Genomic DNA, 144,179 nt, shown 5'->3' with positions numbered 1-144,179 from the left:
AAGTCTCCGTATAAATGCACCTGCACTGTGATAGTCTCAGAGGTCCGTTAAAAGCGCAGAGAGCATCATGAAGAACAAGGAACACACCAGGCAGGTCCGAGATACTGTTGTGAAGAAGTTTAAAGCCGGATTTGGATACAAAAAGATTTCCAAAGTTTTAAACATCCCAAGGAGCACTGTGCAAGCGATAATATTGAAATGAAAGGAGTATCAGACCACTGCAAATCTACCAAGACCTGGTCGTCCCTCAACTTTCAGCTCATACAAGGAGAAGACTGATCAGAGATGCATCCAAGAGGCCCATGATCACTCTGGATGAACTGCAGAGATCTACAGCTGAGGTGGGAGACTCTGTCCATAGGACAACAATCAGTCGTATATTGCACAAATCTGGCCTTTATGGAAGAGTGGCAAGAAGAAAGCCATTTCTTAAAGATATCCATAAAAAGTGTTGTTTAAAGTTTACCACAAGCCACCTGGGAGACACACCAAACATGTGGAAGAAGGTGCTCTGGTCAGATGAAACCAAAATGGAACTTTTTGGCAACAATGCAAAACGTTTTGTTTGGCATAAAAGCAACACAGCTCATCACCCTGAACACACCATCCCCACTGTCAAACATGGTGGTGGCAGCATCATGGTTTGGGCCTGCTTTTCTTCAGCAGGGAGAGGGAAGATGGTTAAAATTGATGGGAAGATGGATGGAGACAAATACAGGACCATTCTGGAAGAAAACCTGATGGAGTCTGCAAAAGACCTGAGACTGGGACGGAGATTTGTCTTCCAACAAGACAATGATCCAAAACATAAAGCAAAATCTACAATGGAATGGTTCAAAAATAAACATATCCAGGTGTTAGAATGGCCAAGTCAAAGTCCAGACCTGAATCCAATCGAGAATCTGTGGAAAGAACTGAAAACTGCTGTTCACAAATGCTCTCCATCCAACCTCACTGAGCTCGAGCTGTTTTGCAAGGAGGAATGGGAACAAAATTCAGTCTCTCAATGTGCAAAACTGATAGAGACATACCCCAAGCGACTTACAGCTGTAATCGCAGCAAAAGGTGGCGCTACAAAGTATTAACTTAAGGGGGCTGAATAATTTTGCACGCCCAATATTTCAGTTTCTGATTTGTTAAAAAAGTTTCAAATATCCAATAAATGTCGTTCCACTTCATGATTGTGTCCCACTTGTTGTTGATTCTTCACAAAAAATACAGTTTTATATCTTTATGTTTGAAGCCTGAAATGTGGCAAAAGGTCGCAAAGTTCAAGGGGGCCGAATACTTTCGCAAGGCACTGTATATAACTGAGTAAAATCTTTGATATTGTTGCATGTTGCATTTATATTTTTGTTCATAAACATGTCAAGATTTAAACATGTCAAGGCATCTAACCAGCAATTGCTGAAAATATTATTCCACTTTACAGCCATTTCAACAGTGAAGAGGTGACTCAGGGATGCTGGACTTCTAGGCATTTAAGAACAAAATACCCTTTTCAAACATCTTTCCCATAAATACAGGTATTTCATCAACCAGCACATTTGGGTTCAGCCATAATATTTGTTGTAATATTTGTTCTATCTTTCTGGGGGATGAAATTTAAATTGTAGCCAGCTCTGCAATGCTTGTTTGATAAAGACAGATACTTTGAAAAAGTATCATTTTAAATTAATTGAAAATGATACATGGCAATCTGCACAAAGGCAAAAAGGCAATTTTTAAACAATGGGATGAGCTTTTCTTATTAATCTACTTGAGAACCATTTAGGGTTCAAATAAAACTTTTGAATTAGTGAAGCTTTTAGAGAGAGGTTTAGTGCTTTTATATTTAATAATCTCAACCCACACAATTCATATTCATTATATAGATAGGCTCGTTTTATTATGTCTGGTTTAGAGTCCCAGATAAAGTGAAATATTATTTGCTCATATGATTTGAAAAACGAATATTCAGGAGTAGGCAGCGCCATAAGGAAGTGAGTAAACTGAGATATGACTAAGGAGTTCATCAGGATCTTGTCTATTTTTATAAGTTTTCTATTGAAATTCATTATTTATATATTTTGTGATATGAATACAGAGTATGTCTACTTCACCATCAGCCCATTTTATAGGTCACCTGCAAGGTAATGTAAAAGGATCCAATACGTAATATTGTACACTTATCATAATTAGGTTTTAGTCCAGAGAGTACAGAAAATTTATCTAGATCTTTAATGATGTTACTCTCATAGTTCACACATAGGCAATCCACTCTTAGAAAAAAAGGGTTCAAAAATGGTTCTTTGGCTGTCCCTATCGGAGAACCCTTTTTTTCCCACCCTGTGGAAAGGGTTCAAAAACGGAACTCAAAAGTGTTCTTCAAAGCCGAAGAACCCTTTTAGGTTGTAGATAGCACTCACAAACACATCATGTGTAGGAAAGGGGGATACCTAGTAAATTGTACAACTGAATGCATTCAACTGAAATGTACCTTCCACATTGAACCTCCACCTGAATCTCTGAATCAGAGAGGTGCGGGGGGCAGCCATTATCAACAGCCATGTCTTCAAAACCTGGGGAACAGTGGGTTAAATGCCTTGCCCAGGGGCAGAAAAACATATGTTTACCTTGTCAACTCTGGGATTTGATTAAGCAACCTTTTGGTTACTGGCCCAACACTCTAACCACTAGGCTACCTGTGTATGCGAGATGCATTGTGCAGACCGCACTTGCCTCTGGAGAGCCTTGCGGTTGTCGTACCAGGCGGTGATAAGTTTGTGTGTGTGTTAGATGTCAAGCCAAGTTTGTTCAGCCTCCTGAGGTTGAAGAGGCGCTATTGCGCCTTCTTCACCACGCTGTCTGTGTGGGTGGACCATTTCAGTTTGTCCGTGATGTGTACGCCGAGGAACATAAAACTTTCCACCTTCTCCACTACTCTCCCATCGATGTGGATGGGGTGAGGGGCGGGGGTGCTCCCTCTGCTGTTTCCTGAAGTCCACGATCATCTCCTTTGTTTTGTTGATGTTGAGTGAGAGGTTATTTTCCTGACACCACATTCCGAAGGCCCTCACCTCCTCCCTGTAGGCCGTTGGTTATCAAGCCTACCACTGTAGTGTTGTCTGCAAACTTGATGATTGAGTTGGAGGTGTGCATGGTCACACAGTCATTGGTGAACAGAGAATACAGGAGAGGGCTGAGAATGCACCCTTGTGGGGCCCCAGTGTTGAGGATCAGCAGGTGAAGTTCTTGTTTCCTACCTTCACCACCTGGGGGTGGACCATCAGAAAGTACATGACCCAGTTGCACAGGGTGGGGTCGAGACCCAGGGTCCCATGCTTAATGATGAGTTTGAAGGGCACAATGGTGTTGAAAGCTGAGCTGTAGTCAATTAACAGCATTCTTACATAGGTATTCCTTCTTGTCCAGATGGGATAGGGCAGTGTGCTGGCGATTGCATCTGTGGACCTATTGGGGTGGTAAGCAAATTGGAGTCTAGGGTAACAGTTAGGGTGGAGGTGATATGATCCTTGGCTAGTCTCTCAAATCACTTCATGATAACAGAAGTGAGTGCTACGGGATACATAGTCATTTAGTTCAGTTACCTTAGCTTTCTTGGGAACAGGAACAATGGTGGCCATCTTGAAGCATGTGGGGACTGCAGACTGGGATAGGGATTGATTGAATATGTCCCTTAACACACCATCGAGCTGGTCTACATGGAGGGAATAACTACACTGTTTGTATTCTTTCATGTTTCCAGTCGCCTTGCTGTGATTAAAAGCAGTGGTTCACGCTTTCAGTTTTGCGCGAATGCTGCCATCAATCCACGGTTTCTGGTTGGGGAATGTTTTAATATTCACAGTGGGTACAACATCTCCACTTGCTAATGAACTCGCTCACAGAGTCAGCGTATATGTCAATGTTATTGTCTGAGGCTACCTGGAACATATCCCAGTCCACGTGACCAAAGCAATCTTGAAATGTGGAATCCGATAGGTCAGACCAGCGTTGGATAGACCTGAGCACGGGTGTTTCCTGTTATAATTTCTGCCTTTAGGATAGGAGCAACACAATGGAGGCATGGTCAGATTTGCCCGAAGGAAGGGCTGGGGAGTTATGCATCGAGGAAGTTAAAGAAGCAATGGTCCAGAATGCTACCAGCTCGTGTCACACATTCGATATGCTGATATAATTTAGGATGCCTTGTTCTCAGATTAGCTTTGTTAAAATCCTCAGCTACAATAAATTCAGCCTCGGGATATATAGTGTCCAGTTTACATAGAGTCCGGTGAAGTTCTTTCAGGGCCATCAAGGTATCTGCTTGGGAGGGGATATACATGGCTGTGAGTATAATCGAAGAGAATTCTCTTGGGAGATTATGCGGTCAGCATTTGATTGTAAGGAATTCTAGGTCAGGTGAACAAAAGGACTTGATTTCCTCTATGTTGTTATGATTACACCATTAGTCTTTAATCATGAGGCATACACCCCCGCTTTTCTTCTTACCAGAGAGATGTTTGTTTCTGTCGGCGCGATGCATGAAGAAACCGGGTGGCTGTACCGACTCTGACAACATATCCCGAGTGAGCCATGTTTCTGTGAAACAGAGAATGCTACAATCTCTTTGGAAGGCAACTCGTGCCTCACCACCCTGTTGTCTAGAGATTGGACATTTGCGAGTTATATGTCCGGAAGTGGTGGATGGTGAGCTCACCTTCTAAATTTGACCAGCTCCTGCTGTGACCACATTGTTTTGGGTCAGCCTCTGGTATTACATCCCATGTCCAGGGTGGCGGTCCGAACAAAGAATCCACTTCGGGAAAATTGGATTCCTGGTCGTATGTAATAACACTTGAGATTTTCTGGGCTAACAATGTAAGAAATAATACCTAAAACAAAACAAATTACTACTCTCTGTCGGCGCCATCTTGCATCCGTGACAGGGAGAGGCGTCTATCTAACTATATTTTCAGATATTACCTGTTTCTAATTTTGACAAAGTCATTTTCATTTCAAGTTAGTGTAAAGGGGAATACCTAGTCAGTTGTCCAACTGCATGTGTTCAACTGAAATGTGTCTTCCACATTTAACCCAACCCCTCTGAATCAGTTGGCTAGCTATCTAACATTACCTTGCTGGCTCGCTAGCTTACGTTACGTGTATGATCTTATTATTCGTATCTCAGAGCCATTTGCTTTGTTAGCTATAGCCTAACGTTAGCTAGGTAACATTGATCCTGGTTGGTTAGCTACCTGCAGATTCATGAACGGTATTAATGTCATGATTTGGGATTATGGTTTATTATTTACCTACCTAGCTAGCTACATGTCTTAACAAAAGACTCCACCATACAAGTAACCATTTCAATAGAATGTCACTGTTACAACTGTTGATAGACGTAGTTGGTAAATTTGCTCCAGAGCGCAGAATAACTGACAAATTTACCAATGCTCCAAACCCGTTAAATATGGCCGGTGTCAGTAAACGTTGGCAAAAAAAGCGTAAATTGTTGCCAGCAGCACAGTTGCAGTCACAAAAGCTCTGCATAACATAAAAACAGCCTAACAAGCTCTGCTAGGGCGAGTAAAATGGTTAGGGAACGGTTCTCTGACTGTTGTTGTTAGGACAGAATGCTGGGATCAACCCTTGGAGCGATGGGTGGGGCTAAAGCTTAAGAGTGTGTGAACGATACTGAATGGGTGTAGACAAAGAAGAGAGCTGCCTCTCGGGCTTCCGTGCTAGCCGTGTCCCCTCGTATCGTCGCCATTCCTCTTTCGCTGCCTCCGCATGCTTCCATGGCAGGGTCTTGTCCCCTGCCATTACCTCCTCCCAGGTCCAGGATGTCCTCCACTCACTTCTCTCCCGGGCCTAGGATCCCTGCTCCTCTTGAACATATTGCTTGTTCTGTTGGTGGTGGGATCTTCTTTCACGTTCGTCGTAAGGATCGGACCAAGGCGCAGCGTGAGTAGAGTTCCAGATAATTTTTATAAATCGAAACTCACTGAACAAAACAACAAACAACCAAACGAAACATGAAGCTACTGATGTGCACAAAGTCAACTATACATAGACAAGATCCCACAACACAAATTAGGAAAATGGCTACCTAAATATGATCCCCAATCAGAGACAATGATAAACAGCTGTGCCAACATAGACATACAAAAACCCTAGTCACACCCTGACCTAACCAAAATATATAGAAAAACAGATATATCTAAGGTCAGGCATTGACATATTGATTTTATTTTAAATACATTTTTCTTTCAATTTGACATTACAGAATATTTGCGTATATTGTTCTTAAAAAAAAGACAATTCAATGAATTCTAATTCCACCTTGTAACACACTAAAATGTGACAAAATCCTAGGGGTCTGCAAGGCACTGTACAGTATATTTAAATTCTAGACTCTGACATTGTTCGTTCTGATATGTCTTCTTTCTTTTAACTTTTTGGATTATGTGTGTATTGTTTTCTTTTTCCATGTATTATGTAACATGAAGTCCTATGAGTGTCATCTGAAGATCATCAAAGGTTAGTGATTAATTCTATCTCTATTTCTGATTTTTGTGACTCCACTCTTTGACTTGAAAAATGGCTGTGTTTTTCTGTGACTTGGTACAGATCTAACAATCATTTATGGTGCTTTCGCTGTAAAGCCTATTTGAAATCGGACACTGTGGTGGGATTAACAACAAGATTACCTTTAAAATGGTATAAAATACTTGTATGTTTGAGGAATTTGAATTAGGCGCCCTGCACTTTCACTGGCTGTTGTTATATCGATCCCGTTAACGGGATCTCAGTCCTAAAATGTTTTAAGCAACACCCCTGTGTGAAAAAGTAATTACCCCCTTACACTCAATAACTGGTTATGCCATCTTTTAGCTGCAATGACTCCAACCAAACGCTTCCTGGAGTCGATCAGTCTCTCAAATTGCTGTGGATTCATTTTGGCCCACTCTTCCATGCAGAACTTCTTTAACTCAGCAACATTTGTGGGTTTTCAAGCATGAACTGCTAGTTTCAAGTCCTGCCACAACATCTCTAATGGGATTAGGTCTGGACTTTGACTAGACCATTCCAAAACTTAAAATGTGTTGCTTTTTAGCCATTTTCATGTAGACTTGATTGTGCGTTTTGAATCGTGTCTTGCTTCAAGACCCAGCTGCGCCTCAGCTTCAGCTCTCAGACGGCTGGCCTGACATTCTCCTGTAGAATTGTCTGATACTGTCACGCCCTGGCCTTAGTTACCTTTGTTTTCTTTATTATTTTGGTTAGGTCAGGGTGTGACATGGGGGATTTATGTGTTTGGCTTGTCTAGGGGTTTTGTATGTTTATGGGGCTGTTTCCTTTCTAGGTAGTTTTGTATGTTTATGGGGCTGTCCCCTTTCTAGGTAGTTTTGTATGTCTATGGTTGCCTAGATTGGTTCTCAATTAGAGGCAGCTGTCTGTCGTTGTCTCTGATTGGGAACTATATTTAGGCAGCCATATTCTTTGGGTATTTTGTGGGTGATTGTTTCCTGTGTCAGTGTTTGTGCCACACTGGACTGTTTTCGGTTAGTTCATGTTTATTGTTTTTGTGTTCATGTGGAGTTTTTCTTATTAAATACCATGGACACCTACCACGCTGCGTATTGGTCCGATCCTTTTTTCACCTCTTCAGAGGAAGAGGAGGAAATCTGCTGTGACAGATACAGAGCAGAATTTATGGTTCCTTCTATTAAGGCAATTTATCCAGGTCCTGAGGCAGCAAAGCATCCCCAAACCATCACACTACCAACACCATGCTTGACCATTGGTATAAGGTTCTTACTGTGGAATGCAGTGTTTGACTTTCGCCAGGCATAATTCCACGTAGCACAAACATCTGGCCCACATCCGGCCTGATTCCGGCATGCCAAATCTCCCCAACTCACGGCTGTCATGTTGACTCGTACCAGACTGTGTCTTTTCTCCTCCATAGGATCCCTGATGGCTAACAATAACATATCCGGACAGAATGTAAACGTATATTTAATATTCTCAGAACCAGACTGTAGTAATATTGCAGCTATCAAGTGAACTATGAACAACGAACATAAAAAAGACATGACATTTCTCATTTTAAGACCTTTATTTAAATAGATGAAATTGACTTTGTATGGGTGTCATTCCTCAACAGGCACTCTGTATGTACAGTTGCATGGATGTGTCCAAATAAATGTCACTATAAAACAGCTTAAACAAACACACAAAAACCTACTTTGATGTTATTCTATCTGCAGAGTTGACGTAACTGTTAGCCATAGTTGGCTAATTAACAAGCAAGGGATAAGAATATTGCCAGCCTGCATTGCCATCCAACAAATAGAATGAACAACAAGTCTGCTTCTCTAGCAACCTAAATGATAGAACTACAACCAGGTTTAGTGGAAGGATGAAATCATTTGAAAATTAAAATCTCAATGAAAACATGTAATTTTACCAGTACAATGTGTGCATTGGCAACTGTGGTATAAGCGGGATAAATGCCTCCATTCTGTACATTATCGGGAACTAATAAACTTGGGCAGTACCAAGTCGGCCATTATTTCCAGATCATGTACAAAGCATCCGTGTTTATCCCTTACATGTATGTATGTGTCGGATAAGGAGTGTTGGTGTCTCTGAGGGGTCTTTGGCCTGGTTGGCTAACTACCTCTCTCAAAAGAGTGCAGTGTATAAAGTCAGAACATCTGCTGTCTCTGCCACTGTCTGTCACCAAAGGTGTACTCCAAGGCTCGATCCTAGGCCCCCCACTTTTCTCAATTTACATCAACAACATAGCTCAGGCAGCAGGAAACTCTCTCATCCATTTATATGCAGATGATAGTCTTATACTCAGCGGGCCCCTCCCCGGATTTTGTGTTAAACGCTCTACAACAAAGCTTTCTTAGTGTCCAACAAGCTTTCTCTACCCTTAATCTTGTTCTGAACACCTTCAAAACAAAGGTCTTGTGGTTTGGTCTCCCCACAGCTGTGATTACTACCTATGAGGGTTTAGAGCTTGAGGTAGTCACCTCATACAAGTACTTGGGAGTATGGCTAGACAGTACACTGTCCTTCTCTCAGCACATAATAAAGCTGCAGGCTAAAGTTTAATCTAGACTAGTTTCCTCTATCGTATTCACTCCTCTTTCACCCCAGCTGCCAAACTAACCCTGATTCAGATGACCATCCTACCCATGCTAGATTATGGAGACGGAATTTATAGATCGTCAGGTAAGGGTGCTCTCGAGCGGCTAGATGTTCTTTACCATTCGGCCATCAGATTTGTCACCAATGCTCCTTATAGGACACATCACTGCACTCTATACTCTTCTGTAAACAGGTCATCTCTGTATACCAGTCGCAGGACCCTCTGGTTGTTGCTTATTTATAAAATGTATAAAACCCTCTTAGGCATCACTCCCCCCTTATCTGAGATATCTACTGCAGCCCTCATCCTCCACATACAACACCCGTCTGCCAGTCAGTCTGTTAATAACATGTCCGCTAGCGGAACCCCTCGCCAACAGCCAATGAAATTGCAGGGCGCCAAATACAAATCAACAGAAATCTCATACATCTAATTTCTCAAACATACGAGTATTAGTCACCATTTAAAAAATGCTTTACAGCGAAAGCTCCACAAACTATTATTTTAGGTCATCACCAAGTCACAGAAAAACCCATCCCTTTTTCCAGCCAAAGATAGGAGTCACAAAAAGCACAAATAGAGATAAAATTAATCACTAACCTTTAATCTTCATCAGATGACACTCCTAGGACTTCATGTTACACAATACATGTATGTTTTGTTCGATAAAGTGCATATTTATATCCAAAAATCTCATTTTACATTGGCGTGTTATGTTCAGTAGTTCCAAAACATGCAGTGATTTTGCAGAGAGCCACTTCAATTTACAGAAATTCTCATTATAAATGTTGATGAAAATGCAAGTGTTATGCATGGCACTTTAGATACACTTCTCCTTAATGCAACCGCTGTGTCAGATTTCAAAAAACTTTACGGAAAAAGCATACCATGCAATAATCTGTGTACGGAGCTCAGAGCCCCAAACCAGCCAAAATAAATATCCGCCATGTTGCGGAGTCCATATTAGTCAGAAATAGCATTATAAATATTCACTTACCTTTGATATTCATCAGAATGCACTCCCAGGAATCCCAGTTCCACAATAAATGTTTATAATTTATGTCCATATACCTCCTTTTGTTAGGGCAAAACAAATCGAAACGCGCGTGCAACTTCCAGAGGAAAGGTCGGACAAAAATTCAAAAAAGTTTGATTACTGGTCGTAGAAACATCAAATGTTGTATAGAATCAATCTTTAGGATGTTTTTACCATAAATGTTCAATAGTGTTCCAACCGGAGAATTCCATTGTCTGTAGAAAAGCCATGGAACGAGAGCTAACTCTCTCGTGACAGCACGTCATGAGCCTGTGACACTCTGCCAGACCACTGACTCAAAGAGCCATCATTCCCTCTCCTTTATAGTAGAAGCCTCAAACAAGTTTCTGAAGACGGTTGACATCTAGTGGAAGCCTTAGGAAGTACAATTTGACCCCATAGACACTGTGTATTCGATAGGCCAAGCTTTGAAAAACTACAAACCTCAGATTTCCCACTTCCTGGTTGGATTTTCTCTCAGGTTTTCACCTGCCATATGAGTTCTGTTATACTCACATACATCATTCAAACAGTTTTAGAAACTTCAGAGTGTTATCCATCCAAATCTAATAATATTATGCATATATTAGCATCTGGTACTGGACAGTTCTATCTCAATCACTTCGTTCAGACTCAATCATGGACACTCTTACTGACAGTTGAGTGATGTATTTTTGTCTCTATCTTCTTGCCCTTTGTGCTGTTGTCTGTACCCAACAATGTACCCTGCTTTGTGCTGCTGCCATGTTGTTACACCCATGTTGTCATGTTATGTTGCTACCATGCTATGTTGTCATCTTATAGGTCTCTCTTTATGTAGTGTTGTCTCGCTTGTTGTGATGTGTGTTTTGTCCTATATTTTAATTTATTTAAATTTTTAATCCCAGTCCCAATCCCCGCAGGAGGCCTTTTGCCTTTTGGTAGGCCGTCATTGTAAATAATAATGTGTTCTTAACTGACTTTCCTAGTTAAATAAAGGTTAAATAAAAATAATAGTGTAAATGTATCTGTGTTTCTGGATCTCTCTGCCCTTTTCATGCTGTGTTTGGTCCTCTCCTTTATGCCTCCATCTCTGTCTGGTGCTGCAGCCACCTTATGACGAACTTCTCCGTCTCTCCATCTGAAGCCTTGGGTGTGAAAGTGTTTCTCCTCAGCACATTTTAACAACTGAAAAAGAGCAAAATAAGTAATTACAACAATTTAGTCAGATTTTGACACAAAAAATCCTAGGAATCACATCAACACAACACAATATCCACAGTGCCACTATTTGGTCAATCTGAATGTTCTCGCATATGTTGAGTCTTGACAGGGTTTGGAACATATCACCGTTACAGGAATTATATTCCTCTGTTTTAATACCCAATTAAAAATTAAACACGGTCAATTCCTAAGAATTTGTAAGACTCTTATTTGCATAAAATGGACAGAGACCAGGCTCAAAAATCAACCAGCTGCGTTTATTCTCGAGAGTACTGAACATGATACAGTTTACCACAGATTATAAACTGAAAATGGCGTCATTAGTTTTCGTACTACCCCGTCTCATCAACCAGCAGTACAATGGCTGTATAGTTCTCAAGCCTTCCCACATCGTCTCTCTCCCTACTAAGGTAATTTTTGACGCAAGCCAAGGTCTGCCTGTGTAGATAATCATTCTAGCCAGTCTGGCTATAAGTTCATTAATTTCTACCAAGGAACAGACAGTCATTGTTCTACTTCTTGATTATATTTACACACATTATATTCAGTACTAGGGTTAAAAGAAAATTCATACATCTATACAGTAACATAATAGTATTCTGATTAGTCAATCCTGATTGAAATGTATACATAATTAGCCATTATTGATAAAAAAATCCCTTGACATATCCTCTCTCTCCGTTATGACCTGTGTCCACGATCAATATGGGGACCTGCACCGATATATACCATAATGGCTCAGAGTCCTAGACTGCCATGTAGTTAGAGACCCCATTTGGTCTACATAAAACTCCATTGAGAGATCCTTCCCAACCTCTACTCTAACTTCCTGTCTACCCAGATCTAGGGATCTCTTATGCTTGTTTTGGAACAAAATCCTCATCGTCTAAACCATGGGTCAAATTACCACTCTCCGCATACTCAGGTGGGACGTGCTGTATCAAGAATATGGCACCCACGATAAGACAGCTCAGACGAACAGCCCTCCAATGAAGCCCCAACCTTTTCCCAGAAAACACATCACCAGCAAGTGGCCAAGACACACCTTCACTTCCATGAATGCTCACAGCAGGGGAAAGTCGGGTATAAGGGAATCTTCAGCAGGAGTTGACCCCCGCACTCTAAAAGATTTGAGGTTCCTCTCCTACCTCTCTTATTGTTCGACAGTGTCAGGGTGTCCTACCCTCCCACAATGTGTGATACGCACCTCGGGAGCTCTTTCGGCTATCCTCACCGCGAAGGCAGTCACCAGGAGTGCTTGGTATGGCCCCCCCAACAGGCCTCAGGGACTGGATTGAGTGACTTCACCTGTAATTCACCTGTAATGCATAAAATCCTGGACATACAGGCTTGGTTAACAAACAGTTTCTCATATGTTTTATCTGATTATATCTTTAACTTCTATGCCTATTTGTTAGCTTTTTTTAAAGTATTAGTTTATTATCCAATAGGCCACTAAGTGTCCTATCCTAGACCACAAACTTATCCATCCCTGGCTCTGCCCAGGTAACAACCAAATCTACCCTAAATAATGACTTAGGTAGAATTAGTAAATTATCCTTATGTTCTGACATTATTATGTATGTCCAATTCTCCCTTGGGCATCCATTCATATCAATCCTGTATCAATTCTCTGTCAAGTGTCTTATCTACTTTAAGAAGTATCGGTGCTACTTATATATGTTCTTAAATATATATATTTACCGATTTAAACAGTAACCCCTTTCTCTCCTATCTCTCAAATACCACTAAGCGTCTCACTGTTTGACTTTATCTAAAATCATTGATTTTAGAAAAAACATGTCTATGAGTGACAATCTCTAAAGTCCTTACATTTCCTTCAATCAATCTATCTTAATCCTAAATCATCACAGATGTCATATATTCATGTCAAATTTTATGCTATTTAAATAAAAACCTCATAGTCAAACAAAGCCAAAACAAATGCAAAACATATCAAATCCTTCCTACACTAATAAGCTTTTTCCTTCAGGGATCCACAGTATTTTATCTGACAATAACATGAATTAACCTTAAAAATCAGTTTCATTAATAACTTAATATATGTTGCATAGTGTGTGGAATACCTTATCTAATGTAATTTATCACCCCTAAGAACTCAAACGTATTTTTCTATGTAATTTCCTGCCCTATTGGCTTAATACGGTGTCCTGTCCAAACATCTAAGGACCATCCACACCCATTTATTATCAATGATTAATATGATTTCTGTTCCTGTTGCAGTACTATAACCTCCATTATAATAAATTTACTTTAAAAACCAGTATGTTCCATGACCACAAATTCATTATTCAAATGGCTCCCCCTGTGGCCGATCAGACCAACTGGGAGAGCCATGGAAGCTTGGTCAAAGGTTATACCACCCCTTTACATTCGTGTTCCATACCATATGAGACATCTTAAAGAACCTTTTATCTTTCACCATTTTTATTCACTTGTCTAATTAAAACTCAGAAAATAAAACTCCTAATATTCCATATGTGAGTGTACCCCTTTAAGATATCTTGTCTCTGGGAACAGGGAAATCCCCTTAACCCAAACTTTTACTAAAACAACGAAACCTAATAATTATGATAATCCCCTCAAATCATTCGTTTTAAATTTCCTCAATGTTTCATGTAACTCATTCAGTCTATCTCCAAATTGTCACCCCAAAATATTTTATACCCTGCCATACACTCAAACAACTGTGATAAATGTGCACTGTCCCTTTAAAATAAGACATTCCTAGCCAGCCATACCCTATTGTAGACATTTCATTGTTCCCCGTAATGAAAACAGATCATGTTTAGAATACGTTTACTTCTTGTTCGAATTCACTGGCGTTACCTAACCAAAAATCAATACTCGGGAAACAATCACAACTTTTTTACGATTCAACTATTCTTACCTCCCAAATATAGCCCAATGGAACTCCTAGCAATTCCGTTGCTAGCTGTAGCATCTTTTCAGACTATCCTTACGATATTCAGCTCCTTTAACCTGTTGCGAAGAGCAATCCCGTATCCGGGATCCTATTTATAGCCTCAAGCTCATTACCATAACGCAACGTTAACTATTCATGAAAATCGCAAATGAAATATGAATATTGAAATGAAATAAATATATTTGCTCTCAAGCTTAGCCTTTTGTTAACCTCTTGCCTCTAGTTGGGACGCTTGCGTCCCAACTAGAGCTCTGGAAATGCAAATGTGCTACGCTAAATGCTAATAGTATTAGTTAAAACTCAAAAGTTCATTAAAATACACATGCAGGGTATCAAATTAAAGCTACACTCGTTGTGAATCCAGGCAACAAGTCAGATTTTTAAAATGCTTTTCGGCGACAGCATGAGAAGCTATTATCTGATAGCATGCACCAATACACTACAACAGAAAAGCACAGCAGGGGACGTAAACAAAATAATTAGCATTTCGGCGTTACACAAACCGCACAATAAAATAGAAAACAGTCATTACCTTTCACCATCTTCTTTGTTGGCACTCCTAGATGTCCCATAAACACTATTGGGTCTTTATTTCAATTAAATCGGGCCATATAAAGCCAAGATATCGTTATATGTAGACTGTGTGATAAACGAAAAAAACAGCGATTTCACAATGTAACGTCATTTTTTAAAATTCAAAAAGTAGACGATAAACTTTCACAAAACACTTCGAAATATGTTTGTAATGCTACTTTAGGTATTAGTAAATGTTAATAAGCGATAAAAATCATCCGTAGGCGATGTAAATATCATGAGCTGTCGTCTTGGAAAAAATTTCAGGAGAGAGCTCTTCCGGAATGATCTGGGCGGAGACCGGAGGTAAGCGGTGCCCCCCTTTCGGTTCAACCAAGAATCAAAGATGATTAAATTCACAAGATACTCGACAACATGGGGATGCTGTGGGAGTTGAATGCTCGGTCTTATCTAATTCGGCTCACTGTTAACAATTGCTTGAAGTGGCGCAAGGATATTTATTTCCATTTTCTGTGATCAGGTTTTCCTGCGCTTTCCGATGTAACGCACGTTATGTAATAGCCACAGTCGTGATTTAACCAGTTTTAAAAACGTCCGAGAGTTTCCTATCCACACATTCTAACCATATGAACGTACTATATTCCTGGCATGAGTAGCAGGGCGCTGAAATGTTGCGCGATTTTTAACAAAATGTTCAAAAAAGTAGAGGGTAGGAGCAACAGGTTAACAACACTGTCATCTCAGATTTTCAAAATATGCTTTTGAACCATAGCTAAACAAGCATTTGTGTAAGAGTATTGATAGCCTAGCATAGCATTAAGCCTGGCATTTAGCATGCAACATTTTCACAAAAACACTAACGGGAGTGGTTCCCATTTGGGAACGACCCCTCCCACGTTCAGCTGGAACGTGGCGCATGGAACGCAAAAATATTCTTAGAAATATTTAACTTCCACACATTAACAAGTCCAATAGCTCAAATGAAAGATAAACACATTGTTCATCTAGCCAGCAAGTCAGATTTCTAAAATGTTTTACGGCGAAAACATAGCACATATTTATGTCAAACCACCACCAAAGACACAGATCATTTGAATAGCCAAAAAATGCAATCAACAAATGCAGGATTAAAAGAAAAATAATTCACTAACCTTTTGAAAATCTTCATCAGATGACAGTAATAGGACATGTTACACAGTACATTTATGTTTTTTTCAATAATATGCCATTTATATCCATAAATCTCTGTTTACAATGACGCCATGTTGAAAAAATGCTACTCAAATGTCCGGAGAAATTATGATAGCTCCACCAGATAACGTCAGATAACAAGCAATACACATCATAAACTTTGACTAAATATACATGTTCTACATATAGATTGAAAGATACACTTCTTCTTAATGCAACCGCTGTGTTACATTTATTTTTAACGTTACAGAATTCGTTCACTAGGCTATAATATGAGACGGCGCTCACACTTTAGCATTATGTCTCCTCTATGTTGGAGTCCACAGAAACACAAAAATTACCACATAAATATTCCCTTACCTTTGATGTTCTTCGATAAGAAGCCGTGGAAGGAGTCGTACTTACCAAAAACTGCGTTTGGTTTTCAAGTCTGTGTCTTTGGGCTATCAAACACGACAAATTCCGTCTGAAATGCAGCCAAAATTCTAGTGGATGTGCATCAAAACTTCAAAATTACATATTATATGTCGACTAAACTGGTCAAACTAAGTGCAGAATCAAGCTTTAGCATGTTCTAAACGTGCAAAACAATCCCTAGCTCGAACAGACAAACCGACATCGTTTGGTCAATCCTGGAAGAAAGAGAGCTCCGGACCCGACGCGCGCATGAAAGTACATGTATTTTCGCGTGACCCAAAGGTTTCAGCCCGCCAAAAGTCGAGGGGGCGCGCGATTCTCACAATGACAGGCCCCACTGAAAGAAGACATCGCGCTGAAGAGATAGAAACTGTTCCCAGATTCGTAGCTGGTTGGGAAGGGTGGGGGCGATGACGTCAAAGTTGGCCCAACTTTCATGATGACAAGAGAGAGTTTGGGAGAATGTCTGCCCTGAGAGTTCTGCTTTACATTACAGACATAATTTGAACGGTTTTAGAAGCTTTAGAGCAGGGGTGTCAAACATACGGCCCGCGGGCCGGAACCGGCCCCCAAGGAGGTTCGATCAGGCCCGCAGGATAATTTGAAAGTGGAAAAAATGCATAAAAGACATGGAATTAATATTTTTAATTCGCTGCAATTCATGGATTATCCGCTAAGGGGCGCACTCTTTCCATCAGAGTAGAAGACAAGCCGCATCACTGAGACAGACTGAAAACAGCAGACGGTATCAATGCGCCATCTGCTGCTTGTTACGACGTTGTTAATACCTTGGTCTCTACCTCTCCGCTACACCCTCATTAGCCAAAATGTCGTTATCCAAACGGAGAAAAGTAGATAAGGAGTGTAGAATTTTCAAAGAAAAATGGACCACGTCCTATTTATTTACAGAGATGCACGGAAAACCTTCGTGCTTGGTGTGTTTGCAATAAGTTTCGGTATTGAAGGAATATAATATTCGACGCCACTACGAGACTTTACCCACAGCCTGCCATACCACACTGAAGTGAGATGGTTAAGCCGAGGCGCTGTGCTGAGGCATTTCTTTGATCTACGAGAGGAAATCGGACAGTTCATGGAGAAAAAAGGAAAACCGGTGTTGGAATTACAATCTCAGGAATGGCTACGGGACCTTGCATTCTTGGTTGATATTACTGAACACTTGAACAATCTGAACAAAATGTTGCAAGGCCGCAAAAAAGTTGTCACACAGTTTTCTGACAACATACATGCATTTAAGTTGAAGCTGACTTTGTGGGAGATGCAACTGGCAAATGGCAACCCTGCTCATTTCCCCTGTCTGAGAGATGTGTGTGTGACCAGACCTGATGCGGACATGAAACGGTACAAAGACAAAATTGCAGGACTACTGCGGGAGTTTGAGAAACGTTTTCAGGTATTTGGTGAACTTGAGACAGAATTTTCAGTTTTTCGCTCACCTTTCACAGTTAAAGCTTCTGATCTGCCGGTCGAAATTCAGCTAGAGATAATTGATTTGCAGTGTGATGCAGATTTGAAGGGCAAATTTGCCTCTGTAGGTCTGGACAGATTTTATCAGTATCTACTACCAGGGTACCCCAAATTAACAGCCCTGGCTGCTAAAATTTTGTGCATGTTTGGGACAACCTACCTTTGTGAACAAATTTTCTCAGTGATGAATATCAATAAAACAAAAATGTGTTCAAGGCTCACAAACAAGCACTTAAATGACATTCTGAAAGTGACAGCTAGTCAGGACATGACACCTGGTGTTGATGCACTTGTACAGGCCAAAAGATGCCAAGTTTCAGGAACAAATACAAGTCCAGACTAGACTAACACCTTTAAAATGCTGCCTTAGATACTGTTTGCATTGAAAGAATACAGCTCTGTGAAGATGAATCCTTACTGTGGTGATTTAAAAAATGTGCACTTTAATGTTAGTCAGCAGCTTCAAAACAAAAGTTGTGTGATGGAATTCTACTGTTCATACAACTCCATAAATGTTCAATTTCGTGGAGCAGTGTAGCAGAGTATGGTATAATTTTAATGGTCCGGCCCACTTGACATCTCCCTAGGCCGTATGTGGCCCACGATGCGAAATGAGTTTGACACCCCTGCTTTAGAGTGTTTTCTATTCAATAATAATTATTATATGCATATATTAGCAATTTTGGACAGATTTTATTTCTGTTTACTATGGGCACGCAATTCAGCCAAAGGGGGCAGTAGTCAGCCCTATCTCTAACAGGTTTTAACAACACTGTCATCTCAGATTTTCAAAATATGCTTTTGAACCATAGCTAAACAAGCATTTGTGTAAGAGTATTGATAGCCTAGCATAGCATTAAGCCTGGCATTTAGCATGCAACATTTTCACAAAAACAAGAAAAGCATTCAAATAAAATCATTTACCTTTGAAGAACTTCAGATGTTTTCAATGAGGAGACTCAGTTAGATAGCAAATGCTCAGTTTTTTCAAAAGGATTATTTGTGTAGACAAATCGCTCCGTTTTGTTCATCACGTTTGGGTAAGAAAAAACCCGAAAATTAAGTCATTACAACGCGAACTTTTTTCCAAATTAACTCCATAATATCGACAGAAACATGGCAAACGTTGTTTAGAATCAATCCTCAAGGTGTTTTTCACATATCTACCGATGATAAATCATTCGTGGCAGTTTGGTTTCTCCTCTGAAGAAATGGAACGCGCATGGACCTGGAGATACGCAATAATTTCGACGCAGGACACCGGTAAATGTAGTCTCTTATGGTCAATCTTCCAATGATATGCCTACAAATACATCACAATGCTGCAGACACCTTGGGGAAACGACAGAAAGTGCATGCTCATTCCTGGCGCATTCACAGCCATATAAGGAGACATTGGAACACAGCGCCTTCAGAATCTGGGGCATTTCCTGTATGAAATTTCATCTTGGTTTCGCCTGTAGCATTAGTTCTGGGGCACTCATAGATAATATCTTTGCCGTTTGAGTTTTTTTCTTTCCAAAGCTGTCAATTACATGCATAGTCGAGCATCTTTTCGTGACAAAATATCTTGTTTAAAACGGGAACGTTTTTTATCCAAAAATTAAAAGAGCGCCCCCTATCTCGAAGAAGTTTAAAAAAAATGTATTTGGAACTTTTAGCCACTTTTGAAAAGTAACTCAAAGCTATAATGCACGCATTTCCCTCTAAATGCCACAACCCATTTTCTCTGTCATAATTTGAGGAACGTTGTTCTGTAGTCAACGTAATTACGCAGTTTTACCTTCCAACTTCCTCTACCCCAAAATGTAAACGTACCATGTACTTCGCTAAATTCATAAGAACATTTCGATGGGCACAAATCTATCGTAGTTGTCTCTTCATTATTATTTAGAATTCAGATTTAGATAACTGTCTCATCCCATGACTCAGCACCTTTAAAAAACAAAAAATACGACTCCATTCCCAATAGGCTATTCCAGTGATAATTTGGGAAACACAATGTATTACATAGAAATTGCCTCGCCATTATCACGAATGAATTCTTCTTTCAATTCAACCTAAACAACAAATTAAACGTTCAGTTCATATCTTATACAAACACTAGCGACCATATTTTTTCTGGCAAAACATACAAATAGATGAATTACAATCTAAAATCAATTTTAGTCTATCGGTATCAAAGCTGAGATACGAACCTTTGTGTCCCGCTATTGAAATGATTGAGTTTCCCCGCCAATAATTATATTATTATAATTGTCTGTAGTCGGAAACTCCGGCACCGAGAATTCCCAGAAAATGGTCCTAATTTAACCCCTTCCTGACTATTTTAGTAGTATCAGCTTCTATTCAGGGTCTTTGTCTGAGTCAGATTTTGGATGCCTCCCTTCCATTCTCTTTGTTCTCAGTTCCCTTCCTCGCCTAGGCTAACCATATCCTAGCTGTATTTAGCCCCTCTGCCCGTTTATGTCTTTTCTCCCCTAACCCTATGTATTTGTTTAATCATTGATTCCACTTTTTCTTTATTTAAACATTCATCAAATTCGCATTTACTCCTCAATGCCTGTCTAAAATAGGTGTTCCTCTTATCATCTTCCTGCATACATTTCTATTTGTGTTTTCTCCTTTATGGAAACCTTATCAATAGCTTTGACTGTTGAATCAGATATTAGGTCTTACCTATACAACTATAAGCCCAGGGGTCGTAAATCCCTAGTTAACCTGTTGTGTCGAGCAATCCCATATCCGGGAGCGTAATTATAGCCTCAAGCTCATTACCATAACGCAACGTTAACTATTCATGAAAATCGCAAATGAAATGAAATAAATATATTGGCTCACAAGCTTAGCCTTTTGTTAACAACACTGTCATCTCAGATTTTCAAAATATGCTTTTGTGTAAGAGTATTGATAGCTAGCATAGCATTAAGTCTAGCATTCAGCAGGCAACTTTTTCACAAAAACAAGAAAAGCATTCAAATAAAATCATTTACCTTTGAAGAACTTCGGATGTTTTCAATGAGGAGACTCTCAGTTAGATAGCAAATGTTCAGTTTTTCCAAAAATATTATTTGTGTAGGAGAAATCGCTCCGTTTTGTTCATCACGTTTGGCTAAGAAAAACCCCCGAAAATTCAGTCATTACAACGCCAAACTTTTTTCCAAATTAACTCCATAATATCGACAGAAACATGGCAAACGTTGTTTAGAATCAATCCTCAAGGTGTTTTTCACATATCTATTCGATGATAAGTCATTCGTGGCAGTTTGGTTTCTCCTTGTTTCTCTTGTTCAACAAATAATACATTATTATGAATGATAACTGTTGTGTAACACATACCCTTCTGGCTTTGAACAGTCTGAGTATATGACGCATGGTGATGAAAGTTGGAGAAAGTGTCTCGCCACAAACTGTTTCACCTGTCTTTGTGATTGTCTCCACCCCCTCCAGGTGTTGCTTATTTTTCGCAGTGTATTTATCCCTGTGTTTCCTGTCTCTCTGTGCCAGTTTGTCTTGTATGTTCAAGTCAACCAGCGTGTTTTTCCCACGCTCCTGCTTTTCTATTCTCTTTTACTAGTCCTCCCGGTTTTGACCTTTGCCTGTTTTTCTGGACTCCATTCCTGCCTGACCATTCTGCCTGCCATGACCTCGAGCCTGCCTGCCATTCTGTACCTCAGGAACTCTGAACTGGTTTTGAACTTTTGCCTGTCCACAAACATTCTCTTGCCTACCCCTTTTGGATTGTTAATAAACATCTTGGACTCGAACCATCTGCCTCCTGTGTCTGAATCTGGGTCTCGCCTTGTGCCCTTATAGAAAGTCCGTTGGAGAGGCTGAGGGTGGAGAGACAGTCTGCTGGCAGGAAGACAAACAAGAAGACATGTATTGTCAAGCACATTGCTTTACATGGGGTTCAATTGAGGATTGGGATCAGCTGGAAACACTAATCAAACAACCTAAAGAATGTTGTTTTACATTATACTTAGTTTATAGATTTGCTTTTCAATGAAAGACAGCAGCTGATTGACCCATTGACCGTATAGGGTCAACCGCGAACTAGATCCAAATAATTCAGGTAGCTAATATTACACAGAACCACTGGGACCATATATAAAAATGTATATATTGTTTGTGTAATTGTAATTCAGCGTTTAGCTTCCATAGTTCACATGAAACAAAATAAACCATTATCATAAAAGAATCTCTGCTTGAGATCAGCTGAGGTCGCACGAGTCCTTTGTGACTCACTGCACATAGCTTGTGTAGCTAACTGTGACAATGTTAACCACGTGCTTTCTTGCCAAGTCTTAGCTAGACTTACGATGTTTTACAAACAAAAACACTAGCTAGCTCAATTAGCTACCTAAAACCACATAGGCTAGACCCTAAACATATTGACTTGCTGGTGATCACCATCTCCATGTATTCTCCATCACTCCTCAGCCTCGATCTGGTGATCACTCCTCAGGTGATCACCATCTCCATGTATTCTCCATCACTCCTCAGCTTCGATCTGGGGATCACCATCTCCATGTATTCTCCATCACTCCTCCGCCTCGATCTGGTGATCACCATCTCCATGTATTCTCCATCACTCCTCAGCCTCGATCTGGTGATCACTCCTCAGGTTGTAGCGGTATTTATTAGAGAGGGGTAAAGAAAGATTTTGTTCGAGCGCCAGGCAGGTATTAACCATGCCAAAAGAAAAAGAGTAGAATAGAGAGAGTACCACTACCAGACCCACACACATCAGCAGAAGAGACTGCCTAGAGTGTAGCCTGTTTACCAGATAGCCAGTGGAGAGAAAAGAGAATACACACCATATAAAACCCACATCACAGCACAGGGGTAACCCCAACAAGAATACCTCATACAATAATACTAATACTAATAATGGCAGAGCAATTCAACAGCAACTTCATACAAGAACAAACCCAGTCATCAACAGAGGATTTGCAATAATCTGTATTATTTTCTAGTGGATGAGTGCAGAGGGTATGAATGTGGGGGGTACTTCCTTCAGATAAGAACACACTCCCTTCACAACAGACACAACAAAGGCCTTAAAAATGTCCAGTCTTCTCGGCCACATGTCATTAGTACACCTCAATACAGTTCACATAACAATACACAACTTGCAAGCAACCTCCCTTTTAACTAAAATGTCCACCCAAATACTTCTGGCAGGGCAATAATAGTCCAGCTCTAATGAACTTCAATGGGAAGTGCATTGGAGAAATAGAGTCTGTTGCAGGGTAAAGCACTGGAACGATAGAGGGAAGAGAAAGAGAACAAGAGAGATCTTAGCTGTGGTCTTCAGGTGTGCAGGTGTACTGTCTGACTGTCCGATGGTTTGTTGGTTTGTATGTTAAAGCTTCGCAAAAATGTTGCTACTAATCCATGCGATCCATAACGGGCGCGGTCCCAAACGAAAACAACCGCGACCTAGAGCGATTACACCGATGATTGAGTTAAATACTCTATAAACTACACACGCTGAAAACAAACAAAATTTCTGCAGCACAGCACACACAATCAAAATGTCGCGCCACCCAAGAGCTCCTCCCCAAAGAGCTGAACGAGCTCTCTTTATTTCCTCCTTCCTTACTGCTCATGCGCTCTTAAAGTGGCAGCGCACGGTGAAGGCTCCGAGCAGATTTCGCCACACTCCTCCCCCCATGAAAAAACAATGCCTGTAGAAACAGAGAGGATGCAGGCTTTGACAGGTTCATGTTCCTGCTACACAAAACCAGGGAAGTCCTCCTCATCAGAGTCCTCCACGAAGAGGTCCCGCAGGTGTTGCTTTTGCCTGCGATCCAGCTCTTCTGCCGTAGGAGGGTAGCAGGGCTTTAGGTCAACAACATGCACTGTCCTGACATCTTCCCCAGTGTCCTCCAAACAGACCAAGTAGTTCACTGGTCCCAACTGCTGCACTACACGGTATGGACCTTTCCATCTTGAATCGAGCTTGGCAGTGAACTTCTTAGATGCCTTTGACAGATGATGTGAACGTACCCAGACACGAGACTGGGGTGGAAAACACACGTCTCGTCTATGTTTGTCATAGTTTCTCAGCTGTCGTTGTTTGGCTTTGGTTTTGCTGGCCTCCACTCTGGCTAGCAAGGTGTGGTGGTGTTGTACGGCATCAAACGCTGGGCAGTCAGGTGAAACATTCAAACTTTGCAAGACCCTGTCCATCGGACCTTTTAGTAGTCTTCCCAGGTGGAGTTCGGCGGGAGTGACCCCAGAAGTCTCCTGCACGGCAGAGTTCAGTGCAAAGCAAAATTCAGGGAGATGCTGATCCCACCTTGTGTGCTGATCCCCCACGAATGAAGCAATCATCCCCTTCAGGGTTCGGTTTACCCTCTCGGTCAGGTTGGTCTGAGGATGATAGGCTGTGGTCAACTTGGCAATTACACCCCAGTAGGTACAGAGCTCTTTGTAGATTCCTGATATGAACTGCGGACCTCGGTCAGAGAGGATTTGGTCTGGAATTCCAAATCTGGTAAAAACCTCCCTTCGCAGAATTAGAGCAATGGCTGATGCAGTAGCTTTGCGGAGGGGAAACAACTCCACCCAGTGTGTGTAGTAGTCCACTACCACCAATAAAAAATTCATTCCGTGTCCCCCGGCTGGGAGGAAAAGGTCCCATGAGGTCAATTTCCAACATTTCATTTGGATGGTTCACCACGGTCTGCTGCATTTTCCCGGCAGGTCTGCCAATGTCTGGTTTGTATTTCTGGCAGACTTCACACTGCTGTACAAACTTCCGGGTATCAACCCACATGCCTGGCCAGTAAACCACCTCTTGTAGTCTTCGATAAGTTTTAAAAACTCCAAGATGGCCACTCATGGGATTGGCATGATAAGCTTGGATTATCTGGTCACACAATGTAGAGGGAATGAAGACGCGATAATGCGTGCTGTGTATTCCATCTCCTCTTGGAGTTTTTCGATACACTTTATCCTGAATTATGCTATACTTATCATTGAAGCGAGTCTTGGAGTCTTCTTCAGACAAACTCTTGTGGATCGCCATGATGGCAGCATCCTTCTGCTGTGCTCTCCATACACTCTCATCATCCAGAGGAAAGGAATCATCCAGACATTTAGCGATAGTATAAGTACTGCACAAGGGAGGACAAACATTGGCAGTCTCTGTAATCCGAGAAAGGGCATCTGGTACAACGTTCAGTTTTCCTTTGCGATACTCAATGATGAAGTCAAACTTCTGGAGTCTGATAGACCAGCGAATAAGACGGCTGTTGGTCTTGCCTGATGCCAGAACCCACTGCAGAGCAGCATGGTCTGTGACAACGGTGAAGATTTTTGCCTCCAAGTAGTAGCTCCATTTCTCCAAAGCCCAGACCACAGCGAGGCACTCCCTTTCAGTCGTTGAATAAATCCTCTCGGCTGAATTAAGGGTGTGACTTGCATAGGCAAGAACTTCTTCTGTTCCAAGTCCTGTTTGTTGAGCCAAGACTGCTCCAAGTCCTGTTTGACTTGCATCCGTGTACACAATGAAATGAGCATTCAGGTTAGGATGTCCAAGCACTGGAGGAGTAATTAGACTGTTTTTGAGTGCTTCAAATGCACCTTGGCATGCAGGGGTCCATTGGAATTTCACACCTTTCTTCTTAAGGTGGTTGAGGGGTTCAGCTACCTTTGAAAAATCACAAGCACAAACCTGTGGTACCATCCAGCCATACCCAGAAACCGCTGAACAGCCTTGAGGGGTGTGGGAATTGGGAATTCCTGCACGGCTGCAACTTTGGCTGGATCTGCATGGATACCTTCAGCATTAACCACATGACCAAGGAACTTGAGTTCTGGCAGACAGAAACGACACTTCTTCAAGTTCAAGGTCAAACCTGCAGCCTTTAGTCTGTCGAAGACGGACTGAATGTCTTGCAGATGATCCGCAACAGAGGAGGAGTAGATTATGATGTCATCCAGATACACAAGACAATTTCTACCCCTCAGATCTCCCAGGACAGTCTCCATCAACCGTTGGAAGGTTGCTGGAGCATTCTTCAAACCAAAAGGCATGACTTTGAAGGAGTACAAACCAGCAGGGGTGACAAAGGCAGTCTTGTCCTGACTAGCGGGATCCATTGACACCTGCCAATAGCCACTGTTCAGATCCAGATTACTAAAGATGGATGCTCCTGCCAGAGATTCCAGTATGTCATTTATGTTTGGTAGAGGGTAGTCATCGCTTTCTGTTATGGCATTCGGCTTCCTGTAGTACACACAGAATCGATATCCACCATCTTTCTTAGGAATCAGGACAACCGGAGAAGCCCATCCGGAAAAAGAAGGTTCATTGAGAATTGCCAGTTTGGCGGGGGACAGCCTGTAGGGACGCTGCTTAATGGGGACCTCATGCCGGGTATAGATTTTGTGTTTGAAGACGGTTGTACGGCCGAGTGTAAGAGTACAGACCTCACTGTTCACGTCCAACATCTGGGAGAGCTGCCACCTTTCATCATCCGACAGACATGCCTGTTCCACTGCTTGTTTGATGTAGAAATCCGCATCAGGTTTGTTTTTGCTCTCGGATAGAAGGGGGGGTACGGCGGTAATCAGGGTGATAGTTGGGTTCTCAGACTTCACTGGTGGAACATGTTTTTGTCTTTGTCTCTTCTCTGTCTCTGACTTGACCTTGTCCGGACTCTGCATAATGTAGCAGGCTCCAACCTGAAATCAGTGCATTACCAGGTTGAAATGGATTAGGCTGGGAATAGTCAGAGTGTAGCCGATAGGAGGGTTCGGACATAGAGATGGTCAGTCCACTGAAGAACAGGAAGTCTAGGCCAAGGACTACAGCAAATGCAAGGCTTGAATCTGCAAGTATTGCCACAGGGAGGTTAATAGTCTCACCATGCAGTTTTATTATTATACTAATCCAGCCCAAGGGGGTGGTAGGTTCTCCATTGGCCATTGACGCTGGACATAGAGCGGGCAAGAATCTGGAGGATGTTGGACTTTACACCTCCAACACATAACTGGACTTTTGTCCTGGATCTTGGGTACAAATATCTGAGACGGTTTAGCCCCAGGAGAGTTATGGGTATACTGGGATGAGGGAACGGTGTTTTTAGTTTGGAGGTGGTGCTTCCAGTCCTTCTCAAACTGAGTCCCAAGACGCACCAGATCATCCACATTTTGCACACATTCTCGAAGTTGACTAGCAAGGCGGGGAACCATGTTCTTAAGAAGGAGTTTGAGAACTCGATAGGAGAAGGCAAAGTCCCGTATTGGCTCTGCTTCACCCTGGACTCTGTTACGAACACGTTCCGCCAGTTCATCCCCATAGTCCTCTGAAAGGAAGGCTAAGAGGAATATTTTTTGAAACTCCTCCCAGGTTGACACGTTCACGGGCTATCTACATTTACATTTACATTTAAGTCATTTAGCAGACGCTCTTATCCAGAGCGACTTACAACCCCACAAGTCTCTTGCTGTACCATGGAGAACACTGCGGAGGGTGGCAAGAACCTCCAAGTCAGTAAGGGGCCGGATAGAAAGAAAATCATTACACTTAGATAAGAAAAACAGTGGATCAACATCATCTTCTGGACTGCCAAAAGTGGGGAAAAGTAGTTTTATAGGGAGGGAGCGCTCTAGAGGAGACATGACAGTGGCAGCGGGATTTCTGTTGTTTAACAGTATCTTCAGAGGGGTTTTTGTAGTATTACCTGTTCCTATTCCCTTACTGGCCAAGCCAGTGGCAGAGGTAAAACCTGAGGGAGGTGCAGAAGATTTGTCCAGAAGGGAAAAGCACTGCATTACGTCCTGGTGCAGCTCTTCCAGTTGAAGGTCTGTGGCCTTCTGTGCTTTTTCCATCTCATTAACAATGTCCTTTTGAGTCTGTTCAATCAAACATCGTAATTCCCCTGTAAGAGAGTTCTTCATGTCCTCCATAACTTCCTTCAGATAAGAACACACTCCCTTCACAACAGAGGCTGACTCCTCTGCTCTCTGTTTTTGTTCCTCCTCAAGATAGATTATGACTTGATGATGGTTAGTTTCCATTTGTGTTTTGAACCGGTGCAGTTTTCCTTGAATATCCTGCTTCAGAGAATCTTGTAAATATTTCTGTCTCTGAACAATTTGTTGTTGGTTTTCCTCCATTTGACAGGGAAGGTAATCCAACCTCCGCTGCACATCTGTCTGATGAGCCTCCACACGTTCACTGAGTTTGCGAATGGCATTCTCCTGCATTGTCAAACAATGATTGGTGTGTGTCCATTGATGTTCCAGTTGTCCAGTGATCACAGAGACACCTCTCCCAGTCTCTCTGGACAGGGTGGCATTCTCCTGCATTGTCAAACAATAATTGGTGTGTGTCCATTGATGTTCCAGTTGTCCAGTGATCACAGAGACACCTCTCCCAGTCTCTCTGGACAGGGTAACCGGAAGGGTTTGAGGGGAGGGTAATAGTGGAGATGTTATAGGTGAGCCAGAAGCCTGGGGATTAGGGGCAGTGCTATCCAACTCCATTAGTTCATCGAGTCCTTCCACAATGAAAGAATCCTGAATATGATTACCATCAGGTGTGTCCACAAGGTGATCACCATCTCCATGTATTCTCCATCACTCCTCAGCTTCGATCTGGTGATCACCATCTCCATGTATTCTCCATCACTCCTCAGCCTCGATCTGGTGATTACAACCTTCCCTGATCACATGTATCATTCAGCTGCAGTGACAATAAGGAGAAACCTCATTGATTGTATAAATCCATAAAATTATGCTGATTCATGATTTCGACTGGTTGAGGAAAGCTGCCAGTCTGTCTCGTCCCGACACGATCATCATTACCGTAGGACAGCTGGAGATCGAATTACAATGTTGAAAGAATGTTGCAAATGTCAGAGACAGACAGCAAGGTTACTACAAATATCCACTGCTGAAAACTAAAAATGCTAGTCTAAAAGAAATCGGAGCTTTTTACAGTGTAGATCTGGTATATAAATTGCCTGGCTGAGCATGTCTGAAAAACAGAGACATGATTTCGAAAGGACCACACTGCATTTAAAGGGTTAGGATGAGAGTGCGCAACCACACATCACCACCAGCGATCAAAGAGCGTATCCATACACAAAGGGTGACAGTGATCAAATCATGGAAGTGTTTTATTGATGTTGGCTTAGTCGCAGATGTGATGGGAGACACGGGAGTGCACTTTTTTAAAATGGGTAATATTTTTTTTTTTAAATGGTGGCATCTGTGATTGGAAATTTGTAAATAGACTGAACCTGTGTCTCCATCCCAAGACAGTGTTAAAAGTACGTGTGTGTGCGCGTGTGTCCCCTGTGCAGTGGTGGGACTTGTCAGCTCAAACCTGCTTTGATGCTGGGCTTTGTCTGTCAGCTCTCCCTGGGCTCTGTGTGTTTGGCTGCCATTTTAGTGTGGTGGGCCTCTCTCCTGGGGGAAACCTGGGGGAACATTCCACAGCACCAGATTACTGTAAATGTTGACAACAGCTCTAGCTTACATTGTCATTATTTTCAAATTAATATCCGCCTTTAACTCGTTGATTGATGTGCTGCCATGCTTCTTATGCCTTCAAACTAATATTTGTTTGTATGAATGAGGGAGTCAATATAATGTGCAGATAGCCAATTACCGGTGTCTGTTTTCGAGTACAGCATCAATGCGCTGTCCACGAGCTGATGAGAGCTCATTCTGCTGGACATTGTCAAATGGACATATTTTAGGTTTCTGACTAAATTATATTGCCGTAGGCTAACTGTGGCGCAATTTCACATATACCCAATGTTTTGCAGGCGTTCTAGGCAATGTGGTTGCTGATGGTTCCTCTGAAAATGTACCCCGGCTTCATGATAGGACACAGCTCCGCACCGACTTTGCTGTCAGTCTCCATAACTCAATTCAGGGACTGTCTACCCCCTGACCAAAATGCAGTGACTTAGAGTTTTTAACTGAATGGTATAAGAAGTCACCCATCCCATATTTCTGATATGATCAAAACAACAAAGATGGAAAAGCAAATCACTAAGTGTATGACAAGCTACGTGTGATCAAACAAACAAAGCCCCCGGCCCTGACAGTGTGCTACAGCAGATCCTACTAGAATTCACCTGCGAGTTAACCCATCTGTTAGATTCCCAAAACATAATTCCAGCAAAGAGAATTCCCCTCCCAAGGAAAAGAATCCACAGTCCATCAGTCGACCAGCTACTATGGCCAACATCCCTGACACCACAACTGTCAAAAGTTGCTGAGAGCTTAGCTAGCTGCCACCTGGATGAAGTTAGACATAACACCCAAGATAGACCCTAGACAGTTTGGAAGCAGACCCAAAAGGTCATCTACCCACACACTGGCTAACCTCCTGGAATGTTTATACAAGCAATCAGACATTCCATCCACCTTAACCAACTTCATTACATACATTCATTATCCATGCTCTGTAATTTATAAATTGATAAGAGCTACTGATAAGAGCACAATTGAAAGCATCCTGTCGGGCTGTATCACCACCTGGTACAGCAACTGCACCGCCCGCAACCGCAAGGCTCTCCAGAGGGTGGTGTGGTCAGTGTGGTGAAGAAGGCACAACAGCCTCTTCAACCTCAGGAGGTCTTTATCCTTTTTGGCTTGTCACCTAAATTCAGTATCTGGTGGGACCATTTATCTGATGCAGTGCTGCACATCTCCTTCATATAGAGTTGATCAGGCTGCAATTATGTTCGTTGTCCATAGCTTATGCCTGCCCATACCATAACCTCACCACCATGGGGTTCTCTGTTCACAATGTTGACATCAGCAAACTGCTTGCCAACACAGTGCCATACACATTGTCTGCCCAGTAAAGTTGAAACCGGGATTCATGTGGTCATGGAAAGTGAGCATTTGGCCACTGAAGTTGGTTTTGACACTGAACTGCAGTCAGGTCAAGACCCTGGTGAGGACGAAAAGCACACAGATGTGCTTCCCTGGGACGGTTTCTGATAGTTTTTGCAAAAAATCTTCGGTTGACAAAACCCACATTTTCATCAAATGTCCGGGTGGCTGGGTCTCAGACGATTCTGCAGGTGAAGAAGCTGGATGTGGAGGTCCTGATCTGGCATGGTTACACTTGGTCTGCGTGTGTAAGGCTGGTTGGACGTACTGCCAAATTCTCTAAAAATCTATTATGGTAGAGAAATTCAAATACAACAGTTCTCTGGCAACAGTTCTGATGGACATTCCTGCAGTCAGCATGCCAATTGCGAAGCTCCATCAAAACTTGAGACATCAGTGGCATTGTGTTGTGTGACAAAACTGCACATTTTAGAATGGCATATTATTGTCCCCAGCACAATGTGCACCTGTTTAATGATCATGCTGTTTAATTTAATGGAAAATAGCAATTTTGGTCACATTCCTAATGGGTGATTGGAAATTGAGTTCAAAATCTAAAATGGCACCGAGGTTTTTTACCAGGTGTTAAATCTACATTGCCCGTGAATTAAAATGTGCGGCAAGATTCTCTGTCTGTGCTTTGGCTACAATAATAAGTACCTCGGTCTTGTTTTGATTTAACCCGGAGGAAGCTGTGAGCCATCCAAGTATTTGAATCACTAATACAGTTGAATAATTTATCTGTGGATCTAAAATCCCCTAGAGACACAGAAATGTAAAGCTGTGTATTCTCTGCATAGCAGTAAAAGTTCATGCTTTTATTTGCCCCCATCCCCAGTTTTCCTAGCACCTAAAAGACTGTAAAAACACCAGCAAATTAGCTCCACAGGATTTTTTATTTTGGAAATCTGTTCTAAAGTATTCCCACGAATGATTGAGCGATGTACTGTACTTCCCCAGCGTCAGATGAACTCTTGGATCCCATTGACAAATTCCCGAAATCTCCCTTTAATTCAAAAAATATATTCAATGTCTGCTACTTCACTCTCAAGGGAACACAATGAGTCATTTCAATGCCTTCTTTGTGGCTTGACTAGCAAGGAAAATATATAGGTTAGGTTTCACAAAATGAGAGATAGTTTGTTGCAGCAGTATGCAGTGGTATGACCATATTGATCTATCCATATGGTAAAAAGACAAGTGCACATCATTATCACAATGTACACACCTGTTTTAGAGAGCAAGGCAAAGTCACCTGAAAAGCTTGCCAAATCGAACATCAATAATATGTCCTCTCCCTACCCCAGGGATTTTGAAACTGTCTTTTTATGAACCTAAATGGGGTGTCTTTTATGTTTAAAATGGACTCGGCAGGGATAAATTGCAGGCTCAAGGAACCTTAGGTCTTTGTCGTCAGCATCACCATTATCCCCTTCAATTGTCAACGCACCGCTCATTGGCCCGTCATTTCCTGACTGTTTCAGAGAAGAGAAAGCTGAAAAAAATAGTATATTCGTCATTGATAAATGTCTGGCCAGGATAAAGGCGCAATTATTTACAAAACTCAATTAGGCAATATAAATAATTTACCTCTCCAACAGAGGAGTGACCCGAAGAACACTTTGTATCCGCTGCCCTTTGATAAATAATTGAACACTGTGTGATCAAAATGTCCAGTGAGATGTATTCTTGTAGGCCGATTTAGCACGTCAACGGTTCTGATTCACATCATGGCCTTCAAGCTGGGCTGTATTCAATCTAAATCTGTATCAGGACAAGGTAAGGTAAGATCACCTTTTTCCTTTGTGCAAGAACACATGTTTGTGTTCATTTACAATGAACAAAAATATAAACGCAACATGCAACAATTCCTAAGATTTTTTGAGTTACAGTTCATATAAGGATATCAGTCAATTGAAATAAGTAAATTTGCCCATAATATATGGATTTCACATGACTGGGAATAGGCTAGATACACATACAGTGGGGCAAAAAAGTATTTAGTCAGCCACCAATTGTGCAAGTTCTCCCACTTAAAAAGATGAGAGAGGCCTGTAATTTTCATCAAAGGTACACTTCAACTATGACAGACAAAATGAGAGAAAAAAATCCAGAAAATCACATTGTAGGATTTTTAATGAATTTATTTGCAACTTATGGTGGAAGTATTTGTTCACCTACCAATAAGAAAGATTTCTGGCTCTCACAGACCTGTAACTTCTTTAAGAGGCTCCTCTGTCCTCCACTCGTTACCTGTATTAATGGCACCTGTTTGAACTTGTTATCAGTATAAAAGACACCTGTCCACAACCTCAAACAGTCACACTCCAAACTCCACTACGGCCAAGACCAACGAGCTGTCAAAGGACACCAGGCTGCACCAGGCTGGGAAGACTGAATCTGCAATAGGTAAGCAGCTTGGTTTGAAGAAATCAACTGTGGGAGCAACTATTAGGAAATGGAAGACATACAAGACCACTGATAATCTCCCTCGATCTGGGGCTTCACTCAAGATCTCACCCTTGGGGTCAAAATGATCACAAGAACGGTGAGCAAAAATCCCAGAACCACACGGGGGGACCTAGTGAATGACCTCTGTCATTGCCAACAAAGGGTATATAACAAATACTTATTTTCCACCATAATTTGCAAATAAATTCATAAAAAATCTTACAATGTGATTTTCTGGATTTTTTCTCTCATTTTGTCCGTCATAGCTGAAGTGTACCTATGATGAGAATGACAGGCCTCTCTCATATTTTTAAGTGGGGGAACTTGCACAATTGGTGGCTGACTAAATATTTTTTTGCCCCACTGTATGTTGGTCATACATACCTTAAAAAAAGGTTGGGGCGTGGATCATAAAACCTGTCAATATCTGCTGTACAGTGCAACACATCTCATTTGCATAGAGTTGATCAGCATGTTGATTTTGGTGTGTGGAATGTTGTCAAACTCCTCTTCAATGGCTGTGCGAACTTGCTGGATTTTTAAAAATTCTGACAATGAGTCTGAGTATGAAAGTCAGGAATCAGATTCTGACAGTGACAGTGAGGAGCTGCCCCTCAACCTTGTAGCCATTGAGAACCCTGAATCTGAATTTCCCTTGTCAACTGAGGAAGTACCAGGTCCCTTTGAAGATGCTGCTGGTGATGGAGGCAGACCGACAGTGGATGAAGTACAGGAGTTCTGTGGTAGCTGGAAGGCCACCAGTCATTTCACCCCACCTGGCCCTGCTGTCTGCTTTGACGAGTCCCAGTCTGGAGTGCAACGCCCCTTGCCATTTCCAACTGAGGCAGAGTGCTTCAAGTTGTTTCTGACAGAGGAGCTGGTGGGAGAGATAGTTGAGGAGACCAATCGCTATGCCTTAGAGCTACAGGAGAAGAGAGCCAGGAGTGATGGGGAAACTCGCTAAATGGGTGACAACCACAATTAGTGAAATGTATACCTTCCTGGTGACAGTCCTTCTCATGGGAATAGTAAAGAAGAACTCCCTAAGAGAATACTGGAGCACAGATCCTATGTTTGCAACTCCCTTCTTTGCCTCCCTCTTTTCCCAAGATCGCTTCCTAGTTCTTCTGCGATGCCTGCATTTTGTCAACAATGCTACTGCCATCCTAAGTGACCCGTTATACAAAATAAGAAATGTTCTTATCAGCCTGACATCAGCATTTGGTCGGGTCTTTGTGCCATACAAGGACCTATGCATTGATGAGTCCCTGATGTTATGGAAAGGTAGGCTGGCATTCCGTCAATATATTCCCTCCAAAAGGCACCGGTTTGGAGTCAAGTTCTTTGTCATGTGCGACATGAAGACAGGATTTGTCCAGGATATTATAGTTTACACAGGGTCCACCACTGACATCAAACATTATGAGGGGCTTGGGGTGTCAGGGTCCGTGGTGATGACCAAGCTGGCTCCTCATCTCGGCAAGGGACACACTTTGTACGTGGACAATTGGTACAGCAGTCCCACACTCTTCCAGCATCTGCTCTCCAACAGCACAGGGGCCTGTGGCACAGTCAGGTCGAACCGGAAGGGGATGCCGGCATTCGGATGCGGGAAGATGCAGAGAGGGGAGGTGGAATTCCAGGAGAACGGTCAACAGCTGGCAGTAAAGTGGCATGACAAGCGAGACGTCCATGTCCTCTCCACTGTCCATACAGCAACCATGTCGGCCACAGGGAAGGTGAACCACCTGACCGGAGAGAGAAAGATCAAACCAGATTGTGTGCTTGATTATAACCTCAAAATGGGGGCCGTGGATAAGGCAGACATGATAAACAGCTTTGTGGAATGCACACGGAAAACGAACAAGTGGTATAAGAAGATATTTTTCCATCTGATCGACACTGCTGTCCGCAACGGCAGCATAGTTCACCGCCAACTAACAGGTGAGATGATTTCTGAACAAGGTATTTTTGTAATTGGATGTACAGTTCACATACAAATCCATTATGCAATTATAGTGACAATATCTCACCCACCTACCCACTGCCTCATCCTCCCCACTCCCTCTAGGTAAAGTAATTACCTACCAAAAATACAGAGAGAACCTCATGAGAGAGCTGCTGGAGGAGCACCACACCCCTTGGCGCCCATCCACTGGGGGTCGTCCTGCTGTAGACAATCCCCTACGCCTCACTGCACGACATTTCCCCTGCAAAGTCCCTCAAACTGCTTCTCAAGGTAGTCGCACACGGAGGCATTGCAAAGTCTGCCTGTCTGGCGCCAGGAGAAGTAAGCAGAGGAAGATGACAAAATACATGTGTCTAGCTTGTGATACACCTCTGTATTTCACCATGCTTTGAGGAGTATCACATGCTCAAGCATTATTGAGCACATCTGCAGCAATAGGTGACTGACTGACCTGACATGTGACTTGACAGGTGACCAGCCATGATACTATGCCTTAGAGATGGGGGTGGAAATGCAGTTGCTGTTCAGTCACTGCATGGATATTAAATATGGGTTATGCATATTCAGTTTTTTGTCCTCTAGTAAAACAAGTTGTTGAACCAACTACCAGTACTGCAATAAAATAGATTAATATTACATATTGGCATATGTGTTTTCTTGCTGTGTTTTCATCCAGTACAACTGTTAAGGAGTGTACGTTAGCATACAAAAGCTGTCCTCATTCTTCAGCTCCAAAGATGTCCAGCTCCAGTTATGATATTGGCAAATAATGTTTCTGGTTTCTGAAAGTACAGAATAAAGAGGAATTATTAATTAGAATACAATATAAGGATATAGCAATAAAACAATACTACAAATAAGTAACATAATAAACACTGCTATAAAAAAAATAGTTTATTGCATTCACAAAATCACAGATTTGAGTTATAACAGTAAGAAACTAACTTTTGAGCTCCACAAGGGGGCAAGGCAGGGCAGAACTGAGCTATGCTGAATAGACCAAATAAACAAACCATGGTCATATTTTTTATTTATTTAACTAGGCAAGTAATTTAAGAACAAATTATTATTTACAATGATTGCCTACACCGGCCAAACTCGGACAACGCTGGGCCAATTGTGCGCTGCACTATGGGACTCCCAATCACAGCCAGTTGTGATACAGCCTGGATTTGAACCAGGGTGTCTGTAGTGCCATAGACCGCTGCGCCACTTGGGAGTCATAAGGCCAGGGTAGCTTCAAAATACAACACAAGCTACTAGTTTTCTGACGCAACTAGCATTGTTTTACAGAGCTAATAGAATAATGTAGCTAGGTAAGCATGATTGACAATAACACCATAAAGGTTATAAAATGTGTAACGTTACCTCACGTGTCCGCAGTTATAAGGAATATATTATGATCTACAGCTACAGCAGAAACGGCAAACGAGAACTATTATTATAACTATTATAACGTAATAAGGCACTTACTTTGATGGAAACGCAGCCTGGATTTGAACCAGGGAGTCTGTAGTGACACCTCTAGTACTGATGTGCTGTGCCTTTGACCGCTGCACCACTTGAGAGTCATAAGGCCATGGTAGCTTCAAAATGCAACACAAGATAATACTTCTCTGACGCATTTAGCATTGTTTTACAGAGCTAATAGAAGAATGTGGCTACATAAGCATGATTGACTATAACACCATAAAGGTTATAAAATGAGTAACGTTACCTCACGTGTCCGCGGTGATAAAGAATATACACAAATATATTATGCTCCATACATACAGTACACTACAATAGAAATGTGGAATAGAAAATGTGAACACGTGTGCAGATCCTGTTCTGACGGGAGATGAGCAAATGTCTGCAGACGTGAACTGCACAAACAATTGGGAAGTGCTTGGGGAATTTTGTCCGTGTCAGAAATGTCCCAAAAATGTAATTATCCGCAAAAGTAAAAATTAGTATTTTTATGTGAATGAATGAGGAGGCAGAACACACCTAAATTCAAACTGTTTTTAGAAAATAAAAACTTGTTTGAAAATCATTTGAAATTAAAGTTAAAACAACCTATAAATATAAACAGGCTGCGTGCTTTATTTTGAGGGCAGCGCGGATAAAATGTACTGTTACGTATCAATCACATTCTGGAATGGAGAGAACATTCTAACATCACGTGCATAAAAAAAACTCACGCTGGGGCGACCGTTCGAGATATTTGGAACTCACGCATGAAAGGGTTAACTGACTTGCCAAGTTAAATAAAGGTTACATTCAGAGCACGTATAATTGTAGTCTAACCAATACTCAAACATAGGTTAAGTGAAATTATAAATCTCAGTGAGTTATCTAGACCAGTCCCCATGCTGTTCTCAGAGCAGCGCGAAACAGTGCTAAAACAGTTGTAAGCTATTGCTTCAAATCCTGTTGCTTCTAACTTCAATATGCACACCTACACCACTTTTAACAGCACATTACTCAACACTAGTGAGACTCATGTTGCCTACGGTAGGCCTACAGTATATCTAAAAATATGACGTGACTCTCCGCCAATAATTACATTGAGGATTTGAGGATTCTAAATTAAAACCAAAAGCTGCCTCATGGGTCTCCGGGTGGCGGTCGGCACAGTATCTGAGCAACGCATTTTGCATTGCCGTGACTTAGATTGCTGTGCCCCTGGGGAGGACACATCCACAAAGTGTCAAAATACAGAGAGGTGTTGTTAAAGGTATATTGTCCTGCTAATTGCCCATAATGGGGTATTATAATACTGTACATGGTGTCCAGGTCAGGATAACCAAAACATTTATTTATTAAATAGCCCAGTACTATAACCTACTCCCGACCGTCACATTGTACAGCGCCATATTTTCATTTCCATTCTAATGGAAACCCAGAGGGTTTTTTATTTTTCTTGGAATAGGAACATCAGTCTCAACGTCAACAGTGAAGAGGTGACTCTGGGATGCTGGCCTTCTAGGCAGAGTTCCTCTGACCTATGGCTGTGTTCTTTTGCCCATCTTAATCTTTTATTTTTATTGGCCAGTCTGAGATATGGCTTTTTCTTTGCAACTCCGCCTAGAATGCCAGCATCCCGGAGTCGCCTCTTCACTGTTGACATTGAGACTGGTGTTTTGCGGGTACTATTTAAGGACGCTGCCAGTTGAGGATTTGTAAAGCATCTGTTTCTCAAACTATACACTATGATGTACTTGTCCTCTTGCTCAGTTGTGCACTGGGTCCTCCCACTCCTGTTTCTATTCTGGTTGGAAACAGTTTGCAGTGTTCTGTGAAGGGAGTAGTACATATAATTATATGGAATCTTCAGTTTCTTGGCAATTTTTTGCATGGAATAGCCTTAACTTCTTGCGTCGAGCCATCCCGGGTCCGGGATCGTGACTACAGCCTCAAGCCCATTACCATAACGCAACGTTAACTATTCATGAAAATCGCAAATGAAATGAAATAAATATGCTAGCTCTCAAGCTTAGCCTTTTGTTAACAACACTGTCATCTCAGATTTTCAAAATATGCTTCTCAACCATAGCAAAACAAGCATTTGTGTAACAGTATTGATAGCTAGCGTAGCATTTAGCATTAGCATTCAGCAGGCAACATTTTCACAAAAACCAGAAAAGCATTCAAATAAAATAATTTACCTTTGAAGAACTTCGGATGTTTTCAATGAGGAGACTCTCAGTTACATAGCAAATGTTCAGTTTTTCCTGAAAGATTATTTGTTTAGGAGAAATCGCTCCGTTTTGTGCGTCACGTTTGGCTACTAATTTTTTTTTTTTTTAAATTCAGTCATCAAAACGCCAAACTTTTTTTTCCAAATTAACTCCATAATATGGACTGAAACATGGTAAACGTTGTTTAGAATCAATCCTCAAGGTGTTTTTCACATATCTCTTCGATGATATATCATTCGTGGAAGTCTCCTCTCTCCCCTGAATCACATGGATGAATGCGTGCAGCTTGGAGATTACGCAGCCATTTCGACAAAGGACACCGGGCAGAAAGCGTAGGTGCGTTCAGGGCACATTCACAGCCATATAAGGAGACAATAGAAAACAGAGCCTCAAATTCTGCTCATTTCCTGTTTGAAGTTTCATCTTGGTTTCGCCTGTAGCATCAGTTCTGTGGCACTCACAGATAATATCTTTGCAGTTTTGGAAACGTCAGAGTGTTTTCTTTCCAAAGCTGTCAATTATATGCATAGTCGAGCATCTTTTTTGTGACAAAATATTGCGCTTAAAACAGGCACGTTTTTTTATCCAATAATGAAATAGCGCCCCCATAGCTTCAAGAGGTTAATTTCTCAGAACAAGAATAGACTGATGAGTTTCAGAAGAAAGTTTTGTGTCTAGTCATTTTGAGGCCTGTAATTGAACCCACATACAGTGAGGGAAAAAAGTATTTGATCCCCTGCTGATTTTGTACGTTTGCCCACTGACACAGAAATGATCAGTCTATAATTTTAATGGTAGGTTTATTTGAACAGTGAGAGACAGAATAACAAAAAAATCCAGAAAAATGCATATCAAAAATGTTAGAAATTGATTAGCATTTTAATGTGTATTTAATATGTATTTGACCCCCTCTCAATCAGAAAGATTTCTGGCTCCCAGGTGTCTTTTATACAGGCAACAAGCTGAGATTAGGAGCACACTTTTAAAGGGAGTGCTCCTTATCTCAGCTTGTTACCTGTATAAAAGATACCTGTCAACAGAAGCAATCAAATCAGATTCCAAACTCTACACCATGGCCAAGACCAAAGAGCTCTCCAAGGATGTGTTAATCTGCAAAATTGTAATTATTCGCCTACCTCATGCCTTTTGCACACATTGTATATAGACTCCCCCCTTTTTCTTTTTTTTTCTACTGTGTTATTGACTTGTTAATTGTTTACTCCATGTGTAACTCTGTTGTCTGTTCACACTGCTATGCTTTATCTTGGCCAGGTCGCAGTTGCAAATGAGAACTTGTTCTCAACTAGCCTACCTGGTTAAATAAAGGTGAAATAAAATAAAAATCAAAAAAATGTCAGGGACAAGATTGTAGACCTACACAAGGCTGGAATGGGCTACAAGACCATCGCCAAGCAGCTTGGTGAGAAGGTGACAACAGTTGGTGCGATTATTCGCAAATGGAAGAAACACAAAATAACTGTCAATCTCCCTCGGCCTGGGGCTCCATGCAAGATCTCACCTCGTGGAGTTGCAATGATCATGATAACGGTGAGGAATCAGCCCAGAACTACAAGGGAGGATCTTGTCGATGATCTCAAGGCAGCTGGGACCATAGTCACCAAGAAAACAATTGGTAACACACTACGCCGTGAAGGACTGGAATCCTGCAGTGCACACAAGTGTCACGCCCTGGCCTTAGTTATCTTTGTTTTCTTTATTATTTTGGTTAGGTCAGGGTGTGACATGGGGGATTTATGCGTTTTGACTTGTCTAGGGGTTTGTATGTTTATGGGGCTGGACCCTGTCTAGGTAAATAGTATGTCTATGGTTGCCTAGATTGGTTCTCAATTAGAGATTGATTGGGAACCATATTTAGGCAGCCATATTCTTTGGATATTTTGTGGGTGATTGTTTCCTGTGTCAGTGTTTGTGCCACACGGGACTATTTCGTTGCCAGTTCACTTTATTATTTTGTATCTGTGTTCATGTTTAGTTTTTATTATTAAAAACCATGGACACCTACCACGCTGCGTATTGGTCCGATCCTTGTTACACCTCTTCAGAGGAAGAGGAAATCTGCCATGACAACAAGGTCCCCCTGCTCAAGAAAGCACATATACATGCCCGTCTGAAGTTTGCCAATGAACATCTGAATGATTCAGAGGACAACTGGGTGAAAGTGTTGTTGTCAGATGAGACCAAAATGGAGCTCTTTGGCATCAACTCAACTCACTGTGTTTGCAGGAGGAGGAATGCTGCCCATGACCCCAAGAATACCATCCCCACCGTCAAACATGGAGGTGGAAACATTATGCTTTGGGGTGCTAAGGGGACAGGACAACTTCACCACATCAAAGGGACGATGGACAGGGCCATGTATCGTCAAATCTTGGGTGAGAACCTCCTTCCCTCAGCCAGGGCATTGAACATGGGTCGTGGATGGGTATTCCAGCATGACAATGACCCGAAACACACGGCCAAGGCAACAAAGGAGTGGCTCAAGAAGAAGCACATTAAGGTCCTGGAGTGGCCTAGCCAGTCTCCAGACCTTAATCCCATAGAAAATCTGTGGAGGGAGCTGAAGGTTCGAGTTGCTAAACGTCAGCCTCGAAACCTTAACCTCTAGTGACACCCCATCCCGTGAACGGGACCGTTGTCATCATCTGACACTAATTAGCATAACGCAACGGACATAAATCTTCCTAGAAAATCTTCCTATTCATGAAAATCACAAGTGAAATATATTGGAACACAGTTTAGCCTTTTGTTAATGACTTCGAGAAGATCTACAAAGAGGAGCTGGACAAAATCCCTCCTGAGATGTGTGCAAACCTGGTGGCCAACTACAAGAAACGTCTCACCTCTGATTGCCAACAAGGGTTTTGCCACCAAGTACTAAGTCATGTTTTGCAGAGGGGTCAAATACTTATTTCCCTTATCTGTCTCTCACTGTTTAAATAAACCTACCATTAAAATTATGGACGGATCATTTCTTTGTCAGTGGGAAAATGTACAAAATCAGCAGGGGATCAAGTACTTTTTTCCCTCACTGTATGCTGATGCTCCAGATACTCAACTAGTCTAAAGAAGGCCAGTTTTATTGATTCTTTAATGAGGACAACAGTTTTCAGCTGTACTAACATAATTGCAAAAGGGATTTCTTATGATCAATTAGTCTTCTAAAATTATAAACTTGGATTAGCTAACACAACATGCTATTGGAACACAGGAGTGAGGGTTGCTGATAATGGGCCTCTGTATGCCAATGGAGATATTCCATTAAAAATCATCCATTTCCAGCTACAATAGTTATTTACAACATTAATAACTTCTTAGGCATAGCCCCTTTTTCAATTCTCCCCTAAAATGACATACCCAAATCCCTGAAGCAAGGATATGCAAATCAGAGCAAGATTTCAGAATGTAAGAGGTGAATTTATCAAACCTATCGCGGTGAAAAAAGGGTTTGTTGTTAGGAGCTCTCCTCAAACAATAGCATGGCATTTTTTTTGCAGTAATGGCTACTGTAAATTGGACAGTGCAGTTATATTAACTAGACTTTACGCTTTCAGCCGATATAAGACACTTACATGTACCGACATTTGTTGTTTCTCTAAAATCTGCGATGGTGACACAAGGTGCTGCATGATTTACAACTGTCCCGTTGACGGACCCCGATCCATAAGAATTAACAATGTCTACACTGTATTTCTGATCAATTTGATGCAATTTTAATGGACAAAACAATTGATTTTCTTTAAAAAATAAGGACATTTCTAACTGACCCCAAACTTTTGAATGTTAGTGTAGATAAAAGGCAAACCTGGTAAATCCAGTAAATCAGTGCAGAGAATAGTACCTCAGTACTATAACAAACCCTGTACTGATCTCTTTGTAAAGTTGACACTTTTAATATACTTTTTTAATATATAAAAATACCATTGACTATACCGTAAACCTTCAGTTCAACTCAATATATAGGGCTTAACAATGTATAGTTGAACAACATGTTTACTAGGTTTGAACATTTTTGCTATCTAGGTTAATGCTACAGTAATTTACTACTATTGGTGTTAGGAATGGCAAAATTTGTATTCAGTCCAAGTGGGAAATATCAAGGCCATGCATCTGGAAAGAAAAATTCCCAGCTGCGGTAACCCACATGTATTCTTCCTTTCAACATTTGTTGAGTGTATTCATTTGTGATCTTTGAGCGCAATCTTTATTCTGTGCCGTCTGACCACTAGTGGGGTTCACTACCCTAAGTATATTCACTTTACAAGTAGACCTTGCTGAAGTCTGCAAACTGGCAAGGGGGCTTTGCGGCGCATCGTAAGTGAGAGTTATAGGCGTTGAGAGACAGGCTTCTCCACCCAAACGACTCATTACAATGCTAATAGCCACTGACTTTGCTCATTAATGAATAGTACTAACATGGCATCATTATTTATTTACTGTTGAGGAGACAGACGCAGAGCCTACACCCAAAATGGCACCCTATTTCCTATATAGTGCCCTACTTTTGACTAGAGTACTATGGGCCCTGTTTAAAAGTAGTGCACTAAATAGGGAATAGGGTGCCATTTGAGGTATAGACGGAGAGTGCGAGTTGCTTCACCCTCACAGAGCAGTTGTGGTTGAGGACATTCCACAGGAAGGCTAATTAAAGACTATCATATTCACCTGAAATAGCAAAAGACTGAGGATCGTGATGTGAGAGAGGAGAGAAAGCTCTAGGGAAGTTATTGAGTTGAAAACAGAGAAATGGCTTTAATTTCCTGATTTGGCATGAAATGGAAAGCCCGCATCCCTGATATACTGTATTAGTCCATGATTACTACTTGCCTGTTTAATAATTCAATGCATTCAAAAATATATACAGTGGGGCAAAAAAGTATTTACTCAGCCACCAATTGTGCAAGGTCTCCCACTTAACGATGAGAGAGGCCTGTAATTTTCATCATAGGTACACTTCAACTATGACAGACAAAATGAGAAGAAAAAAAATCCAGAAAATCACATTGTAGGATTTTTAATGAATTTATGTGCAAATTATGGTGGAAAATAAGTATTTGGTCAATAACAAAAGTTTCTCAATAGTTTGTTATATACCCTTTGTTGGCAATGACAGATCTCCTCTAGAGCAGTGATGTTTGGGGCTGTTGCTGGGCAGCGCCGACATTCAACTCCCTCCAAAGATTTTCTATGGGGTTGAGATCTGGAGACTGGCTAGGCCACTCCAGGACCTTGCAATGCTTCTTACGAAGCCACTCCTTTGTTGCCCGGGCGGTGTGTTTGGGATCATTGTCATGCTGAAAGACCCAGCCACATTTCATCTTCAATGCCCTTGCTGATGGAAGGAGGTTTTCACTCAAAATCTCACGATACATGGCCCCATTCATTCTTTCCTTTACACGGATCAGTCGTCCTGGTCCCTTTGCAGAAAAACAGCCCCAAAGCATGATATTTCCACCCCCATGATTTGCAGTAGGTATGGTGTTCTTTGGATGCAACTCAGCATTCTTTGTCCTCCAAACACAACGAGTTGAGTTTTTACCAAAAAGTTATATTTTGGTTTAATCTGACCATATGACATTCTCCCAATCTTCTTCTGGATCATCCACATGCTCTCTAGCAAACTTCAGACGGGCCTGGACATGTACTGCTTAAGCAGGGGGACACGTCTGGCACTGCAGGATTTGAGTCCCTGGCGGCGTAGTGTGTTACTGATGGTAGGCTTTGTTACTTTGGTCCCAGCTCTCTGCAGGTCATTCACTAGGTCCCCCCCATGTGGTTCTGGGATTTTTGCTCACCGTTCTTGTGATCATTTTGACCCCACGGGGTGAGATCTTGCGTGGAGCCCCAGATTGAGGGAGATTATCAGTGGTCTTGTATGTCTTCCACTTCCTAATAATTGCTCCCACAGTTGATTTCTTCAAACCAAGCTGCTTACCTATTGCAGATTCAGTCTTCCCAGCCTGGTGCAGGTCTACAATTTTGTTTCTGGTGTCCTTTGACAGCTCTTTGGTCTTTGGCCATAATTGAGTTTGGAGTGTGACTGTTTGAGGTTGTGGATAGGTGTCTTTTATACTGATAACAAGTTCAAACAGGTGCCATTAATACAGGTAACGAGTGGAGGACAGAGGAGCCTCTTAAAGAAGAAGTTACAGGTCTGTGAGAGCCAGATATCTTGCTTGTTTGTAGGTGACCAAATACTTTTTTTCCACCATAATTTGCAAATACATTCATTAAAAATCCTACAATGTGATTTTCTGTATTTTTTTTCTCTCATTTTGTCTGTCATATGATGAAAATTACAGGCCTCTCATCTTTTTAAGTGGGAGAACTTGCACAATTGGTGGCTGACTAAATACTTTTTTGCCCCACTGTAAATCAACATCTGCATTTTGAAATAGTATTTTTATAATTATTTTATTAAGAAAAGTATAAAGTTGCTGAGGGAAAGTGCCTAATTCCTTACATAAGAGAGATAATGCAGGCATGTGGGAGACGAGTTCAATTCCCCAATGGGGAGGAAGGAGTAGGCTGTCCTTGTAAATAATATTTTTTTCTTAACTGATTCCATATGTGTCATTTTATAATTGTGATGTCTTTGTGATGGCTCTCTATTTAGGTGTGTCCAAACTTTTGACTGGTACTGGTTTAATTAATTAGATTAATATTATGGTAAATTCGGACCATTTCGCTCTCGGAGCGCATACTGGACGTTCAGGCTGAGGAGTTGTGTTGATTTGAGCATTCTGGCCTTACAACGGCAGTCAGGAAGCCAAGCTAACGTTGGGTAGCTTGCTAGTTACTTCCAGACACAAATGAGACTACTCTGACCATTTTACTCGCCCTAGTAGAGCTTGTTAGGCAGTTTTTGTGTTAACCAGAACATTGGTGACTAACTGTGCTGTTTTTGCCGACGTTTATTCAACTGGTATTCAACTGGTGTCGAGCGCTCGTAAATTCATTATTCTGCGCTCTGGTACACTCAGAAGATAGTGCTCTGAAATCGGAGTAGATAGTCAAAGCGAATTTACGAAAGCATCCGAATGTCCATTGAGAACGCACAACGACTTTACCATTTAGCTAAGCTAAGAATGACGGGAATAATCAAGTCAATAAACATAGGGTATTTAGATAACTATAGGCTAATATATTGTCAAGTTTGATGTATAACTACTAACGTTAGGTAGATGGCTAACAGGTAACTTATTTGAAAAGTCATTACTTTATTACATTGAGTAGCAAGCTTCCGCAAGGACGCGCTCTATCAACTCTGCGGCTTGAGTATGCTTTTGGTGCACAGTCGATATCACACTGGAATTTGGGCAAGAAGGTTGAGGGTTCAAAACATGCGCCCTGCTTGTTTCATTTGATGTCGTGCACAATCAGCAGTTAATTATTTGGTTTATATTGCCCATTCATTGTCAGAGACACAGTAGTGTATTGGGACCCCAAAGCATAATCAGTCCTCTCACTTCCCCTTGGTCATTGTTAGCAATTGGATATGTAGATGGGTGAGCCGGTCAAGGATCGATTCAGTCCGTTAGTTCGTGTGGAACGGCAGGCAGAGAGAGCGTAAACAGTCAGCACAGCTCTTATATACGTCACAGAAAGTAGGTTGACCCTAGGAAGATCGGATCTCCGGATTGGTTCAGCTGGTTGTAGTCTGTAGTCTTCCGCCATTGGCTCAGTTGTCTGTCCGTCATCGTAGGATCTTCTTCGGGCACACAGTGTTCGGTTAAAAATAAAAGGAGATTATGTGTGTAATGTGGGAGCTATCCTGTAGGGGACCCCACAGGCTTTACTGTGAGTTGTAGCCATGTAATTAGCAGTAAGTTAGTCACCTGCATACGAAATAGCAATTCCTTACATCATTAGGGCAAATCTGGTCTGTGATAGTTTTTTTCACAAATAGCCCGGCTATTAGACTATTCTTCAGTAAAGGTTGAATAGTCTATTGTTCAGCTATTAGCCCCCCTCCCCAACTTTCAACAAATTTATGTTTTTTTGGTCGAGAGCAAAGCTTTTTTTTTTTTTCAATCAAAAATAATTGTTCTGAAAGCAAAAACGAGGCTTAAAAGTCAAATAAATATTTTTTGCAATCAAATATTTTGTGATAGACCGCAAAACTTTATGCATTTTATTCCCAAAAAATATTTAGAACAAAACATGTATTTGTTAATCTTAGACCTACCCATCCCGGATCCGGGAGAATTGTCATCAACTACACTAATTAGCATAGCGCAACGGTCAAAAACTATTACTAGAAAATATTCATATTCATGAAATCACAAGTGAAATATAGCCTTTTGTTAATCACCCGGTCATCTCAGATTTTGAAATTATGCTATACAGCCAAAGCAAGACAAGCGTTAGTGTAAGTTTATCGATAGCCTACCATAGCATTATGTCCAGCTAGCAGCAGGAAGCTTGGTCACGAAAATCACAAAAGCAATCAAATTAAATCGTTTACCTTTGAGCTTCTGATGTTTTCACTCACGAGACTCCCAGTTAGACAGCAAATGTTCCTTTTGTTCCATAAAGATTATTTTTATACCCGAATTACCTCCGTTTCTTGTCCACGTTTTGTTGACGCTTAGCGTCCCACATACCCTAGAGAGGTTAATGCCACCTGAGTCAGCTCTCTGTACTCGTCCTTAGGAGTGTGCTATCAGTCTGGTAAAATCTGTGCCAGCTCCACGCACCAGGTCTCAGGTATGCCTTTCCAGCCCTGTAAGTCCTGTGCCAGCTCTCCAAACTCGCCTTGAGGAGCGTGTCATTGGTCCGGTACCATTTGTGCCGGCTCTACGCACCAGGTCTCCAGTGCGCCTCCACAGCCCAATACATCCTGTGCCAGCTCCTCGCACTCACCGTGCGAAGTGTGTCATCGTTCCGGTACAATTGATGCCGGCTATACTCACCAGGTCTCCAGTGCGCCTTCACAGCCCGGTACGTCCTGTGCCTGCTCCACACTCGCCCTGAAGTGTGTTACCAGTCCGGTACCACCTGTGCCGGCTCCACGCATTAGGCCTCCAGTGCACCTCTCCAGTCCGGTACGTCCTGTGCCAGCTCCACGCACATGCCCTCCAGAGCTTCCGGCTACCACTCCAGAGCTTCCAGCGACAGAGTGTCACGTAGAGTAGGCCAGAAGGCTATACTGGAAAACCTAACCTCTATTAAAATAAAACGATGGCGGAGCCGCAAATGTTCCGGAAATGATTCCGGAACAAAAACAACAGTACTGCCATCAAACATATACCTTATGGGACAGCTAAAAACAATACTGCCCCATTCACACCTCAATCCAAAATGGCCTCTCCATGAACTGAAAGAGAGGCTCCTTTTGTAGGGCTAGCCCCTCCCCTCAGAACAATTAACCCTAATTAATTAAGTAATTATCTAGTCAAACCTACATTTTCCATTAACTAAATATACTAAAGGATATACATTGCAACATGTTTTCTTAAATAATATCACCACATAACATTTACAAAATTACATCACTACTGACAGTGTCTTTTAATATCTTTATTTACATTAATGGGCCATTTGGGACAGGCTCTACAAAGTCTGCCCCGATTCCCTTTGCTCGGGTCCTTATCCAGCATACCCATAAGCTACAGAGAGAGAAGAACAGAACAAACAAACAAAGCGCTCATCCACAACATAGATAAGTATAATACATATTGCTTATATTAAATATGAACATTGACATAAGTGTGAAATGTATGTACTAAGACAGAGAAGTTAATTTGTGTGTCGACCCACATTGTTACCTTATCTGATAATGGAGCAAGGAGGAGTGATGAATGTGTGAGTGCGTTAAAGAACCAAATGCTGCCCGCGGCCAGTGACAGCCTACGTCACACAGAGCTTCCTGTGACGGTCCACGGTCCGGAACCTCCTGCTACGGTCGACGGTTCGGAGCTTCAAGACAAATCCTCCAGTCCAGGCAGCTGGTAATAGTTTTCTCTAATTGGGGATCATATTTAAGTAGTTATTTTTCCCATCTGTGTTTGTGGGATGTTGTGTATGTGTAGTTGAGCACTCCATTGTCTTCACGTTTCGTTCATTCTTTATTGTTTTTGTGCGTTTCAGTAAATAAACATGTGGAAACCATATCACGCTGCACCTTGGTCCGATAATTATTTTGACGAACGTGACAGTAAGATTGCTTTCTGTGCTGTATTGATGTATCCTGAAAATGACATCTGCTGCTTTAGATTGAACGGTCATAACTCAGTTATTGTTTTCATATCTACAAAAAATAAGCTTTTGTCTTTACTTTCAGAGTGCGAGTTGATCAAGGGGTCAAATCTAGTTATTTCCAGATGCATGTTCACTGTCCGAGGAACAGGCTGTGGAAGCTTTCTTTGCTGGCAAAAGTGTTCATAACCAGAGGTTATTAAACTGTTCTGTGTTCTATTTCTCTCTTCCTCTCTGCCTGTCTTGTTGTACATGGAACTTGTCTCACATGCATTAATTTAAAAACCCTTAAGATGTCAGCTGCTAATTTTAAGATTTGTACCACATTTAAACACACAAGCCCCTGTTGCTGACAAATGTATCGTCACTAATACAGATTTGTTTATTTTGATGCTAGCATTAGCTACAGTGCCTTCAGAAGGTATTCATATCTCTGACTTATTCCACATTTTGTTGTTACAGCCTGAATTTAAAATGATCTACACACAATACCCCAAAATGACAAATTAAGTATATTTTGCTCATTTACATGAATAAGTATTAACATATGTATACATGTTAATGATCTACAGCTGTGAGTCCTTCAATAAGAGTTTACGGGATTGAACATTATTATGAAAAATATTATTCAAGCTCTGTCAAGTTGGTTGTTGATCATTGTTAGATAGCCACATCTTGCCATAGATGTTTAAGACTATTTTAATTCAAACTGTAACTAGTCCACTCAGGAACATTCAATGTCATCTTGGTAAGCAACTCTAGTGTATTTTTGGCTTTGTGTTTTAGGTTATTGTCCTGCTGAAAGGTGAATTTGTCTCCCAGTGGTGGAAAGCAGACTGAACCAGGTTTTCCCCTAGGATTTTGCCTGTGCTTAGCTCTATTCCATTTTTTAAAATCCAAATAACCTCTGTAGTCCTTGCCGATGACAAGCATATCCATAACATGATGCAGCCAAAAACATGCTTCAAAATATGAACAGTGGTACTACAGTAGGTGATGTATTGGATTTGAAATAGGAAGAGTGGTGCTAGGTGATGTGTTGCCTTTGCCCCGAACATAACACTTTGTATTCAGGACGTAAAGTTAAATTCTTTGCAACCTTTTTGGCAGTTTTACTTTAGCGTCTTATTGCAAACAGGATATATAATTGTTTTATATTTTGATTCTCTTACAGGCTTCTTTTTTTTTTACTGTCATTTGGTTAGTAATTGTGAGTACTACAATGTTGTTGATCCATCCCATTAAACTGTTTTAAAGTCACCATTGGTCTCATGGTGAAATCCCTGAGCAGTTTCCTTCCTCTCCGGCAGTACAGTGCATTTGGAAAGTATTCAGACCCCTTGACTTTTTCCACATTTCGTTACGTTACAGCCTTATTCTAAAATGGATTCAATTATATTTTTTCCTCATCAATCTACACACAATACCCAATACTGCAAAAACAGGTTTTTAGAAATGTTTGCAAATGTATTTATATATAAAAACAGATACCTTATTTACATAAGTATTCAGATCCTTTGCTATGAGACTCAAAATTGAGCTCAGGTGCATCAGGTGCATCCTGTTTCCATTGAGATGTTTCTACAAATTGATTGGAGTCCACCTGTTATAAATTCAATTGATTGGACATGATTTGGAAAGGCACACCTCTCTATATAAGGTCCCACAGTTGACAGCACATGTCAGACCAAAAACCAAGCCATGAGGTTGGAGGAATTGTGGGAAAGGGCACCAAAACAGATCTGGAGAAGGGCACCAAAACATTTCTGCAGGATTGAAGGTCCCCAAGAACACAGTGGCCTCCATCATTCTTAAATGGAAGAAGGTTGGAACCACCAAGACTCTTCCTAGAGCTGACCGGTCTGCCAAACTGAGCAATCAGGGGAGAAGGGCCTTGGTCAGGGAGGTGACCAAGAACCCGACGGTCACTCTGACAGAGCTCCACTGTTCCTCTGTAGAGATGGGAGAACCTTCCAGAAGGACAACTATCTCTGCAGCACTCCACCAATCAGGCCTTTATGGTGGAGTGGCCAGACAAAAGCCGCTCCTCAGTAAAAGGCATAAAACAACCTGCTTGGAGTTAAAGGGACCTAAAGACTCTCAGACCATGTGAATCAAGATTCTCTGGTCTGATGAAACCAAGATTGAACTCTTTGGCCTGAATGCCAAGCAACATGTCTTGAGGAAACCTGGCAGCATCCCAACGGTGAAACATGGTGGTGGCAGCATCATACTCTGGGGATGTTTTTCAGCAGCAGAGACTGGGAGACTAATCAGGATTGAGGAAAAGATGAACGGAGCGAAGTACACAGAGATCCTTGATGAAAACCTGTTCCAGAGCGCTCTGGACCTCAGATTGTGATAAAGGTTCACCTTCCGACAGGACAACGACCCTAAGCATACAGCCTAGACAAAGCAGGAGCGGCTTCGGGACAGGTCTCTGAATGTCCTTGTGTGGCCCAGCCAGAGGCCAGACTAGAACCCGATCCAACATCTCTGCAGAGACCTAAAAATGGCTGTGCAGCAACGCTCCCCATTCAACTGTAACAGTGTAGCTTCCGTCCTTCTCCTCGCCACAACCTGGGCTCAAACCAGGGACCCTCTGCACACATCAACAACTACCTCCCACAAAGCATCGTTACCCATCGCTCCACAAAAGCCACGGCCCTTGCAGAGCAAGGGGCACAACTACTTCAAGGTCTCAGAGCGAGTGACGTCACCGATTGAAACACTATTAGCGCGCACCCCGCTAACTAGCTAGCAATTTTACATCGGTTACACAACCTTATAGAGCTTGAGAGCATCAGGGTAGCCTAGTGGTTAGAGCGTTGGACTAGTATGTGGTGTGTTTCCATTGGGCCCTTTATGTTGATTCACCTTTACCTGACCCCCGAATGTCAGACATAATACTGCAGCAGTAACACCTGTAACAGAAACCTCATATCCTTCTCATATTGTCTATGTTTGATGTAATATTAAAGTTCACCCAAATTACAAAACTACATATTGGTTTCTGTAAGCAGTCTATGGACAAGGTATGACAGCAATCAATGCTTTGAGTTTGTTTATCTGACAACTGTCTCCAAAAGCTGATATCAGGGCTTGTATTGGATTTGTTCCACAAATGCTAAAAAAATAAGCATTTGGAGATCGTGTCCAGGTAAACAAAACCACTGCTTTGTCTTATGTTGTCCATAAACTGCTTACAGAGTAAGGAAACCCATATTTACTAACTAAAAATGGGTTTCTAAATGTGGGTTTCCTTGCCCTGTCTGAATATTTACGTAATTGTAATATTTCAGTCTTTTTTATAAATGTGCTAAAATTAGTTAACCTGTTTCTGCTTTGTCATGATGGGGTATTTAATAACGTTTTAGAATAAGGCTGTAATGTCACAAAATTCAAGAGGTCTGAATACTTTCCAAATGCACTGTATATTTTAAGTGAAGTGAGCGTTAGATTATTGAGAGATTTATTTTTTTAAAAGCATCTCTCTCTATTTCTCTGTAACACCCCCTTTCTCCACTCCTCCTCAGACATCAACATGGCGGGGGAGCCCAAGCCCAACAGACCCAGAGGGCAAGGTTGATATAGATGAAACTTGTGACACTTTCCCCTTTTTAGTCAATTTCTCTCAATTTCTCTGTAACATTCTTTGTTCTACCTCAGACATCAACATGGCAGGGGAGCCCGAGCCCAACAGACCCAGAGGACGGAAGAGGTCTGCCGCTGGTCTCTACAGGTACATAGGAGAACCCTTTTTGGTTCCATGTAGAACCATTTTGGGTTCCATGTAGAACCCTCTGTGGAAAGTGTTCTGCACAAACCCAAAACAGAACCAACAAGTGTTCTTCAAAGGGATCTCAAATTTGGACAGTTGAAGAACCCTTTTGGGTTCTAGATTGCACTTTTTTTTCTGAGTGTACTCTATAAGGTGTAAAGCGTAAATCATGTGCACAGACTCAGAGCCGCAATAGTCCGGCATTCTGTTGTGACATAGCTATGTGGCTCTGTATACCTCCCCACAATTCCCAACCAATGCAGCTCTATTCATTTGAATGTGTTGACAGTTGAAGATATTGCTTGAGCTGCGCTGAGAATTTGAAAAGTATGAAAGCCAACGATTCAATATTCTAGAACACTGCTGTACGTATGAATACACATTTGGACTATTAAGGCTTCATGGAAAGGAGGGGGCAGGAATAAGTGGTCAATCTCAAGTCTCAATAGTTGCTGATAATTCCTTTACTCATTTCCTATCCTTCTTCTACAACGATCTGATAGAACTTGATAGTGGGATTTTTGCTGTACTGCTTTGACCTGTCTTTTTTTCTGAGGTCAGTGCACATGAGGGAGAGGAATTTGGGAACTGAGGAGACTATTGATGCTCAATGTCATTCCAGAACATTATAATGTTGTCTAGATATTCTTTGGTTTCTTTCAGTGGCTATGACTTTGATAATGACTACTACAGAGATTAATTCTATGACAGGTCAGTGGATTACGCCTGTAAATACACTTTCGGTGTAACTCTACATTGCACATCATCCAGCAATGAGAAAGAGAGAATGATTTTGCAATGGCAAACATTCACAGTAAAGTAAATAAAGAGATCATATTCTTTCATCAGTGACATTAATTGTTTTGCAATCTCCAAAAAAATCAGTCAGTGATGGCATTATAATGCAGTCATACAGACACAATTAATGTATTTTGTGAGGGTGCAAACCATTAATGTCATTGATCAAAGACTATAAACTATATATTTACTTTCATGGGACTTTTTTTCTGAGCAGTGGAAGATGTTGTTGCCTTTTATTCTCAACTCATCATTACTGAAAGATGTCAAAACTTGTTCCCATAAGTAACGCTCACCCAGCTGTTAAGTCAAGCTTTTGTTTCACAACATGGCCTGTGCCGAGCAAACTTTGGCAGTGTCCGCCTCCTCTCTTGGCCGTCCCCATTTCAGTGGCTATAGAAGCCCCGCTGGTGCTCTCCGCTGGATGCCTGTGTTCGCAGATGTCTGAACATAATATCCAGATGAGGAACACATTTCAGCCATCCAGAGGAGTTTATTTATACCCTCTCTGTGATGTCCAAATCTGAGTTACGGCTGTCAGAGGCTGCCTTTGACTGGGATCAATATATTACAGAGAGATACACCCAATAATTTAATCGCCCTTCTGCTTTCAAGTGATCTTCAAAACCCCTAGTCTTCATGGAGCCGCTGACGCAACCAACGAACTTGCTCTCTGTCTGGACGGCAGATATCGCTTTGAAGCCGAGGCAATAGCCTCAGCCTCTTACTTTATTTCATTCACAACACACCAGAGAAAGCAGAATAGTTTCCTCTAAATCCTTTTCAGAGGTAGGTTTATTTTTCTACTGAACAATGGACACACATACCCCTTAAAGGCAATATAATTATCTCAAACTCCATAAGATGTATTCAACACCCACAGTCCATGATACTGTAGATACAATATGGTGTACTGTAGATACGTGTAAGAAGGTAGTGCTTTACCTCAGTTGGCCCTTTCAATGTTTCAGGCATGTCAATACCTTTTTAACACCCTCGAGTCGATTGGTGCACTGGTGCATAAATCTAGGTAACATAATAAAAAATCCCCATCAAAATCCGTCAGTTCAAGCTAGAGATATTTTTTTGCATTGAATGCGTCTCAATCCACCTTATCCGCCAATGTTGCATTTCCGCATCTATGGTGAAAGATGGCAGAGCTATAGCGGTGTTTGTCATACCATGAGACATCCTGAAAATCTGTCTTTCTCGTGAAAACGCCTGTAGCGTCCGAACAGTTTGACCTAAAAAACTATTATGTAAAGGGGAGACTCTCATGAACACCAAGGTGGTCTCCATTTTGCATTACGAACTTCACAAGTGTCAGGGGACTTGTCTGAAGTCGGTACCGTCAATGTGCCGACTTCTGTTTGTAGCATCCAAATCATTTGGTTTTAAAAAAAGAATGGAAGTATGAAGGTAGTTTTGTGCCTAGGGATTAAATACATGCAAGGGATTAAATACATGCAAAAAAATCTAGATTTATATTTCCCAAACTTTCTTATATCTCGTAGATATAGGACAAACACTTCAAAACCTTGATTTTAATTTCTTGACTGTCTTTTTTTGCCATTTATGAATGTGTTATTCAATGTGTTTCTCTGGTCTGTATTTTTTGTATACCTAAAAGGAATTTTAAATCTATAGTATAACCATCTAAAAACAATTCAATGTCAATTTAGAACCCCCCAAAACAGCTTAATTGTTTTTAAATTAAGGACTATTACCTCTGTACTGTCATAACTCAATACAGAAATGTACATTATCAATATCCATCCACCAAAGGCTGTGTACCCTCTCTCTTTCCCTCTGTAGGCTGTTTGAGTACAGGGGCAGAGTGTCGCCAGTGCCTCGCATAGTGCCAGTTAAGTGGCCTCACATGGCCATGCCCCTGGTGCGTCAGGTCAACTATTTGCCCGCCAAGCTGTTGGCACGCACATCACTCCTCCCTAGCAGCATCAAGCAGAAGTGTAAGTTCCTGCAGGCGCTTTATATCAACAATTTACCCAATAAGATGTCTTTAAGCAAAGCTCTGAACTAAAATGGCTCGGTTGAACTTGAACGAATCCATAGCAATCTCTTTTCATCTACAATTTTATATTTGCTTTTAAACAGTAAATTCTAAGATGAATGGATATCATTTGTTGGGACGAGTACATGTTATTGTTTTGAGCAATCGCGCTTTGCAGTGTTGTTACCATATACAGCAGTCTTCTCTTGATTCGGTTCCATGCTGCAATGAATGTCTGGGTGGATCTCAAACTTAAATGACTCTTCTTTGCTGTCCCCCTTCTCCCTCTTTATATCTCTATTCTGGTGTTGTCTGTTACGGTGAGCTCAGCGGAAAAATCCAACGCGCTACAGGCAATCAAATCAGAGCTGACTCAGATCAAGTTCAACATTGATGCGCTGCTCGGCCGAGTGGAACAGATCACAGAAGACAAACACTTTGCCGCGGGTGAGTTCCATCTCCATCAGGCCACAAGAAAAATATAACTCAGACTACAACTTTACAGAGAGCACTCTTTATCAGGGTGGAGTCAACAAAAGGTAAAACAATTACGTGAAAACACCTTTACAGGAGGATAGAGACAGTAGGGTAGAAGAACTCAATTGAACCCCCAACACTGTGAAAAATGGCAGGTCCTTGCAGCCAAATAGAACTTGAAGTGTGAGTTGAGTACAGTTTAATACAGTTTAATCAACCAAAAAAAAAAAAAAAAGGGCCAAGATAGGCCCAATATAAACTCTTACAGAAGCAGCCAAGAAAATCAGACTGAGTCAATAACCTTAATTAGTGTAATATTAATTAATTTGAGTTATTATTACAAGGCTGCCTCTGGTATGCAGATTGTATAGTTTCCCACTCTCCCCTAATGGCCAATGTCCAGTAGGTGGCAGAATGACACAATCAGCCATTGATTATCTCCTTGGTGTGACCAAAGAAGAAAATCTATTTTCTCTCTCCTGTTTCCTGGTCACAGACTACTTTATTGCACCAACAGCCCCCGCATTATTTTTTATATAATGTGAGACACCTTTATAAGCCCTTTTTCTAAATAAATTAACCCTCCACAGATCTTATTCTGTTAACAGTGAGGGTCAAACACTGTAAAGGTGCGAGTCAGCGAGGTCCTGGTTTGCATCCCAAATGGCACCATATAAGGCACTACCTTTGACCAGAGCCCATTGGAAATAGGGTGCCATTTGGGACGAAGACCTGTTATATGAACTGTCATTCGCACTGGGTTTATGGCCCTGTAGGCTGGGCCAGCTGTACTCCTCTCTTTCTCTCTCAAACACACACACACACACAGGTCATAAATTCAGTGCTCCTCTGTCTCTGACCAGGCGTGGCCTCTAACCAGAGATTTAGGATCAGTATTCCCTTCCTAAATTTTTAAGCCAAACCGTATCGATGTGAAACACAACTAACCTTGGATCAGTTGTTTCGGGGTTTACTTCACAGAGCAGCTCTAAGTCCTAACTAATCATATGTATGTTTGTCAGTTATTAATCTGCTGTGTGTACCACACTTTTGGTTTTCAAGTAGACTTGTCAGTGATATGTCTGGACAAATAGTACCTAGTTAAAGTGTTCCATTGAGAGCAGATGGAATACGTCGAGCTTTTTTGGGACTCATTAAATCACATTGCGAAACAGTGGAGAAAATATACCAGAAACAGATTTTTGTTCACTTGACTCACTGGTTTCATGAATTTAGCACATGAAATGTTTAATGTACAACCTACAAAAGTAGCCCCAGAGGTTAAGGTGCATGTGGGAAGTGAGAAGGTTCTGGGTTTTCTAGAATGGCTTTACTTTCTCAGGGTACTAATTCAAATACACATATCATTGTCTCACTACGGGATTTGCTCAGCATATCACTGACGGCTCGAAGAACCAATCGCATCATCTGTTGGGTTGGAGCGAGCGGTCGCATCCGCACTCGGTCCGCAGGTAGTATTACATTTCATTACATTTCATTATAGTACAACGGTTTGATTTGTCTAATCTTAGCAATTTCTTCTTAGCTAGCTACATAGCCGGCTTTGTATCATAGATAATTGCGTAATTATCGTATTTCGTCGTCCTAACGCAGTCTACACTGCTATCTGCCCTGCAGCTAGCCAGCTAGCTAACGTCCACCGTCTACCGATTAGCAGCACAACTATTACACTCAACTGAATGACTTGATTAGTGTAGTGTTAGCTAGCTACATAGTTGTCTTTGCTGTCTTCGTATCCAAGATAATTGTGTAGTTTAGAGTGTGTAGTTTTAGAGTGATTATCTTAATTTACCGAGGTTAGCTAGCCAGCTATTTGTCGTCCTTAACGTAGGAGACACTGCTAGCTAGCCAACAGCTAGCCAACGTCTACCGAACAGAACTTCCGCACTCAACAACCCGGTCGCATTTCGCTTCGCTCCACAGGTAGTATCACATTTTTCATTTCATTTCATTACAGTACAACGGCTTGATTTGTTTGATCGTAGCTAGCTACATAGCTAGCTACATAGCCGTCTTTGTATCAAAGATAATTGTGTAGTCTAGAGCGATTTCCTAGGTTAGCTAGCCAGCTATTGTCGTTCTTTTAACGCAACGTAACGTAATCAACACTGCTAGCTAGCCAGCTAGTCCCGAATAGCAGCACAGTAGAAACTATTACACTCAACGGAACGACTTGATTAGTGTAGTGTCAACAACGCAGCCACTGCCAGCTAGCCTACATAGTCAACAACGCAGCCTCTGCCAGCTAGCCTACTTCAGCAGTACTGTATCATTTTAATCATTTTAGTCAATAAGATTCTTGCTACGTAAGCTTAACTTTCTGAACACTCGAGACGTGTAGTCCACTTGTCATTCCAATCTCCTTTGCATTAGCGTAGCCTCTGTGTAGCCTGTCAACTATGTGTCTGTCTATCCCTGTTCTCTCCTCTCTGCACAGACCATACAAACGCTCCACACCGCGTGGCCGCGGCCACCCTAATCTGGTGGTCCCAGCGCGCACGACCCACGTGGAGTTCCAGGTCTCCGGTAGCCTCTGGAACTGCCGATCTGCGGCCAACAAGGCAGAGTTCATCTCAGCCTATGCCTCCCTCCAGTCCCTCGACTTCTTGGCACTGACGGAAACATGGATCACCACAGACAACACTGCTACTCCTACTGCTCTCTCTTCGTCTGCCCACGTGTTCTCGCACACCCCGAGAGCTTCTGGTCAGCGGGGTGGTGGCACCGGATCCTCATCTCTCCCAAGTGGTCATTCTCTCTTTCTCCCTTACCCATCTGTCTATCGCCTCCTTTGAATTCCATGCTGTCACAGTTACCAGCCCTTTCAAGCTTAACATCCTTATCATTTATCGCCCTCCAGGTTCCCTCGGAGAGTTCATCAATGAGCTTGATGCCTTGATAAGCTCTTTTCCTGAGGACGGCTCACCTCTCACAGTTCTGGGCGACTTTAACCTCCCCACGTCTACCTTTGACTCATTCCTCTCTGCCTCCTTCTTTCCACTCCTCTCCTCTTTGACCTCACCCTCTCACCTTCCCCCCTACTCACAAGGCAGGAAATACGCTCGACCTCATCTTTACTAGATGCTGTTCTTCCACTAACCTCATTGCAACTCCCCTCCAAGTCTCCGACCACTACCTTGTATCCTTTTCCCTCTCGCTCTCATCCAACACTTCCCACACTGCCCCTACTCGGATGGTATCGCGCCGTCCCAACCTTCGCTCTCTCTCCCCCGCTACTCTCTCCTCTTCCATCCTATCATCTCTTCCCTCTGCTCAAACCTTCTCCAACCTATCTCCTGATTCTGCCTCCTCAACCCTCCTCTCCTCCCTTTCTGCATCCTTTGACTCTCTATGTCCCCTATCCTCCAGGCCGGCTCGGTCCTCCCCTCCCGCTCCGTGGCTCGACGACTCATTGCGAGCTCACAGAACAGGGCTCCGGGCAGCCGAGCGGAAATGGAGGAAAACTCGCCTCCCTGCGGACCTGGCATCCTTTCACTCCCTCCTCTCTACATTTTCCCTTCTCTCTCTGCTGCTAAAGCCACTTTCTACCACTCTAAATTCCAAGCATCTGCCTCTAACCCTAGGAAGCTCTTTGCCACCTTCTCCTCCCTCCTGAATCCTCTTCCCCCCTCCTCCCCTCTCTGCAGATGACTTCGTCAACCATTTTGAAAAGAAGGTCGACGACATCCGATCCTCGTTTGCTAAGTCAAACGACACCGCTGGTTCTGCTCACACTGCCCTACCCTGTGCTCTGACCTCTTTCTCCCCCCTCTCTCTCCAGATGAAATCTCGCGTCTTGTGACGGCCGGCCGCCCAACAACCTGCCCGCTTGACCCTATCCCCTCCTCTCTTCTCCAGACCATTTCCGGAGACCTTCTCCCTTACCTCACCTCGCTCATCAACTCATCCCTGACCGCTGGCTACGTCCCTTCCGTCTTCAAGAGAGCGAGAGTTGCACCCCTTCTGAAAAAACCTACACTCGATCCCTCCGATGTCAACAACTACAGACCAGTATCCCTTCTTTCTTTTCTCTCCAAAACTCTTGAACGTGCCGTCCTTGGCCAGCTCTCCCGCTATCTCTCTCAGAATGACCTTCTTGATCCATATCAGTCAGGTTTCAAGACTAGTCATTCAACTGAGACTGCTCTTCTCTGTATCACGGAGGCGCTCCGCACTGCTAAAGCTAACTCTCTCTCCTCTGCTCTCATCCTTCTAGACCTATCGGCTGCCTTCGATACTGTGAACCATCAGATCCTCCTCTCCACCCTCTCCGAGTTGGGCATCTCCGGCGCGGCCCACGCTTGGATTGCGTCCTACCTGACAGGTCGCTCCTACCAGGTGGCGTGGCGAGAATCCGTCTCCACACCACGTGCTCTCACCACTGGTGTCCCCAGGGCTCTGTTCTAGGCCCTCTCGTATTCTCGCTATACACCAAGTCACTTGGCTCTGTCATAACCTCACATGGTCTCTCCTATCATTGCTATGCAGATGACACACAATTAATCTTCTCCTTTCCCCCTTCTGATGACCAGGTGGCGAATCGCATCTCTGCATGTCTGGCAGACATATCAGTGTGGATGACGGATCACCACCTCAAGCTGAACCTCGGCAAGACGGAGCTGCTCTTCCTCCCGGGGAAGGACTGCCCGTTCCATGATCTCGCCATCACGGTTGACAACTCCATTGTGTCCTCCTCCCAGAGCGCTAAGAACCTTGGCGTGATCCTGGACAACACCCTGTCGTTCTCAACTAACATCAAGGCGGTGGCCCGTTCCTGTAGGTTCATGCTCTACAACATCCGCAGAGTACGACCCTGCCTCACACAGGAAGCGGCGCAGGTCCTAATCCAGGCACTTGTCATCTCCCGTCTGGATTACTGCAACTCGCTGTTGGCTGGGCTCCCTGCCTGTGCCATTAAACCCCTACAACTCATCCAGAACGCCGCAGCCCGTCTGGTGTTCAACCTTCCCAAGTTCTCTCACGTCACCCCGCTCCTCCGCTCTCTCCACTGGCTTCCAGTTGAAGCTCGCATCCGCTACAAGACCATGGTGCTTGCCTACGGAGCTGTGAGGGGAACGGCACCTCAGTACCTCCAGGCTCTGATCAGGCCCTACACCCAAACAAGGGCACTGCGTTCATCCACCTCTGGCCTGCTCGCCTCCCTACCACTGAGGAAGTACAGTTCCCGCTCAGCCCAGTCAAAACTGTTCGCTGCTCTGGCCCCCCAATGGTGGAACAAACTCCCTCACGACGCCAGGACAGCGGAGTCAATCACCACCTTCCGGAGACACCTGAAACCCCACCTCTTTAAGGAATACCTAGGATAGGATAAAGTAATCCCTCTCACCCCCCCTTAAAAGATTTAGATGCACTACTGTTCCACTGGATGTCATAAGGTGAATGCACCAATTTGTAAGTCGCTCTGGATAAGAGCGTCTGCTAAATGACTTAAATGTAAATGTAAATGTTGGACGCAGACCAGTTGAGTGAGCGAATGAGGTGAGCCCTTCGCCTCCTTTTAAGGCACCACTACCCCCTCCTCTGGTCATTCTCACCTCTTCCTTGTGGAAGAGATCACTACTCTCCTGAAGGGCTCCTCAACAAAACTAAATGGCTGTCTTCCTACTGAACTGTTCTCAGGGGAACCATGAGGTTAACATTGCCAAATGTAGGACCTCTGCTCCTGTCGATAGTGTTGCTAATAATCACACAAGCATTCCTACCTGCACATACAGTTGCATAAGAAAGGCTAGATAACTAAGAAACGAGTTGCCTACCTGCCCAGACAGTAGTATGGCAAGTTCCATTCTCTCGTTTAGTTCAACCTACGTTCATGCATTTGATTTGACTGACCAGTTTAGCCTCACGGTATTACGGTCGTGGGAGACTTTAAACCGAAGTCGAACAACGCACCCTTTGCCTAGCACTGTGCTAGCTAAAACTTACCCTAGCCTAACGAGGTGCTTGCTAACTAGCTAATGCCTACACTAGCCTCACAGCTATAGCATTCATACACTGTGCTCACTTCAGCTATCCAAATTGCTCACGGTTGACGCTGGTTGGACGTGCTACTATGGTAGAGAAAATAACATTAAATTCTCTGGCAACAGCTCTAAAGGATATTCCTGCCGTCAGCATGCCAATTGCACGCTCCCTCGAAACTTGAGACATCTGTGGCATTGTATTGTGTAACAACTGCACATTTTAGTGGCCTTTTATTGTCCCTAGCACAAGGTGCACCTGTGTAATGATCGTGCTGTTTAATCAGCTTCTTGATATACCACACCTGGATTATGGATTATCTCGGCAAAGGAGAAATGCTCACTAACAGGGATGTAAACAAATTTGTGCATAAGATTTGAGAAGCTTTTGTGCGTATGGAATTCTGGCATCTTTTATTTCAGCTCATGAAACCAACACTTTACATGTTACATTTATATTTCTGTCCAGTATATATATCACTCTTTGTCCCCTTGAAACTACGGAGAAAAGGGCCATGTTAATTCGATAAAAATGGCTCTCTGACGCCACCAGAGGGTGCCACCACACTACCTCAGGTGAGCGCAAATCACCAGTTCTTTCTCATAGCAGAGAATTAACACGCTTTCACAGTTACTGCCTAAGTGCTGTCTACTATTACAAGGGGATACAAACTTCAGTTTGCTATGAAATCCCCCATGTTCTACTGGGTTGCATTATCAATAGCCAACGAGCACTAGCCAAAAGTCGCCGCCATGCGGCAGAAGTGTAACTTGCGTAAAACAGAAGGCTAACCCAGCATGCACACAGCTTTTATTCAACTTTATGTGTTCTGGTGGAAGTCCATTCATTTCAATGGAATTCAATCTGCGACTCATCTGCTGTACTATTATTCAGACCCCTTGACTTTTTCCACATTTTGCTACGTTACATTTACATTTTTGTAAATGTATTCAAAAAATAAACATACCATATTTACATAAGTACATCCTTTGCTATGAGACTCGAAATTGCGCTAAGGTGCATCCTGTTTCCATTGATCGTCCCTGACATTTCGACAACTTGATTTGAGTCCACTTGTGGTAAATTCAATTGATTGGACATGATTTGGAAAGGAACACACCTGTATATAAGGTCCCACAGTTGACAGTGCATGTCAGAGCAAAAACCAAGCCATGAGGTTGAAGGAATTGTCCGTAGAGCTCCGAGACGGGATTGTGTCGAGGGGGAAGGGTACCAAAATGTCTGCTCCATTTTTTTATATTATTATTATGCTATATTATAATTTTTTTTACCTTTATTTAACAAGGCAAGTCAGTTAAGAAAAAAAGTATTATTTACGATGACGGCCTACCCTGGCCAAACCTGGACAACGCTGGGCCAATTGAGTGCCGCCCTATGGAACTCCCAATCAAGGCCGGATGTGTTACAGCCTGAATCTGAACCAGGGACTGTAGTGTAGATCCTTGATGAAAACCTGTTCCAGAGCACTCAGGACCTCCAACTGGGGCGAAGGTTCACCTTCCAACAGGACAACGACCCTAAGCACACAGCCAAGACAACACAGGAGTGTCTTTGGGACAAGTTTCTGAATGTCCTTGAGTGGCCCAGCCAGAGTCCGGACTTGATCCCGATCTAACATCTCTGGAGAGACCAGAAAATAGCTGTGCAGCAACGCTCCCCATCCAACCTGACAGAGCTTGAGAGGATCTGTAGAGAAGAATGGCAGAAACTCCAACAACACGTGTGCCAAGCTTGTGTCATACCGAAGACGATTCAAGGCAGTAATTGCTGGCAAGGGTGCTTCAACAAAGTACTGAGTAAAGGGTCTGTGTTACGGATACAAGTATCCTGTGTGTGTATCCTGTGTGTGTCTTTATTTTCTCTCCTTCTCCCCTCACAGGTGAAAATCATCACTCCCCAATCAGTCACCAATCATCAATCAGAAGACACACCTCCTCCTGTTTCCTACCCAATCACAGTTCCTTTCCCTTGGTTTAAAAACCTTGTCAGTAGTTTGCTCTAGAGCTCAATCTCTTTGTAAATGCCATGTCTGTAGGTCTCTGTGGTGCACTCTCTCGTTGTGTATTAACCTCTCTTTTGTTTGAGCACCTCCATAGCACTTTGTCATCACCTGTGAGTATTGTTTTGGTTATGGTGTTTGTGTTTGATTGCTGGTGGGAAAAGGGGAAACCAAGACAAGTCGCCCATGGGCATACACTACCCGTAGGTAGACTTTGTTAAATACACTAGTTAGAACTGGGCGGACCACCCACTGTATTTTTGGTTAGTTAGTTAACTGTTGTTAAAGTAGGCTAGTCTATCTTAGTTTTTTTTTAAATATTTATTGCTTCTTTCCTTGGGTCCAGCTCAGCCCCTTTCCTGCTCCCCCCATTACCGTGTGTTTACAAATAAATCTCGAGTTTGACGGTAGATTTCAGTTGTCGTAGTTATTTCGTTCTCACTTTTACTTTGTCACTATTATAATTTGCATGAGTTATGTTACGGGTCTCATTACCATCCCCCCTAGACTGTCGGGCCAAAAGGGATTCGTAACATAAGTGGGGGCTCGTCCGTAGATTGTTGTAGTGGTATAGTTCAGTGTTGACCGTTATAGCTGAGGTAGCATTAGTGTTTGCTATTTTCTTTGGCACTTGTGAAGTAGTGTAAAATGACTACATTTGATTTGAAGTCCTTTTTGGCTAACCCTTCGTGGGAGGTTTTTGATAAATGTCGTAGAGTTGATTTAATGACCTTGGCTGACCATTATTCAGTATCGATTCCACAGAATGTAGTTAAGTCGGAGGTTAAAAAGCTGGTGTTAAATGTATTGTTGGAAGAGCAGGTGCTTGTTTTACCGCTGCCTGAGCCTACTACCCCTGTAGCGGATGTTGCTGCTCCTGTAAGCCCATTGGTGTCTGATAATGAGGGCGAGGCTAAAACACCAGCCACATTGTCCCGTTTTGATCCACTCTCCCCACTGTCAAACAGTGATGCCAGGAGGGATGTCCGTTTAGCACAGTCCCAAATTAGGCGAGAGACTCTCCAGTTGGAGATGTGTAAAATTGAGGCAGAAAAAGAACGAGAACAGCGGCAGTTAGATTTGGAGATGTGTAAAATTGAGGTAGAAAAAGAACGAGAACAACGGCATTTGGAGATGTGTAAAATTGAGGCAGATAAAGAACAGCGGCAGATGACGTTTAACATGCGCCAGATGGAACTGGAGGCAGAGACAGTGAGGCTAGCCTCCGGTCCTGCTGTCACTGTTAGTGAGTCGTCCTCACCTGCTGTGTCCTCAAACACGTTTGACATTAGTAGGCAGATTGCCTTAGTACCTTTGTTCAGAGAGTCGGAGGTTGACTCCTATTTTTGTGTATTTGAGCATATAGCCGTAGCATTGACATGGCCTGAAGAGGTATGGTGCCTATTACTTCAGTGTAACTGGAGGACAGTTTGAATTATGAAGTGGTCAAAGCTACTGTTCTTCGTGCCTATGAGCTTGTGCCTGAGGCATACCGACAGAGATTTAGGTCTCATAGAAAGTCTTCTAGTTATGTGGAATTTGCTAGAGATAGGGGAAATCTGTTTGATAAATGGCATGCTGCTAGTAAGGTAACTGATTTCAACTCTCTCCGGGAGTTAATCTTGTTGGAAGAGTTTAAAAATTGCTTACACGAACGCATTGTAGTTTACCTAAACGAACAGAAAGTATCCTCCCTGGCAGAAGCGTCTGTGTTGGCAGACGAGTTTGTGTTGATGCACAAGAGTGTGTTTTCGGCTCAAACTGAGAGTAGAGCCACTGAGTTTCCTACCTTTAGCCCTAGTCGGCGAGCAGTAGTATATCAAGCACGCCAGAAGAATGAGCGTCCCTGTTTCTATTGTCATAAAGTGGGACATATGATTAATGATTGCTTCATGCTTAAACGAAAACAAGGGATGCCTCTTTGTGCCAAGCCGCCAACAGGTGTTGGTCTAATTCGTACGGTTGTGAGGTCTGCAACAAAACAGGTGCCTCGGGGTAACTGTAGTTTGAAAGTCTCAGTCCCCGACCGCAGTTATGAACCATTCATTTTCGAGAGATTTGTGTCCCTAACGAATGATGAAGTGTCTCAGCGTCCGGTTAAAATCCTTAGAGATACTGGTGCGGCGCAGTCGTTTATATTGTCTGAGGTGTTGCCCTTATCTGACGATCCATACTGTGGTTCCAGTGTGTTAGTGCAGGGTATTGAAATGGGTTTTGTCCCAGTGCCATTGTACTTTGTGAAAGTACACTCTGAGTTAATCAGTGGAATATTCAGAGTGGGGGTACGTCCTATGTTGCCAGTGAAAGGTGTGACCTTTATAATGGGTAACAATATTGCCGGAGGAAAGGTAGTACCCGTATTGGAAGTATTGGATAAAAGTGACCGCTCTCTCTCAAATGAGCTGGCACAGAGTTATCCACATGTGTTCCCCGCTTGTGCTGTCACTCGTGCTCAGGCACGACAAGAGGGTGACGTGATAGATTTGTCGAACACTGTTCTGTTCAAAGAGGTTGATCAAGAGGATGGATTGTGTGAAACCTCTGAGAAGCTGATCACCTCTGACAAACAGCCCAGGAAAGAATCAAAGAACGTTGAACTTATTGCTGATGCAATACAGTTACCAGTCACTCGTGAGCAGCTGATTGCTAACCAAAAGGTTGACAACAAGCTTGCTAAATGTTTTTCTAGTGTTGTCTCATTGGAAGATGTGAAGAAGAAGAACGTGGCTTACGTCATTGATGGTAATCTCCTCATGCGTAAATGGAAATCCCATGTTGACGCATGTGGAGATTGGAATGCTGTTTACCAAATAGTGATTCCTACAGCCTTTCGACAAACTGTATTATCCCTTGCTCATGATCACCAGTGGTTTGGTCATTTAGGAATTACAAAGACTTATGATCGGATCCTTCGACATTTCTTTTGGCCAGGTTTAAAACAAGATGTGGCTCAGTTCTGTCGGACATGCCACACATGTCAGATAACAGGAAAACCAAATCAGGTTATTCCTCCCGCTCCTCTTTGTCCCATACCTGTCATAGGTGAACCATTCGAGCATGTGGTGGTTGATTGTGTCAGACCGTTACCGAAGACAAAATCGGGTAACCAGTTTTTGTTAACGATTATGTGTATGGCTACAAGATACCCCGAGGCCATTCCTCTGCGAAGGATTACAGCCCCGGTAGTGAGTAAATCCTTAATAAAATTCTTCACGACATTCGGGTTACCTAAGGTAGTACAAAGCGATCAAGGTACCAATTTCCTATCCAAGCTCTTCAAGCAGGTGTTAAAATCCTTATCAATTACGCACCGTGTGTCAAGCGCCTATCACCCAGAGTCTCAGGGTGCGCTTGAAAGATGGCATCAGACACTGAAGTCTATGCTACGTAAATATTGTTTGGAATCTGAGAAAGATTGGGATGAGGGAGTTCCTCTAGTTTTGTTTGCTGCTCGTGAAACTGTGCAGGAGTTCCTAGGTTTCAGCCCGGCTAAACTAGTGTTTGGTCACACAGTGAGAGGACCAATGAAAGTCCTTAAAGAACAGTTCTTGTCCCAAGAGTTGTGTACAGGAGATGAGAATGTGTTGGACTACGTTAGTCGCTTTCGTGAGCGCCTACACCAAGCTTGTGCTCTCGCAAAGGTAGCTCTGTCTTCCTCACAGAGGAGCATGAAAAGACACTATGATGAAGAGGCTGTTTCTCGCCCACTACAGCCAGGTGGCCAAGTACTGTCAGCTCGTTTCTCTGGTCCTTATTTAATTGAAAAGAAAATAAGTGAAACTGACTATGTGCTTCAAACTCCTGATAAACAACGCCAATCTCGTGTGTGTCACATTAACATGTTGAAAGCTTACCACACCCGACCCATCACACAGTTAGAGAGTTCAAAAACAGAGGAAGGTACTGCTGTCTCCTCTGCTACTACTGCTATCATAGTGGACTGTCATATTGATGATGTTGATGGATTGGAGTTGCGCAATACTCAGCAGCAGTGTGTTAGATTGCCCAACTCCGAAATGCTGCTGTCTATCCAATTCGGTCTGGTTCATTTAACTGATGGACAGGCCGATGATATTGTGAGGCTACTACACAGTTTTCCATGTCTCTTTAATGACGTTCCTACTCGCACAAACGTGTTGAAACATGACATTAATGTTGGAAATGCTACACCTATCAAGCAACACCCATATCGTATCAACGCTTCCAAGAGGAAGATAATGAGGGATGAGGTGAAATATTTGTTGGAGAATGACCTGGCTACGCCAAGTTCCAGCCCTTGGAGTTCTCCTTGCATTCTGGTTCCTAAACCTGATGGTACGTCCAGGTTATGTACGGATTATCGAAAGGTAAATTCTGTCACAATGCCAGATTTGTTCCCGTTACCCAGGCTGGACGACTGTATCGACACTATTGGTGCTGCTAAGTATGTAACTAAGTTGGACCTCTTAAAAGGTTACTGGCAGGTTCCGTTAACTTCACGTGCTTCTGAGATTTCAGCCTTTGTGACCCCAGACAACTTCCTACAGTACTCAGTCATGGCTTTTGGGATGCGAAATGCACCAGCCACTTTCCAACGACTGGTTAACTCCGTATTAGCTGGCGTTCCTAATTGTAGTGCATACCTTGATGACCAAGTGATTTATTCGTCTGAGTGGTCAGATCATGTTGACTCTCTAAGGGTAGTATGTGAACGGTTGGCAGCTGCTTCTCTAACCCTGAACTTGGCAAAGTGCGAGTTTGGGAAGGCTACTGTTACCTATCTCGGTAAAGAGGTTGGCCATGGACAGGTGCGCCCTGTTGATGCCAAGGTCTTGGCTATAACTGCATTCCCTGCACCTACCACCAGACGAGAGCTACGCCGTGGTCCCCTGATTGTAAGAGAGCTTTTGAATCTGCGAAAGCACTCTTATGTAGTACCCCTGTACTTGCTGATCCGGATTTTGAACAACCGTTCAAGCTTGAGGTAGATGCTAGTGCCAGAGGGGCTGGTGCTGTTCTACTGCAGCAGGACAAGAGTGGAGTGGATCATCCCGTTTGTTATTTTTGCCGTAAATTTAATAAATGTCAAACAAACTATGCGACAATAGAACAAGAAGCTCTTGCTTTGTTGTTGGCTCTGCAATACTTTGAAGTATATATTGGTTCCAGTGCCTTACCAGTGATTGTTTAAACTGACCATAACCCCTTAGTTTTTCTCCACCGGATGTACAACCAGAACCAGCGCCTTATGCGTTGGGCGCTGATTGTACAAAATTATAATTTGGAGATCCGCCACAAAAAGGGTTCTGATAATATATTGGCAGATGCTTTGTCTCGTGTGTAAATTATGATTTTTGTATGTTTTGCAAGGTTGACTTTGTTATTGTTGTGAGTATTCATTGTAATACTGTGGTCGCAATCCCTAGGGTTGCTCTTTTAAGGGTGGGAGTGTTACGGATACAAGTATCCTGTGTGTGTATCCTGTGTGTGTGTTTCTTTTCTCTCCTTCTCCCCTCACAGGTGAAAATCATCACTCCCCAATCAGTCACCAATCATAAATCAGAAGACACACCTCCTCCTGTTTCTTACCCAATCACAGTTCATTTCCCTTGGTTTAAACACCCTGTCAGTAGTTTGCTCTAGAGCTCAATCTCTCTGTAAATGCCATGTCTGTAGGTCTCTGTGTTTCACTCTCTCGTTGTGTATTAACCTCTCTTTTGTTTGAGCACCTCCATAGCACTTTGTCATCACCTGTGAGTATTGTTTTGGTTATGGTGTTTGTGTTTGTGTTTGATTGCTGGTGGGAAAAGGGGAAACCGAGACAAGTTGCCCATGGGCATACACTACCCGTAGGTAGACTTTAAAAATACACTAGTTAGAACTGGGCAGACCACCCACTGTATTTTTTGGTTAGTTAGTTAGCTGTTGTTAAAGTAGGCTAGTCTAGCTTAGTTTTTTTTTGAATACTTATTGTTTCTTTCCTTGGGTCCAGCTCAGCCCCTTTGCCTGCTCCCCACATTACCGTGTGTTTACAAATAAACCACGAGTTTGACGGTAGATTTCAGTTGTCGTAGTTATTTCGTTCTCACTTTTACTTTGTCACTATTATAATTTGCATGAGTTATGTTATGGGTCTCATTACCATCCCCCCTAGACTGTCGGGCCAAAAGGGATTCGTAACAGTCTGAATACTTATGTAGGTGTGATATTTCAGTTTTGTTGGGGGGGTTGCATTAAAAAAAAGAAACCTACTTGGGTGAAAAAATAAGACATCAAAAAATTGATTTTAAAGACTTACAATAACACTACTATGAAAGGACATATAGATTACACTGTAGGGCATTACTTTCCAACCCTATTCTTGGGTACCACCAGACATTTAACATATTTGTTGAAGCACTGAACTGACAATTAGTCAAGGAAGGGCTTGGTGATAGTTGATTAATTGAATCAGGTGTGCCAGTTTACGGATGCAAAAAATGTGACATTCCTGGTGGTCCCTGAGAGTGTTTGGAAGCATTGCTGTAGGCTATATTACCTGTCATTGAAGTGTTATTACACTTCACGACTCAGGTGAAAGACAAATATGTATAAGAGAGACTGGGTATGAATTCCTACACCATTTCCAAAAAATCACACACAATTTATTCATCACCTGTTATGTCTGCATCCAAATTATGTTGTAGCCCCATGTATACAGTGTTTTAATTTGAGAATAAACAGAGTGACAGTTTCACTAGTATATTTTCCAGTTTTAGTCCGTCCCTGGTTAGTAGGAAACAATGAAAAAATGCAGTGGAACTGGCTTCAAGGTCCAGAGTTGAGTTTGATGGATCTAGATCAAATTAAATCAGACAGAATCATCCATTTAAAAGTTTAATAGAGTAGAGAATCTAAATGCATAAATATACACAATAGCATTGGGAGTGTGTTGTTTCAGAGATGTAGAGCCAGGTAAACAAAGATCCTGTAAACAAAGATTCTCAGAGAAAAAGTAAGTGTGTGTGTTTCCTTCCAGGTTTCACCAGCTAAGGCCAGGTCTAACAACCTGTTAACTAGGACAGACAAAAAGAGAAACACAGAGAGAGGCAGAGAACACCCTGGCCCTGAAATAGTGACTTGGCAGTTTGAAGTGACTGAAATACCTTTTTTTTGCATATCCGATTTGAATCTGTTCTTTTCCTGCAGTCAGAACAGCCAAAAAGTACATGGAATTGGATATTACCACCTTTGTAGGTGGTTTTAAATAAGTTACAAACCTGATTCCTGGGAATGCGACTTGTCTCTGAACGGTCGAATCTGATTTATTTGCACTCAAGTGTTTTTTTATACTTTTATTTGGCATGTGTTGTTGCTTGCTAGCTACTCTGTTGACAGTTTGACAAGAACATGACGTGGCAGCTAACTACCCCACATGACCAAAAGTATGTGGACAGCTGCTCATCAAACAACTCATTCCAAAATAATGGGCATTAATATGGAGTTGGTCCCCCTTTGCTGCTATAACAGTCTTCACTCTTCTGGGAAGGCTTTCCACTAAATGTTGGAACATTGCTGTGGGGACTTGCTTCCATTCAGCCACAAAATAATTAGTGAGGTCGGGCACTGATTTTGGCCGATTAGGCCTGGTTCGCTGTCGGCATTCCAATTCATTCCAAAGGTTTTCGATTGGGTTGAAATCAGGGCTCTGTGCAGTGCAGTCAAGTTCTTCCACACCGATCTTGACAAACAATTTCTGTAAGGACCCCCCTTGGTGCACAGGGGCATTGTCATGCTGAAACAGGAAAGGGCCTTCCCCAAACTGTCGCCACTCCAGCCGACACTTGGCATTGCGCATGCTGATCTTAGGCTTGTGTGCGGCTTCTCAACCATGGAAACCCATTTCATTAAGCTCCAAACGAACAGTTACTTCCAGAGGCAGTTTGGAACTCTGTAGTGAGTGTTGCAACCAAGGACAAACGATTTTTACACGCTTACGTGCTTCAGCAATCGGCGGACCCGTTCTGTGAGCTTGTGTATCCTACCACTTCACAACTGAGCCATTGTTGCTCCTAGACGTTTCCACTTCACAATAACAGCAGTTACAGTTGACCGGGGCAGCTCTAGCAGGGCAGAAATTTGTCAAACTGACTTGTTGGAAAGGTGGCGCCCAATGACGGTGCCACATTGAATGTCACTGAGCTCTTCGGTAAGGCCATTCTACTGCCAATGTTTGTCTATGAAGATTGCATGTCTATATACCCTATGAACTTGTGGACGATTTGACAGGTGTAAGCAATATGATAATAGGTTCACCTTGTCCCCCTAGATGGAAGTTCCACCATATTCCTTATACCAATTATACCATATCAGATCTCCACCCGTGTAGGGCAGGGTTCTTAATGTTTTGAAAAACCTTTTTGCCCTCAGTACAGCCTCAATTTTGTCGGGCATGGACTCTACAAGGTTTTGAGTGTTCTACAGAGATGCTGGCCCATGTTGACTCCAATGCTTCCCGCAGTTGTGTCAAATTGGTTTGATGTCCTTTGGGTGGTGGACCATTCTTTATACACACAGAAACCCAGCAGCATTGAAGTTCTTGACAAAAAACAGTGCTCCTTGCACCTACTACCTAGTTAAATAAAATACTTCCATATCCCATTCAAAGGCACATAAATATTTTGTCTTGCCCATTCACCCTCTGAATGGCACAAATTCTGATTTGGCTCAAGGCTAAAAACATCCTTCTGTAACCTGTATCCTCCCCTTCATCTACACTGATTTAAAATGGATTTAACAAGTTACATCAATAAGGGATTATAGCTTTAACCTGGATTCACCTGGACAGTCTATGTCATGGAAAGAGCAGGTGTTCCTAATGTGTTGTACACTCAGTGTAAATACACAATTCCTTCACACACGTATTCACACGCCTTGACTTTTTCCACCTTTTGTTGTTACAACTGGAATTAAACATTTATTAAATTGAGATTATGGGTCATTGGCCTACACACAATACCAAATGTCAGTGGAATTATGTTTTAGAAATTAATTTAAAAAATGAAAATGGAAATGTCTTGAGTCAATAAGTATGGACTCCCGATTGGTGCAGTGGTCGCAGCGCTAGAGGCGTCACTACAGATCTGGGTTCGACCCCAGTCTGTGCCGCAGGCAACTGAGAGAAGCATGAGGGCGGAGCATAATTGGCACAGCGTTGTGAGGGTTTGGTCCGCCTGGATATCCTTGTCCCATCGTGCTCTGGCGACTACTTGTGGTGGGTCGGGCGCATGCACGCTGACATCGGTCACCAGTTGTACAGTGTTTCCTCCGACCCATTGGTTGCGGCTGGCTTCCAGGTTAAGTGAACAGTGTGTCAAGAAGCAGTGCGGCTTGGCAGGGTCATGTTTCGGAGGACGCGTGGCTCTCAACCTTCACCTCTCCCGAGTCCGTATGGGAGTTGCAGCAATAGGACAAGACTGTAACTACCAATTGGATATCACGAAAAAGGGATAAAAAGTACAAGGAAAATGTGTGTATATATCTCAGCAAAAATAGAAACAGCCCTTTTTCAGGACCCTGTCTTTAAGAGATCATTTAAAAAAAATCTAAATAACTTCACAGATCTTCATTGTAAAGGGTTTAAACACTGTTTCCCCACGCTTGATCAAGGAACCATAAACAATTAATGAACATGCACCTGTGGAACAATCGTTAAGACGCTAACAGCTTACAGACGGTAGGCAATTAAAGTCACAGTTATGAAAACGTAGGACACAAAAAAGGCCTTTCTACTGACTCTGAAAACACCAAAAGAAAGATGAGCAGGGTCCATGCTCTTCTGCATGAGCGTGCCTTAGACATGCTGCAAGGAGGCATGAGGACTGCAGATGTAGCCAAGGCAATAAATTGCAATGTCCGTACTGTGAGACCCCTAAGACAGCGCTACAGGGAGACAGGAGGGATTGGTAGGTAAAATGGCGTTGGAAGAAATGGCAGCAGTTTTACAGGCGCCCAACCAATTTCGCTATTATGTGGGGGTTTTTTTGCGTTATTTGTAACTTATTTTGTTCATAGTGTTTCTGCAACTGTATCTTATGGCAAAAAAGAGCTTCTGGATATCAGGACAGCGATCGCTCACCTCGGATTAGACAAATATTTTTTCTACAACAAAGACGACGTACAAACATTCTCCAAACACCCCACAGGACCGACATCCCCATTATTTGCAAGAGGAAGCTGCGCATGTACAGAGGACAAAGAGCCGGACGCGTGGTCAGGACCCGGAGAAGGCGACTGGGAAAGCTGCCGTTACCGTCAATACTACTCACCAACGTGCAATCATTGGACAATAAATTAGATGAGATACGATCACGAATATCCTACTAACGGGACATCGAAAACTGTAATATCCTATGTTTCACGGAATCGTGGCTGAATGATGACATAGATATTCAGCTAGCGGGATATACGCTGCACCAATAAAAAAAACTGCAATTTCCAGCTACAATAGTCATTTACAACATTAACAATGTCTGCACCGTATTTCTGATCAAATTGATGGTATGGGAATGGACAAAACAATTGATTTTCTTTCAAAACTTTTGAAAGGTAGTGTAAAATATATATACAGTGGGGAGAACAAGTATTTGATACACTGCCGATTTTGCAGGTTTTCCTACGTACAAAGCATGTAGAGGTCTGTCATTTTTATCATAGGTACACTTCAACTGCGAGAGACGGAATCTAAAACAAAAATCCAGAAAATCACATTGTATGATTTTTAAGTAATTCATTTGCAGTTGAAGTGTACCTATGATAAAAAATGGCAGACCTCTACATGCTTTGGTAAAATTTACCATACGGCAATGTGTTGACGCAAGCTGTGTGCACACAGCGTAAGCCTTAAACTTCGGTCTGCCCCACAGACCCGGGCCCTGTAAAGGGCAGCCCGTTGGTTTCTGCAGCTAATCATTCCAGCTTCACAGTGGGGAGGGGGCAACATGCTGGCTTTAGGGGACCTAAACCCCAGACAACGCAGAAAACTGCCAATACCTAGGTTAGGGCCCTGAACCAGGGCAGACCTGGAGGAAAAACATATTTTTCTGCAGCCGCAGCAATGTTCTGCCCTCTTGGGGTCGGGAAGGCTCAGCAGTGCAGCAGTATCTAACAGGTAATATATAACAATTCCACAACAAAACCTAATATCTAACAATTCCACAACAAAATCTAATACACACAATCTAGTAAAGGAATGGGAAAGGAATAAAAAAGTATAAAATATATGGATGAGCCGTGACAGAGCGGCTAAGATGCAATAGATAGTAAAGAATAGATGGTAAAGGATACGTTATATACATATGAGATGAGTAATGCGAGATGTGTAAACATTATTAAAGTGGCATTATTAAAGTGACTAGTGTTCCATTTATTAAAGTGACCAGTGATATCAAGTCTGTAGGTAGGCAGCCACCTCTCTGTGCTAGTGGTGGCTATTTAAAAATCTCTTAAGGGTCAGGCCCTTCTTTTCAATTTCCGCCTAAAATTACATACCCAAATCTAACTGCCTGTAGCTCACGACCTGAAGCAAGGAAATGCATATTATTGATATGATTTGAACGGAAATACAAAATGAATGTAGGAAAACATAACATAGATCTGGTAAAATATAGGTAGCATAGTGGTTAGATGGGCGGCAGGTAGCCTAGTGGTTAGAGCGTTGGACTAGTAACCAAAAAGTTGCAAGATCAAAATCCCGAACTGACAAGGTAAAAATCTGCCGTTCTGCCCCTGAACAAGGCAGTTAACCAACTGTTCCTAGGCCGTCGTTGAAAATAAGAATTTGTTCTTAATAACCTCTTGCCGCTCAGATCCCTTTAGCGGGATCATTTTTGTCTACATCCAGTGAATTGAAGAGTGCCAAATTCCAATTAAATTACTAAATATTATTTAGTTTTCATGAAATCACAAGTGCAATACACCAAAACACATCTTAACTTGTTGTTAATCCAGTCGGCATGTCAGATTTCAAAAAGGCTTTACGGTGAAAGCAAACAATGCGATGTAAGGACAGCTCTCAGTAGACAAAACATTACGAACAGCTAGCAGCAAAGTAGATTGGTCACGAAAGTCAGAAAAGCAATAAAATTAATCACTTACCTTTCATGATCTTCATATGTTTGCACTCACGAGACTTCCAGTTACACAATAAATGTTTGTTTTGTTCGATAAAGATTCTCTTCATATCCAAAAACCTCCATTTGGTTGGCGCGTTTTGTTCAGTAATCCACAGGCTCGTGCGGTCATGACAGGCAGACAGAAATTCCAAATAGTATCCGTAAAATTCATAAAAACATGTCAAACGTTTTCTTTTTAAATCAATCCTCAGGTTGGTTTTACAATAAATAATTGATCATATTTCATCCAGACGGTAGCCTTTTCAATAGAAGAGAGAAAGAAAAGGTCTCACTCCCGGTGCGCTCGCATGCACAAATCTGAGGACATCTGGCTATCCACTGACTCTATGATCATTCTCGCTCATTTTTCAGAATAAAAGCCTGAAACTATTTCTAAAGACTGTTCACACCTTGTGGAAGCTACAGGGAAAGCAATCTGGTTGATATTCCTTTCAAATGGAGGATAGGCTTGCAGTGGAAAAGAGTAGTTTCAGAAAAACAGCACTTCCTGGATGGATTTTCGCCTGCCATATCAGTTCTGTTATACTCACAGACAATATTTTGACAGTTTTGGAAACTTTAATAGAGTGTTTTCTATCCAATTATATGCATATTCTAGCTTCTGGGCCTGAGAAATAGGCTGTTTACAAGTTTTCTATTTTTGTTGCATCATCTTTGACATGAAAAAGAAAAGACACATTCAGCTAGGAAGCTGGATGTAATTTTGATGGTGTCCACAATAGAGCAACAGTGTATGTGCAAAGTTTCAGACTGATAACTTCAAGAATGAGCAAGCTACATGACATTTGGTATGAAGTCACCCAGGTTTCCCTCACGACTTTCCCAAATGTACCCAAGTGGCCAAATTGGTAAATGTATACATTTTCAAGAACATAACTATAGAAAACATACAAAATGCTATGCTAATAAAAAAAATACAAGTTTACACACTCCCAGGAATGTCATACATGATGGATCATTAGCTTCCCTACATAAAATGTATTAACAGGAGACGTGACAGGAATGCTGATCCAATGTCTCCAAAGACAGAAGTGAAATATTTAAGATAAGGACCATGTTAGCAGCCAACACTGCCATAAGTGAACACACCACAAACTACACACAATTACAGTATTTAGAAAACCCTCTTCACAAGATTGTGCTGCTCGTCCCAAGTCTCTTTCTGCTGTAAAGCACTTTTACCATCCTACTTGTTGGCTGGCTGGGTATTCACACCTCTAGATGGCCGGGCAGGGGTTTGTTGTGGAGCCAGAGAGAGCAGCAGTCAGACTAAGTGGGGGGATGGAGGACTTGAATGTGGTCTCTTTGAAGTCAGTCTACCACTATTGAAAATAAAAGAAAAACTGTCTGTAAGAACTCAAGTTTATTACTTATTATATTGAACCTTTTATTTTAGCAAAACATCAAATAAACATATTATTTAGAGTAGGATGAACACCGTGGTGAAGTGTGTACCAATTTAGTTTTTTAATGAACCTTTATTTAACTAAGCAAGTCAGATAAGAACAAATTCTTATTTTCAATGACGGCCTAGGAACAGTGGGTTAACTGCCTGTTTTTGTACCTTGTCAGCTCGGGGGTTTGAACTTGCAACCTTCCGGTTACTAGTCCAACACTCTAACCACTAGGCTACCCTGCCGCTTTGACATATTGTGGCTTTCGAGTGCCTTGTTTGCTATTCATACACATATTTCATTAGGGATTTTTATATATATATATATATATATATATAATAGCTATGAAAGAAAATATTTCAAATGAATACTATGCAACCATTGAAACAACTTAGCTCGGATTTACGATATAAAAGAATATAAATATAAATAATGGTATTTCACTTACCAGTCTAAGGTCGCGTCCTCTCCTTTAGCTGTTGTCTAAACTATATTCACTAACTGAGTCCATGACACTTTCTGCTGGAATATCATCCAAAATCTGTATACCTGGACTTTGATTTAGCTTTTCCAGTATTAGTATCCATATCTCACAGATATGCATAACGCGCCTCGACATGCTCTTGCAAAAATGTCCAAAGACAACACATTTGCGCGAGGTTAGCTGAGAGATTTTTCTTCACACAAAGGTTTTCCACTCACGTAAAGCACAGCTCATTGGCTATCTAGCTAGCTAGGTTTCAAAACGATAGGTGGTCATTGGACAAAGATACAGTCAATCAAGTGAACACCGACCGTGTCATCGGTACGCAATGATGTTGTGCCTTCCTGGCTAAAATTGGCTTACCAGTGGATATATTGAATGCAGAATAATATAGCAAAGGCTGGTTACTTTTTAGAGTGTCCGGAATTAATATGAACATAATTTGGCTGGCTGATAAAATGTTTAGCATTCGATTTTCACAGATGTATTTCTTTCCAAGTTTAACGAGTGGAAATACAAAATCGATAGTGCATACTATATGGACCTTTTTAGAATATGAAAAACAAAACTATATTTTATCTCTGGGACCCTTAGGATGACAAATCAGAGCAAGATTTCAGAATGTAAGTACATTATTTACCTTCAGATGTGAATGTATCAAACCTGTCGCTGTGATGTGTTTTGTTATTGTGCACCCTCCTCAAACAATACCTTGGTATTTTTTCACTGTAATAGCTACTGTAAATTGGACAATGCAGTTAGATTAACAAGAATTTAAGCTTTCTGTCCATATATATATACAGTGCCTTGCGAAAGTATTCGGCCCCCTTGAACAGGCTTCAAACATAAAGATATAAAACTGTATTTTTTGTGAAGAATCAACAACAACGGGGACACAATCATGAAGTGGAACGACATTTATTGGATATTTCAAACTTTTTTAACAAATCAAAAACTGAAAAATTGGGCGTGCAAAATTATTCAGCCCCTTTACTTTCAGTGCAGCAAACTCTCTCCAGAAGTTCAGTGAGGATCTCTGAATGATCCAATGTTGACCTAAATGACTAATGATGATAAATACAATCCACCTGTGTGTAATCAAGTCTCCGTATAAATGCACCTGCACTGTGATAGTCTCAGAGGTCCGTTAAAAGCGCAGAGAGCATCATGAAGAACAAGGAACACACCAGGCAGGTCCGAGATACTGTTGTGAAGAAGTTTAAAGCCGGATTTGGATACAAAAAGATTTCCCAAGCTTTAAACATCCCAAGGAGCACTGTGCAAGCGATAATATTGAAATGGAAGGAGTATCAGACCACTGCAAATCTACCAAGACCTGGTCGTCCCTCTAAACTTTCAGCTCATACAAGGAGACGACTGATCAGAGATGCAGCCAAGAGGCCCATGATCACTCTGGATGAACTGCAGAGATCTACAGCTGAGGTGGGAGACTCTGTCCATAGGACAACAATCAGTCGTATATTGCACAAATCTGGCCTTTATGGAAGAGTGGCAAGAAGAAAGCCATTTCTTAAAGATATCCATAAAAAGTGTCGTTTAAAGTTTGCCACAAGACACCTGGGAGACACACCAAACATGTGGAAGAAGGTGCTCTGGTCAGATGAAACCAAAATTGAACTTTTTGGCAACAATGCAAAATGTTATGTTTGGCGTAAAAGCAACACAGCCCATCACCCTGAACACACCATCCCCACTGTCAAACATGGTGGTGGCAGCATCATGGTTTGGGCCTGCTTTTCTTCAGCAGGGACAGGGAAGATGGTTAAAATTGATGGGAAGATGGATGGAGCCAAATACAGGACAATTCTGGAAGAAACCCTGATGGAGTCTGCAAAAGACCTGAGACTGGGACGGAGATTTGTCTTCCAACAAGACAATGATCCAAAACATAAAGCAACATCTACAATGGAATGGTTCAAAAATAAACATATCCAGGTGTTAGAATGGCCAAGTCAAAGTCTAGACCTGAATCCAATCGAGAATCTGTGGAAAGAACTGAAAACTGCTGTTCACAAATGCTCTCCATCCAACCTCACTGAGCTCGAGCTGTTTTGCAAGGAGGAATGGGAAAAAATGTCAGTCTCTCGATGTACAAAACTGATAGAGACATACCCCAAGCGACTTACAGTTGTAATCGCAGCAAAAGGTGGCGCTACAAAGTATTAACTTAAGGGGGCTGAATAATTTTGCACGCCCAATTTTTCAGTTTTTGATTTGTTAAAAAAGTTTGAAATATCCAATAAATGTCGTTCCACTTCATGATTGTGTCCCACTTGTTGTTGATTCTTCACAAAAAAATACAGTTTTATATCTTTATGTTTGAAGCCTGAAATGTGGCAAAAGGTCGCAAAGTTCAAGGGGGCCGAATACTTTCGCAAGGCACTGTATGTTTAAAACGACGTTGTAGTCACATTATGCATTTTGAGCAACAACTGTCCTGTAGACGGGACACCAATCCATAAGAAGTTTTAACAATCGGATGGCCTTAAGATAGAAGCTGTTTCAATCTCTCTGTCCCAGCTTTGATGCACCTGTACTGACCTCGCCTTCTGGATGGAAGCAGGGTGAACAGGCAGTGGCTCGGGTGGTTATTGTCCTTAATGATCTTTTTTGCCTTCCTGTGACATCGGGTGTTGTAGGTGTCCTGGGGGGCAGGTAGTTTGCCCCCGGTGATGCGTTGCACCACGATTTAGAGAGTGGTGCAGATTCCGTACTAGGCAGTGATACAGCCCAACAGGATGCTCTCAATTGTGCACCTGTAAAAGTTAGTGAGGGTTTTTTGGTGACAAGCCCAATTTCTTCAGCCTCCCAATTTCTTCAGCGCTGTTGCGCCTTCTTCACTGCACTGTCTGTGTGCGTGGACCATTTCAGTTTGTCGGTGAAATGTTCACATGAAACTTTCCACCTACTCCACTGCTGTCCAGTCGATGTGGATCGGGGGTGCTCCCTCTGCTGTTTCCTGAAGTCCATGATCATCTCTTTTGTTTTGCTGACATTGAGTGAGAGGTTATTTTCCTGACACCAGACTCTGAGAGGCCGTCGTTGTTGGTAATCAAGCCTACCACTATTGTCGTCTGCAAACTTGATCATTGAGGTGGAGGCGTGCATGGACACGCAATCATGGGTGAATAGGGAGTACAGGAGGGGGCTGAGAATGCACCCTTGTGGGGCCCCAGTGTTGAAGATCAGCAGAGTGGAGATGGTGTTTCCTACCTTCACCACCTGGGGACGGCTCATCAGGAGGTCCAGGACCCAGATGCAGAGGGCGGGGTTGAGACCCAGGGTCTCAAGCTTAATTATGAGACTTATATTGCCCTCATTAACTTTAAACATCAGCTAACCGATCGATGCAGTGTACATAGCCCATCTGTAAATAGCCCACCCAATCTACCTACCTCATCCCCATATTGTTTTTATTTACTTTTCTGCTCTTTTGCACACCAGTATTTCTACTTGCACATCATCATCTGTTCATCTATCACTCCAGTGTTAATTTGCTAAACTGTAACTACTTTGCTACTATGGCCTATTTATTGCCTTACCTCCTCACGCCATTTGCACACACTGTATATAGACTTTCTTTTTTTCTGTTGTGTTATTGTACCCTTGCTTATTCCATGTGTAACTCTGTGTTGTTGTTTGTGTCGCACTGCTTTGCTTTATCTTGGCCAGGTCACAGTTGTAAATGAGAACTTGTTCTCAACGAGCTTACCTGATTTAAATAAAGGTTAAATATATATATATATTTTTTTTATTATTATGAGTTTGGAGGGCACTATGGTGTTGAATGCTGAGCAGTAGCAAATGAACAGCATTCTTACATTGGTATTCCTCGCTAGAATATGCATATAATTGACAGATTAGGATAGAAAACACTCTAAAGTTTCCAAAACTGTCAACATATTGTCTGTGAGTATAACAGAACTGATATTGCAGGCGAAACCCTGAGGAAAATCCAATCAAGAAGTGCCTCTTATTTTGAAACCCTTCTGTTCCTATGCATGCTTATCCTCCATTTAAAGGGATATCAACCAGATTCCTTTTTCTCTGGCTTCCCTAAGGTGTCAACCGTCTTTAGACATAGTTTCAGGCTTTTATTTTGAAAAATGAGCGTGAAAGATCACATTGCGTAAGTGGATAGGTGGGGGCTCTCAGAGTGAGTTTTTGCGCTACAGAGTAAAGCCGCCATTGTTCCTCCCGCTGTTATTGAAAAACCTACACACTCGGTTGATATATTATCGAATATATATTTTAAAAACTACCTGAGGAATGATTATAAAAAATGTTTGACATGTTTCTGTGGACATTATGAAGACTATTTGGAATTTCCATCTGCGTTGTCGTGACCGCTCTTTCCTGTGGATTTCTGAACATAACGCGACAAACAAATGGAGGTATTTTGGGTATAAAAATCATCTTTATGGAACAAAAGGAACATTTGTTGTGTAACTGGTAGTCTTGTGAATGAAAACATCCGAAGATCATCAAAGGTAAACGGTTAATTTGATTGCTTTTCTGATTTTCGTGACCAAGCTTCCTGTTGCTAAGTGTACATAATGCTATGCTAGGCTATCGATAAACTTACACAAACGCTTGGATTGCTTTCGCTGTAAAGCATAATTTCAGAACCTGAGACGACAGGTGGATTAACAAAAGGCTAAGCTGTGTTTTGCAATATTGCACTTGCAATTTCATGAATATGTATATTTTTTAGTAATATTATTTGACCGTTGCGCCATGCTATTCAGCGGTTAGCGTCAAGAAGTTAACTGACTTGCCTAGTTAAATAAAGGTAAAAAAATAAATACAAAAATTAACAATTTAAAATCACCTGTGGACCTATTGGGGCGGTAAGCAAATTGAAGTGGGTCTATGGTGACAGGTGGATGCAGGTGATATGATCCTTGACTAGTCTCTCAAAGCACTTCATGATGACAGAAGTGAGTGCTACGGGGCGATAGTACTTTAGTTCAGTTACCTTACCTTTCTTGTGAACAGGAACAATGGTGGCCATCTTGAAGCATGTGGGGACAGCACACTGGGATAGGGATTGATTGAATATGTCTGTAAACACACCAGCCAGCTGGTCTGCACATGCTCTAACTTCTTGGATATAGGGGGCGCTATTTTAATTTTGGGATGAAAAACGTTCCCATTTTAAACAAGATATTTTGTCACGAAAAGATGCTCGACTATGCATATAATTGACAGCTTTGGAAAGAAAACACTCTGACGTTTCCAAAACTGCAAAGATATTGTCCGTGAGTGCCACAGAACTGATAAAAATCCAATCAGGAAGTGAGCTTAGGCTTTCTGTCGCTTCCCCAAGGTGTCGACAGCATTGTGACGTATTTGTAGGCATATCATTGGAAGATTGACCATAAGAGACTACATCTACCAGGTGGTCGCTTGGTGTCCTCCGTTGCAATTATTGCGTAATCTCCAGCTGCAGTCTTTTTCCGTTTGCTTCTGATGAGAAACCAACTGTCACGACTGATATATTATCGAATAAATATGTGAAAAACACCTTGAGGATTGAAACTAAACAACGATTGCCATGTTTCTGTCGATATTATGGAGCTAATGTGGAAAAAAGTTCGGCATTGTAGTGACTGCATTTTCCGGTCTTTTTATTAGCCAAACGTGATGAACAAAATGGAGCTATTTCGCCAACACAAATAATATTTTTGGGAAAAATTAACATTTGCTATCTAACTGAGAGTCTTGTCATTGAAATCATCCGAAGTTCTTCAAAGGTAAATTATTTTATTTGAATGCTTTTCTTGTTTTTGTGAAAATGTTGCCTGCTGAATGCTAGGCTTAATGCTATGCTAGGCTATCAATACTCTTACACAAATGCTTGTGTAGCTTTGGTTGAAAAGCATATTTTGAAAATCTGAGATGACAGTGTTGTTAACAAAAGGGTAAGCTAGTGTTTCAATATATTTATTTCATTTCATTTGCGATTTTCATGAATAGGAAACGTTGCGTTATGGTAATGCACTTGAGGCTATGATTACGCTCCCGGATAAGGGAATGCTCGTCGCTAGAGGCTAAGGACGCGGCTAGGGAGGCCGTCTGGGCCGGCACCCCTGCGAGGGTTAACACTTTTAATTGTTTTACTCACCACGGCCACGGAGAAGGAGAGTCCACAAAGCGCAAAAATAAGTTGTTTAATTTGACTGGAAGCAAGATGTCGATGTCCGCGACGGGGACGGTTTTCATTTTGTAATCCGTGATTGTCTGTAAAAGGTATTAAAAATAAAATATATTTGACTCAATGTTCCATGAGTTACGCTAACGCATTGTTGGCAGAATAAATGGATGCAGTTCAATGCATGATTAATATAATTCACCAATACATTTGTTGGTAGTCCAAAAAATATTGCTATGAGGTTCTAAATCACAGCTAGCCAGGTACATTGCTTGCTGCCAACATTCGGGATGCACTGTTTTAGTTTCATTGACTCTGTTACGGCTCTCGTTGGTGGCAGGAAGAGTGCAGCGTGGAAAGTGTTCATAATTATTTTATTTTTAAAAACACTCAAACAAAATAACAAACGTAAAAACTCACAGTTCTGTCAGGCAGAGACACTAAACAGAAAACAAGATCCCACAAAACCCAAAAGGAAAATTACAACTTATATGTGATCCCCAATCAGAAACAACGATAGACAGCTGCCTCTGATTGGGAAACAACACACGGCCAAAAACAAAGAAATAGAAAACATAGATTTCCCACCCGAGTCACACCCTGACCTAACCACACCAAAATAATAAGGAACTCTAAGGTCAGGGGCTTGACAGTACCCCCCCCCCAAAGGTGCAGACCTGAAGCCTCAAACCTGAACCTATAGGGGAGGGTCCGGGTGGGCATCTACTCTCTGTGGAGGCTCCAGTGCGGGACGCAGGCCCCACTCTGCTTTAGGCTCCCCCCACTTCGGTGGCACCTCTGGTGCAGGGATTGTTGCCAGGGCCTCCGGAACGTCGCTGGAGGCTCCGTGCCAGGGACCGTTACTGCAGGCTCCATGCCATGGATCGTCACTACAGTCTCCGGGCCATGGATCGTTACTGGAGGCTTCATGCCATGGATCATCACTACAGGCTCCGGGCCATGGATTATCACTGGAGGCTTCATGCCATGGATCATCACTATAGGCTCCGGGCCATGGATCATCACTGGAGGCTTCGTGCCATGGATCATCACTGGAGGCTTCGGATTATGGATCATCACTGGAGGCTTCGTACGTGGAGCCGGAACAGGTCTCAACGGACTGAGGAGACGTACTGGAAGCCTGGTACGTGGAGATGCCACAACGTGTCCTGGCTGGATACCCACTTTAGCTCGGTGAGTGTGGAGAGCTGGCACAGGACGCACTGGGCTAAGAAGGCGCACTGGAGGCATAGTGCGTGGACTCGGTGCAGGATATACTGGAACATGGAGGCGTACTGGAAGTCTGGAGGTCTGGACAACAAAGAAATAGAAAACATAGACTTTCCCACCCGAGTCACACCCTGACCTAACCAAACATAGAAAATAATAAGGAACTCTAAGGTCAGGGCGTGACAGACTCAATATTCTGGATAAAAATGGATGAATATAACTAAGGCTGGGAATGTCAATACAATCAAACTAGCAAGGGCAATGATCACAAGTTAGTCATAGCATGGCTAATAGGCTAGCATATCTATTAATGTAGCAAGCTAAAAACACAAAGCCTAAAGTTAGCAAAATAGGTAGCTGCTAGGAGGATGTCATGTCATGCCATTAGAGTGGGTAAGTGACTGACTTTTTCCCCTCATTGTTTTTCAGGGGTTATACACAGCTAGCGGTGCAGGTGTCATTTGGTTAGCAGGTAATAACTTCAACGACTGTTATACAGTTAGCAAATCTCTTGTGTTTGCAAATTCACTCTGCCTATCTACTCCGATTTCAGAGCACTCTCGTCTAAGAGAGTGCCCTACATAACATGTACTGTAAACAGCCTAACCAGCTCTGCAATTTACGGTGAGTAAAATGGTCAGAGTGAGGTGTTCGTTCTGTCATTTGTGTCTGGAAGTAGCTAGCTATTAAGCTAGCCAATTTTAGCTAGTTATCTGGAGTGCTTGGTTGGGACAAGCATGCATTGGCAGGCGAGCTGCAGAAGGAAGAGGAGATTACAATTCCCCATCGTTTATCAGTGCAATTTTGATGGCCTACTAGCTGAAAAAGTTTGACAGGATTTATCTAATGTTCCTTCATTTTAGCTCATCTTGCTCTGGTTAGCATTAGTTGTTGATCTTGTTGTTGTTGATGTGCATAACTGAGGGAGAGAGAGCCTACCTTTTTCATGGTTGTTTGATCAATTGGATTGTAAAAGTTCCCAAATGTAAGAGGACTCCTGTGGTGTTTTACGTGGCTTTTGGCATTCCAATGATCTGAAGTTGTGATGTTGCAACTGCCTGTAAACACACAGTCCAGTTCATAGTGAATGATGGCAGGTCCGTGTGGCAAATGGCTTATTTGTATAAAGGTGTACTTTAGCTCTGATTCACAAAAGTGCACCAGTCTGTCCTGGACAAAACAGATGTTTTTATTCAGTTTTATTTACTGCAGTGTCTATTAATTGTTCAAATGCAAATACCTTGGTATACGTAATTACCAAACATTCTAAGAATTTATGAAAATGTGAAAATGACCATATCTAAGTGGTCGCTTGTCAGAATAATTTTTTTAACGTTTTTGCTTTGTCATTATGGCAAATTGTCGATTTGACGAGGAAAACATTTCATTTAATCCATTTAGAATAAGGCTGTAACTAAACAAATTGTGGAAAAAGGGAAGTGGTCTGAATACTTTCTGAATGCACTGTTTATGAACAGATTGTAATAAGATGTCATGTTGCATTTCAAGTGAAACTCACAGCAATGATCTTTTAAAAGAGATGGCTAACAACAGCAAGCACGCTACTGTAACAAAAACACAGTTCCACTCACCAGATGATGATGATAATTTGAAACATAACTTCCTGTTGAAAGTTTTTCTTGAAAAAAGAGAATTTAGCAAATTAGCAACAACATCATCTTTGATAAAACCATCTGCAGCCACTGCAAACTACCCGACAACAAAAGCATGCTAGCTGGACAGTGGGAAAACTACTGCTCGCTATTGCGCATTGACCTGTTTGTCTTCAGGAAGGCAGAAGTTTCCATACATTTTTGTAAAAATGTTCCCGCTCAATAAGTCAATGTAATTGGTTGATTCAACTGTCACTCCAACATTTTGCCCTAATACAGTTGAATGGCAGATGCCTTTATCTAGCTTCTGATGGCCTAGCCAGTGGCTAGTTAGATTTATCTCCTAGCCAAATCCTGATTGGATCTTTATTCTCTTGAGTGTTAACCCTTTCCTTTCCAACAAAAACTGAAGAGATTAAATCAGATCATTGAAAATAATAATATAATTAGCATTATTATAATCATTATTTTATAACTACTTAGCCCTTCTTTGAAGACGTTGTGTTTTGGGTTAGTAATAATTTGTTGAGTGCCTCTATTTTCCCTTAGCATGAATTTTTTCACTATTCGAGTGTCTGAAAAATCCATATGTTCTGAAATATGAACACAGAAATAGTGGATATTTTGAACTTTATTATGGTGGTGATTTGACCAAATTACACTCATGTTCTTGAATTGGACTTGCATTCTTCTGGTCTCGGTCTTGACTTTGTCTCACACAACACAATGCTGTACCGTCTGCCCTTATGCCTGCAAAGCGAGTAAGTGGACTGCACGCCCTGTCATTCGTGCCTACAGTTTGCCCTGGGATTCTCATAGGTAATGGCCATATACCCTAGTGAGACATTGAAACAAGTATTTGAAATAAAATGTAGGGTTACTTGCTTAACCCTGGTTTTATCAGAATATGAGTGAGATATCTCACCACAATTCCCTGCTCGCAAGAGCAAGGAAGAGGCACGCTTGAGTGGCGCCTTATAAGGAGGAGAGGGGCTCAACTCATTCGCTCCTCAACCGGTCTGTCAACAACAGACGTTGTGTGATTGGTTCTTCGAGCTGTCAGTGATCTGCTAAACGAATCCCGTAGTGAGACATCTCAATCATATTCTCATAGAACCGGGTTTATGCAAGTAACCCTACGTTTCTTTAGCTGAGCTTCATAGCTACAGCTTTAGTGTCTATAATGTAGAAGATACTTTTTTTGAGCCTAGAAGGTTTTATAAAAAAGTATAACAGTTAGGAAAGATACCGGTGACTACAGCTGCATTTGTTTTCTTGTTGAGGGGAGGTATGGTAGAACATTTTGGGAGTTGAGTCCTTACATAGACATAACAAGAGCATGTATATAGGCTGGCTGGGTAGTTTCGTAACAGTAGTCACTTATTTTTACAGATTTATCACAAGTCACTTTTGCACCTTAAACATCTGTTTCATAACTGCTATTACTGTCAATATCGCTCCATATTTCCTTTAGAGAGACCTTATCATGTTTTTGGAGGGTTTTGTTAGCCAAGTGTAGCCTCACAGCCTACATGAGGCCTAACTACTGTACCTCAAAGTAACATAATATTGTTGCTGTAACTGCCATACCTGCTTGGTTTGTGTGTGTGTGTAGAGCTACGGAAGGCAGAGGAGAGCAATAGCGAGGTGACTCAGGACGGGTCATGCTCGGACACAGAGGAGCTGGTAGACGAAACCCATAACAGTGATGTGGAAGACGGGGAGGAGAACGACACACCAGACGAGTGTGAAGATGATGACATGGTCAGTCTGTGTGTGGGTGCACGAGAATGTGTGCGTGAAGTCTATATGGATGTGGGGTGTGTGTGGATGTGTGAGAGCATGTGTGCGTAAAGGCTGTATAGATGGTGGTGCATGCATATGTTTGTGTGCTTGCGTTAGTATGAATAAATGTGTTTGTGTGTGTGAAGGAACGTGTGTGGCCATGTCCGAATACCCATACCTGCATCTTAAATAGTAGGCCGTTTGAGTATGTGAACAAAATGAAGTTTTATAGAATGTGACATTTAGAAAAATCTCGTATACTTAAAATGCCTGGATGTCATACTCATTTCAGCATGACAAAAGCTGATCAATTAGATATGGGGATGCGCTACCGAAATCAATGAAGAGCGCATTCTCAATATGCAAAAATAGAACCTTTTATAGCACACTTTATATTAACTTTTCGGGAATTTCACAGCCACAATGCATTGGAAGGGAGGTCTGCGAGTTTTGATTAGCGAGATCTTGTCACGCCCTGGCCTTAGTACTTTGTGTTTGTTGCACCAGATAGGGCTGTTTCGGTTTTGCCACATTTCTTGTTTTGTAGTTTATTCATGTTTAGTTTCATTATTAAAGAACCATGAATTATAACCACGCTGCATTTTGGTCCGCCTCTCCTTCCCAGGAGGAATCCCGTAACAGAATCACCCACCACAACAGGACCAAGCGGCGTGGTGACAGGCAGCGGCAGCAGGAGCAGCGCAAAGAGGAATGGACATGGGAGGACGAATTGGACGGTAAAGGACCCTGGTCACAGCCAGGAGAATATCGCCACCCGTCTTGGGAGGAGGCACAGGGAGAGTGTGGCAGAGTCAGGAGTCAGACCTGAGGCAACTCCCCCTGTTTATCGTAAGGAGCCAAGGAGGAAACCAGAACCAGAGCCGGTGTTGGAGGTGAGCGAAGCAGAGACCGTGAAGGAGTGAATGGGGAAATTGGAGGAGAGAGTTATGAGGAAGTTGCTGTGTTGGTGCATGAGGCACGGCATTCGCCCGACGGAGCGTGTCGGGGATTTGATGGCACCTGGGTCAGCTCCATACTCGTCCTGAGGTGCGTGCTAGTCGTCTGGTGAAGATTGTGCCAGCCTCACGCGCCAGGCTTCCTGTGCACCTCCCTACCCTTGCACGTCCTGTGCCAGCTCAGCGCTACAGTGCTCCTAGCAGTGCTAACCCTGGCGGGCGTGGTACTGGTCAGGCACCGTATTATGCGGTGGAACGCACGGTGTCCCCAGTACGCGTGCTTAGCCCGGTACGCTACATCTCCGCTCCCCACATCTGCCGGGCTAGGGTGAAGATCCAGCCAGGGCGGTTGGTGCCAGCCCCAAACAGCAATCAATGCAGGTGTAGAAGCACGGTGGCTAGGAAAAACTCCCTAGAAAGGCCAAAAACCTAGGAAGAAACCTAGAGAGGAACCAGGCTATGTGGGGTGGCCAGTCCTCTTCTGGCTGTGCCGGGTGGAGATTATAACAGAACATGGCCAAGATGTTAAAATGTTCATAAATGACCAGCACGGTCGAATAATAATAAGGCAGAACAGTTGAAACTGGAGCAGCAGCACGGTCAGGTGGACTGGGGACAGCAAGGAGTCATCATGTCAGGTAGTCCTAGGGCATGGTCCTAGGGCTCAGGTCCTCCGAGAGAGAGAGAGAAAGAAAGAGAGAAGGAGAGAATTAGAGAACGCACACTTAGATTCACACAGGACACTGAATAGGACAGGAGAAGTACTCCAGATATAACAAACTGACCCTAGCCCCCCGACACATAAACTACTGCAGCATACATACTGGAGGCTGAGACAGGAGGGGTCAGGAGACACTGTGGCCCCATCCGAGGACACCCCCGGACAGGGCCAAACAGGAAGGATATAACCCCACCCACTTTGCCAAAGCACGGCCCCCACACCACTAGAGGGATATCTTCAACCACCAACTTACCATCCTGAGACAAGGCTGAGTATAGCCCACAAAGATCTTCACCATGGCACAACCCAAGGGGGGGCGCCAACCCAGACAGGATGACCACATCAGTGAATCAACCCACTCAGGTGACGCACCCCTTCCAGGGACGGCATGAGAGAGCCCCAGTAAGCCAGTGACTCAGCCCCTGTAATAGGGTTAGAGGCAGAGAATCCCAGTGGAAAGAGGGGAATCGGCCAGGCAGAGACAGCAAGGGCGGTTCGTTGCTCCAGAGCCTTTCCGTTCACCTTCCCACTCCTGGGCCAGACTACACTCAATCATATGACCCACTGAAGAGATGAGTCTTCAGTAAAGACTTAAAGGTTGAGACCGAGTTTGCGTCTCTGACATGGGTAGGCAGACCGTTCCATAAAAATGGAGCTCTATAGGAGAAAGCCCTGCCTCCAGCTGTTTGCTTAGAAATTCTAGGGACAGCGCTGCCAGAGCCTTTATATTCTCCAGCGTCGCCTGAGCTGCTCATCTGCCCAGCGCCGCCTGAGCCTCCCGTCTGTCATGAGCCGCCAGAGCCTCCCGTCTGTCATGAGCCGCCAGAGCCTCCCGTCTGTCATGAGCCGCCAGAGCCTCCCGTCTGTCATGAGCCGCCAGAGTCTCCCGTCTGTCATGAGCCGCCAGAGCCTCCCGTCTGTCATGAGCCGCCAGAGCCTCCCGTCTGTCATGAGCCGCCAGAGCCTCCCGTCTGTCATGAGCCGCCAGAGCCTCCCGTCTGTCATGAGCCGCCAGAGCCTCCCGTCTGTCATGAGCCGCCAGAGCCTCCCGTCTGTCATGAGCCGCCAGAGCCTCCCGTCTGTCATGAGCCGCCAGAGCCTCCCGTCTGTCATGAGCCGCCAGAGTCTCCCGTCTGTCATGAGCCGCCAGAGTCTCCCGTCTGTCATGAGCCGCCAGAGTCTCCCGTCTGTCATGAGCCGCCAGAGTCTCCCGTCTGTCATGAGCCGCCAGAGTCTCCCGTCTGTCATGAGCCGCCAGAGTCTCCCGTCTGTCATGAGCCGCCAGAGTCTCCCGTCTGTCATGAGCCGCCAGAGTCTCCCGTCTGTCATGAGCCGCCAGAGTCTCCCGTCTGTCATGAGCCGCCAGAGTCTCCCGTCTGTCATGAGCCGCCAGAGTCTCCGTCTGTCATGAGCCGCCAGAGTCTCCCGTCTGTCATGAGCCGCCAGAGTCTCCCGTCTGTCATGAGCCGCCAGAGTCTCCCGTCTGTCATGAGCCGCCAGAGTCGCCAGTCAGCATGGAGCAGCCAGAGTCGCCAGTCAGCATGGAGCAGCCAGAGTCGCCAGTCAGCATGGAGCAGCCAGAGTCGCCAGTCAGCATGGAGCAGCCAGAGTCGCCAGTCAGCATGGAGCAGCCAGAGTCGCCAGTCAGCATGGAGCCGCCAGAGTCGCCAGTCAGCATGGAGCCGCCAGAGTCGCCAGTCAGCATGGAGCAGCCAGAGTCGCCAGTCAGCATGGAGCAGCCAGAGTCGCCAGTCAGCATGGAGCAGCCAGAGTCGCCAGTCAGCATGGAGCAGCCAGAGTCGCCAGTCAGCATGGAGCAGCCAGAGTCGCCAGTCAGCATGGAGCAGCCAGAGTCGCCAGTCAGCATGGAGCAGCCAGAGTCGCCAGTCAGCATGGAGCAGCCAGAGTCGCCAGTCAGCATGGAGCAGCCAGACACCATGGAGCAGCCCGCCAGTCAGCATAGAGCAGCCAGAGCCGCCAGTCAGCCAGGATCTGCCAGAGCCGCCAGTCAGCCAGGATCTGCCAGAGCCGCCAGTCAGCCAGGATCTGCCAGAGCCGCCAGTCAGCCAGGATCTGCCAGAGCCGCCAGTCAGCCAGGATCTGCCAGAGCCGCCAGTCAGCCAGGATCTGCCAGAGCCGTCAACCTGCCTGAGCTACCTCTCAGTCCTGAGCTACCCCTCAGGCCTGAGCTTCCTCAGTAATGAGGCACCCCTCAGTCCAGGTGGGCCCTTTGTTAGGGTTACTAGGCCAAGGTCGGCGGTGAGGGTCGCCACCTAAAGGACGCTAAGTAAGCGGACTAAGACTATGTTGGAGTGGGGCCACGTCCCGCGCCAGAGTCGCCACCGTGGACAGACCCAGGCCCACCCAGACCCTCCCCTATGGGTTTAGGTGTGCGGCCGGGAGTCTGCACCTTTGGGGGGGGGGTACTGTCACGCCCTGGCCTTAGTACTTTGTGTTTGTTGCACCAGATAGGACTGTTTCGGTTTTGCCACATTTCTTGTTTTGTAGTTTATTCATGTATAGTTTCATTATTAAAGAACCATGAATTATAACCACGCTGCATTTTGGTCCGCCTCTCCTTCCCAGGAGGAATCCCGTTACAGATCTCTTCAAGCAAACAACAAAACAAGTTGAAAGATGGGGATTAGTGAAGCTTCTACAGTGGTGTATATAATTCCTGTTCTCTTTAAAATGATCATGATTATTTCATCCTAATGTGATTATTATTATTTTTTACTGATCAGTAGCTTGCTGCTTGCTGTGCCTTTACCTAGCTACGCACTTTAGTAGAAATTGAAGTTATAACTGTTCAAACAGTAATGTTAGCTACAGGGTTTCTTGCTTGCTGTTGAGCGACAACTTTTTTTAACATTAGCCTAGCTAGCTAGCTACTTGTTGTAAATACCAGGGCTTGTGTTCAAACTATTGAGGGGTCTGATGACAATACCAGGTATTTAATTCATTTAATTCAGTGGCGAACACGACAGGATAAATGCTTCAAGTCATGTGGCCATAGTTAGCTTTCTTGCCACTGCACAATGCACTGCCACTAGCTGTACCTAATGTTAGTAACGCGGTAGCCTACATTTCTATTTTCCATGGCGGTGCTGGTCCCACCACTTCTCTTTTCTTCTATATAGTTCTGATTTGTCACATCGATTTTATTTGTGTTGAGCTGATTGTAATATTCATGCTATGCAATATTAGTTTCTACCTGAACGGTTACAGCAGGAATGGGTCTAGCTAGTTTTATTGCACATGACCTGTTATGGTGAAAGTCATGGTAAGCTGCACTCATTAATGTTTCACCTTCGCACTCCAATTCGATAAAGTACGTGGCAGTCCTAGCTATCTACAGAAAGTTCACACAATTCTACTTTACTCATTGTTTTGGTTAATGTTGTGCTTCATCTTAGGTCTTTTCAGGATCTACCTGAACGAGTGTGAGCTGGAGGGGCAGCTAGCTGTCACCTCAACAAGCGTTTAGTCTCACTGCAGAATTAGACATTCATCCACGTTCTCCAAATGTCACATTTCTAAGTGTTTTTGTTGCTCCTACTACTCTGTATTGTTCTGTTACTCCAAACGTCAAAGTTAAGATTTAAGTTTAGGCACACATTCCGAATGGTTAAGGTAAGGGTTAGGGTTTGCGATAGGGTTAAAACAAAAAAATTCTAACCAACGTCCATGACTGGGATTGAACATTTGCCCGTCCACCACAACACTCTAACAAAACCCAAGCCTACTTGATGATAAAAGTGCTCTTGGATGCCCCTAGTGGCTGGTTTTGAAGGCATTTCCTGATGTCTTTGGGACAATTTCGACGTCAATCTTGAATGATCTCCCTGGTGACCTGCATGGATGAATCAGAAGTGGGAGAACCAAAGATACACTGTATGCTACTGTATGTTATCTTGACATTTATTGCTGTGCTGTCCTTGGCTAATAAATTTCCCCTTTTCTTTGAGAGCAACAACACTTTCCCATCTATTTCCTATGCTTCACCGGCACATTCATGTAAGTGTGAAGATATACATGTTAGAAAGGTGCACGTGTTCTAGACAAAATTTACTGCAATTGGCATACTACCTTTTACAGGTATTTACATGTAGTATGTTTGATGCTGAAAGCTATCCTTTTCCATATTTTTTAGGAGTTAAAAGCTCCCTCCACCGGAGTCAGCACCGAAGGAAAGGGAGGCCACAGCCACATCCTGGGAGTGGTATGCGGTGATTGATGAGGTGCTGGGGGGCTGCCACTCCATCAACACACCGGTTATCATCTCCTCATCCTCCCTAGGTGCAGCTGTGGGCTGCTCTCCCTTCCAGAAGGGTCCAGATGTGGAAGTTGGAGAAGGTGAATGCAAGGGAGGCATGCCTTATGGCCATTTTAGAGGCCATGATTAAGTAGTTTTATGTATTTTTTATGTATTTTGTACTGTTTTTGGTGAAGTCCTTTGTTTAAACCCAAAGTGGAATGCTGTTCTCATTGAAAAGTATTTTTGTATGTAAAATAGACCAATTGATATTGGTAATTCTACTGTTGGTGTGTTTTACTTTCCCCATTTCAACAAAAAAAATGCACTTGCACATCTGACCTATCTTGTTGCAGGTGCATGGTAACAGCTAGATAAGTTGAAAGAAAAAAACCTGCACACTGCTCACTATTATCACTTTTTTATTGAAGCTTAGGTGTTTGCCTCTTAGCGTTCTTCTGAGCTTTTTGCTCTACTAAACTAAATAAACCATCTTTGGTATAATAATAATAATACTATTACATTTCTGTAGTGCTTTTCATAACATTCTCAAAGCACATCAAAAGCAAAAACAAGCAACACATCATCATGAGTAGCCTAGCTATCTCCCGTTCATTCCTCTCAGGTGACTATTCAATTGATACATGCTTACGGTCAACTCAAGTTTACTCCAAATACGTTGTTCCAAATGCTAGCTACTAGGCTAATGTTAACCTAAAACAACACTCCGCTGTAGTGAGAGGTCACTGGGTAGGGTTACAGACGCTCAAGACAACCTGGAACTCGGGGAAAAAACGTGCTGCGACAGGGGAAAAATGGTTTTGAACGGTCATCCAACTCGGAATTACAAGTCAGCAACTCTGCATTATCCTGAAGGGAGTATGGATGTGGACGGAGGTGTTGGAGTGTGTTTGAGGTTACAGATGACGTGTGTTTTGGCTGCAGCACAGTATTGTACTAACGCCACTCCTTGTCTGAATGAATGTTTGCTCCAACCATATGTTATATCGCATGATATTACATAAAATTCTCTCAGTAGGCACTTACATTTCTCCTCACGTCTTTTCCCAGGAAAACAAGCACCTTTCAGAAATGGACTCCATCCTGCAATAAAAGGCAAGTTGTTCTGAATGTCGAAATACACAAGTGAAGTAAAGAAACCTGTGTCCGTTTGGATTGTCAGGAAATGTGCATGGCCACCGGGCATTGGTAAATATGTCAGAACAGAACTACTCTGATGCACATTCACAGTGTACTACTTAGACAGCCTGATCCAAACATCATGGCGTTAGCTAGTCAATCATTATATAAATCCCAGCAAAAAAGAGTATAGCTGGTAAAGTGCTTTATTCACTTGTTTGGAAACATGGATAAATGCTATAGCACTCACATGGATAACGTCTGGGTAGCTTGCAATGTAGGTCTTTTTGAATTAGGTGGATCAGCAATAATACTTGGAAAAACATGGAGAACCAGCCACTTATTTATCAACACAAGAATATATAAAGTAGATACAGGGACTATTCTTGGAATAGTACTATTGTACCTGAAGTTATATTGAATAAAATATACTATGCTTGCAGGCCTAATTTTTAATTGAAGATCAGCACAATATTCAATGAAATATACTATGCTTGCAGATTTAATTTTGATTGAAGATTAATCAGTTTTCTTTGTCTGAGAGTTTGTCTGAGAGTTCTGTAGATAATGTATGAATAGATACCTAGAAATCCACCAGAACTCAATAATACTTACTGGAAAACCTGCTATCCATCAGTACCAGCAAAGATTCAAGATAAAATGTATCAAATCCCCCATTTACTATAGTAAAGTTAAAAACAACTTCTGTCTTACTTGGCTCTAAGCCACAGTGTCAGTTACAGATATTTAGTGGGAAATTGTCCGCATTAATCTTGACCCAGGTGGGAAAAGTTAACAAAATCAGGGAAATTATACTGATTGTTTTCTCTAATCTGGTATTCAAGGTGAAAAGGCTACATTTTTATTGCGTTTCAACCACATCAGCCACTGCAATATTGCAAGGCTTTGAGAAGACAAACACGCCACAGCGTCAGTAATCAGTTTTTGATTTCACTGTATGCTGTTTATGGAGCTCTGCAGTGTTTGTGTGGCTCCTTGGTGTGGCAGCGATCCCCAGCCAATCACATTTCCCCATTTCTCCTCTGAGCAAACACCCAGTGTGGCCCAGGAGACCCAAGCCAAATGAGCACAGAGCTGGACACCAATTTCCCCAGTTCGTCAGGCTGCCTCCCCGACGGACACATGCGTTTATTTATCTACACGTTGACGCTCACAGAGAGTGTTTGTATTGGACCATACGGCTCCCACACTGAATCAGACCCTTGAGGGGTTGTTTTCATACAGTAAAATGGGGAAATTCACATCTGAGCCTTTATAGAAATAAAATTTGAACATACAGGTAACTAAAATAAAGGAAACACTTGAGTAAATGAGGGATACAAAGTATATTGAATGCATGTGCTTCCACACAGTTGTGATTTCTGAATTCATTAAGCAGTTAACATCCCATCATGCTTAGGGTCATGTATAAAAATGCCCAGTTGCCCATTAGTTTGGCTAACATGGCTAGAAGAAGATATCTCAGTGACAAGGAGCATAGGGGATTTAAATGGGATGGGTGTGTCTGTCGCCAGATCTCGACCCAATTGGTTCTGTAGCTGCGCCTGTCAGTGTTTTCCAACACCAACAAAAACACCAAATTATGGAATTTCTTGTAGAAGAATGTTGTCGGATCCTTCCAATAGTTCCCAGAACACAGAATCTATGCCAAGGTGCATTGAAGCTGTTCTGGCGGCTCGTGGTGTCCCAATGCCACTTTACGTTTGAATTTCCATTATTTTGGCAGTTACCTGTACATCGCGATGTGAGCCACAGCACTGCTGGTTTTCATCCTTCCCCTTTAATCAGGGACTGAGTGAATGACCTGAAACAAATATACTGAACAAAAATATGAACGCAACATGTGTGAGCACAAATTTCTTTACATCCCTGTTAGTGTGCATTTCTAATTTGCCAAGATAATCCATACACTGATTAAACTGATGTCAGAAACAGTCTCAGGGAAGCTCATCGTCTTGACCACTGGCACGCTGGATGGCAGGCAACGTGTATGGCGTTGTGGGCGAGTGGTTTGCTAATACACAGAGATACCTTGACGATCCTGAGGCCCATTCTCGTGCCATTCATCCTCCGCCATCACCTCAGGTTTCGTCATGATAATGTAAGGCCCACTGTCGCAAGGATCTGTTAACAATTCCTGGAATTGAAAATGTCCCGGTTCTTCAATGGCCTGCATACTCACCAGGCATGTCACCCATTGAGCATGTTTGGGATGCTCTGGGTCGACGTGTACGACAGCGCATTCCAGTTCCCACCAATATCCAGCAACTTCAACTCTATGCAAATGAGGTGTCGCACTGTATGAGGCAAATGGTGGTCACACTAGATACTGACTGGTTTTCTGATCCACGCCCCTACTTTTTATTTTATTTTTTTATGTATCTGTGACCAACAGATGCATATCTGTATTCCCAGTCATGTGAAATCCATAGATTAGGGCCTCATTTATTTATTTCAATTGACTGATTTTCCTTATATGAACTGTAACTCTGTAAAATCTTTGAAATTGTTATGTTTATGAATGCTACAGTACACTATGGCGGTGGGTGAAGTGAGTTCCCCCCATGCAATGTAAAGCACTGTCGGCACCTCGGAAAGAGCTATATCAATTCAATCAATTACTTATTATTCAAAACTAAAACGAATGTATGAATGGAGCCTATCTGAAAATGTCCAACTGCATTGACGGCATTAACGAAAGTATAATGTTCATACTGTGTTGAACAACTTGTCTTTTCATATGTGTTCTGCAGGAGCAGCCATTTTCCTTTTGCCTCAGTTTTGAGTATTAGACACATAAAGTATGACTTTATGTTACCAATTAACCCTAGAGGCCCCAGACTCAGCAGTGACTGGCCTGTAATGGGTATGCCCCCAAAGAGCCATAAATTCCAAGACCATACCTTAACGATTACAGCAGTCTGTCCCTCCATTCAGCTCCATAAGCAGGTGCTGTGTCTTAGTATGAAGATGCACTCTAAATGTATTTTCACCCGTAAAAATCTATTAATTTGTAACACTGTTTTTGGTACCAGAGCCAGGTTCTCTCTCTTTTCTTGCTAGGCTGTGGCCTGGAATTTTCCCTCCTTTTGTTTGTCTCTGAAGTCAAGGGGAAAATATTTTATGTTAGCTATTCGGCTTTAAAAAGCAACTGAGGAAAAATAAAAACACATGTGAGGATTGACAGTAATCCAGCCAAGAGGTTTTTCTTTTCTTTTTTTGGTCAGTATGCTCTGGTGCTCTCCATGTTCAGACACATCTTAATACTGCTCTTCCTTTTCTTGTCCAGTCAGCGGGGAGCTGGAAAAGACTGTTGACTGGAAACTGTGTTAGTACCACAGACTCCACAGGAAGACACTCAAACCATAGGGTGCCGTCAAAACCCACAACACCGGCCACAGATGACTGACAGCACTGTCAAGCAGAGAGGGAGACGCTCCCTTCAAACTGAGATCTCAAAAAACCACTACACCTCTGGCTGACACCACCAGACAATTAATACAGGAATTAAAAGATCTAAAAAAATGTCTAGAACCATGGGGTTCCCACTCGTCCAAACAAGCAGAATATTTCAAACTGAGGAATGCTACTAACGAAAGAAAAGAATGACATTTTTCTACTGTATGCTACAGATCCCTCCAATTGACCATCACTTCTTGTCCATCCTTCCCATTACCTCCTCTTCAGTCTTGTTTTTATTTATATACTGATCGATTCAACTGTTATTTTTAATGACTGCCTATTCCTCTGAAAGAGATCTTTACAAATGTAAATAAGCTGTTGACTTGGCCTGCACATATCCTTTCAAATCTCTCTGCAGAACCTGGCAGGGTTTTCATGAAGCAGGGTGAAGGAGCAAGCTAACTTACATTAAAGAGAATTATTAACAACGTTCCTGGTCTGTTTACCACTGGGTTAGAGTTAACAGGTCAGTAATATTTCCCAGCAGGCAAAATGTGGAACGCATCTTGTCTTTTTCTGGTTAAGAAGACAAAATGCCTTATTCTTATCATGGAAGTTCAGCGTTACAGCGTGATTGACATTTAAAGGCAATGTTCCCACATTAGCGGAGACTCCATTCACAGTAAACACTGCAAATGTCAGCTCAATCAGAAATGTCTATTAAATGTAAAGCTTCAGTGATATATATTTTATAGAGCCCATAATATAACCAGATTACAAACAACTGGTCTCTGTTACAATCAGGTAAATATTTTTCATGGCAAGAAGACATTTTGGACATATAACCAGATTGCAACTAAAAAAATACATATTTTTCTGGTTGCTACCAGTTTTGCCTGCTGGGATTGTCCCAGTTTCAAGATTAACTTGCTTTAACTATTGGAGAATATGGGATTGATTCAAAATGTTTACTCAAGTCATTAATACTCATGCTTTGAGAAATATCCAGGTGTCCCGGATCTGTTTAATATTAACGTGGAAGTTCTAGCTTTTTCACCTGATCAAGGCCATGTTCAACCTCCGCTTACCTCGCCTGAACAGGATTGGCAGAACAAAAAGTATTTGGGAAGATGGGGAACAGGCTGGCCCACATAAAGAACAGATGGAATGGAATGCCAGTTTGACAGCAAGTTAGTAAGTAAACACTAGTCAGGCCTGCTATTTTATTTCTAAAGCTCTATTTAGGCATGTTCAATAAGTAATGTTTTATTTTAGTTCTGTTTCCATTGATATTTGTTGGGTATTTCCCAGGTGACTAACTTCCTGGTTCCGGTTGTCACATAATGGTTATTTTAGTGAACGTTGAAGAAAATAACAATTAATTGGTAAGCATTGTGTTACCATTCTACCCTGTAATTTATCAATCCCAGGCAATTAGCATACTGTACACTTTAAGGAAAGCATAGTGTGACTTCCTACACAACCACTATCTTAATTATGTATGTACTACTTCTGAAAAAATATCAACACGTGAACTGTACATATGCACCATACAGCTTAACCAATTCCCTCCTACCAACTCTCCTGGGCAAAGAAGTCTCTTCTTCCAACTGTAGTCAGAAGTATAGCCCTATTGAGTAATGGCATACTTCATACTTGGTTAATAGCAGCGCAATTTCTCTGACATTATGAATTAAAACATTCATTTTTCATTTAAGGAACCCAATTACCCATAGGCTTACGGTATGAAGCCATCACAGGACCAGCCTGGGACATTTATGGAAGTTCATGCTGGCTACACGATCATGCCTGACTATTTCACTCTCTCTAGTTAAACACATCTAGGAATGCATGTGGAAAGGCCCCCAGGAATGAACTCTTGTTCAGAGTAATCCATCACATCATGAACACGGCGCACTGCAGTGCTCTGGGGCTATCGCTAACTACTTTTAGCTCTGTTACTTCTCGGCCAAGACATATTTTAATTGGGCATACATCAGAGGTAACGGTTGCCTAAATGTTTGGCGGAGACAAACTAAAGGGAGTATGACTTGTGCAACTAGCTATATCATTTTATCATTATTGTCTTGTAATAATACTTTAAATGTTCTTTCAAGCTACAGATTACTTGGATGAGTGAACCTTCAACTCTCCAACATTTAAGTCTTTGGACCTCACCTTCCAAGAATTTCCGTCCCTTGACTATGTGGAAATATGTGGAAGTTTTAAAGAGCGTCCTGTTCTGCCTTGGCAGGGTCAGAAAACAACACTCATTATTCATGAATGTCTCACCTCGTTTCAGAGTGTGCGGTGATGTTAACCAGGTATTTGGTATTTTATTAGGATCCCCATTGGCTGTTGCAAAAGCAGCAGCTACTCTTCCTGGGGTTCATACAAAACAATACAGAATGACAATACAGAACATCAATAGACAAGAACAGCTCAAACATAAATTCAAATATATATAATTAAAAGGCAAACGTAGCCTACATATCAATGTATACACAAACTGTCAAATAAGGGAGAGGCATTGTGCCGCGAGGTGTTGCTTTCTGTTTTTTTTAAACCATGTTCGCTGTTTATTTGAGCAATAAGAGATGGAAATTCCATGCAATTAGGGCTCAATAAAATACTGTACGCTTTCTTGAATTTGTTCTGTATTTGGGGATGGTGAAAAGACCCCTGGTGGCATGTCTGGTGGTAGGTGTGAATAGGTGTGTCAAAGCTGTGTGTAAGTTAACTATGCAAACAATTTGGGATTTTCAACTAAATGTTTCTTATAAAATGCAATGATGCAGTCAGTCTCTCCTCAAATCTTAGCCAAGAGAGACTGGCATGCATAGTACTTATATCAGCCCTCCGATTACAATTAAGAGAAAACTTGCCGCTCTGTTCTGGGCCAGCTGCAGCTTAACTAGGTCTTTCCTTGCAGCACTGGACCACACGACTGGACAATAATCAAGACTAGGCTAAACTAGAACCTGCAGAACTTGCTTTTTGGAGTGTGGTGTCAAAAAAGCAGAGCATCTCTTTAACACAGCCAGATCTCTCTCCATCTTTACAACCATTGAATCTATATTTTGACCATGACAGTTTACAATCTAAAGTAATGGCAAGTAATTTAGTCTCCTCAACTTGTTCAACAGCCACACCATTCATTACCAGATTCAGCTGAGGTATAGAACTTAAGGAATGATTTGTACCACATACAATGCTCGTAGTTTTATTGATGTTCAGGACCAGTTTATTACTGGCCACCCATTCTAAAACAGACTGCAACTCTTTGTTAAGGGTTTCAGTGACTTCATTAGCTGTGGTTGCTTATGCGTATATGATTGAATCACCAGAATACATGGACACGCATGCTTTGTTTACTACCAGTGGCAGGTCATTGGTAAAAATAGAAAAGAGTAGAGGGCCTAGAGAGCTGCCCTGCGGTACACCACACTTTACATGTGACATTAGACAAGCTTCTATTAAAGTAAACCCTTTGAGTTCTATTAGATAGATAGCTCTGAATCCACAATATGGCGGAGGTTGGAAAGCCATAAGTCTTTTCAACAAGTTATGATCAATAATATAAAAGGCTGCACTGAAGACTAACAGTACAGCTCCCACAATTTTCTTAGCTTTTTTTTCAACCAATCATCAGTCATTTGTGTCAGTGTAGTACATGTTGAGGGCCCTTCTCTATAAGCATCTGTTAATTTGTTCAGAGAAATAGCATTGTATTTGGTCAAAAACAATTTGTTCCAATAGTTCGCTAAGAGCTGTCAGCAAGCTTATAGGTCTGTTGTTAGAACCAGTGAAGGCCACTTTACCACTCTTGGGTAGCGGAATGACTTTGGCTTCCCTCCAGGCCTGAGGACAAAGGCTTTCCTCTAGGCTCAGATTAAAAATGACAGATAGGAGTGGCTAGTGTCAGCTACCATCCTCAGTAGCTTTCCATCTAAGTTGTCAATGGCTTATTTTAATGATTATTTCATTGGCTTGTCATTATTGATCGATAATCATTTTTCCACCTCTCCCACTAACTTTACAAAATTCAAATTTGCAATCCTTTTCTTTAATTATTTGTTTTTAAAAAAAATACATTAACATAATTGCTCACCGTTTGTTGTTGGCATTTCCTGCTTAAGTTTGCCAATGAAATAGTCATTAAAATAAAATGGTTTCGTGATGAATAAGCCATCTGATTTAGTCTTTCTACCCATAATTTAATTTAAAGTACTGCAAAGTTTTTTTTACCATCATTCTTTATATCATTGATCTTGGTTTCATAATACCAGGAGCGGCCACATTGGAGCACATGCTGCTGCGGAGACTGTGTGAGAGCAGCACTGGGCCTTTAATCATTGGATTAAGCACATCCTTAGTGTGCATGAAACCATTTTAATGAGAAAAACAAAGCTATTCATGAATCCTGTCACAACAGCTGCCAGTGAACACACCCCCTTTTAGTGTGAGATGGAGTCGATTAGAGGGACCGTAAGACAATAAATAGCACACCTTGTTAGCGTTCCTTGCCTCCATATTTCCTCAATTATTAAAGAGGATGCTACTAGTTTATTAGATTTATTTGTGAAAGTTAATGGGTTTTTTAAACCATAAAAGAGGACTCATCTTTGTATCTGTGCCAATATAGCCTCTATGATCCCTCCTGGTGATCCGTTTGGACATGACTCCAACAGGGTCTCCAAGAGGGATCAGCCAATGAAGTTGGAATTCCCACCCAGTTGACAACTTTAAAAACGGTGGAAACCCTCAATGGCACTGCTCATGCTAATACGGCCTTTTGGTTGAAAATGGCAGTACTGAAAATGTAAGAGAGACATCTTTAGAATGACATATGGAATGTTTTTTCAGACTTTTAATATTTAACTGAAATCCAACTGCCACCTTACTTCACTGATGGAATTACGTATGTTGTACAACATACACCGTCTCTCATCCACGCTTTTCCAACTTATCTAAAGTCAACATGAGAAAAATATTTAGTGTTGTCATATTTATAACAAATGCATCCCGCTGAGAAAACCATGCTGGTCCAGAAATCACATCTTATCATCTTCAGCAAAAATCCTTATTTTTTTCCTCTCCGACTTCAAGGCCTGCCCAGGATATGGATACCTCTGAAAAGGAGCCCTAAAAAAGGTTTGCTGCACAGCGTTTAATGGTGCATTTAAACCATAAACATATGTCCTACGCAGCTGTGTGGTGGTGAGATTTTTTTTAAAAAAATCCCCAATTGTTTGATAGATACATACAGTTGAAGTTGGAAGTTTAACTACACTTAGGTTGGAGTCCTTAAAACTCGTTTTTGAAACTATAGTCAGTTAGGATATCGACTTTGTGAATGACAAGTATTTTTTCACAACAATTGTTTACAGAAAGATTATTTCACTGTATCAAAATTCCAGTGGGTCAGAAGTTTACATAAACTAAGTTGACTGTGCCTTTAAACAGCTTGGAAAATTCCAGAAAATGATTTCATGGCTTTAGAAGCTTCTGATAGGCTAATTGACTTCAAACTCAATGTCTCTGCTTGACATCATGGGGAAATCAAAAGAATTGAGCCAAGACCTCAGGAAAACAAATTGTAGAGCTCCACAAGTCTGGTTCATCCTTGGGAGCAATTTCCAAACACCTGAAGGTACCACGTTCATCTGTACAAACAATAGTATGCAAGTATAAACACCATGGGACCACGCAGCTGTCATACCGCTCAGGAAGGAGACACATTCTGTCTCCTAGAGATGGAACATACTTTGGCGAGAAAAAGTGCAAATCAATCCCAGAACAGCAGCAGAAGGCCTTGTGAAGATGCTGGAGGAAACAGGTACAAAAGTATCTATATCCACAGTAAAAATGAGTCCTATATATCGACATAACCTGAAAGTCCGCTCAGCAAGGAAGAAGCCACTGCTCCAAAACCACCATAAAAAAGCTAGTCTACGGTTTGCAACTGCACATGCGGACAAAGATCGTACTTTTTGGAGAAATGTCCTCTGGTCTGATGAAACAAAAATAGAGCTGTTTGGCCATAATGACTATTGTTATGTTTGGAGGAAAAGGGGGAGGCTTGCATGCCGAAGAACACCATCCCAACCGTGAAGCACGGGGGGGTGGGAGCATCATGTTGTGGGGGTGCTCTGCCGCAGGAGGGACTGGTGCACTTCAGAAAATAAATGGCATCGTGAGGAAGGAAAATTATGTGGATATATTGAAGCAACATCAAGACACCAAGTTAAAGCTTGGTCGCAAATGGGTCTTCCAAATGGACAATGACCCCAAGCATACTTCCAAAGTTGTGGCAAAATGGCTTAAGGACAACAAAGTCATGGTATTGGAGTGGCCATCACAAAGCCCTGACCTCAATCCTATAGAAAATTTGCAGGCAGAACTGAAAAAGCGTGTGGGAGCAAGGAGGCCCACAAACCTGACTCAGTTACACCAGCTCTGTCAGGAGGAATGGGCCAAAATTCACCCAACTTATTGTGGGAAGCTTGTGAAAGGCTAGCCGAAACGTTTGACCCAAGGCAATACTACCAAATACTAATTGAGTGTATGTAAACTTCTGACCCACTGGGTATGTGATGAAAGAAATAAAAGCTGAAAGAAATTCTCTACTATTCTGACATTTCACATTCTTAAAATAAAGTTGATCCTAGCTCACCTAAGACAGGGAATTTTCACTAGGATTAAATGTCAGGAGATGTGAAAAACTGAGTTTAAATGTATTTGGCTAAGGTGTATGTAAACTTCCCACTTCAACTGTATTAGCAACTTTTCTGACAGTGCAACACAACTGTAGCCCCTCCCCCAAAGCAAATTATCCCACATCAGTTTGTCTGTTTGAACATACCCTAATATGGACTCTTAATTTGGCATTCATAATACTCAATTCATACTTTTGGAAGCTAAGAACCTGGTGCACAAAGAGGGATGGTCTGAACAAAATAATGGATTTATCTAGTAGTATCGAATAAACAATGCTTATATATTAAATTACATTCAATTAAATTACCCTGGTCCACCATAGTGATGGATAATGGAATTAGGAAATATAGACTGCGTCTGATCACCCAGATGGTATACGATTTATTCATTTCTTTACAATAGGTAACAAATCCACAGACGGTCCATAAAAGCGTCCAGCCTGCCCCATCCTGTCCACTCCGCTTCTGAGAGAGAAACAGAGCACAGATGGGGGAGAGGGGGCAGCGGTGGTGGTTTTAATTGGCTTTGGCGCGGAGCTGAGCCCTCTTGCCTGTGACTGCCTGGAAACCTGCCTTGATGCTGGCGACGGAACAGCGGGAGTGGCAGGTCTCGCACTGTAGGAAGTAGAGTCGTGTGTCCTTCTGGAGGATAGTGTCGGGGGAGCGACATGTATGGCACGTCACATACTCCTCTAACAAGGGGATAGAAAAACTTGGATGAGATTGGGAATTGTTGGCATCTGGTTTGATTTAACCATATTATGCTGTGAAGGTCAGGTGATTGGTTGAAATTGCTAACTGGCTTTTTGTACTGCGGTGATAAATCAGTTTTATGCGATAATATTGCACTGATTTAACTGTTGTGGAAATAGCGCCGTAACTGGTCAAATTTGCAAACCCTCGAACAGTATGTACGGAATTGTATATTTTGCAAAAATTACATATCGCCCTCGCTAAATCCTAGAGGAACAGCTCACAACCAAGCAAGTCTTGTTATGAACATGGCTAGCAAATTGCAAAGTCAGACCCCTATCATTTTAATTAAACAAAAAAATGTTAAGTACATTAGATTGTCGTCATCCTCTCATTTGCAGTGAATAACTGAAATCAGAATTAAATCACGAGTTCAGAGTTGCGTACAAAGGTAGGACAATTGTCAACACGAGCACTTACTAATATATCTTCGTAAAACATTCTCTATCTGTTTCTGCTGGAATCTTCCTTTGATGATGAGCTGATTAGTTCCGTCTATAGAGCCACTGTTACAATAAAAATAGTTTCAGTCATAGATTCATATCCTCCATACACATTCATTTTCTAATATATATAAAAAATATAAAAAATGTTTAACGTAGCAGATAAATGCTTTCCTTCACTTGCTGACCAAAACCTTACCTTGTTCCAAGCTCAGCCAACAAGAAGGCCAGGAGATGTTTTGGCTGCCGATGCAACCTGTCAAGAAAAATTACAGTAAGGGCACTAATGAAGCAAAATAGTGTGATTCAACAAGGGAGAAGTCATTAAACCTCAACATCTCTAAAAACTTCAACAGCGCATCGCATGGTATTCTCACAGTTTGCAGATGTCAGTGAAGTTGACAAAGGATGACTTCTTGGTGCCTACTCGGACCACCTGGGGAGGCTTCATGACAAACTTCCGCTTCTCCCCAGCCACCATGTCAGGATTCTTCTCCCGCATGATTTGAAAGACACGGTTCAGAAGCTACAAGGGAGGGAGATGAATCAGCCTGGATTGTACAATGAAATACTTGAGAAACACCACTGAAAGACATTGGCTTCAATAGGATTTGACCAATAATTTTCAAATGAAGATGTAACTAAACATTCCTTTATTTAAAGTCATGATGACCTGACATCTTGTCGTACAGCTTAGGTCTCTGATGAAAATGCCTAGTGTAATATACTCTGGTGTAATATTCCTTTTAAATGTACAATATGCAGAATATGCAGAAATCACGCTGCCATTTCCTGGTTGCTAAAATTCTAATAATTTGCCAAATTTCAATTTATGTCACAAAACAAGCAATGTAGCAGTGTAGAGAATAATTGTACCATCTAAACCGCTGTGAAATATATTTCCAATAACCCAAAATATTGTATTTTCAACTGTTTGAAGCTGGTGTACAAAACCGAAAGTTAGACCTGAAACTACACTTAAGAACGGTAAGCATAGAATTAGCACACACAGACCAGATCTACAGCTTCTTAGACTTGCTTTCAATTAGTGACGGATCTATAACTCGCATTTCTATGTTAGTTTGGTCAGGTCGCCCAAAAAGTTACATATTGCAGCTTTAAGGGAAGTATCTTGGCCTACTGACTCAGATTGTACCTCGTCATATGTGTAGTCTCTCTCTGAGCCCGCCCACGCAGGGCCCAACTGTGTGCTGCTGAACGTGATGTCGTCAGTGTTCTTTCCATTGTCGTCTTCCTGGGCTTTAAACCACAAGGTATGAAAAAGGCCAAATGTCAGTTTGCATGCTGGTTGCATTAATTTAACATATTATGGCTTACAACATTTATCCAGCCTGTGAATTCAGTACACTCACCGTCATCTTTGATTTCCATGTCGTCATCCATGTCGAAATTCACAGCCTTGGACTTCCTTTTCTTTTTTCCTAGTTCTAACATCAAGTCGCCCTCTCCGTTGGTTTCAGAGGGCTCTGTCTCAATTTTCAGCTCCTGTGTATGGACAGTTATAGAAAAAAGTCAACTGAATACATACTAAACGCAGGGGCTAATAAAAATGTTAAAAATAATCCCATGACCAAAACTCAAGTCCATCTCAGATCGAATGTAAGGGCCACATTAACCCCCACATTCATGTAAAGAAAGTCATGAGCATCATACTTTCAGGGACAGAGGATCATTTTGTACATGTATTAAACAGAGTTTGACCAACTCCATTCTCCTTGCTTAGGGGGTCCTTCCAGGAACATTTTTATATAGCACTTGAGCTCAGTTCTGGTGACTTTTTAAAAGGACATTTACTCTAAAAACGAATGACAAAATTATACTGACACACTAAAATATAATTTCCACCTCCAGAAATGGGCCCAATAACATACTTTTAAAAATGTCAAACCCCATGACTTCATCCACATTGTTACTTTACAGCCTTATTCTAAAATGATTTAAATACAACCATTTCCTCAATCTACAAAGAACACCCCATAATGACAAAGCGAAAGCAGGTTTTTAGAAATGTTGGCAAATTATATCTTAAATTACATTCAGACCCTTTGCTATGAGACTCTAAATTGAGCTCAGGTGCATCCTGTTTTCATTGCTCATTCTTGAGATGTTTCTACAACTTTATTAGAGTCCACTTGTGGTAAATTCAAATGATTGGACATGATTTGGAAAGGCACACACCTGTCTATAAAAAGGTCCCACAGTTGATAGTGCATGTCAGAGAAAAAAACCAAGCCATGAGGTCGAAGAAATTGTCCATAGACCTCCGAGACAGGATTGTGTTGAGGCATAGATCTGGGGAAGGGTACTAAAAGCTAAGTTTGGAGCATTGAAAGTCCCCAAGAACACAGTGGCCTCCATCATTCTTAAATGGAAGAAGTTTGGACTCTTCCTTGAGCTGGCCGCCCGGCCAAACTGAGCAATTGGGGGAGAAGGGCCATGTCCAGGAAGGTGATCAAGAACCCAATGGTTACTGACAGATCTAGAGTTCCTCTGTGGAGATGGGAGAACCTTCCAGAAGGACAACCATCTCTGCAGCACTCCCACCAATAAGGCATTCATGGTAGACGGCCAGACGGAAGCCACTCCTCAGTAAAAGGCACATGACATCCCGCTTGGAGTTACCCAAAAGGACCTAAAGCCTCAGACATCTCTGGACAGACCTGAAAATAACTGTGCGGCAACACTCCCCCATCCAACCTGACAGAGCTTGAGAGGATATACAGAGAAGAATGGGAGGAACTCCCCAAATACAGGTGAGGCAAGCTTGTCGCGTCATACCCAAGACTCAAGGCTGTAATCACTGCCAAAAATGCTTCAACAAAGTACTGAGTAAAAGGTCTGAATACTTAGTGGAAAGAAATTATGTGAACCCTTTGGAATTACCTGGATTTCTGGATAAATTGGTCATCAAATTTGATATGAACTTCATCTAAGACAGTGTGCTTAACCTAATAACACAAACCATTGTATTTCTTGCCTATATTGAATACATAATTTAAACATTCAGTGTAGGTTGGAAAAAGTAAGTGAACTCCTAGGCTAATGACTTCTCCAAAAGCTAATTGGAGTCAGGTGTCAGCTAACCTGGAGTCCAATCAATGAGATTAGAGATGTTGGTTAGAGCTGCATTGCCCAATAAGAAACTCACAAAATTTGAGTTTGCTATTCACAAGAAGCATTGCCTGATGTGAACCATGCCTCAAACAAAAGAGATCTCAGAAGACATAAGACCTTGATGTCAGCACTGTTGCTACTCTCCCTAGAAAGTGGCCGTCCTGCAAAGATGACTGCAAGAGCACAGCACAGAATGCTCAATAAGGTTAAGAATCCTAGAGTGTCAGATAAAGACTTACAGAAATCTCTGGAACATGCTAACATCTCTGACGAGTCTATGATATGTAACACACTAAACAAGAATGGTGTTCATGGGAGTACACCACGGAAGAAGCCACTTCTGTCCAAAAAACATTGCTGCACGTCTGAAGTTAGCAAAAGTGCAACTGGATGTTCCCAAGCGCTACTGGCAAAATATTCTGTGGACAGATGAAACTACAGTTGAGTTGTTTGGAAGGAACACACACAACACTGGGAAAGACATTTTGCAGGAGAATGTTAGGCTGTCTGCCAATTGAAGCTCAACAGAAGTTGGGTGATACAAAAGGACAACGACCCAAAACACATTAGAAAATCATCAACAGAAGAACATATTCCTTCTGGAGTGGCCCAGTCAGAGTTCTGACCTCAACCTGATTGAGATGCTGTGTGGCATGACTGATCTGATCCTACAGAAAACATTTGGTTGAGGTTATTGCTGCCAAAGGAGGGTCAACCAGTTATTAAATCAAAGGGTTCACATACTTTTCCCACCCTGCACTGTGAATGTTTACACAGTGTGTTCAATAAAGACATGAAAACATATCATTGTTTGTGTTATTAGTTTAAGCAGACTGTTTGTCTTGTGACCAAGATGAAGATCAGATCAAATTTCATGATCAATTTAAGTATTTCTAAAGGGTTCACATACTTTTGCCACTGTACGTACATGTGTTTATTTTAAATACATTCGCAAAAAAACATGTTTTTGCTATGTCATTATGGGATATTGTGTGTTGAGGGGATAAAAAAAACTATTTTAGAATACGGCTGTAACGTAGCAAAATGTGGAATGCACTGCATAGCCTATGCATGGTGCATATTATCAGATGTGCTATTAGCAATAAGCATTATCACCTGTAGCCCAACTGATGAAGCATAGTGGCTTGCCCCTTTGGACAACATCCTGATTGTTATTATGAATTATCATTATTGTCTAATAAAAATATATAATTTGGTTGAATAATTTATGTCTCTATTACAAAAATGTCATTGCACCTTTAAGAGCTCTGTTGCTCAGCTGTGCCTAAACCATGCTTGAAACTCTGGTTCTAAAACTGCATTTGTAAAAAAGATTCCACGCACAATTGAATGAATACAGAAATGAATGTGGTAGCAAAGTAAAACAGTGATCGTCCTTTTTTTTTTTTTTTTTTTGCAAAGGCCAAAACGGCTTTCAAACGTTTTTTCCCCACGATTGCATCAGGTCAACTATTCTACCATGGGGTTGTCTGATTTTGTTTTAACCTCTCGAGGGTAGGGGGCGGCATTTGGAATGCCCAAATTCAATGGCCTGCTACTCGAGCCCAGAAGATATGATATGCATATAACTGTTAAAATAGTGTGTGAGTATAACAGAACTGATTTAGCAGGCGAAAACCTGAGAAATCCATTCAGGAAGTCGTTTTTTTTTTTTTTTTTTTTTTTTCTATTCCATGCCATTACAGTATCCATTGACTTAGGACTCCATTTGCAGTTCCTATGCCTTCCACTAGATCTCAACAGTCTTTAGAAATTGTTTCAGGCTTGTATTCTTATAAATGAGGAACCAAGACCAGTCTGAACGAGTGGACCCCAACACTAACGTGTCACAGAGCTTTTTCAGGCGTATGTACATTTCTTGTTTACCTTTTATATTGACGTTATTGTCCGGTTGAAATATTATAGATAATTTAGGCTAAAAAACAACCTGAGGATTGAATATAAACATCGTTTGACATGTTTCTATGACCTTTACGGACACAATTTGGATTTGTCTGATTGTTTTGACTGATTTTGAGCCTGTGGATTACTGAAGAAAATGCGCTAACAAAACAGGTTTTTGGATATAAAAGAGACTTCATCGAACAAAAGGAACATTTATTGAGTAAATGAATGTCTTCTGATTGCCACCATATGAAGATCATCAAAGGTAAGGGTTTCATTTTATCTCTTTCTGACTTTTGTAACGCTTCTGCTTGGCTGGTTACTGTTTGTAATAATTTGTCAACGGGGCTGTGTTCTGGACTAGGTATGCTTTCACCGAAAAGCATTTTATAAATATGACACTGGTTGGTTTAACAAGAAGTTAATCTTTAAACCTATGTAAAATATGTTTTGATTTCTGAATTTTTACAATGAGCATTTCTGTAATTGAATTTGGCGCTCTGCAACCTCACTGGATGTTGGACACGTACGCTAGAGAGGTCCGTTGGGTAATAGATAGGGTTCGGCGGTATCCAGATTTTCATATCGTCATACTGTCCTCTCACCACGGAATACATGGTATTACCAGTTTAGTTCACAAGGGGGTACCAGAAACGCAAAATAAAGCCCAAGGGTGTCCATTATCAAAATGCAAAACAGTGAATTTCAATGGAGGCTGCAAGCTAAATATGCTCAAAGTTACGCATATGTATGTAGGAGCTACCGAATGTCATTTTTGTTGAGTTTGGACATTTACAACTGAATGTGAAGGAGAGATATGAACAAAGTTGACGCATGCGGTACGGGCTCTCCAACAGCATATATACCTTAACCAAATATTTTTTAGAACTAACTCCATCTGTGTCTACGAGCTGTGTCTGTGTGGAGTCTGGAGTCGCTAGAGCAACAGGCCTGCCTGCTCGGAAAAGAGGAGCAGATGGGCCAGAACGAAGAGGAAATTTAGATTTTATTTAACTAGGCGAGTTAGTTAAGAACAAATTGAACAAATGCCTAGGAACAATGGGTTAACTGCCTTGTTCAGGGGCAGAACGGCAGATTTTTACCTTGTCAGCTCCGGGACTCGATCTAGCAGCCTTTCGCTAACTGGCCCAACACTCTAACCACTAGTCGACCTGCCGCCTCAAGATAGCAGCGGCAGCTGTACAGATAACTAATCCAAAGGTCTTTGACTTCTCAAATAGAGTAGAGTGCTAACACAATATGATACCCCGTCACCTTATTAATTCAGCCACTTAGATAGCAAGTTAGAATTACGCGTTAACACAAACCCTAGTTTATGTTTTTCACACAGGGAAAAAGTTCAAATATCTTTCTGCGTTTTGTAAACATAGATAGTCAAAATCAAAGTCAAATAGCGTTGCACTTCTGTTGTCATCTGATGAAAATTAACCATTTTCAGCTGAATGTGTTGCAGTGATGTACGTTCTGTGAAGGAAAAGTATAGTTGCACCTCCCTGATCACTCTATTGAAGCAAAAAAAGTAACTTTCAATATAAAACGTGACCCGTGTCAATACGCAGCTGGACTCACCTGCTCCCGCTTTGTCTCCTTGTCTTATTTACAAATGTGACTGGCTCAACTGTTCTGGAGAACTAAGTAAGCTTCAAAATGCAAAATAAGGTGACCGGTGAAATAAGACCGCAATGTGCTTCATCCCCTAATGCATTACTACACAAGTTGAATGCAGGTATTTAGTTAAAAAACATCTGCAAATATTTTCAAAAACTTGAAAGTTTAAATGGTATCGAAAAACCACCCCGTGGCTATTTACGCCCAAGCCTAGTGGTGGACCATTCTTGATACACACGGGAAACTGAGCATGAAAACCCCATCAGCGTTTCAGTTCTTGACACAAACCGGTTCTCCTTATATTTTGTCTGCCCATTCACCCCCAATGGCACACACATACATTCCATGTCTCAATTGTATCAAGGCTTAAAATCTTTCTTAATAACCTGTCTTCCCCTTCTATTACCTGTCTCGCCCCCTTCATCAACACTGATTGAAGTGGATTGATTTAATAACAAGTGACATCAATAAAGTATCATAGCTTTTACCTGGATTCACCATGTCAGTCTATATCCTAATGTTTTGTACACTCAGTGTATAATTAAAGCTACAAAAAGCAAGGATCCATCTTAACCCCATCTATGAGACATATCCACCGCCTACAAGGTTGACAGGAATCGATTTTGTAGATAAATCAAACATTTCCATAATTTAATAGACACTTATGAAAACATGTTAAAAGAAAGTCAACATTCTACACGCTAAGTAAGGCCCACTGGCCAGCTATCTGGGCACTTAACCCAAAACGTACCTTTATTCCCTCCTCTACATCATTGTCAAATGTCTTTGGCTTTTTCTTTTTCTTCTTCTTCTGGTTGAAGAAGTTTAAGTCATCCAGGTCATCAGAGATTTCTGGCAAACATACCAAGATCAAAAAGTCTTACTTACAAAAGATCTTAGAAGTCAGACACATGCAAATCCACCTTTTTAGTTTATATTATGTTAAGGCACCCGAGGGCCCTGCTACTTCCTCACCTTTCCTCCTTCCGTCATCCTCGTCAAAGTCCACCTCTCTGTCCTCTCCTCCATCCACCTCCACCTCCTTTGCTTCTGGCTGTGGAGCATCCTCACTGGCACCGTCCCCTCCTTCTTCGTCTAGCATGAAAGGCTTCTTCTTCTTTTTCTTCTTCTTGGACATGTTGGGATCAAATATCATCTGCAAAGCACAAACGGAACGTGTTATGAACGGCTGACCCCTATGACGGTGTCAGCATTAATCTTGCAAATATAGCTAACTTGCTTCGTCCCGCAACGAGTGATTGTTTACTAAACCTAATCAATTTGGTTACACCAAAATCATTTTCCCAGTCAACAGAGGCATACCCCAATATCTCTAGGAACAACACTTATGATTCGTTGGGTTGAATGTAGAGGTCGACCGATTAGGATATTTCAACTGCGATAGCGATTATTGGAGGACCAAAACAAGCCGATACCGATTAAAATCGGCCAATATTGTTTATATATTTGCAATAATGACAATTAGAACAATACTGAATGAACAATGAACACTTATTTGAACTTAATATAATACATAAAATCTATTTAGTCTCCATGAAACATGTTCAATTTGGTTTAAATAATGCAAAAACAGTGTTGGAGAAGAAAGTAAAAGTGCAATATGTGCCATGTAAAAAAGCTAACATTTAAGTTCCTTGCACAGAACATGTGAAAGCTGGTGGTTCCTTTTAACTTCTCCATATTCCCAGATAAGAAGTTTTAGGTTGTAGTTATAATAATTGATGCGTCAACAATCTCTAGACCATTTATATTCAATATACTTTTGACCATTGGATGTTCTTATAGGCACTAGTATTGCCAGCCTAATCTCGGGAGTTGATAGGCTTGAAGTCATAAACAGCGCTGTGCTTCAGAGCTTGCTGGCAAACACAGTAAAGTGCTGTTTGAATTAATGCTCACGAGCCTGCTGCTGGCTACCATCGCTCAGTCAGACTGCTCTATTAAATATCAAATTATAATAAACACACAGAAATAAAAGCCTTTGGTCATTAATATGGTAAAATCCGGAAACTATCATTTTGAAAACAAAACGTTTATTCTTTCAGTGAAATACAGAACCGTTCCGTATTTTATCGAACGGGCGTCAACCTTAAGTCTAGATATTGCTGTTACATTGCACAACCTTCAATGTTACTTCATAATTTGTAAAAATCTGGCAAATTAATTACGTTTTTTGTTAGGAAGAAATGGTCTCAACACAGTTCGCAACAAGCCAGGCGTCCCACACTGTTGCATATACCCTGACTCTGCTTGCACTGAACGTAAGACAAGTGACAACTTCCCTTGTTAATATTGCCTGCAAACATGAATTTTTTAACTAAATATGCAGGGTTAAAAAAAATACTTTTTAAGAAAGGCATTGATGTTTATGGTTAGGTACACTTGTGCCACGATTGTGCTTTTTCGCCATTGCGTTTTTGTTAAATCATCACCCGTTTGGCGAAGTTGAAATAGGCTGTGATTCGATGATAAATTAACGGGCACCGCATTGATTATATGTAACGCAGGAAACGCCAGTTAACCTAGTAATATCATAAATTATGTGTAGTTAACTAGTGATTGCAGATTGATTGTTTTTTATAATATAAGTTTAATGCTTGCTAGCAACTTACCTTGGCTTCTTGCAGCCACAAGGTCCTTTTGATGCTGCACTCACGTAACAGGTGATCAGCCTGCCACGCAGTCTCCCCGTGGATTGCAATGTAATTGGCGTCCAAAAAGGCTGATTACAGGTTGTTATGAAAACGTGAAATCGTCCGACCTCTATTTGAACGTGCCCTAAAGCTCTGCTGCCTGACGGAACCCGACAATATCTACGGGTTAGGGGAGGGCCTGTTTTTTTCACATCAATAACTAGGATACGGGCTGGGCTTCACTAACATTTTGAAGCTGAGCCATTTGCTCATGCTCTGCAGTAACATAACTGACTAAGATCATAACATGGTGTCAGAAATGCTTCAGCCTTTAAAAAAAAAAAAATTTTTTTTTTTACTTAGGCAAGTCAATGAAGAATACATTCTTATTTACAATTATGGCAACACAATGACACTAGGCCAATTGTGCGCCGCCCTATGGGACTCCCAATCATGGCCGGATGTGATACAGCCTGGATTCGAACCAGGGACTGTAGTGACACTTCTTGCACTGAGATGCAGTGCCATAGACTGCTGAGCCACCACTCGGGAGCCCAAATAATAAGACGGGAGGAATTTTTTAACATATAAAATAATGTTCCTTTAGAGTGATGAAAAGTAGCTAACAGCTCTCTCATGTCTACTCACTGCGCAGAGTAACCCCAGCTAAGCCGTTGTTTAAGACACTCATAGCTGCCACGAGCAGAGTGAGCTGTGTGTAGGGAGCAATGACTGAAAGAAAAGAACAGCTAATGGATTTACTAACGCAGGAAGTTATTTCTGATTTCGAGTAGGGCCGGGCCTTAAATTTGGCAGAAGCAAATCGGGCCTGATATAGGGCCTTAACGTCGGGGGCATGGGTAGGGCTCTAATGTGGCCTTCGCTATCAAATGAGCGTTTAAAACATTTATCCAGGGTCTCCCATTTTTCGCCTGTAGAAGTTGGAGTTTACATGGTAGTTTACTCTCTTGGACCGTGTGGTCTAGAATGGACTACAATGGCAGCCCACAGGCGGAAAAAAATGGGAGACCCTGGATAAAAACGTGTTTCAAAAGCTTATCTGATATCAAAGGACACATTCATTCAAACCAACGAATCGTAACTATTGTTCCTAGAGATAATGGATATGCCTCTGGCTGTTGACGGGAAACGTTATTTTGACGAACCCGAATAACGTTAGTTTAGGTTTGGTCGATGAAGGACGCCAGGCTGCGAAGCTTCCGCATAAACATCTGTAAAATGGCACGTTGCGGGAAGAAGCAAACTAGCTGGGTAACGTAGCTAGCAGGGACGAGGCACTAACCTAACACAACACACAATCAAAAACTACCTTAGATAGGTACTGAATTGACATCCACCAACAGTCAGCAAAATATCTACATTCAATCGGACACGGTCGCACAATGACAAATAGTTAGCTACAGTACATGTCTAGGGTTTTACTGACAATTTTAAGGAGATGAAGCAGCTATCTAACCAGCAATAACATGGGGTGGCTAACGTTAGACCTTAACTAGCTGCCTCATTGTCACACGTGTGTAGGCCATAATTATGTTTCTTATAAACTCGAATTACAATGGTAAAATTGGATTAGTTACCTCGTCGTCTCCCGACATGTTTCCAAACTATGTTGTGTCAGATAACGATGAAAATCCGTTGCAGTATATGTTTTAATCACCCAAACCACTGGTCAGTTTCGGGTTTCTTGCATCAGCTACCGAGCAGTAGTGTTTGCGCATGCGCAAATGTTATTTATTTCATGCCCAGGTGTAGGGGAAAAGCCTAGTGGGATATGTAGTTTTTTGTGCTCCGGCACCCTACTATAGTTCAGTGTACACAACCCTACATTCAGGTCAACAACATCTGGGAAGGTGGAACATTGGTGTTCTTATTTTGGACATGTATTAAAGTCTCACATAGGATCAAAGCACATCATCATCTTGCTTGATTTTGGCCATCAGGAGACTGGAAGCGTTCTGCCATTATGATATAAAGCCATTTTATTCTGTTGTCAACCATGAAAACAAATACATTTCATTTGAAACTTTCACACAATGACTATACAAGATCTTAAAATAACAATATTTTGCTCATTGTTGTCCCTATTTTGGGCCTGTATTCACTTAATAGTCTGACAGAGCATCAAAGCATATCATCATGGGACTTTGTGCACTTGCTTGATTTTGGGCATCAGGAGTTTGAATAATTATATCTGGAAACAAAATGTGCAAATCCGAGACTAAGGGGATTATAATTTTGAAAAATTACATTCCTGTAGGAATGGCATATATTGTCTTTCATGCCCATTTTTTACATAAAATGATGTCCTTATAGAATATCTATAATCCTTTTGTCAAATTATCAAGTGTAAGGCTGAATCTAAAAGAAAACAGTTGTAATATATGTAATATATGCATGCTCATCAAGAATATGTCTGTGTTTATCATTGCGCTGCTGAAGGGCCCTGTTCAGTCATTAATCTACTCAAAATAGCTGGGGGACTACACATTCTCAGACACATACTGTAGTTCTAAAGTAAGTCTGTGAAACTTCCTTTTCCACCCGTCCTCAGTTGTTTATAGACTTTGCAGTAGTCATTGCAGTTTCCTCAACATCTTTCACAAAAGCAGTGTCGCAATTTTTACGTATCTCCATTTCATTTGGTAAGCCTCTTTTTGGTAAGCCGCTATCTTTATTGAATTGAGTTAAAAATGTTTGATGAATCTTTCAACATTCTTACAGAACATGTATGAAGTCATTGTCAAAATGTTTCAGATAACAATCTGCGTAGTGTATATATACTGTATGTATATGAATACATGTGACTATGAATGTATTCAAAACCAAACTGAGTGAGATTGAGATTTGTTTGTGTATATACACTACCGTTCAAAAGTTAGGTCACTTAGAAATGTCCTTGTTTTTGAAAGAAAAGCACATTTTTTTGTCCATTAAAAATAACATAAAATTGATCAGAAATACAGTGTCGACATTGTTCATGTTATAAATGACTATTGTAGCTGGAAACTGCAGATTTTTTATGGAATATCTACATAGGCGTACAGAGGCCCATTATCAGCAACCATTACTCCGTGTTCCAATGGCAGGTTGTGTTAGCTAATCCAAGATTATAATTTTAAAAGGCTAATTGATCATTAGAAAACCATTTGCAATTATGTTAGCACAGCTGAAAACTGTTGTCCTGCTTAAAAAAGCAATAAAACTGGCCTTCTTTAGACTAGTTGAGTATCTGGAGGATCAGCATTTGTGGGTTTGATTACAGGCTCAAAATGGCCACAAACAAAGAACTTTCTTCTGAAACTCGTCGGTCTATTCTTGTTCTAAGACATTAAGGCTATTGCATGCGAGAAATTGCCAAGAAACTGAAGATCTCGTATAATGCAGTGTACTACTCCCTTCACAGAAGAGCGCAAACTGGCTTTAACCAGAATAGAAGTGGAGTGGGGTGCCGGTGCACCTCGAAGGCCAGCATCCTTGAGTCAACTCTTCACTGTTGACATTGAGACGGGTGTTTCCCTTGGACCTCGACTCTCTCGTAGCCTTGACCATAAGGATCGATGGGCGACTACGGGAACGCAGTAGGGAGAGGAGGTCTGATCCCGGGCACACACGCCCATCCACGGTTTTCCTCTTGCCTCCGAAGAACCCCAGAAATCTACGATGCCTGCATTCCCGAGAGAATCCAATGTCACCCAAGTTCCCTCAGAAATCATAGAGGACTGTCAACTCGCCTCCTCCGGCACTCATGCAACTGGGCAGGGCTAGATTATCCCCTGAGGACCGTTTACGCAGACTGAGCTCTAAAAGCTGTCTGTATTGTGGAACTTCAGGACATTACTTAATATCCCCTGCCCAATAAAAAGCCCAGGCTCATCGGTAGGTATGAGTACGCTGGTGGGTCATACAGGGAGTCTCCCAGTTCCCATTACTCGTGCTTCTCCATGCTATCCTGTTGTGCTGTGACCGGTCTAAATGCTTGTGGACTCTGGGACTGACAACAGCTTTATGGACACTACCCTAGTGTCGGAGCTGGGTATCTCCACACAACTCCTCTCCCATGGACGCCAGAGCATTGGATGGACACTCTCTTGGTAGGGTCACTCATAGTATGCTTCATATTAACCTGCGAGTGTCAGGGAATCACAGTGAGTCCATGCTGTTCCTGCTCATTGAATCTCCTCATGCACCTGTGATTTTGGGATTTTCATGGCTCCGGAGGCACAACCCCCTGATCGACTGGACTGCGAGTTCCATCCTGGGTTAGAGCCCATTCTGTCACGCGCATTGCATCAGGTGGCGCAGCCCACCCCCTGGACATCCTCCTGCGGGCTTAGTTAAAGCGTTGGATCTCTCCGACGTTCCCACAGAGTATCAGAACTCCCGGGTGGTTTCAACAAGGCCCACGCCACATCTCTTCCTCCTCATCGACCGTATAACTGCGCCATTGATCTCCTCCCTGGTATTACACTGCCTCGGGGGCAGTGCTATTCCCTGTCTGGTCAGGAAACAAAGACCATGGAAGGGTACATTGAGGACTCTCTGGGGGCAGGGTTCATTTGTTCTTCTTCCTCTCCTGCCAGTTCAGGGTCCTTCTTTGGGGAGAGGAAGGACAAAACCCTGCGCCCGGGTATCGACTACCAGGGCCTTAATGACATCACGATAAAGAACCGTTACCCACTACCACTCCTCTCCTTGGCTTTCGAGCCTCTCCAGGGGGCGACCGTATTCGGAATGCCTACCGTCTGGTTTGGATACGGGAAGTAGACGAATGGAAGACAGCCTTTAACACAGCTAGTGGACAGTATGAGTATCTGGTTATGCCATTCGAACTGACCAACGCTCCCGCAGTGTTCCAGGCTCTGGTCAGTAATGTGCTCCATGACATGTTGAACCGGTTCATATTTGTCTACCTCTACGACATCCTTGTCTTATCCCATTCGGTTCAGGAGTATGTTCTCCACGTCTGACAAGTCCTCCAGTGCCTCCTGGAGAACCAGTTGTTTGTCAAGGCGGAGAAGTGTGAATTTCATCGCTCCACTATGTCCTTTCTGGGATTTATCATCACTGCCAGGAACATTCAGATGGATCCGGAGAAGGAAAGAGCAAAGGTTGAGCGGCCCCAAACCACACCCAGACTGCAGCTGCAATGTTTCCTGGGATTTGCTCATTTCTACCGCCACTTCATTCGTGGCTACAGCACGCTGGCTTCCCCCCTCTCTGCACTCCCCTTCGTTCATGTGGTCCCAGCTACTGACCAGGTGTTTTCGGATCTCAAGCATCGGTTCACTACAGCGCCCATCTTAATCCATCCGGACCCGTCCCGTCAGTTCGTGGTGGAGGTCGATGCCTTGGACATTGGAGTGGGGGCCGTCCTGTCCCAGCGTTCTGCCCAGGACCAAAAGCTTCATCCCTGCACTTTCCTATCCCATCATCTTAGTCCCATGGAGAATAACTATTACGTTGGTAACCGGGAACGTCTTGCGGTCAAGATGGAGCTGGAGGAATGGAGACACTGGCTATAAGGGGCAGAACATCCATTCCTAGAGTGGACCGGCCATAACATTCTGGAATATCTCTGCATCGCCAAGCGCCTCAACTCAGGCAGGCTCGTTGGGCTCTGTTGTTCGCTTGTTTCAATTTCACCATCTCCTACCGCTCTGGGTCATAGAATGTGACGCCTGACGCCCTCTCTCACTTGCCTAGCTCTGTTGCTTCCCTAACTCATGTCTTGCAGAGACACTCATGTGGGGTATCGAGAGCCTGGTCCACAAGGCGCAGGGGGCGGCGGCTAACCGGTTGTTTGTCCATGGTCCTGGAATGAGCTTATTCCTCTAATCTAACCTGCCCTCCCGACAAAGGCCAGGCCTTCCTCCGACAATGTTTTGGTAGTCCACTATGGTTTCTGATGTCTCCACATTCTCCGCCGCATGCACGCAGTGTGCTCAGAATAAGACTCAGAGGCAAGCTCCGGCCGGCCTCTTACAACCACTCCCTGTTCCTCATCACCCCTGGTCCCATATATCCCTGGACTTTGTCACTGGTCTCCCTCCGTCTGATGGCAACACCACCATCCTTACAGTGGTGGATCGGTTTTCCAAAGCCACCCATTTTACCCGCCTTCCCACGTTATCCTAAGCCAAGGATACGGCCCAACTCATGGTACAGAACATCTTCTGAATGCATGGACTTCCAGGCGACACGGTCTTTGATCGTGGTCCTCAGTTCTCATCTCGATTCTGGAAGGTGTTCTGCATCGTCATTGGGTCGTCGGCCAGCCTGTTCTCCGGGTTTCATCCTCAATCTAATGGACAGTCGGAGCATTCCAATCAGGACCTGGAGACGACTCTTCATTGCCTCGTCTCAGCCAACCCCCCATCGGGAGCCAGCAACTCGTGTAGGAACACCCTTCCCTGCTCGGCCACTGGTCTCTCGCCCTTCGAGTGCTCTGTGGTTTATCAGCCCCCGTTCTTCCCTGAGCAAGAGGCCAACCTACCCTCGGCCCAGATGTTAATCCGTGTATCTGGAAGAGAGCCCGGTCCGCTCTTCTTAAGACCACCTCCAGGTATTGTCGACAAGCGGACTGCCAGCGAACCTGACTCCCCGCTATCATTTGGGCAGAGGGTCTTGCTCTCCACTCGGATCTGCCCCTCTGGGTGGAGTTCCATAAACGTTCCCCCCATTTTATCAGCCCTTTCCCCATCTCTAAAGTCCTTAGCCCCACTGCTGTTCGTCTTCTGTTGCCCCGCACCCTCTGTATACATCCCACTTTCCATGTGTCTAGGATTAAACCTCTGTCTCACTGCCCTTTGTTTCCTGTTTCCAGGCCCACACCTCTCCCCTGTCTTATCGACAGCCATCCGGGGTACACGGTGAAGCGCCTTCTGAGTGTTTGGGGATTCCAGTACCTGGTTGACTGGGAGGGTTATGGCCCGGAGGAGAGGTGCTGGGTCCCCGCTAGGAACATCCTGGACCCAGCCCTCATCGCTGAGTTCCGGCGCAGACACCCCAGTCAACCAGGTATGTGCCTGGGTAGGACACCAGGCGGCGCTATAATGGGGGTATTGTCACACCCTGATCTGTTTCACCTGTCTTGTGCTTGTCTCCACCCCCCCACCAGGTGTCTCCTATTTTCCCCATTATCCATTGTAAAACCTGCGTTTTCTGTTTGTTTTTTGCCAGTTCGTCTTGTCTTACCAGCGTGTTTCTCCTGCTCTCGAGTTTGTTTTTCTACTCTCCCGGATTTGACCTTTCTGCCTGTCCTGACCCTGAGCCTGCCTGCCGTTCTGCCCATGTTTGACCCTGCCTAGGATTACAAACCTTTGCTTGCCCCTTTTGTATAATACATATTCTGCTTACTATCCACCTCCTGTGTCTGCATCTTGGTCATATCTTGAGTGATAAGGAGAGAGATGGCGTGCTGCTTCAGATAACCTGGCCACAATCACCCAATTAGGATGAGTTGGACCGCAGAGTGTAGGAAAAGCAGCCAACAACTGCTCAGCATATATGGGAACTCCTTCAAGACTGTTGGAAAAGCATTCCTCATGAAACTTGTTGAGAGAATGCCAAGATTGTGCAAAACTGTCTTCAAGGCAAAGGGCGGCTACTTTGAAGAATCTAACATCTAAAATACATTTTGATTTGCTTAACACTTTTTCTGGTTACGACATGACTCCATATGTGTTATTTCAAAGTTGATGTCTTTGCTATTATTCTACAATGTATAAAATAGTAAAAATAAAGAAAACCTTAAATGAGTAGGTATGTCAACTTTTGACTGGTACTGTATATAAAGTGCAATATTGGGATGCAAACTCAAAATTGAATACATTTCAACTCTATATCTGATATGGTACAGTTGTCTTCTTTTTTAAAAGCCCATAACCACGTGTGAGATGTATACCTTTGTTTCAAAGTAGATTTGTTTAAGACTACCAAGAATCCCTGTGATAGTGATTTAGCCCACTGCAGTAAAAAGTTAAAGCTTCCCAGAAATACTATTAGTACATAGTGAATAAGTACTAAAAGGAAATGTAATAACTTCCATGGTATCTGTAACGACCGTTGGTGGAAGAAGGTGAGGACCAAGATGCAGCGTGGTAAGTGCTCATCATTATTTTTATAAACTGAACACTAAATACAACAAGGAACAAAAGAAACAACCGAAACAGCTCCGTCAGGTGCAAAACACACTAAACAGAAAATAACTACCCACAAAACCCATGTGGGCAAGAGCTACCTAAGTATGGTTCTCAATCAGAGACAACGACAGACAGCTGTCCCTGATTGAGAACCATACCCGGCCAAAAACAAAGAAATACAAAAACATAGAACTCTGGCAGCTCCGGGCTGGAGGGAGATTCTGGTAGCTCCGGGCTGGAGGGGCAGTCTGGAGGAAGGAGACGGAGAGACAGCCTGGTCCTTGGAGGAGGCACAGGATAAACCGGGCCGTGGAGGCGCACTGGAGGTCTCGAACTAAGGGCCTGCACAACCCGTCCTGGCTGGATGGCGATTTTCACCCGGCACGTGCGGGGCGCAGGTACAGGACGCACTGGGCTGTGCAGACACATGGGAGACACAGGATATCCTCGGGCAGGATATCCTGGCCCGAGGAGACGCACTGGAGGTCTGGAGAGCAGGGCTGGCACCATCCGTCCTGGCTGGATCCTCACCCTAGCCCGGCAGTTGCGGGGAGCTGGGATGTAGCGCACCGGGCTAAGAACACGTACTGGAGACACCGTGCGCTCCACCGCATAACACGGTGCCTGACCAGTACGATTCCCGCCATGGTAAGCACGTCTTGGAGAACTGTCGCGTCGAGATGGCACAGGACGTGCAGGGCTAGGGAGGCGCACAGGAGGCCTGGTGAATGGGGCTGGCACAGTCTTCACCAGACGGTTAGCACGCACCTCAGGACGAGTATGGAGAGCTGACTCAGGTGACATCAAATCCCAGACACGCTCCGTCGGGCGGATGTCGTGCCTCATGCACCAACACAGAAACTCCCTCATTACTCTCTCCTCCAATCTCCCCATTAACTCCTTCACTGTCTCTGCTTCGCTTCCGTCACTCACCTCCAATTTCGCCCTGACTGGCTCTGTTTCCATCCTTGGCTCCTTACGATAAGCACGGGGAGTTGGCTCAGGTCTGACTCCTGACTCTGCCACACTCCCCGTGTGCCTCCCCCCAATACATTTTGGGGGCTGCCTCTCGGGCTTCCTTGCCAGCCGTACCGCTCAGCCTTAGCTGCCTCCAGTTCCTCCTGTGGACGGAGATACTCCCCAGCCTGTGCCTAGGGTCCCTTGCCTTCCAGTATCTCCTCCCATGTCAATTTCTCCAGATAGCTCTGCTGCTCCTCACCACACTGCTTGGTCCTTTGGTGGTGGGTGATTCTTTAATGACATTTGTCTTGCTCTGACGAGGAGTATGACAGATCAGACCAATGTGCAGCGTGGTAAGTGTTCGTCATTTTTTATGAAAAGAACACGAAAATACAAAAATAACAATGTGAAATAATGAAACGAAAACAAAACAGTTCTGTATGGTGAAGACACAGAAAACAGAAAACAATCACCCACAACTCAAGTAGGAAAAACAGGCTGCCTAAGTATGGTTCTCAATCAGAGACAACGAACGACACCTGCCTCTGACTGAGAACCATACCAGGCCAAACACATAAACACAACATAGAAAAAAGAACATAGACTACCCACCCCAACTCACGCCCTGACCAAACTAACACAAAGACATAATAAAGGAACTAAGGTCAGAACATGACAGTATCAGACATGTTCTCTATGTTATAAAATTGGCTTGCACATTGTAGAAACATAGTTTGATATTTTTCTTATTTATTTAACCTTTATTTAACTAGGCAAGTCAGTTAAAAACAAATTCTTATTTACAACGAAGGCCTACACCAGCCAAACCCTGACGACGCTGGGACGATTGGGAGTCCCATAGGGCGGCGCACAATCACGGCCAGTTGTGATTCAGCCTGGATTCAAACCAGGGTGTCTGTATTGATGCCTCTAGCACTGAGATGTAGTGTCTTAGATCGCTGTGCCACTCGGGATTCTGCTACATTGACCTTCATCTAGATGCATCCCTAAAAACGCTCCATCATAAAAACAGATCACAATTGGGCTGCCTGTGTAGACACAGACAAATGTAGCCATATCTACCGTTCCTACTATGTGACGTGCTTCAAGTGACAATACTTCTGCCAATTTATCTGTAGACCACAGTGAGCTGTCAAGCTGCTCATCTGTTTCTACTTACGGTACACAAACATGCATCGGCATACAGACTTTGAATTGTTTGTGCCTTGTCTCAAAGTAGGACATGGATGTCTGTGGGAATGTCCTTGAACCAAGATAACCAACTCTGATTTGCTCCAATGATTGATGCATGCAAACCAGAAAACAAGCTTTATTCTTTTGTGTACTGTGTTCTATTTGTCAAGGACAAATACGCAAAAGAAACAAATAAGTAATAGAAGCACATAGGCGTAACATTGAAAGGAGCGATCCATTGCGATGAATATAATCGTTCTTGCTTACAGTATCTCTAAAGTAGGTTTGAAATCAATATTTCCAAAACTTTGGACTACATTTTCCTCCCTTTATCTACAAAACTACATAATGGCCATCACCTATTACCTTAAAATGGAAACATATGCAACATGTATGAAAGTTTTTTGTCAGTTAATTTAAGGCAGCAGATATTTGCAATCCCTTGAGAGAACACATGTATATTTCAACCTCAACTGCTAGTATGCGTTCGGACAAGTAAACTATCTGGCAAAATGTGGTGGTGTCTTTCAAAAACACATATATAAAGTTCCATGTGCTTTATAGAATTTCTTTAAGCTGTGGATCATTATAAAGAAAACTGGAACCAGCTTTGCTGTCACAGGGCAATATTTCTATCTTATCTGAGGATCATCATCAAAGAACAGAGGTGGAAGTGTCATGAGGAAATAATTTGACTGTGAGACTACCTTTAGTTTGCTAGACGACTGATTGTCACTGTGGACTGCCATATAGTGAATTATAGTGTGTCAACACCACCATGTCATTAATGACACCATCAATGTTAAGATGTTAGCAGTACCATTAGACAACTGAATAAAATATGGAGCTTATATTTGATCAATTAAGAAAAGGCTCACTGAAATAATACACACTTTATGCAATATGATGTGTCTCTGTTTCAATGCAATTCTGTAAGTGCAAGACTTAAAGGGTAAGTTTGGTATTTTGCAGATAGATGGTTTCTTACCCTGAAAGTAATCTATGAGCCAAGATAAACTTTAATCCATGGTTTGTTAAACGGCCACTAAGATACAAAATTCAGTTTTAGCCAATATTAACTACAAATCAATGGGACTGATGGTGCAACTGTGCAATGTTCAAACTGTTTGACCAAATCACGTTCCTATAGGTAATGTCAAAGCCAGTTGTTGAGTTGATTTCAGTTGATTTGACATGTTCAAACTGTTTGACCAAACCACGCTCCTATAGGTAATGTCAAAGCCAGTTGTTGAGTTGATTTCAGTTGATTTGACATGTTCAAACTATTTGACCAAATCACGTTCCTATAGGTAATGTCAAAGCCAGTTGTTGAGTTGATTTCAGTTGATTTGACATGTTCAAACTGTTTGACCAAATCACGTTCCTATAGGTAATGTCAAAGCCAGTTGTTGAGTTGATTTCAGTTGATGTGACATGTTCAAATCTGCACAGTTACTCCCATTGCTTTTTAGCTCGCGGTAGCTAAAGTTAGGTGAAGTTTGTAGTATTTGTTTAAAGAAATCTAAACCATGGTTTACAGTTTCTCCTGGTGAATAGAATACATTCAGAGTAAGGAACCATCTCATATTTAAGTTATAAGTTATGGAATTTATACTGCAAGAGTTGGGCAATAGTTGGGTTAACGGTAGATAAAGACAGTTCTATGCAGCTCTAACTTTCATTATATGATTTTATTAACTGATTTGTTGATTGTTTTTTGTTGTTGTTGTTACTTTTAACCCTTATTTTACCAGGTAAGTTGACTGAGAACACATTCTCATTTACAGCAACAACCTGGGGATTGATTGATTATGTTGATTGGTCCTTCAAGAGTAAATTCTTTCCATAGCTCACAAGTTATTTATTTTTTATTTGATTTATTTCACATTTATTTAACCAGGTAGGCAAGTTGAGAACAAGTTCTCATTTACAATTGCGACCTGGCCAAGATAAAGCAGTTTGACACATACAACAACACAGAGTTACACATGGAGTAAAACAAACATACAGTCAATAATAGAGTAGAGAAATAAGTCTATAGACAATCTGAGCAAATGAGGTGAGATAAGGGAGGTAAAGGCCAAAAAAAAAAAAAGGCCATGGTGGCGAAGTAAATACAATATAGCAAGTAAAACACTGGAATGGTAGATTTGCAGTGGAAGAATGTGCAAAGTAGAGATATAAATAATGGGGTGCAAAGGAGCAAAATAAATAAATAAAGTAGGGAAAGAGGTAGTTGTTTGGGCTAAATTATAGATTGGCTATGTACAGGTGCAGTAATCTGTAAACTGCTCTGACAGCTGGTGCTTAAAGCTAGTGAGGGATATAAGTGTTTCCAGTTTCAGAGATTTTTGTAGTTCGTTCGGCCTACAAGGCCTACATAAACACGGCAAGAAACAAACAACATGAAATCAACACTCCATCCTACATTGATTGTTCAAAAACAGAGAAACCGGCAGGGAATTTATGGAAATATTTCAAAACTATTTCTTAATTTGAATCCCTCAATTAATCTGACAATTATCAAGGATTATGTTTTGCTATTGTCTATATTTCCAGGCTATAGTAGAGTCAATTGTCATTCTTCTAAATGGATCATTAGCTTTCCAAGAAGCACATTTTTTGTGGAAGAAAATAATCCAGCCCAGAGAGCAATGGTCTTCGAGCTCAAACAATTGCATATACATTTAAAGACGCACTATGCAGAAATCTCTATGCAGAAATTGCTCCAGATTGCTAAAATTCGAATAGTTCGTAAATTCAGATGATGTGACAAAACAAGGAAGTATAGTGTAGAGAATCATTGTACCATCTAAACCTCTGTGAAATATATTTTCCATAACCAAATATATTGTATTTTCAGCTGTTTGAAGGTGGTGTACAAAACTGAAAGTAAAAAATGCAAAAACAAAATTTTAGAACAGGAAGCACATAGAACATATCTAATGCCTCCTTGAATAGCGTTCAATGAGAATGAAAGATCGATAAGTCACACTTCTTTGTGAATTTGGTCAGGTTGCACAAAAAGTTACATATTGCAGATGAATAGAAAAGGCAGTGCAGGGTGTCTTTTGGGAGCTAAGAAAATATGCCCCTGGAGTAAGCCTATTAGTAAGGTCTTTAATGTTCAAATGGTATTTTCTTTTAACTACTGCATATATTATTTCCCTGAAACACACACACGAGAGCACACAGAAACGTGCACACATTCGCCAGGACAAAGGCATGCACAGATTACACTCACAGATTTATTTTGATTTTGAAAGCCTCGAAAGAAAAGTCAAAGGCAACTTAATTGGGCTTTTAAATTTACTGCCGGTTCTGGAATGGATTTAGGTCAATTTCACATTAACCAAATTGCAGCTGCTGGCCATGATGCTCAGAGCAGAGTTTGTGATGGTCTGTGAAGAACAGCATTTGGCATCTGTGCAAAAGAAACTTAAGAACACTTGTATGTTTACATAACAAGCCTTGGTGCCATTGTACATTGTCCTACTGCTGGCAACTCTGCTATTCATTCTTGTCCACTATGATGCCGATGCAGAGCACGTGGGTCTCCTTGATTGCTCGAGACAGCTCAAGTCAGTCATGTTCGACCATGGCAAGCCTTGACACAACTGCAACAGAAAAGTGTTGCTTATTTCCTTGGTTAAATTCAATACTTTCACATAAGTTGTTATTGACGAGGAGGCTAAACCGGTGGAAAAGAGATGGAAAAACCAGAGTCAATCAATGCCTCATTGGCATTTTCCCTCATGACTTTATATCAGCATAAAACAATTTATCATGGCTTGCTGCCCTTGGAGTGTGTGGGGTCCAACCTCAAAGTGATATCCTGTTGTTTACACCTCAGTGAGCATGTTTACAGAGTATTGGATTTTTACTTACAATCGTCTCTCGGAAAATGTTCAATACATGATCATTTATCACATATGGCTTTTTTTTTTTATATATTGACATATTTTTATATAATGGAGAGTGTCACACTACTTCTGATGCATCATTAAATTATTTAACATGATACCTCTACGCCAGTTGTTTGAGCATGAAACTCTCCTTTTTCCATCAGTGGAGAGGAGAGGCAGGGGGTCCATTTATCTCCATTGATTTACCTGTACCACTCAGCTGTGTTAGTTAGGACACTGGATGGCCATTCAATTGACATTGTGTAAAGCTATAGCTAACTTAGCTTAGTTGTGGGCTTGGATCCGTAAAGTTATTAGGTTTCTCTGAGGTTAAAGCAGGGGTGAAACTCATTTTGCCCCTCATTGAGTATTCGGGGGCCGCATTCGGTATTCAACGAGGTCCAGAGGGCTGCACTGATATTTCTTCGCAGTCAAAATTTGCAGAATGTACAGTACTTCTCTATCCATCGTTACTCCCTGATCGGGGCCGGACTACCACTGGGGCCCAGTGAGTTTTATATTTCTATTTACACTTTGTTATAAGGCTTAGATAAAATGTCGTAATTTTGAAGCTAATTTCCTGCAAGTGTACACTTTTTTGCCATGAGGCTTTTGCTGTTTTTTTGCTAATCACAAGATTTAGTTCACATTTTGCCATGAGACTGATGGGGAAATGTTGCTGTTTTAAAGCTGTACTGAACAAAAATATCAAATAACATGTAAAGTGTTGGTCCCATGTTTCATGAGTTGAAATAAAATATCCCAGAAAGGTTCCATACACACAAAAAGCATATTTCTCTCAACTTTATTGCACAAATTTGTTTACATCCCTGTTGTGAATATTTATCCTAAATCAAGATCATCCATCCACCTTACAGGCGTGGCATATCAAGAAGCTGATTAAACAGCATGATCATTACACGGTTGCACCTTGTCCTGGGGACAATAAAAAGCCACTCTAAAATGTGCAGTTTTGTCACACAACACAACGCCACATATGTCTCAGGTTTTGAGGGAGTGTGCAATTGGCATGCTGACTGCAGGAATGTACACCAGAACTGTTGCCAGATAATTTGAATGTTAATTTCTCTACCATAAGCCGCCTCCAAAATGTTGAGAATTTGGCAGTACGTCCAACCGGCCTCACAACCTCAGACCACGTGTAACGACACCAGCCCAGAACTTCTACATTCGGCTTCTTTACCTGTAGGATCGTCTGAGACCAGCCACCAAGACAGCTGATGAAACTGAGGAGTATTTCTGTCTGTAATTAAGCCCTGTTGTGGGGAAAAACTCATTCTGATTGGCTGGACCTGGCTCCCAAGTGGGTGCGCCTATGCTGCGATACTGCCAGGTCATGTGAAATCTATAGATTAGGGCCTAATTCATTTATTTAAATTGACTGATTTCCATATATAAACTGAAACTCAGTAAAATCATTGAAATTCTTGCATGTAGTGTTTATATTGTTGTTCAGTATAATTTCCTGTGATTCTACAGATATTGCTATCATATGCTATCATATAATATTTTGGGGGTTTGGTGGCCTCATGGAGGTCGGGGACCTCGGGGCTTGTGCCCTGCGTACCCATTTGGTAAGCCGGCCTTGTCGCTGACTGTCTAGCTTAAATTTCGGTGATCATTAGCAAGTTGGACACAGTTAATAAACTGTATAAATGTAGTAGGTCCATTATCATTTCTACACAGTTTCGATTTGGTTTTAGTCATTTTAAAATATATTGAGGTTTACTCAAACCACACGTGGGCTGGATTTTGTGGGCTGTATGTTTGACACCCTTGGGTTAAAGACTTCCTGATGCCAAAATACCCTCTGTAACTCTTTCAACCAGGATTTAGGGCCTATTAAATAGGCTGGTACAAATAATTGACTGGATTGTGTGATACTCTGTTGCACACTTTTACTTGGCTTAGCATTGTGAGGATGTCCAGAACTCATTTAACAGTTTTCTATGGTGCTTTTTGCCAATGTTGATTATTTTAGGTACAGTATAGCAAATTTCTTTCTTTAGCCAAGGCTCTTGGCACCACCTTTTTTGCATCATCTGCAGGGTACAAGCAACATAAAACAATTCAAATTGTTGTAAATGAAAACCAAATGCAAGGTTTTTTCCATGTACTGTAGAATAGGATGCAGAATATGATGCATGTTCAATGGAAATAGCATGATTTTGAGGCCTATCAGTAACTTTACCATTTGTACCTCTGGCGGTACATTTGGTGGGTAAATACAACTTTACCATTTGTACCTCTGGGGGTACCTTTGGTGGGTAAATACAGTTTGATCATATTATTATTTCACAGGAAAACATAGGATTAGCTTTGTGTGACCGCTCATTATGTTCATTATGTGACTCCTCACAAGGTTTTACATAATGAAGCCCAGGCGTCCCCATAAGGTCATAACCTGCAGTTGTAAACGTCAGATCCTGCAACTCCTCCGGCACATATGTAAAATCATGGTGTTGGCATGCATGGCTTGGCCCAGTATTCCCAAAGGTTCCTTCGAATGAGGACAATGGATTTTCACTGCTCTTCAGCGCGTAGCCATGCATCGTCCCAAAAGGGCTGGCCTGCTTGGTGGACTTCTTTTAGACTTTTTTCTAAAGATGTGGATCCGCCCCTGCCTGATTCCATATCTTAAACATTGCCCGACCACATGATCTGGTTGATATTTCTCTGTCGATTAGCAGGCAACAAGTGAGGAGCAGCTTTGAAGCTTGCAGGAAAAAGGGGGAGATAAACGTTGATCCTGACAATCAGAAACTACAGAGGGTAAGTAAGTCTGGAAGCTTTAATAGCTTTTCCATCTTTGAAGGCTGTGGAAGACAAATCAACCAGCAAAACATTTTGGTGAAAACTGAAACTGCACAGTGTCTCTACTTTTTTTTTAGAGGCTGAAGATTAGTCTCTGAGAGAAAATTGACTTTATTTAGGTGGACATACAAAAGTAAAAACTTTCATTTTTAATGGGATGAATAAAACTAGAGTGGATACTGACTGCGAAATTAGTAAATGTTGCATTGACATGTGACACCGAACCAATTCAGCACTTTTGTCAAGTTAATACTGCTCCATAAATAATGCTAATAAAATAAATAAAGACATCTCTTCAAAAGTTATCAACACATTATTAATGGATTAAAAGTAGTTTTTTTGTAGGGTGGAAGCCATCTACGCATTGGATTATTATGCTTATACGAAGCAAAAGGCTTTGCATGTGTTACTTTCTTTTAAAAGTTACCCAAAATCAATACATGCATTATAACAGTAGCAATAACATTACATTCAATTAAATCCTGATTAACATAGTTTTGTTTAGCATATTTTTAAAGATCTGTCTCAGTAACCCAGCATATGCCTAGTTAAATAAAGGTTCAATTAAGAATTAAAGAAATAAAAAAATATGGGCAAACAATAAAAAATAATTTGTGAAGTAAAGATAATATCAACCAAAAAACATCTTAAACATCTTAAATTGAGCACATTACATACACTTGGACATATAGTAAGTTAACATATTTTGTCAATGCTATATTTTCTTAAAGTTAATGGCAATACAATTCATAGAAGGTATTTACAAAGTACCTCCCTTTTAGATTAATTTATGTTAGATAGTCAGCTTTGTTTTGATTTATGTATAAGTATTACATTTTGGAATATACTTTGAATATTCCCTCCATAATGAATATTCCCTCCATATTTCTACCCACACAGGGTGAAAATCCACCATGTCATCCTAACAAAAATGTGGTTATAGTTATTGTATTTGCAAACAAGCTGCCAGTATTAAAGGTATTTCCATACATTTCCTGTAATGGTTAACCTCACATTCTTGTTGTAAATTTCATTATAACTAGGTATTACGATTTCACATTTATATATATATATATATATATATATAATAAACTAAACTAGAGACATTTAGAGGAATTCACACAGATTTTCAATCATTAAATAATTTATTCTAGCTTTACACATTTTTAGAGACACTTTAAGGGGTGGTTTCCCGGACAGATTCTTCATTGAGTTGGATTTTCAGTCCAGGACTAGGCTTAGTCTGTGTCCAGGAAACAGCCCCTAGATGTCTATTTGAAGACTATTATGGAGACGACTTCCATGCGTACAGTTTTCATCTAATTTTATAAATAAGAAGCAGCTCTGCATGACTAGGCAGAGGCTCCCACAGAAAGCTTAATCCAATCTGAAAGAAACCGTACAGTGAAGTTATGCTGAGGACATGCTGTACAGTCAAAAAACAATCAAAGACCTGAGATTGTTTTCAAAATGTTCCCGTTGTTGCACTGTTTTAGCAACTGCATGTTGGATACAATTACAGAGTAGGTCTAGATATCTATCTTTAAACATCAATGTAAAGCTTTATATAAGAAGTGGATATGTGCTGAGTGGAATAATAGCAAGAAAACTAAGTTGGTTTGACCATGACATTTGTTTGTATGCTATATTCACACTTATTGACCGTTTTTGGCTGCTTTGTGTGATGTATTGTTGTTTCTACCTTCTTGCCCTTTGTGCTGTTGTCTGTTGTGCCCAATAATGTTTGTACCATGTTTTGTGCTGCTACCATGTTGTGTTGCTACCATGTTGTTATGTTGTGTTGCTACCATGCTGTGTTGTCATGTGCTGCTGCCTTGCTATGTTGTTGTCTTAGGTCTCTCTTTATGTAGTGTTGTGTTGCCTCTCTTGTCTTTTGTCCTATATTTATATTTTATTTTTAATCCCAGCCCCCTTCCCTGCAGGCCTTTTTCCGTTTGGTAGGCCGTCATTGTAAATAATAATTTGTTCTTAACTGACTTGCCTAGTTAAATAAAGGTTAAATCAAATAAATAAATCAAATCTCCTTATAAATGATTTATTATTTTTTATAAATGTTTGTACTGGATATTATTAGATGTGAATCTTATTGCATGGATTTGCTGTGCATGTGCTAGTGTAGTCAGTTTTGTGCCAAGTATAGTTCAGTTTCTATACAATAACAATCTTGAACTGCTGTGTAAATTATGTGACATTCAAATTCCATATCTGTTATGACTATGTATGCAACCACAATACAGTCACAATAGGCTCTTATAGTCTTCTAACACTCTGTCCTCACTACAGTCCTCAGGCCCAACTTGCTGACAGAAAAGCACTGTGATGAATTCCCTGTTTCTCCTGAGCTGTCTAAGCTCCACCTGGTTTCTTATAGTGTACTCACACATGATACTGGAGGAAAAGCCCTGCACCAATACTTCTTCTTCCTCGGTTCTACAGCATGGGAGCCTGTCAGATGCACCACCCATCGTCATTGTAGGTCAGTTAATCCTTAAGTTTGGCATATAATCAGTATTTGGAATAAAAAAAGGGTTGCTAGATGTTTTCTAGAAAAACTACCACTGCAATTCCTTGATATGCGCTGCTATATTGTGTCATTTTGTTGTTGTTATTACAGGATACATTTTGCTCAGGTATATTTAAGTATTCCAAGGTTGACTTCAAAACCCAAACCGACAATATGACTGTAACACCAATCTTGATAAGCTGCTACATTATATACCAAATAAAAATATATGTAATAGACATATTTATATACCTTAAACACATGTCAAATCTATTTATTTTTCAGAGTTACCCAAAACTGCAAAGAAAAAAAAAAACAAGAAACCAAGAAAGGTAAACTATGCTGTGAAAATAAGTGTCTAGCCTACATTATTCATGTTTGTATCATATTGTTAAGTTAGTGGACATATTTAAAGTCTAAAATACACATAGCCAAGTGTAAAAAGGTTTATTGAGACATATTGAATGAAAAAAAACATTTCAGCGCATATGCAGGCACCATGATGATAAGTATGAGAGTGAAGTGGTAACACTTTTATTAACATGTGGGTACTAGGGTACATTAATTAACATGAGTAAATGCAGGAGTTAACATGAATGCATGCATCATTAATTAATGCATTTACAAAGCAATTTATATTCTTATATTGACAAGACTATTACTAAAGACATATTCCTGATGACACATATAAAGAGGTGAAATGGCTTGTTTTGTTGGCAACTTTTCTCCCTTTGCTAAGGAGTGCCCTTAGTAAGGCTTTATAAAGTGCTGTATGTCATTCATAATTAGTTAACTATAGCATTTATTCATGTTAATTGGTGTAGCCATAGTGTGCAGGCCGAGGCTAAATCGTCAACCTTCTTCCGCAGAACAAATTCAGCATCAAAAACAAGCGTCCACCTCCTCCCCCCAACTGCGTGCCATTGTGGGGAAGCTGCAAAACCCCCGATAATGTGTGTTGTGAGCACTGCGCTTTCTGCCACTGCCGCCTCTTCAAGACTGTGTGCTATTGTCGAATGGGTAACCCGCAGTGTTGAAGACATAACAGAGGATATTGGCATATTCACAAGGAGAGAAAATGTCACTTTTGTTATAAATAAGAATATAATATGTTTCTGAACACTTCTATGTTTCTGAACACTTCTATGTTCATATGGATGCTACCATGATTATGGATAATTATGATTATGGATAATCGTGAATGAATCATGAGTAATGGGGAGTGTGAAAGTTTCAGAGGCATAAGTATCATACACGCCAAAAAATGCTAACCTCTGTTATTGGTAATAGTTAGAGGTTAGCATGTTTTGGGGATATGATCTTTCTGCCTCTGTTACTTTCTCACTCATCATTGATCACGATTCATTCATGATTATCCGAAATCATGGTAGGATTCACAATAATGTTGAAGCAATGAGAAAAATCTTATATTCTTATTTACAATAAAAGTGACTCCAAAATGGCACATTACATTATTTACCATTCATTTTTATTGGGCACAACATAATCCAAAACAAGTTTCTAGGGTCACAAGCGTGATGTAGTCATTGTGTGTTGGAATTTGGGACTAAATACTAAACTTTTGACTACTTTAATACACCATAAGTGAATTTGCCCAAATACTTATACAATGACACCTTCAAATGGGGGGACTAGATGCATAAAGTGCTTTCATTTCTAAATGGTAAAACAGATATCTATGAAAATAACCATAAAAAAAGGTAATATTCTGTACTGTCGCCTCATATGAAACATTTGATCTCAAATCCAAAATGCTGGTGTATAGACCCAAGTTAAAAGATTTCGCTTCACTGTCTAAATAAATACATAAGGGAGTGTGTGTACATGAAGCAGCACGCAAGTCTTTTCATGAAATGAGTGCTTTTTGCCTATTTTAAGTAGGAATTGTGCAAAAATATTGCATTTTAAAAGCCTGTTATATTAAATGATGCGCCATTTCATAGAGAACATGGAACATTTAATGAATCAACTTTTTTATATAAATAAAGACTTGCTAAAGTGCCAAACTTCAGCATTTTGATATGTCCCTCTGTGCATCCTCTGTGAATTCTAGGAAGATTTTAACCCACTCAACGCCATTTTCTCCAAGTGTTCACCATTATGGTAAAGCCCTTGTCAAAGCAACAAAGGCTTTACAATTACAAAGTCATTTCTGAAGATTATTATTAATTTCATGTTATTAATTATTAATTTTTAAGGAGAAAAAAAAACTGTCCCTCATTTTAAGGTCAACCCAGTTAGGTGAACTGAACTCTTGTTTTAATATGGTGAAACTATTACTATTGAAAAAAATAATCATCTAAAGAGACATTAACCATCTAATATTCAAATCAAAGTGTAAAGGCAAAGGAGCTGGTTCGACTCTTTTTGGCCATTATCTGGTGTTTTGTGGTGGAAAACCGAACGGGTTGAGCATAACACGTCAACTATGTTACCCATAGATCAAATCAGATTTTTCGCCGAATACAACAGGTAGACCTTACCGTGAAATGCTTACTTACAACCCCTTAACCAACAATGTAGTTAAGAAAATAGTGTTAAGAAAATAGTTACTAAATAAACTAGAGTAAAAAATAACACAATAAAATAACAATAATGAGGCTATATGCAGGGGGTACCGGTACCGAGTCAATGTGCCGGGGTACAGGTTAGTCGAGGTAATTTATACATGTAGGTAGGGGTAAAGATAGACAGGCTAGAAATGTTTGAACTATTTCAATATTTTTCTGAAGCTTGCATTCAATTGCCCCTCGTAGCACACAATCCTGCCACAAGAGGATTTATGTTTGATTTAAGATTAAGTTGTCAACCCTGGTAGGGGTAACCCTGTTATGGTCAACCCTGTTACTTTATTTGGCACTTTCTATGGCCGTTTTTAAAAATTTAACCTCTTGAGATGGGAATTTATTTTCATTAAGTTGAGCATGTCCTCTTTATGGAAGAATGTTAAAATTAGGTTAAATAAAATGTTATTTCACCAAGTTACACTACTCAAAAGGCACCTAATTGGTGCAACGAACCACTTCATGACAGTGCTGTACATGTGGCAGTGTGTAGGATTTACAGTCTTGAATAGTTTAAGTCCAGGGGCCCAATTGTCTGGTTCTTTGATAAAATGTGGCAAGCACTTTAAAAGAGGTACAAATTGTGTTCCCCTACCTGGTTTTCATATATTGATGCTGCTAGTGTTCACAAGCTCAGAATGATCAGCAGTTTAGTATTGCATGCATCTGATGGTTTTACCTACAGCACAAACAATTAAACTACCACTGGAGAAATACAAATGTTTTATAGCTCTATATTAGTATGGCATGTGATTTACAGAAATACAAACTGCCAAAGGCACTCCAGGAGCCAAAATGTCTGTTTTTTTAATTTATTTTAACTGTACAATATTTACAGCGAGGTATTTTCTGTTGGCCAACAGTATTTCGTTTTCTATGGCAAAATGGCTTGTATTAACACTATTATTTTAACGATGTAATGAAAAATCTAAACAGACTTTGTAATAAATTTCTATCTGCATGTTTGGTAACTTGATGTATGTTAATTGTAGTTATCTTCACATTTAAACACATTTGAACTCTTGAGCTTGATAAGATCATGGCTGTGAATCGTAACCCTGCAGCAGTACTGGATGCCTGGTTTCTATTGCACTATTGCCCACTAAGTCCACACGCTACAACAATTTTTCACTTCTCATCAGTTCATCATGTTTGTTTGATATTGTTCTGGATGTCACCTCGGATTAATTGTATAAGGACAATTGCAGAACACTTGCTTGCTTCTTTGACCCTGCAAAGTCTTGGTTACCAAAGGCACATTTATGTATAGCCTCTTTAAGGTATCGGTATGGGTCCTTGACTTTGGGGGGTGCAAAATCTTTGGGAGTGGGGGGGTTCTGGGTGAGCTCCCCCAGAAAATGTTTGGATATTTTTAACAATTTTCATGCAATTCTACATTGTTTCTTAACAAGGGGGAATCCATATCTATTTTTTGGGGGCTTTGCCACAACAAATGATATTGAAAAGTGTTTTAATGACTAGATTACTAATCTACTTCCTTCCCTGAAAATACAACCCCAAATAATTTATTGACAGGTCTGAAACCCTATCAACTCTGTGACTCTCGCAAATATATTGCTCCTCCTCTGACAAGCCCACTCACAGTTATAGATTGATAGGCCAAATTGTTAGGAATGTGTGCAGGATAACGCATAAAAATGAGAGGAATAATATGGTTTTACACAATAAGGATTTGAATGTTGTACTTGGTAGATTAAGAAATAGCATTACATTTGTATTGTCTTTTGGTCACAAATAAAGTGATCACAACAATGTGGTACAATTGTGAACTTGTGAACTTTGATGTATCTTTCTCAATAAAGCAGAGGCAGTGTAATATGTTAGGGCATTGAACAAGAACGGTTAACTTTCTCAATATGGTGGTGTAATCTGGTGGGGAATTGAAATCAAAGAAGTGTCAACTTGAAAATGCTAACTGGAGTTATGCACTGAAGGTTGGGCATTGATTATGTTCACATAAAAACAAATATTTCAAACGTATTATGAATTTATCATTATCATTATCAAATTACATTTTTTGGGGAACTATACAGTGCCTTCGGAATGTATTCAGATCCCTTGACTTTTTCCACATTTTGTTACGTTACAGCCTTAATCTAAAACAGGTTTTTAGAAATGTTTGCAAATGTATATAAAATAGAAAAAAAAGAAATACCTTACTTCCATAAGTATTCAGACCCTTTGCTATGAGACTGGATTGTGTCGAGGCACAAATCTGGGGAAGGATACCAAAACATTTCTGCAGCATTGAAGGTCCCCAAGAACACAGAGGCCTCCATCATTCTTAAATGGAAGAAGTTTGGAACCACCAAGACTCTTCTTAGAGCTGGCCACCCGGACAAACTGAGCAATTGGGGGAGAAGGGTCTTGGTCAGGGAGGTGACCAAGAACCCGATGGTCAGTTTGACAGAGATCTACAGTTCCTCTGTGGAGATGGGAGAACCTTCCAGAACAACCATCTCTACAGGGCTCCACCAATCAGGCCTTTATGGTAGAGTGGCAAGACAGAAGCTACTCCTCAGTAAAAGGCACATGACTGCCCACTTGGAGTTTGCCAAAAGGCACTTAAAGACCCTCAGACCATGAGAAACAAGATTCTATGGTCTGATGAAACCAAGGTTGAAATTCCTGGAGGAAACCTGGCACCATCCCTACAGTGAAGCATTGTGGTGGCAGCATCATGCTGTGGGGATGTTTTTCATTGACAGGGACTGGGAGACTAGTCAGGATCGAGGGAAAGATGAACGGAGCAAAGTATACAGGGATCCTTGATGAAAAACTGCTCCAGAGCGCTCAGGACCTCAGACTGGGGCAAAGGTTCACAATGACCCTAAGAACATAGCCAAAACAATGCAGGAGTGGCTTCGGGACAAGCCTCGGAATGTCTTTGAGTGGCCCAGCCAGAGCCCGGACTAGAACCCGATCGAACATCTCTGGAGAGACCTGAAAATAGCTGTTCCGTGACGCTCCCCATCCAACCTGACAGAGCTTGAGAGGATCTACAGAGAAGAATGGGAGAAACTCCCCAGATACAGGTGTGCCAAGCTTGTAGCGTCATACCCAAGAAGACTCAATGCTGAAATTGCTGCCAAAAAAGTACTGAGTAAAGGGTCTGAATACTTATGTAAATGTAATATTTCATTTTTTATTTATTTTTTATAAATTAGCAAACATTTCTGAAAACCTGTTTTTCTTTGTCATTATGGGGTTTTGTGTGTAGATATATTAGCGGGGGAAAAAACAATTTAATCAATGTTAGAATAAGGCTGTAACGTTTTTTTTTTTTGAAAAAGTCAAGGGGTCTGAATACTTTCCAAAGGCACTGTATCCATAAATTGCAGCCCGAATCTACAATAGAACATTTTTTAAGTAGCTCCGATAATATGGGTCATATTTGAACAGTTTGAGCTTGAGCAGCGGTCTCCAACCTTTTCTTTCATAAAGGCCCCTTCATACAAAAAATAATAATAATTGCGAGCTACTTGTACGCAGCCTGCATATTTAGTTATTTTGTAGGCATAATTTGATGACTAGAAACGAAGAACAGCACTTCATACATAATTGAGTTTTGGATCTTTAAAACCACACATTTTGAACAAAAATTATTCTACTGAAGGCCACTTTGAGAATCTTGTCTTTTTAAGATGAGATAAAATAGAAGGGTTTTACATTTGAACAAATCTGTAGCCTGCTGAACTAGGCTACTATAAATTCTTTTCCAATCATTTTTTGTTAGTAACTCTGTTTATTAGTGGCCTTTTGAACAACAACCAAAGTGAGTTGGCTACCTATTTGACAGCAAATCATGAAGGAACAGAATAATCATGAAAAGTATGAGGAATAACAAAAGTGAAGTGTCAGCATGCACATTCAATGACCGTTCCGCTTTTTCTATTTTTGCCTCAGTAGTTTGAAGAGCTGTCACAATACATTTTGTTTTTAATGAATTTGTATCAGCAGCATACTGCCCTACACAAGCAAACGCAGTTACTACACTAACAGTGAAACTGAGAAAAGTGTCTTTAAAGTATTTTTGCTAGCCAGCCAGATATGTTGTAGGTAGATAAGTGATAATGCACTGATGAATCAGCTTATTATCAAGTCATTTATATGCATATCAACCATGACCACTGATTTGACCTCTGACCACTTATATGCAAATACTGCACAGTGCCTTTGTATGAACTTAAACAATTACATGTGTAATGCAAAGGCAAAGTACAGTATTTACAATCTAAAAATGCAAATGATTTACTTAAAAATCATACAATGTGATTTTCTGGATTTTTGTTTTATATTCCGTCTCTCACAGTTGAAGTGTACCTATGATAAAAATTACAGACCTCTACATGCTTTGTAAGTAGGGAAACCTGCAAAATCAGCAGTGTATCAAATACTTGTTCTCCCCACTGTAGTTATATTTTCATGTTTGGAATGTTGTATTTTAATAACCCTCAAGCATTTTTCACCATAAGGTAAGAACTATTTCATCAAACAGAATGTTTATACTACAAAAAAATATTAGACTTTGTTGCAGTATTTACAATGTGAATGTGTTAATCCAACTTGTTATTCTCCTTGAACTTGTATGATAATGTATTATTCTTTTGGGTCATAGGTCAAATCAGTGGTCATGGTTTATATGCAAAAAAATTACTTCATAGTAAGGAAATACATCAATGCATTATAATTTATCTACCTACAACACATTTTTCTCAGTTTCACTGTTTGTGTAGTTACTGCTCTTTGTATGGCAGAGCGGGAAACTGCAGTCAAAACAATGGTGGAACAACCCAAAGTGCAGTAACTTCACTTACTGCTGTTTGCCTTGGCTTTTACTTGGATTTTGTGGTTACTGCAAATTTCACATGCCATTATCTCTGAAACAGAACATCATTGTTGACCAAAAGTGTAGGTACTGCGTTTTGCCTTTGTAGGGCAGCATACATATTTGAAAGATGGTAGAAATAGTTTATTTTGTAGATATTACTTACCAATCCAAGCAGAGGTGTTTATAAATATATTGTGCTTTTTCATTTGGCACATAGGTGCATACAGACACAGCTTGGCTACATAGTAACTACAAAGCAGCCACGCTGAGCTCACATACAGAATGGGGCTCATCCAAGACGTGTTTTGACATAGTCATAATTATTTCATAATATGTCATAAC

The 144,179-nt window shown here is 41.8% G+C and overlaps 2 protein-coding genes, 1 long non-coding RNA gene and 1 pseudogene across 3 annotated transcripts; 2 read left to right on the top strand and 2 right to left on the bottom strand.

The window, feature by feature from the left end:
• Positions 1 to 35,415: 35,415 nt before the first annotated feature.
• LOC135572571 (uncharacterized) lies at positions 35,416 to 37,158 on the bottom strand. The gene is made up of 3 exons (XR_010464410.1): positions 36,737 to 37,158; positions 35,715 to 36,038; positions 35,416 to 35,565 (listed from the first exon to the last, which is right to left on the bottom strand). It is a non-coding gene; the product is annotated as an uncharacterized LOC135572571 (long non-coding RNA).
• A 3,799-nt stretch (positions 37,159 to 40,957) lies between these two features.
• LOC115144738 (RNA-binding Raly-like protein) lies at positions 40,958 to 96,132 on the top strand (annotated as a pseudogene).
• A 10,526-nt stretch (positions 96,133 to 106,658) lies between these two features.
• On the bottom strand, positions 106,659 to 118,562 carry LOC115134968 (eukaryotic translation initiation factor 2 subunit 2-like). Its single transcript, XM_029669105.2, has 9 exons — positions 118,419 to 118,562; positions 115,142 to 115,322; positions 114,918 to 115,018; positions 108,871 to 109,003; positions 108,654 to 108,757; positions 107,875 to 108,023; positions 107,697 to 107,753; positions 107,475 to 107,560; positions 106,659 to 106,993 (listed from the first exon to the last, which is right to left on the bottom strand). Exons 1-9 carry the CDS (start codon positions 118,434 to 118,436, stop codon positions 106,818 to 106,820), a joined length of 1,005 nt encoding a protein of 334 aa, XP_029524965.1. The 5' UTR covers positions 118,437 to 118,562; the 3' UTR covers positions 106,659 to 106,817.
• Positions 118,563 to 133,737: 15,175 nt separating this feature from the next.
• asip1 (agouti signaling protein 1) lies at positions 133,738 to 139,956 on the top strand. The gene is made up of 4 exons (XM_029686652.2): positions 133,738 to 133,834; positions 136,181 to 136,373; positions 136,686 to 136,732; positions 137,270 to 139,956. Exons 2-4 carry the CDS (start codon positions 136,217 to 136,219, stop codon positions 137,435 to 137,437), a joined length of 372 nt encoding a protein of 123 aa, XP_029542512.1. The 5' UTR covers positions 133,738 to 133,834; positions 136,181 to 136,216; the 3' UTR covers positions 137,438 to 139,956.
• The last annotated feature ends 4,223 nt before the right edge of the window (positions 139,957 to 144,179 follow it).

This window comes from Oncorhynchus nerka, linkage group LG2, assembly GCF_034236695.1.
Source record: "Oncorhynchus nerka isolate Pitt River linkage group LG2, Oner_Uvic_2.0, whole genome shotgun sequence".
NCBI lineage: Eukaryota > Metazoa > Chordata > Actinopteri > Salmoniformes > Salmonidae > Oncorhynchus > Oncorhynchus nerka.
The sequence above is the reverse complement of the archived record's forward strand: the minus strand, read 5'-3'. Positions and strand labels throughout refer to the sequence as shown.

Bases quoted from the DNA above. Each gene is read 5' to 3' on its own strand.
- LOC115134968 (XM_029669105.2), bottom strand. The intron at 108,024-108,653 runs GTACAATCTGAG...CCTCCCTTGTAG, and splicing joins GAGACTACACATATGACGAG to CTTCTGAACCGTGTCTTTCA. The intron at 107,754-107,874 runs GTGAGAATACCA...TTTTCTTGACAG, and splicing joins TTCACTGACATCTGCAAACT to GTTGCATCGGCAGCCAAAAC.
- asip1 (XM_029686652.2), top strand. From the start codon at position 136,217: ATGAATTCCCTGTTTCTCCTGAGCTGTCTAAGCTCCACCTGGTTTCTT. The intron at 136,374-136,685 runs GTCAGTTAATCC...TTTATTTTTCAG, and splicing joins ACCACCCATCGTCATTGTAG to AGTTACCCAAAACTGCAAAG. The intron at 136,733-137,269 runs GTAAACTATGCT...CTTCTTCCGCAG, and splicing joins AAAACAAGAAACCAAGAAAG to AACAAATTCAGCATCAAAAA.